Here is a 144,179-nt window from a genome sequence, read left to right on the forward strand (position 1 = left end):
TATTTTTCCTTTGATATTCTTGCAATAATCATCATCTAACTCTTAAAATTTCTTTAAAAATTAAATGTGCAACTACCATATACCTAGACCTGTACTTTTGGGCATTTATCCCAGTGAAATGAAAGTTCATATTCATACATAAACATAATGTACAAAAATGTATATGAATTGTTATTGCAGCTTTATTAATCAAAGCTCCTAGAAGCAACCCAGCTGGTTTTCAATGGCTGAATGATCACAACAAAAGGGATATATCCAGACTATGAAATATTACTCAGCAATAAAAATGAGATATTAATATATGCAGCAACCTAGATGATTATCCAGAGAATTATGCTTAGTTAAATTATAATGCACTACTGTATAATTCCATTTATATAATATTCTATACGTTTAAAATAGCATTGTCCTCTGTCAGAGGACTAGTTGGAAAAAGTTTCCTAATATCTAAAATATACAGAAAACTCAAGAAACTCAACACTAAAAAAACAAAAAATCAACTCAAAAGATGGGCAAATGAATTAAATAGACACTTTACAAATAATAAATTCCCATGTCCAATAAATGTATGAAAAAATGCTCAACATCATTAGCAATCTGAGAGATGCAAATCAAAACTATTCTGAGATTTCACTTAACTCTAACTAGAATGGCCATAACTAAAAACACAAACAACAACAAATGCTGGTGAGGATGGAAGAAGTGGGAACCTTAATACATTGTTGATATGATTGCAAATTAGTGCAACCACTTTGGAAAACAGTATGGAGGATCTTCAGAAGAATGGGAATAAACCTACCATATGATCCAGCAATACCACTTCTGGGTATCTACCCAAAAGAATGAAAACCAAACTACCAAACTAATGCAGGAATATTGATGTTCACAGCTGCACAATTTGCAATTGCCAAACTATGGAACCAGCCAAGATGTCCATCAAAAGATAAATGGATTATAAAACTATGGAATAGCTGTGCATGGTGGTACACACTTGTAATCACAGCATTTGTTAGGCTGAGACAGGAAGATCATCATTCATGAACAGCATCAGCTACTACTTAGTGAGGCCCTTTGAAACTCAGTGAGAACCTGTTTCAAAACAAAAAAATTAAAATAATAGGGCTGGGGTTGTATCTCTGACACAGAATGCCCCTGGATTCCATCCCCCATATTGCAAAAACAACAACAACTATGGGATATATACACAATGCAATTTTATTCAGCCACAAAGAAGAATAAATTTACATAATTTGAGGAGAAATTGATGGAACTGGAGAACATTATGCTAAATGAGATGAGTCAAAAACAACAAATCAGAAATTGGATGCTCTCCTTAATATGCAGAAACTAGGGAGAAAATTGGTCATAGGAGGAACTTTAGATAAAGAAGGAGGTACCACAGATGAGCAAATAAGGCAACCTAAGTGAGATGTGGGAGAAGGGAATAGGGAAATTCTCTAATGCATATGATGTACTTTAACAAACGTATCAATGTCAATCACTAAGCCAAATATGAGAAGGAGGTGGGAGGGAATGGGGCAGGAATTGGGTTAGGGCTAATTGGGTGACCTGTGCATGTATACCTCCGTCATCTTGTATTTCCTTAACATATATGACTATATTGCACCAATTTTTTAAAATAAAAAAGTGCAAATAGATTATTTTTTCTAGATATTGAGAAGCCTGTGAGAGCTGGTTATGGTGTTACATGCCTATAATCCCAGTATTTAAAAGGCTGAAAAAGAATTGTGGATATGAGGACAGCCTCAGTAAATAGTGAGACTCAGCAAACTATCCAGACTCTGATCAAACAAAATAACAATTATAAATAAAAATAAATAAATACTATCATGAAAAGGGGACTAGAGGTGTATCTTATAGGTAGATTGTCCCAGGGTTCAATTCTCAGTACAACACACACACCAAAAACAAAAAAGTTTCTGGGATTGAGGAAATTGGGTATGCTTATAAAAGGATAATAAAAGGATACTTGTAGTGATAGAAATGTTTTGTATCTTCACTTTATGGAAAACAAATCCCAGTAGTTCACCAGATGCACAATAGTAAATAATCTGCAAGTTGAAAAAAAGTTGAAGGTTTCTTAATTCCTCTCCCTCCTCTTTGGCTGCTATTCCCATTCTCATCTTCCCTCTTCCTTTCTCACTGTATATATTTCTTTTGGATGATATCATTCATTCTCATAAATTCAATTATAATCTTAGTATAATAAAGTTTTCTGAACATATACTCTCTTGAAATTCTGAATTTTGCTATTAACAGGTTTAACTCCTTGAGTACATCTTAAACATTACAAATTGAGCATTTTGAAATTGAATGCAGAAGTAGTTCAAAGGAAAAGGCTAGTATTTCCACATATTGTGTTTCAATAATTGGATATAAATGTGATGATTAAAACACAGAATGAAAGATAGAAGGAAGAGAGGGAGGGAGGAAACATTTGGTGTATGCCTCTTACCTTATGCAAAACTGAACTCCAAGTTTTCATGGGACTAAATTATAGTCAAATTAGTATGTAAAAATGTAAAACTTCTAAAAGAGAACTGAAGCAAATATCTGTGTGACCTTGGGATAATCAAAAATTTCTAATGCAACACCTAAAACATGTCCCCCTAAAAAAGTACTATAAATGGAGTATCAAAATTAAAAACTTCTCCTGTAATAAACCACTAAAGAAAAATAAAAAGACAAAGACTGGAAGAAAATCTTTCTAAATCATAAATATGATGAAGAACTTGTATCATTAATATACAAGGAGTAGTCAAAGAAATAAAACAATCTAATAAAAAACAAAAAATGAACAAAATGTTTGAACAATTACTTCATCAAATAAGTTTATAGATAGCAAATAAGCTCAATAAAAATGTTCAATATCATTATTTATCAGGAAAATGAAATTTAAAGCCACTGTGACAATTATAATCCATTAGAAAGGCCTAAAATTGAAAACATGATCCTACAAGGAACTGAAAAGAGTGTAGAGAAATTAGAATTCAAATAATTCTGAAGAAAATATAAAACATACCATTGGAGAACAGCTCTCCAATTTCTATAAAAATCACACACATGACTACTAGCCATTCTACTACCAGGCATTTTTCCAAGAAAAGAGAAAGCTTATATTCATCTAATAACTTGTACATGTGTTCCTAGCAACATTGATGAGTCTCTCTCCCTCTGGGTGAAAGAAATCAATTAAAAAGAGCCCATACTGTATGTTTCAAATTACATAAAATTTAAGAAAAAGTGATTAATCTAAGGATAAAGAGCACAGCCGCAGTTGTCCTGGAATATGAGTGTGCAGGAGGTGAAATCCAAAGACAGGAGGAAAGAAGACATTCAAAGAGGATCAGGGAAGCTACTGAATAAGATAAATTAGTTCTCTATTATAATCGGAAGTAGATCTGACAGCTCAGAACATCACACTGTTCTTTGAATGTGCAGTATATTATATGTTAGTAAAAAATAAAAATAAAAAGCAAAGATGATCAGGAAAATTTGAGATGGGTCGGGGAGTTGAATAAGTTTGTATATAAGTTAGAAAAAAAAGGACCATTTCATCCAGTATCACCAGAAGAAAAAAGAATGTGCTGAGTGCTTACATACAAAATGTTTCTCATACGAAATGTAATGGTACTTCTTTGTTCCTTGAACCTGGGTTAGGTTGTGGTTGGGTCTGCCCAATAACATAAAACAAAAGTGGAGGTGTGCCAATTCTAGACTAGGTCTCAAGAGATCTTGCTTTGTACCATCTTAACTCTTGCCCCTATGCCCAAGCCAACTTACTGGAAAATGGCAATTCTATGGGGTACAGGAGAATTGCCCCTGTCCACCATCCTATACCAGTTTTTCCTCTGATGATTATCTCCTTGGAGAGACGGGGGCAGAAAAAATTATGTACCAAGAATAATAATACCAGGGAGTATGTATGTGCTACAACAGATAAACAAATTGCAAGACAAAAGGGAGAGTGCTTGGTGTAGGAATTACTAATTTTCTGAACAACTCAGATCCTGTTCTAAAATATGGAATTAAAATCTTACCTAACTCAGGAAAAGACTATTTTTTAAAACAAATGTTTTTGCCTTCCTTCTTGAAATGCATTTATTTGGCCCTTTATATTTCTAAATTATTATTCTAACATGCTAACATTTTTGGAAGATGTCTGATTAAAGACCTATAAATGTGTTTTTAAATACTGGGTATAATTTTACTCCATATGTTTACACCATGATTTGCTCTGGCCATATGTTAGGGGCACCTGTTAATCTTATCTCCTTAGCACTCATCCTGTGTTCTGATAATAGATCTTCTCCTTCCAGTAGGAAATTCATTTTCTAATGTTGGACTAGAGATGAATCCCACAATAGTAAGCCCAAGCCCAAGCTGACCAATCACAACTCTTTTTAGTTCAGGAATAGATATGATCCATTCAATATGAAACAAATCTTCTGCAGGGATTCTCTGCAGCATTTACTGAAAAAAAAAAACTGTTTTTTTACCACAGGGCTACTAATCTGGCAAGATGTAGAAATGAAGTAGCTGGAGCCCTCCTTTTTATTTTGACACAATTTATTTTGCTACAAATTTCCTACTGAACCATATTTGATCTAAAACATATTGAATGATTGTTGTTAGTTAAGCACATACTAAATGGATGGTAGAGGTGGTTTTCTTAGTTCTTATTTGTGAGAGAGATTTTGTGAGATATACAGGGAAAGAGGGAGCATCTTTTTTTGCATATATTTTAGAATTTATTTTATTTATTTATTTTAAACCTTTTATTGGTGCATTATAGTCATACATCATATTGGGGTAAAATACTTGTGTGTACATACATGTACACATCACTGATTTAACCCCTACTTAATTCCCACCCCATTCCCTCCTCATCCCTCCTTCCCTTGCTTGGTTTACTGGTTGCCTTCTATTTGTTTAAGTAAATTGTGTGTTTTAGAGATTTTCCTTCTACACCCCTCCTTTCTCCACCTTTAAGTTGTCTTGTTTGCTCCTCTATAGGATTTCCTTTTTCATCTAGAATTCCTCCTATGACCCATTTCTCCTTAGCTTTCACATATTAGGGAAAGCATCTGTTTTCTTATTTTTTGTGACTGACTAATCTCACTACTAATATAATTAAGGTTTTTTTTAATGGCTGAGTAAAATTCCATTGTGTACATATCCAAAGAAAGTAAACCAAACTACCAAACTAATGCATGTGTATCTATGTTCATAGCTGCACAATTCACCATAGCCAAACTTTAGAACCAGCCAAGATGTCCATCAACAGAAGAATGGATTACAAAAGATGGAGCATCTTGATGTTATCATTGAAGTCTCTATATTGAGTCCTGGTTGAAGCTTATGTGCTAATAGACTTTCTGCATATGTGAGCCAATAAATCCTCCTTCGGGCCTAATGCAGTTTCAGCTGTATTTCCATCTCCACAACAAAAACATTGTGGCTTTAAGATATTGGGGACTACCTCACCCATCCTGCAGGCATTAACTTGCTTGATCTAGAAGTGGCTGCAATACTCCCCAAAGCTCGGGGTACTTCTCAAGGGAACCACAGCACACCCAGGAAAGCTTCTGAAGTGGTTACACAGAAAAGGACAAGATCTCATGCATGCAAGAAATATCTCAGAAATAAAGCAAAGAAATACACAAGGCACAAGAGAGGTATATGAAAGCCATCTGAGGACATTGCAAGCTAGATTAAGAAAAAAATAATTCAAGCAAGAAGAAGCAAGTAAGCTCAAACTGCATTGTGTATTGTTCATGGGAAACAATTCAAGTTTGTGAACTGCTAATCCATCAGGTTTCTACCAAGTCTGACAACTCCAAGGAGATGAGACAAAGGGAAGGAAGGAGAGAGGAACTTATTTTTGATTAAACAACACTAGATGCAATTTTTCCCTCACTGGCCTTCAGCATTTCTCTTATTGAATGGCACTGCCTACAGTTCAAGTTATTATCAGGCTTGGGTGCTCTCTGTCTTCAGGGGCTGTGTTCAGGGTCTGTTCCTGCTGCTTTAATCATTATTACAGAAGGAAAATAACAAGAAGCCCAGCACATCCTTTACTAGACTTTGTCCTAAAACCCACCGCTGGGCAATTTAGGGAAATCACCTCTCTCCAATTATGCACTGCTCCTCTGTCCAAAGCCAGCAGGGAATCAACAATGTCTCTTAGTCACTGACTCAGTAATAGTGGGCATTTAAAGAGCATGCTTCTTTAGTTTCAGGAAGCTTGATTCTTTGCCTGCATTACTGGCAAAGGCACATTATTATAAAAGTTTCTAGATAATATGTTTATTTTCATATCCCTGCAACTTGCTGAACCAGTTCTCTCAGCAGAGTACTTACAGTTTTAAAGTGTTTAAGCAGTAATCAGTTCCTTAAAGGAAAGTACCTAGTTATTCACTGTTTATATATCAATAAAGAAAAAGAAGCTCTTAAACAAACAAACAAACAAAGCCTTATTACTTTGTGCTGTAGGATTTTCAAAGGACCTTTGGGAATATTAAACTTTGCACCATCCCTGAGAGGAAGACAGAAAAAAAGATGTTGTTGTATCTGTCTTATGAGTGTGGAAGCTGAAGTATAGATGGGCAAAGTTTATCTGCTTAAGCTATGCAGCAGCTAAGTAGTAGAGCCAGGATTCAAGAGTGTATCTTCAGCAAGCACACAGAAGTCCATTTATTAATAAGCCATTACTGATTTACTGTTAAGTTCTTGCTACTGCTCAGATGCTACAAATACAAGTTATGTCTAAAATTATATCACTCTTACCAATGTAAATTCTGACACGATGTTTTGAATGCAAGAAGAAAATGTAGCATTAAAATCAACAGGTTGAGAATTTCTTAACATGAAATGTTAGAATATATCATGCTGTAACAGAAATGGAAGAATTTTGAAGGCAACAGACATATTAAAAAAAAAAAATAGTCTACCAGCCAGGCATGGTGGTGCACACTTGTAATCCCAGCATTTGGGAGGTGGAGACAGGAGGATCCAGGTTCTTGGATAGCCTCAGCTACTACTTAGTGAGTCTCTTTGCAACTCAATGAGACCCTGTTTTAAAATAAAGACTAAAAAATAGGATTGGGGGTGTAGCTCAGAATGTAGAATGCTTCTGGGTTCCATCTCCAGTACCGCATCAAAAAATAATAATAAAAAGTAGTGTACCTGGAATAATAGAAGTATTAAAGGACAAATGCAAAATTTACTTGTATAATTTGGAAAAATAAAATAAAGAAAAAGGCAGCTGGGTGCAGTGGCACACATCTGTAATTTCAGAACTTGGGAGTCTGAGACAGATTTGTGGCTGGCCTCAGAAACTTAGCAAGACCTTGCTTCAATAAAAATATAAGGCTGGGTGTGTAGCTAAAAGGTAGAATACCTTGAGTTCAATTATCAGTACAATTAATTAATTTATTTTTACTTTTTATTTTATTTTATTTTTTTTGTGGTACTGGGGTTCCTGGAAGCCCTTCTAACTCTGGGCTACACTCCCAGACCTATTTTTACATTTTTATTTGGAAACAGGGTCTCCTAAGCCAGCACGCGTGGCTGACTTCAAACCTGTGCGATACTCCTATCTCTGCCTCCCAAGTGCGGGGATTACAAGCGTGTGCCACCACGCCTGGCCTAATTAATTAATTTAGAAAGAATTTCTAGAAGACAAGATATTTGACCTAGGTCTTGAGTGAGTATTGTTTAAGTGGATTTGTAAGTTCTGCTAAGAGGGAAGAGGATGAGGAGGGGCATGGTTATCACATATCAATCCATCAGACATTCATGGAGGACCTGTAAGGCGCTGGAGATTAAAACAGCTGGTGAATCAAGACCATAGTTTACCTACATTTCCTAATACTAAATGCTCTTTCTGAACTTCAGAGATCTTGACTTGGATGTCAAACATTGACTTCCCTCCCTATCTGTTTCTTTGCTATTCACTTCTCTTTATTTATCTCTGGCTTAAAAGTTTAAGCTTAATTTTTTTTTTTTTTTATTTTGGTGGTGGTACTGGGTTCCTGGAACCCTTCTACCTCCAAGCTACACTCTCAGACCTATTTTTATATTTTTATTTGGAAGCAGGGTCTTTTAAGCCAGCAAGGCTGGCTTCGAACCTGCACGATCCTTCTGTCTCCACCTCCCAAGCATGGGGATGGCAAGCATGTGCCACCAAGCCCGGCCTAAGCTTAAAATTTTTGATATTCAAATCCAGAAAATAAATAGTACCTACCTCTTAAATAACTCATTAAAATATGATATAGCAGTATCACAGTAATTCCAGAGACCTGAAGAAGAAACATAAATAGCCTTGAAGATGGTATATTTATGTACATTTGAGCATCAGTATATATATATCTTTGCTGATGACATCAATAAATATTATATTGAGATGCACATCTTGTTATTGAAGACTGAGCCATGTCTGAATTAGCTCCAATCTATATTATATAAACATGTTAATATAATACCACTTTAATACATTTATAAAGCCCTTCATCCCAATATAGTACCTTTCCAAACCGTATCTTTATAGTATTCATGAAGTTTTATTATAGGCTCAAGAATTACATTTTAAGAAAATTTAATGTATTGTTGGTAGGATTGCAACCACTTTGTAAAACAATTCGGAGGATCCTTAGAAGAATGGGAATGAACCCACCATATCATCCAGCAATACCACTTCTATGTATCTACCCAAAAGAATGGAAACCAAATCACTAAACTAATGCATGCATATCCTTGTTTAAAACAACACAATTCACCATTGCCAAACTATGGAACTAGCCAAGATATCCATCAACAGATCAGTGGATTACAAAACTATGGGATATGTACATAATGGAATTGGATACAACTGGAGAAGATTAGGCTAAGTGAGATGAGTCAGTCACAAAAATATAAGAAATCAGATGCTCTCCCTATATGTGGAAACTAAGGAGAAAAAAGGGTCATAGGAGGAACTCTAGATGAAGAAGAAACCATAGATAATCAAATAAGAAACAAGGCGACCTAACTGAGGGGGATGGGAGGGGAAAGAGGGAAATTTCCTAATGTACATAATGTACATTCACAAACATATCAAAGTCAATCTCTAAGCCAAACATGAGAAGGAAGGAGGGGGAAGAAAATGGGGTGGGAATTGGGGAGGGGCCAAATGAATGATGTATGCATATTTGCCTCTACCATCTTGTACCTCATTAAAATGTATGATTACAAGTCACCAAAAAAAGAACATTTAATGTACAATGTATATATTTAGACACTGTGACAGTACAATATCATGGATCAAAGCTGCATTTAGTATCTCCAAATCAGTATTTTAGTAATAACATGTTATAAATAAATATGTTCATGTACTAATTAGTGTATACTACTTGTTTCTGAAAGAATCCATTTTGGCAAAGTATATGTGCGTTAATCCAATATCCCTAATTCTTACTGATCAATAGTTATATAGTCTATGATCTTAGTTTTTAGTAAAATTTCCTAATTTTTAGTAAAATATGTATCAAGTTACATATTGTACTTGGTCTGTGTTGCTGTAGAGGAAATAATTTTATTCCCTGTAGTTTTTAAATGTTGTGACTGTAAGACCCTTTTATATTTCTGAAAATTATTGAAAGTCTTCTCCCATAAAAATCTTCCGTTTGTATGCATTTTAATGACAAATTCTTACTATTTTAAAAATTAAGGGGAGATTCAAAATGGCGACTGAGGGACGCAACACTTCTCAGTAGCTGCAATAAATAAAGTTCAATTACTTACAAGGCACTGTCTTAACCAAGAAAATAAATATATTTCAGGAACCAAAACATATCCAGGCACCTCAGCAGAAGGAATCCAGAATCCCTGAACTCAAGATTCACTGCAAAAAAGAAGAAGAAGAAGAAGAAGAAGAAGAAGAAGAAGAAGAAGAAGAAGAAGAAGAAGAAGAAGAAGAAGAAGGAGAAGAAGAAGAAAGTTCTGGCATCAGACCTGCTGCAGACACAACCGAGCTAGCGGGAGCTAGCACCAGCGTGGGCTGCTGGTCTAAACTGCATTCCCTAGTCCTGACTGATACCACCGTGGCAAAATAACCCAAGAGACTGAAAACAGTCATAGAGCCTCATCTTAAGCAGCTAGTGGCGCTCACACCAGAATCCTGTGTGCTCACCAAAGATGGGACCACAGCGGCACAGTGGGTCCTGCAAACACCTGAATCAAGAAAGCCAGGTATCTGAGTGTGTCCAGAGAAGCTATGGGTCTTAGCTTGTGCCCCAGGTCTGGCACTGGCCCTGGGCATCTGTCCCCCACCCCAGAACCCAGCACTGTTCTTGTTTGCCCTGTCTGCACCCCAGGACCTCTGCTAGTTGCCTGTGCCTGTACCACCCCCACCCCTAAACTTGGCGCTTACCTTGTGCGCCTAGACCCTGTACCTCGCCAGAGCCCAGGCACTTACCTTGGGGGCCCTGCCTGCTTCCTGGGCAGCCAAAGCTCTGTCCACCCATGAGCTTCCTCGGGCCCCCAGTTCACGCACCAGGTGCACCACCAGCGTTTATGCCTGCCACCCTCCCTGGACTCTAGTGCTACTGTTGTGTGCCCTGTGCGCCCCACCAGAGCCAGAAGCCAGGGCTGGACCCTGTGCTGCGCCTGTGTCCCTGGACCAGTGTGCGCTTGCCCTGCACCCCTGGCCCACCACTGGGTGTCTGTGCCCGCCCTGCAGCTGGAGACTCAGTTCTAGTCTAGAGCACAGCCTGGTGCTCCCTGGCTGAGCCCAGGACCAGACACTAGGCATCTGCGCCCCACCCACGCTGGGGTCCAGTAATACCAGTGCACCCTGTCTGCACCCTGGGAACTAGCAGTGCTCTGGCAGTAAGTGTATGTGCCCAGGGACCAGCAAACCTTTGCCCAGGGTGCATCTTTGGACCACAAGGGCTAGCCCAGTTAGAATTTCCAGAGACACAGGAAAATTCATCGAGAAGCAATACCTGCACAGAGCCTCAGGGGGAGGTTCCAAGTCTACTTTGGACATCCTCCACCCTTGATATAAGGAATCACAGGCCTGAGTCTAGGGTGGTGAGTGCAGAGGTTCTGACTACAGGTTAGAAATACACAGAACCTAGGAATTGTACAAAATTTATTAACAGTGACACCAGACATTCTGACACCTAAACCCAAAGCTGTCAAAAGAAAGAAAGGTATCCAAACACCCAGAGAAGAAGAAAGGTGTCCAAACAATTAAGAAGATGAAAATAGAGTACAGAGAAAATTAAGAGACATTGGATTATATTCTGAAAGCTACCACAGCAATCATACATTCAAATATTATATGGACCTGACCCCATATTCGTAAATAAGTAGGATTGTCTTTTTCTTTTGCTGTTGATGTTTTGTTTTGTTTTTATATTGTTTTTGTTTTGTTATTGTTGTTGCTGTTTTGTTTTTTTCCCCATCCTTCTTTTACTTTTACTTTTTTTTTTATATATGTATTTGATAGTTTGCTTTGTTTTCTGGTTTCACACAGTCACTAGTTCTTTTTATTTTATTCTTGTCCTTTTTCCTCTTTCTTCCTCTTTCTTTTCTTTTTTCTTTTTCCTCTTTTGGTTGGTTTTTTTCTTTGATTACATAATGGTTAGTCTTGGCATTTTGTGTTGATATTTTATTTATGTTTGTTTGCTTCTTCCCCCACCCCTCTTACAAACTTCCCCACACTAACCTATATACTCTTTTCCCCCAAATCTTTTCCCTGTAATATACCTCCTTGTTTAATACTCAAAGTATTTCATATCTCCATATTTACTCTACTAACTACAAGAGTTCTACTAATTAACTCTCCCTCTCATTCTCAGCAAGATATTACCTTATCATTCTTAAAGTCTTTCTCAACCGAAACATATTCTCTACCTAATTTGACTCCTATACCCATCACCCCAGCTCCTCCCCCATCACCCAACCCTCAACATTGGAAAAGCACTGCTGACCTGCCAATACCTCTAAACCCCTAATACTAAGATTGGACTAAACATAATACTCAGAAGCAATGGGTAGAAATCAGAAAAACAGGACTGAGAATGCTGAAAATAAAAGAACCAGGAATAATGAAGAGACAACAGAAATCATGAATACTGACCTACAAGAAATGCAAGAAGGGGAGTTCAAAATCTTCATCTATAATATGATGAAAGGTTTTAAAACAAGTCTAATGGAAATGAAAGAGGAAATTGAAACACTAAGAAAGAATCAGAAAGAAGTCTGGAGTGAAATGAAAGAGTCAATAAATGAAATGAAGACAGCAATAGAAAGAAATTCTGGAAGATTCGATGAAATGGAAAGTAGAATATCACTGTTAGAAGACAGTTCATTCAAATCCTAATGAACAGTCAACAGCATACCAAAGTCAGTACAGCAACAAAACCTAAGCATCCAGCAACTATGGGACAATATGAAGCATCCTAACCTGTGGATAAAAGGCATTGAAGAAGGAATAGAATTATAGACCAAGGGCATCTGTAATCTCTTCAAAGAAATAATTTCAGAGAATTTTCCAAACATGGAAAGAGATTTGGATCTTCATGTTCAGGAGACATACAGAACACCACTAAGACAAGATCAAAGAAGAACATCCCTACATCATATAATAATCAAAATGACCAACATAGATGTCAAGGAAAGAATCTTAAAAGCAGTGAGAACAAAAGAATGAGTAACATGTAGAGGCAAAACAATAAGAATCACTCCAGACTACACATCCCAGGTCATGAATGCCAGGAGAGACTCGTATGATGTGATCCAGACTCTGGAAGAAAACAACTTCCAACCAAAACTGCTATATCCAGAAAAACTATTATTCAACATTGATGTAGAAACAAAAGTATTTCAGGATAAGCAGAATCTAAAAAAAATTCATAAATTCTAAGACAACACTAGAGAAAATACTTAAAGAAATAAACCATAAAGAAGAAAAAAGAATAAGACTCCAGAACCAGAGAAGAGATGAAGTTGATCAGCAGGGCATCTAAATACGAAAAAATAATACTATTAAAATAGATGATAAAACACAAAATGACAGGAAATAAAAACAAACATTTCAATAATAACACTGAATGTCAAAGAACTTAACTCTCCAATCCAAAGGCACAGATTGGCAATGTGGATTAAAAAATATAATCCAAATATATGCTGTTTGCAAGAAACAAACCTTACAGCAAAAGACATTCACAGACTGAAAGTGAAAGGATGGAAAAGGATATATCATGCCAATGGGGACCAAAAACAGGCAGGAGTAGCAACACTGATATCCAACAAAACAGACTTTAAGCTAAAACATATCAGAAGAGACAAAGAAGGGCACTTCCTTTTATTAAAAGGAACAATCCACCAAGAAGATATGATAGTAAATGTTTATGCCCCTAATGTGGGTGCAGCCACATATATAAAACAAACCCACTTGGACATAAGATCTCAAATAGACCCAAATACAATAATAGTGGGAGACATACAGCTCTCATGCCACTAGATAGACCTTCAAGGCAAAAGATGAGTAAAGACTCTGCAGAACTGATGAAAACTATAAACCAAATGGACTTAATAGACATATACAGAATATTTAAACCAGGAAAAACAGAATACATATTCTTCTCAGCAGCCCATGGCACCTTTTCCAAAATAGATCACATTCTAGGGCACAAAGAAAGCACCATCAAATTCAAAAGATTTAATATAATTTCCTGCATCTTTTCAGACCATAATGGAATGAAAGTAGAAATCAACAACAGGAAACCCAAAATAAACTATTTAAATACATGGAGATTGAATGATACACTCTTGAACAACGAGTGGGTAAGAGCGGAAATTAGGGGAGAAATAAGGAAATTTATGGAATTAAAGGAAAACAGAGAAACAACTTACCAAAATCTATGGGACACTTTGAAGGCAGTGTTGAGAGGAAAGTTCATAGCATTGAGTGCCCACATAAGAACAGAAAGCCACCAAGCAAACAACCTAATGACACAACTCAAGGACCTAGAAAGACTACAACAGTCTAATCCCAAACCCAGCAGAAGGCAATAAATTATTAAAATCAGAGCAGAAATAAATGAAATAGAGAACAAAAACAAAACAATTCAAAGAATCAACAAAACAAAAAGCTGGTTCTTTGAGAAGATTAATAGAATTTACAAACCTCTGGCCAACCTAATCAAAAGAAAGAGAGAATCAACTCAAATTATTAAAATTAGAAAAAGGAGACATTACCACAGACAGAGGGGAAATTCAAAGGATTATTAGAAATTATTTTGAGAATTTATACTCCAACAGGCTGGAAAACATGGAAGAAATCGATAGATTTCTAAGCACAAATAACCTACCTAAACTGAACCAAGAGGACATAGCAAGCCTAAACCAACCAATAGCAAACAAAGTAATAGAAACAACAATCAAAATTCTGCCAACAAAGAAAAGCCCGGGCCCTGACGGTTTCCCAGCTGAATTCTACAAAACTTTCAGTGAAGAACTAATACCAGTACTTCACAACTTGTTCCGGGAAATTGAAAGAGATGGAATTCTCCCTAATTCCTTCTATGAGGGCAGTATTACATTAATCCCCAAACCAAATAAAGCTCCTTCAAGAAAGGAAAATTACAGACCAATATCCTTAATGACCATAGATGCAAAAATTCTAAACAAAATACTAGCCATACGCATTCAAAACCATATCAAGAGAATTGTACACGATGACCAAGTTGGTTTCATCCCAGAAAAGCAAGGCTGGTTTAACATACGCAAATCAATACATGTTATTCACCACATAAATAGAAATAAGAACAAAAACCACATGACCATTTCAATATATGCTGAAAAAGCATTTGACAAAATCCAATAACCATTTATGTTAAAAAAAAACACACTGCAGAAAATTGGAATAGAAGGAACATATTTCAACATCATTAAGGCTATATACAATAAACCCAAAGCAAACATCATATTGAATGGAGAAAAACTGCAAGAATTCCCTTTAAAATCAGGCACAAGACAAGGATGTCCATTATCACCTCTCCTTTTCAATATAGTCCTTGAGACTCTTGCCACAGGAAAAAGACAAGAGAAGGAAATCAAAGGAATTCAAATAGGAAGAGAGGAGCTAAAATTATCCTTATTTGCAGATGATATGATTTTTTATCTAGAAGATCCAATGAACTCAACCAAAAGACTTCTGGAGCTGATTAACCAATTCAGCAAAGTTGCAGGATACAAAATCAACCTAAAGAAATCAGTTGCTCTTCTTTATGCCAACAATGAATCCACAACGAAAGAAATAAAGAAAACTATTCCATTTACTATAACCTCTAAACCAATAAAATACCTAGGAATAAACCTAACCAAAGATGTAAAAGCTCTCTACATAGAAAACTACAAAACATTAAAGAAAGTAATTGAAGAAGACCTTGGAAGATGGAAAGATCTTCCTTGCTCATGGATAGGCAGAATTAATGTCATCAAAATGGCCATTCTGCCAAAAGTGATTTATAGATTCAATGCAATCCCTATTGAAATACCAATATTTCTCATAGACCTGGAAAAATGAGTTATGGATTTTGTATGGAGGAAGAAAAGACCCAGGATAGCCAAAGCAATTCTCAGCAACAAGAACAAGGCAGGAGGCATCACATTCCCAGACTTCAAATTATACTCTAGAGCAATAGTAATAAAAACAGCATGGTATTGGCACAACAATAGGCAGACTGACCAATGGAACAGAATAGAAGATACAGAAACAAATCCACACAACTATAGTCAACTGATCTTTGACAAAGGGGCCAAACTCATATGCTGGAGGAAAGACAGCCTTTTCAATAAATGGTCCTGGGAGAAATGGCTATCCATTTGTAGAAAGTTGGATCTGAATCCTTATTTCTCACCATGCACAGTAGTCAACTTGAGATAGATCAAAGACTTAGAAATTAGACCAGAGACTGTGAAATAATTAGAAAAAGGCAAAGGATCTACACTTCAACATATAGGTACAGGGAGTAACTTTCTCAATAAGACTTCCAAAGTGCAGAAAATTAAAGCAAGAATTAATTAGTGGGATCTCTTCAAACTAAAAAGTGTCTTCTCATCAAAGGAAACCATCAAGAACCTAAAGAGGAAGCCTACAGAATGAGAGGAGATCTTTACCAGCCACCACTCTGATAGGGGGCTAATATTCAGAATATACAAAGAGTTCAAAAGACTCTACACTAGCAAATCAAACCCAATCAAGAAATGGGCAGCTGAAATGAATAGACATTTCACAAAAGAAGAGATACAAATGGCCAGTAGATACATGAAAAGATGTTCAACATCACTAGCCATCAGGGAGATGCAAATCAAAACGATGTTGAGATTCCATCTAACCCCAATCAGAGTGGCAAACATAAAGAAATCAAAGAACAACAATTGCTGGCAAGGATGTGGGGAAAGAGGAACTCTTTTACACTGTGGGTGGAAGTGCAAAGTAGTTCAGCCACTATGGAGATCAGTATGAAGATTTCTTAGGAAACTGGAAATAGATCCACCATTTGATCTGGCTATACGACTCCTGGGTATCTTTCCAAAGGGGTTGAAATCAGAGAACTACGTTAACATAGGCATACCCATGTTCATAGCAGCACTGTTTGTAATAGCCAAAATATGGAACTAACCTAGATCTCCATCAACAGATGAATGAATTGCAAAATTATGGGAAATACACACAATGGAATTCTATTCAGCTATAAAGAAAAATAAAACAATAGCATTTGCAAGAAGATGGAAGGAACTAGAGAACATTATGTTAAGTGAGGTTAGTCAAGCACAGAAAGAGAAGGGACATATGTTTTCTCTAATATGTACAAGCTAGGGAGTAGTGGTAATACCAGAGGGATTCCAAATGATGGAGGGGAAATCTCAGCAAACTTGAACCGAAAAATAGGAGAGGGAGAAAGTTGAGGTTATTCAATGGAGGAACTACATATAAATATGTGTAATAGCATAAATACAACATGGTTAACCTGGACACTCTCTATTGGGGGGGAAGGGAGGGTGAAGGGCATGAAGCACAATGTAAATGTATACCACTCTCAATATGTTCCAAATTTATAAAAAATTAAAAAAATTAAAGTTGGTAAACTTTAGAAATGTTTATTTATAAACCATTTAAAATAGTAATAAGTAGTCTTTACAATTTCATATAAATAACACATTTTGAAATTAATTTATTTTCTAAAACAAAGAAGCAACTATTGAATTTTTTTAGTATTTTCATAGAGTTTTGGTGTCCAGGTTAAGAGAAACAAATTTTCACATCTACCTGTTTATGCATTTTTTTTTTGCAATAAAGCATAATGTGTTGTTTTGGGGAAAGACTTGTGAAAGAATGGAGTGCAAAATCAAATAATGCCCTGATGTTATGGTTTGAACATGAAATGTCCCACAGACAAGCTTATGTGTTAGGCTGGAGCCAGTGAGTCAGTGGGGACATGGCTTTGGGGACTGTATCTATTCCCTTGCTACTGCCTCCCACTGCACATTCTTTCTCTACTTGCTTCTGGACACCAAAAGTTGATTGGGTTTTCTCCACCATGCCCAGCTATCATGATTGCTTCTGCCTTGAAACCTACCAACCATGAACGAAACTGAAACTGTGAGCCCAAATAAACCCTTCTTTAAAATGTTTTTTTCTGTATCAGCTACTTGTGTCACAATGATGAAAATGTTAACTAATGCACTCAATGTTATTAAAAGATCTTCTTGATATTGTGGATCTACCCTTCAGACAGCTTATGGGACTCCACTTTGAGAAAAACGAGTGGAGACCAGCCTTGAAAGATTAGAACTGGTTCTGCTTGAAGCATGGAGGGTCATATTTTTCATGAGGTTCCTGCTATAGGAAGCCCCTGTTCCTTGGAAGTCATGATGATTGTGTCAGCAATAGAATACTAATTTACACAACTAAAGATTAAAAAAAAAACAGAAAATAATTGCCACCTTAAATGGATAAATTCAGAGGGATCCATTGTAAAGAGCCCCAATTACTGTTATCTTTTGTCCTTGATGCTCTTTCCAAACACTTTCTTTCTTTTACCAATCTCTTCTCCCAGATATTACTACAATATTATTCTCTTTTTAGAAAATCTCATCATCATATCCTGTCTTCTTAAAACCCATCATTATATGACTCTTTTTCTCCTCCTCCTCCTCCTCCTCCTCCTCCTCCTCCTCCTCCTCCTCCTCCTCCTCCTCCTCCTTCTTCTTCTTCTTCTTCTTCTTCTTCTTCTTCTGCAGTACTAGGGATTCAAGCCAGGGGCATGGTACCTCCAAGCTACACCCCAGACCTATTTTTTAGTTTTTTTTTATTTTGGGGGAACAGGGTCTCACTGACTTACAAAGAGCCTCGCTACCGAATGCTGGGATTACAAGTGTGTGCTACCACACCCAGATGGCCCCTACTTAATCTCACTAACTTTAGCATTACTGAGTCTAGTAATATTGTTGCCTTATTTTAATCCCTAGGATGTGAGTGTTTTTTTTTTTTTTTTTTTTTTTTTTTTTTTTTTTTTTTTTTTTTTTGGTGGTGGTAGTACTGGGGTTCCTGGAAGCCCTTCTACCTCCAGGCTACACTCCCAGACCTATTTTTACATTTTTATTTGGAAACAGGGTCTCCTAAACCAGCGCACATGGCTGGCTTAGAACTTGCACTATCCTCCTGTCTCTGCCTCCCAAGTGCAGGGATTACAAGCATGCGCCACTACGCCCGGCAGTGAGTGTTTTTTTTTTTTTTTTTTTTTTTTTATCTTGGGGCTTTTGTAAATTCTCTTCCTTTTGTTCAGAATGTTCTTCCTTTCATTTTTACATGTACTTCTAAACATATATTTTTTTCTTCAAAATTCACTTCCTTTTCATCCTTATGAAACATTTCTCTGAGTGTCCCCCATCGCAAACCAGATCATATTTCTTCCCTACCATGTACTCTTCTACTCTTCTCCTTCAAAATTCTTAGCAATTTTACATATGTGTGTGTGTCTGTGTGTGTGTAAGTAAAAATATATAAAAACTTTAAATATATATATATATATATATATATAATTTGCTTACCTACACACACACACACACACACACACACACACACACACACACACACACATCAGCGGCACTCTACTTCCAAGGTATACACCCAGATCTTTTATTTTTTTTTATTTTGACCAGTCTCACCAAGTTGCTAAGGCAGATCTCAAACCTGTAACCCTCCTGTCTCAGCTTCCAAGTACTGTGATTACAGGTATGGTCCACCATGCCAGGCTTTATAGCTATATTTTTATCATGCAGCAATAATGTTTGGCTTCAATGAACATTTGGTATTAGATGAATAAAAACACTGAATGCAAATAGGTACAACATCAAGACCTACTAATTCTCTCTTGATACTGATTAGGCTGTGTCATCCTAGACAACTCACTTTCATTTCTGATCTTTGGTTTCTAAATTAACCCATTTACACAAGAAATAATAATTTAATATATCTATTTTACCACTATTGTGTTAGGAGCTGGAGATTTGTTAGTTAAAAGTCAGAATAATTTGTTTCCTCCTTGAGTTTATGTTTTCACTGGGGAAACAGACAAATTATAAGTGAAGGGACAGTTAATTTTAGTTAATACAACAGAAATACAATGCAAGACATATGCAATACTTGATCATAGTTAACACAAGTATACTTGTGGCAAGTATGCTAGCTATGAGGTATACCCACAAGAAGCTAAGATAGAACCTCACCAGAGATTCCTATATTAGACCAAGTGGTAAAGAAGAATATTTAGGGTAGACGAACCTTTAAGCCGATACTTAAATGTTGATAGGGATTTGCAAAAGTATTATAGGCAGAGAAAATAATTTTGGAAACTTCCTTAAGTGTGTAGAAATATCTTAAGAAGCCAAAAGAAGATGTCAAAAGCAGTGTAATGGAGAGTGTGGTATAAAATGAGTTTTGAAAAATAGGGGCACAATTACCCAGAATTGTATGCTGACTGGTAGGGATACATGAGAGTCAACTGAGAAAATGTATGTGAAAACATTCCAAGAAGGTAGCTGGCACTTGAAGAGAGCTAATAAATGGAAGTTATTAGGTTCGCAATGATCTCTTCACCAATAAGCCCAAGAAGACAGCAAATAGAAAGCAAGCTAGAATTGATTGAATCCTCTAGAGAGGTGGCTTGGTATCTATCCAGAGAAAATGTTGGCTCGTTCCAGTGTCTGGAGAATTAAATTTCACTGAAGTAGCTAATGACCTTTCTAGTTAAAGATAGCCATTTTCAAAAAGAAATCCGGAGAGAGAAATTACAATGATCACATCAACATCTCCCAAACCTCAGCTCTTCTCACAAACACATATACATAGGCTATAATTTTATTTTACTGGTCTTTAAAAAAATCATTTCATTTTATTTAAGCTTGTTTTATGAAGTCAAAATGAAGTGTCTCTTTCCTAGCCCCCACCTCAAAGGTGTGGGCTACAGGTGCTGTCTTGTGCCGAGTATAATGTTTTTTAAATGGGCACATTAAATATGCATTTGATGTTGAGTCTTTAGATTGCTCAGGGACTACTTCTTTTTGGAATAAATCACTTTCAACAGAATGTTTAATATGAGTTGAGAGTATTTCTCCTATTCATCAAAATAATAATTTTTTTAAAGTCTGGAATTATCCTTGGGGTATTCTCAGTAATATTCTGCTGTTCTTGGGTATTTTTATCAAGCTAGTGATTTCTTTCTTGAAGTGTTATGTTTGAGGACAAGATATTCTGCCTATTTGATTTGGCAATGATTATGAAATCCAGATGTATATTTATTTCATTATAGTTGACTTTACCTTTGGCTTTTATTTTTTCCTTCTTTCTAGTCATGGATAACAAATCAGTCAAGACAGATAAGGTTATGCTGTAGTGACAAATAACATCCAATATAAACATGTTTATGTGGCATGAATAACAACCAAACTTATATTTTAGTTTTGTGTGCTTTTATTGGTGCATATGAAGGACAGGAAATAACTGAAATATATGTTTTAAATATTTGCTCAATAATTATTTTTGTTGTTGTTACTTGGTACTGGGGATTGAACCCAGAGACACTCTACCTCTGAGCCATACCCCTCCTTTTTATTTTGAAACAGTCTCACTAAGTTGCTAAAACTGGCCTCCAACCTTAGATCCCTTTTTCTCAGCCTCCAAAGTATTGGAATTACAGGTCATTAGACCCTTTTTAGTAGGTTATTTTTCATCCGTATGCCCATGCTAGTCTAGCAGCACTCTGCTTCCCAGTAACTTCATCCTGGAATCCAAGTTGACCAAGCAGCTCTAATCTGGAACACTGTTGGTCTTGTGGAAGAGAAAAGGAGCACAGTAATCCTTAACTTGGCTCCTAAAGTAATGTATCTATCTCATTCTCACCTGAAATTAATCGGCCAATGAAAATTACATGGAGGAAACTGACATCAATGGAACAGGAAAGTATCATCCTTGGACAAGAAGAGGTAGTAAATATAAGAGAGCAGCAGTGCAATATAATACAGACAGACAGACTTCACTAATAGAGCGACAGTCTCCACCTTCAGAGGGAGATGTTAAAGACAATGGAACCAGGTAGACCTGGATTTGAAGTATGACTGTGCTGCACAGTAGCTCATATTAATGACTTCCAATTTTTGGCACTTTCTCATCATTGTAGTTAAAATATAGAGCCTCACAGAGTTACTGTGAAAATCGGAGACAGTGTGTGAAAAGCACAGCATTCAGTCCACATTAGGTTTTATTTAAAATTGGTTGAGCTGTCTCCTTTATTTCCATTCCATAAAATATATTGCTATCTTCCTTTTTCTACCCTTCTCCTGATCTGTTTAAGGACATAAGGTCTCATTCTTGGGATTCTTAACTTATCATCTACCATCACTGATCATTCTCATTCTGAAATTATTTTCTTTCTCTCCAAAGCACTGCAATAGAGTGTCCTGCTTTTTACCTTGCCACCTACCCTCCTTCTGGCTCTACTTCTTCTTCTGTCCCACACACCCAATGAGACTTCACCTACAGTTCTAATCTAGGTTCTCCTCTACCTAGGATTCTTGTGAAATGTATAAATTGGTAAGAGAAGAGTCAGAGAGATCTGGCTCATGATATGACTTCTGCTACCTACTCCCAGGTGGCCAATGATACCATTTCTTCATTAGCAAAATTAGAATAGGGTTACCTACCTCAAAATTTTATTGGATATACCAAATGAAAAAATGAGCATAACACACATGCAATATATTTTAGTTCCTTTTCCTGCCCATACTTGTCTAGAAAATCATCAAATACTGTATCAGAACCTGATGTGGGAGGACATCAAACTTAGTTACTCCAGAGGTCTTCTGTTTGAGTTTTCCAGGAGGAACATGTCTCAGTAAGTAATGAAATGTTTACTGGCAATCCCATTGTCCTGAGACTACCTGTGCTTTGAATGAAAATTTATAGGTAAGGATGTACCTGACAGAAAGGAATGTATTACATTTATTAAAATAGCATAATCACCACAGTATAATGAGCAATTGTTTGGTATTTAGACCTACAATAACTTGGCTTGTTTATTGATGCATAGTTTTGTAACCCCAAACAAACCACTTAATTCCTATTTATAAATTTTCCTTACCTGTAAAGTGGGTATAGTAATAGTAGCAATCCCACTGAAATGTTGGGGAAATTCAATTTGTTAATACAAGCAAAGAAGCATAGAGTTTAAAGAAGTAAAGTCACTTAGTAAACATTCAATCAGTATTGTCTATCTACCTATCTAAAATAATCATCATCATAAATTATACTGCTAAAGAACGTTTTCATTTCCTATAAAAACATACAATATCACTACTCAATTAGGCAGTCCCTTAATCAAAGAATGCTGTGTGCTCTACCTTCCCTTCTCACTATTTTCTCTGCCTATCACTCCAGTATGGTAGAATATTTATTTACTCCTGGCCTCCCAGAAACATCCAGAGGATTCATTGTATTCCATCTATAAAGTACTTTAGCCTCTCTAGAAGCAAAGTGTTTTATAAATAAATGGTTATTACTATTGCCAGTGATATCTTATATGACTCTAGCCCTTCTCTGCCCAGAGGGATCCTGAAGTGGTTTGCAAAACTTAAAGCACAAACAGAAATCATTCAACAACAGCTGAGATGAAGTATTCACGCTTCAATCAGTCATTGATTCCTCAGGGCCTCTAGCGATCTAAAGCCCCAGGTTCCATCAGTGGCATAAGAAGCTGTCCAAATTGATTCAAAGGGTGCTTTGAGACTCGAGACTCAGTTTATTGAGCAATTCACAGGGCAGACACTGGCTCAATTAAAATTACATTTAAAATTTACAAGTCAATGAGGAAAAGCAGAAGACCAATTTCCAAACTGGACACTTTGGACAATTTTCAAACTGGAGTATGCTCTACGTGGAATCCCCTTGTATTTTCCTGTTTTGTGTTCTTGCAATCCTACATTAAAAGACGACTTTCTGTAAGAAAATAAAAAAGCTGTGGCTTCCTGCTAGTATGAAGCCTGAATTAAAAGAAAATTTCTATCAGACATTTGTTCTGCAGAATTAATTTTGCCTTAGCATAGCATTATTTCAGAAATTTCTCTAAAATACCATAACTTTGAATGCAAGTTCTCGCATCTGGACTGTCCACTGTGTCCTGAGCTTAAAGTCTTTTTGTATACACTGATTCTGCCTTGTCCAATTAAAAGAATTTTAGTAAACAAACCTTGACCACACTCCCAGCTCACAGTAGCCCGATGACATAGCACTGGGATTCAGCCCCTGGTCACATGACTCTTGGGTTGTCGCTGGAGGGTCAGTCAACTGTAACTCAACGTTCAGACCTGGTGCTGAATGTCTGTTTGACTTGGTAGTAAGGCTTCCACCCTAAACCACCATACAGGAGTATCTCTGCTTCACTGGAGTCAAAGAACTCCACAAACACCAAGTTGAAGCAAATCAAATGTTTACAGTTAAATGCACCCTATCTTGGGCAATCGAAAGATTCATTTTTCAGAAAAACAGTTAAGTTTAAATTTAGGCTCCTGGTTCAAGCTGCCTCTTTGAAAGTGCCATCTCATAGTATATTGAGACCACAAAGAATTCTTGGAATTACCCTAAAACTGTTGTAAGAGGAGTATAAATGAATCAGTACTATCTTTACTAGTTTAAAAGTAATCTTTTAAAGGGGTTGAGGTATGGCTTAGTGTTAGAGTGCATGCTTATTCTGAGAGAGGCCCGGGCTTTGGTCCATAGCACCATATACCCATAACAGTCAAATAATAGTAATAATAATAATTAATAATAATAATAACAACAACAACAATAATATATTACAGGGAGATTATTTCTAAAATTTGAAATAGAACCCTAGATGAAGAAGGGACCCTATAGAGGAGCAATGAAGGTGACATATCTGAGGGGATAAGAGGGAGGATTAGGAAACTCTTTAAAGCACATGATGTACTTAAACATATCAAAGTCAATCAGGAAGCCAAGCATGGGTAGTTGGGAGGGGGGGAGAAAGGGTTAGAGATTGAGTAGGGGCTGATTGGGCAATGTATGCATGTATATCTCCACAAGATTTTTTTTATCACATTGAGATGTATGCCTACAGTGTACCAATAAAAAGTTATAAAAAAATAAAAATTAAAAAAATATAATGACATAAAACAAAAAGTGAAAACAATGGCTATGACTTACTAAATGAAGGAGAAATTATTCATATATTCATCTCATATGCTACACAAAGATAAATCCATAGAAATAAATGTCTCAAAAGCAAAAATCAAATCTTAAAAACACTAGGATACTAAAGAGTTCTTTTATAATTTCAGGGTAGGCATGGTCATCTTCAGTGTGACATTAGGTCTAGAGATTATAAAGCAAACAATTTTGAGTGTTATTATATAAAACAATAAAATCAGAAGTCATTAAAATGTGAGACTAAAATAAAAAAATGTAGGAATATTTTGCACTTTACAAGAAAGCAAAAGGTTAGCATCATTAAAGATAAATCATTTCTACAAGATAAAAGAAAAATTATTAAAAACCCTGAAAATAAATGGACAAAAGTCAGATAGAAGAAATTTGCAGAAGATGAAATATAATAGAAACTTAAGATCTTTAACCTCATTTTAAAAATCCTTGTAAATTAAAGTAGCAATGAGATGCCATCTGAAAAGGAAAAGTCATTGATATAAAGAGTTGGTGAGGGCACTAATTGGTGCAATATTTTCAAAGTATTTTTTCAACACCAAATTTTGCATGAGTATCTCCTTTGACACAGCAACTTCAGTTCCAGTAATCTACTCTAAAGATGTACTTAAAGGAACATAAAGGAATTGAGAAAAAAAATACTTGTTGAATAAATGTTCATGGTAGAGAAAAACTGCATCATTACCCATTAAAAATGATGTCAAAATATATAGAAGCTACTTGAAAATCTGAGTAAAGTCAGTTGAAGAGAGTTCTATTAAGATAATACTATTTTTTTTTAAAATACATGCATATAAATGTATTTGTGTCATCTCTGTATGTATGGTATACATGTACTGATAATATAAAAATATTTAAAAGGATATAAAGCAAAATGTTACAAGTTGTTACCTTGGGGCAAGGGAATATAACACTCTTTCATTTTCAATTTTTTAGAGTTGTTTTTATTTAAAATTTTTATTACAAGCATGTATACTCTTCCAAAGCCAGTAAAAGATACAAAATAAAATAAAAGCAAAAACAATGTAACTGACTTCAGTAACCTAGAATGAAAGCATTCCAAGAGGATAGTATTTATATCATATACTTGAAATAATAATTGATATTTGAAATAATATTGAGCATTAAAATAATTACTTTAAAGATATGTACAGAAATATATTATTAGTAACTGAAGTTAAAATAAGTAAACTATTTTTAATGGTTTATTGCTGGATTTTTATTTTAATGACTCATTCAAAAGGAGAATGTGCAGTAAGATGTGAACATAAACAGTGTCTCTTTAGTTCACTTGCCCATTTTGTTATTGGATGCTTTGTTTTCTTAGTGTTGAGTTTCTTCAGTTCTCTGTATATTCTAGATATTAGTCCTCTATCAGAGGGGTAGGTGGTAAAAATCTTCCATTCTGTTGACTCTCAATTGAGGTTCTTGACAGTTTCCTTTGCTGAACAGAAGCTCTTCAGTTTCATGCAATCCCATATACTGATTCGCCTTTTAATTTGTTGTGCTTTTGGGGTCTTGTTGAGAAAGTGTTTATCTGTGCTTATGTGTTGCAGTGTTGGACCTATGCCCTCTTCAAGGAGCTTCAAGGTCTCTGGTTTGATTTCCAAGTCTTTGATCCACCTTGAATTGACTTTTGTACAGGGTGAGAAAGTGGGATTAATTTCCAGAAAACAAAGCATCCAATAACAAATTGGGCAAGTGAGCTAAATACACTTCACAAAAGAAGAAATTAAAATGGCCAATAAATGCATGAAAAAATGCTCAACATCACTGGCAATCAGAGAGATGCAAATCAAAACTACCCTGCGATTTCACCTAACTCCAACTAGAATGGCAATCATTCAAAATACAAACAACAATAGATGCTGGCGAGGATGTGGAGAAGTGAGAACTCTAAGACATTGTTGGTGGGGTTGCAAATTAGTGCAGCCACTTTGGAAAACAATATGGATAATCCTCAGAAGAATGGGAATAAATCTACCATTTGATCCAGCAATACCACTTCTGGGTATCTACCCAAAAGAAAAGAAACCAAACTACCAAATTTATGCATCTGTATCTATGTTCATAGCTGTAGAATTCACCATAGCCAAACTATGGAACCAGCCAAGATGTCCATCAACAGATGAATGGATTACAAAACTGTGGAATATGTACACAATGGAATTTTACTCAGCCATCAAGAAAAAAAAAACACCTCAATTACATCATTTTCAGGGAAATGGATGGAACTGGAGGATATTATGCTAAGTGAGATTAGTCACAAAAAATAAGAAATCAGATGCTTTCCCTAATATGTGAGAGTTAGGGAGAATTGGGTCATAGGAGGAACTCTCGATGAAAAAGAAAATCCTATGGAGGAGCAAACAAGACAACCTAAAGGAGGAGAAAGGAGGGGGGAAGAGGAAAATCTCTAAAACAATGTACTTAAACATATTGAAGTCAACCACTAAGCCGAGCAAGGGAGGGAGGGAAGGGGAGGGAATGGGGTGGGAATTGGGTAGGGGTTAAATCAGTGATGTGTGCATGTCTGTACACACAAGTTTTTTACCCCAATATGATGTATGAATATAATGCACCAATAAAAATTTTTTAAAAATCTGTGTCTCTGAGAGATTAGCATGGTGGTGCATGCCTGTAATCTCAGTATTTGGGAGGCTGAAAAAGAGGGTTGCAGGTTTGAGAACAGCAAGTAGTGAGGCTTGCATCAACCTAGTGAGACTTTGTTTCAAAATAAAAATAAAAAGAGCTGTAGGTGTAGCATGGAGGTAGAATAACCCTAGGCCCCATCCCCAGTACAAAAAAAAAAGAAACAAAAACAAACAAACAAACAAACAAAAACTAAATCATTCAGGAGATGGTTTCCTCCAGTGTTGAGCAGGACAAGACACTGAATAGTGTTACATGACCCAGGGTTCTGTCTTCGTGACTCTAGACAAAAGCCTCTTTTTCAAGACCATAGGGATGATATCAGCCGCTCATTGCACTGGTAAAATCCATATGTGACTCGAAAACATTGCTTTGATTTATCTAAAAAGCGAGTAAGCACTATAAACATTTGTGACTACAACATGGCACAAGATGCAATCATGATATCCAATCTTTGTCCATTTGAAATTTTTCACTTCTTCTGGATTGAATGTTGACTCATAAATAATAGTGACTTGTTTCAATGATCATTAAATTATTTTGTCACCAAGATGTGTCTGAGTTGTCTCTACCTTTGGGAAACATCTTCGATTTTTCTCCTTACCACCAAATCCCCTCACTATATCCTGAGCAGGATGATCCTCATGTGGACTTTCTAAATTTTGTACAGAGATTTCCTATTTGTTTATTAATTCTGTTAGGCAGACTTTGATTACTTTAATGTATTCTATTCTGCATTGTATATGGGCTTTTGAGATACAGTGGAGAATAATCTGAGAGACCCCTCTACTCTATAATCTCATTCACAATTCAATGAGGAAAGCCAAGAAATTAGTAAAAAATGTATACTTATGAAAAGTTATAAATATTATAAGGGAAAGTTGAACAAATATTAAACAAGAAATCCATCTAGCATTCACTGCATCATGCTGTGCATAACACAAACTGTCTTTTTTTTTCTTATTTTTTGTCATCTTGGCATTCTTGATCTGCATGAAACATTTGGTTTCTTTCTGTTTTTCTGAACTGCTCAAAAAATATGTCTGAATATGTATGAGTGGGGGCCCATAAGTCTGAAATGATGCAGTCACAGGGTAATACCTATGCTGTCCATATAGACCAGTGATGCATGTATAGGAAGGACACTGGTGCTCAGATCAAGGCCTCTGCCTTGTTTCAATATTAAGTTATCAGTGTCCACTGTGTTCTAAGTGAACAGGATGAGCAAAAAAAAAAAAAAGAAGAAGAAAGAAAGAAAGAAAGAAAGAAAGAAAGAAAGAAGGAAAAAGAAGAGACACGGTATGAAAAAAGAAATCTTGATAGTAAAATGACAGAAGTCTAAGAATGAGAAGTGAGAATTAGTATCCAAACTATCACATTGTCTAATAGTTAAATATTTTCTAATATTGTCTAATACTTAAATATTATCTATCAAAAGAGTGTATATGTTTTTCTTAATATCAAACTGCCACAAAATTATAAATAGAAAATTTATAACTTTGAGGAAGGTCTCATATCAATCATTTACTTTCTCTGAGTGACAGATCAACTTTCTGCAGGAAAAAAAATAGGAATGTTCAGAAATGGATTCAGTAATTCCTATAAGAAATGTTTTTACTCATCTGTTTTATGTATAGCCATATTCTTTGATTAGGTATGTAGAAATTCCTTCAGAGAATGGATAATTTTGGCTTTTAGAAAGAGAGAGTTGGAGCAAATTAGCCAACAAATAATTAAAAAAGCATGAGGAGATTCATGACTAAGATTCCTCTAATGATATTGCAATGACATATATAGATATAGTGAGAAGGAAAAATAAAAACAGAAGCCTACCTAACAATTTGACCCCTCTTTCTTTTCTTCAAATGTTTATACAGTACTTACTATGGGGAGCATGGATCTAGAAAGATTTAGGCCAGGAACATATATTTTGAGTTAAATGGAACAGAGAACAAATTCATCCAGATCCTTCACCTTCAGATTGTAAGAGAACAAGACCCATAAAAACAGAATGTACCAGGATGAAACTCTGAAATTTGGAGTCCTTGGGACCTAGGTACACATCCTGAGTTCTACACTGACTATTTGTAGAGCAGTGGGTGAGTTGTTTAGCTCCAAAAATCCATTCTCTCATTTTAGACATAGGTGCAGTAATGCCTAATTTCAACTTAAGAATTCGATAATTTAACATATGAGAAATGCCTGTTGCAATGACTGATACAAACTAGGCAACTCAAAATATCAACAATAACACTAGTTTATTGTAAACTAGTAAATAGTGTTTACTAGGGTAAATAGTGTTACCCCAAAGACACTAGGAAATAAGTAGAAATACTTTTGTTTGTAACGATGTTAAAATGAAGGTATTTACTACTGGAATTTACTGGGTAGAGACCAACAATACCGCAACACATTTTACAATACACAGGACTTCCTCTAAAGAGCAGAGTTATCAGGCCCAAAATGTCAATAATGCTAGGATTGAAAAATCCTGCTCTATTTTCTAGTTTCTAAAATTCAATATCTTATGATGTAAGGTAGTTAAGAGGGACTTAAATAGCACATTCTGACAACAGATATAGACATAATATAAAAAGATATTTTGATGTAATCAAATAGATGACAGCAAAGAGAATGAGCTTGGTACATATTTCAGAGCATGTGATTCTGTAAGTGAAATGTATTATTTAACATACCCAACAAGTCCACACAGAGTGGAGTATTGTCTTTTCACAAATGGAAAAAAAAAATGAGTTTAAAAGAAACTTATAGCTCACCCAGTTCACTAAACTATTCAGAGTTAAGGCAGAATTTGACCCCACACTCTTTTACAGAAAACCCCACATTTTTCCTCTTTTCCATGCTGCCAGTAATCATTGGCAGAAGGGGTGGGTGCACAGGAGCTTATTGAAGTTCGTTCTTTGACAATGGGCATAGGGAAAAAGAAAGGGGCCATCCACTCCAATGTCCCTGGATTTCTCTGGGTTTTCTTTTGTCATTGTTTGTTTGATTGTTTGTTGGTTTGTTTGTTTGTGGCACTGGGGATTGAACTGAGGGGGCATTCAAGCTCTGAGCTATACCCCTATACTCCTGGCCCAGTTGTATTCTTTGGTTTCGAAATAGACACTCCTTATGTTGCTGAAGCTGTCCTCAAACATGTGATCCTCCTGTCTCAGCCTCCCAAGTACTGGGATTGCAGGCTCATGCTACCGCGCCTAGTTCCAGGATCTCTCTGTGAAAACCATTTTGACTATCTCCCCCATTTCTCAGCCATCATCAAGCCATCTATCCTTTTCACCACAAGATTCTTTACTTACAGGACCCATGTTTACCATTCAATCATGCCATGTCTGTGCAGAAACACCTTCATACCCTTTTACTTCATGGCAAAACAGCCCCCTCTAGAATGTTCATTTTCTTTACTGTTTTAATGATAATATTCCTCAAGGTCTTGTCCCTCTTCTTCTGGTCTTTAATAACCAATCTGGATAGGTTAAATTTCCTTTGTTTTCCCACTCTTCTGTTACTGTAAGTCCTTCTAATTCTCCTCTCTAGTTCTGTCTCTTCCCTCATTTCCACTATGCACTAACTGAATTCAATGTGTTAGCCTTAATTTATGTGGAGAATCTAAATAACACACCCATAGAAGTTAGCATTTACAGAATATATTCACTTTTAGCCACACTCTGTTACAATAGTGAAGTTAATAAAATTGACATCTAGTTAAAACGAACAAGCTCAGTCTTACTAAAAATATAACATTAAGAAAGTAATGGCCCGGCATGGTGGCACACGCTTGTAATCCCCGCGCTTGGGAGGCGGAGACAGGAGGATCGCGCAGGTTCGAAGCCAGCCGCGCTGGCGTTAAGAGACCCTGTTTCAAAAATATAAAATAGGTCTGGGAGCATAGCCCGGAGGTAGAAGGGCTTCCAGGAACCCCAGTACCACCAAAAAAAAAAAAAAAAAAAAAAAGAAAGTAATGAAGACCTCATTCCTCATTGCCTATTCTGTGCATATTCATAGATGAACTATGAGTTACCAGGCTACTGTCAATGTTCCCACATGAAGGTCCTGGCCATGTCCTGACACCCCAGTTATTTCTCAATTGAGTACTAAAGTACAAAAAAGATACCTGAAACCCCACTGAATGGTTAGAAATTAATGGCATTTCTCTACTGTGCTAATGAAAGTACTTAGGATTAAACCAAGGAAGCTGAGTCTATTTTCAGTATCATGAAATAATAGAGGGTCAGGCATAGGGGCACATGCCTTTAATCCCAGTATTTGAGAGAATGAGACAGAAGAATCACAAATTTTACGGTGGTCTCTGCAACTTATTGAGACTCACAGCAATACAGTCCCTGATTCAAAATAAAATAGGACTGGGGGTATATTTCAGAAATAGAATGGCTCTGGGTTCAATTCCCAGCACCAAAAAAGAAAGAGGAAGAGAAAGAGAAAGAAAAGGAAAGAAAAAAACAGTAGACAGATCTCTGTAAAAGTGTGTTTATTGGAGAATAAGAGGAGGAGATGTACAAGAATCAAGCAAAATTTGTCATTAGCAAGCTTTGACAGGTAGAAGTGAGCAGGCCTATGGCTCATAGATTAACAGTTGAATGGCTGTTTTGAACTGTTTTCAAAGTATAATGTCAATGATGAGAAACAGAGACTCACACTAACTGCAAGAAAGAAAGACGAGAGAGAGAGAGAGAGAGAGAGAGAGAGAGAGAGAGAGAGAGAGAGAGAGAGAGGTGGGAAGTGGGAAGAAATCCACCTTTATTCCATATCCAAAGGAATATGTTGCTAAAACCATCACCGGAGCAGAGAAGCTATCAGGAGCTGTACGATCCTCGATTTTCTATAAGGCATGGTATATTTATCAGAAGCTCAAGTAGAGTAACATTGCTTCAGAATACAATTTGCATTTCAAAGACCCAAGCTCTGTGTTCTAGTACATCAAATGCCAGGTTCTTAAAAAAAATATATATATATATATAGGCTGAGAGGAGCAGCACTTTATGGTATACAAGCTTCAGAGGAGTGTTGCTTGTCTTGCCTCACTGAACCCTTGCCAAGAGCAGAGGCTTGAATGACCGTATTTCCAACATAAGAAATGCAGAAACCATGTCTCTGAGAAGGATACTGACTGCAGGCCATGTGCTGGTGAAATGGAGGAAACATAATTAAACCCACTTCTCTGAAAACCCATTTTCACTTTTCCTTTTTTTTTTTTTTCTTTTCTTTTCTTGGATCTTCTTTCTCCATGTATCCATCTGATTAACTCTAGCACTTTGATACTGGTTTTGCTCATGAGTCAGCTACTCAATGAAGCCCTTTCCTGAACACATTTCTGGATCCAAGTCCATCTGCTCATTGCTCAAAAGTTAATGCTCCATGCTGTGTGGTGGAGGCACACCTGTAATTTTGTGCCCGCAAAATTTATTTTATTTTCTTTATTCACTGCCATAATGCTGAGTTCTAGAGCACTGCCTAACCCAGAGCAGGTGCTCGGTGACTACTTATAAAGTGGATAAATGAATGCATTGAGTGTGATAAGACTAGGATGTAGATTTGCATGCCACATAGATAGTAAAGAACTGAAGACACAGAAGAATGGTTTGCTCTGAAGATACTTTGTACTACTTAGCTGTGGGAAAGGTCATGTTTCCTTGTAAATCAGGTTGAATTGTTACAGTAATGGCTTTGGGGGACCGAGTCTACTTATTAAAATTGGTCATTATTTACCATTTACCACTGCTTTAAAGGGTATGTGCAAGTTAGGCATGGTGGTGCATGCCTGCAATCTCAGTACTTGGAAGGATGAGACAGAAAGATGATAGGTTCAATGTCAGCCTCAGCAACTTAGTGAGGGTTTCAGCAATTTAATGAGACCCTATTTGAAAATGAAAATGGCCTTGGGTTTAATACCCAGTACCACAAAAAGAGAAAAAAAGAAAAAAGAAAGAAAAAACAGATATGTGTAGTGTTCTTGCAAAATTCTGAAATATATAGGCATAGATTTGGTCATATCAGGATCTAGGAATTCCTGCTTTCCCTAATCTCAGTGATATATCATAGTTCTCATATACTACTGGGGCAGACAGGAAAATGGGCCCCAAAAATGTCCATATCTTAATGCCTGAATCTTATGAATATCTATGATACAAGGAAAGACAAAATTAAGTTTAGTGATAAATTAAAATTGAAAAACAACTTGAAATGAGAAAGAATATCCTGTATTATCAGGTGGGTTCACTGTTAATACAGAATTCCTTATAACTAAAAAAGGAAAGAAAGAGAGTCAGACCTCGAAAATAAGACAAAACAATGAAAATAAAGTTCAAAGTGATGCAATATTGGCTTTGAAGAGAGAAAGGTCAGAAGCCAAGGATGCAAGCAACCTCCTCAAACCAGAAAAGACAAGAAAATAGATTTTTCACCAGAATTTTCATAATAAAACACAGCTACATCTACACCTTGATTTTTAATCTGTTAACACTCATTTAAAACTTCTACCACCAAAATTGGAAAATAATAAACTTGTGTTGTTTTAAGCCACAAGGTGAAAATGAGAAGCTAATTTGTTTACCATAATTCTCAACAAATACTTCAATTATTTGTACCAGCATCATAATGTTACCCAGTATACTGCCTACAGGGTCAATCTGAATTTCGATCCTCCTTCATCTGGTTTATTTTGAGGATAGGATGCCAGAAGGCTTAAAGGCCCTCTTCAGGTAGGCTAGATGAAACCAGTTGGATATAAGATAGCTGCTCAGTAATCAATAGAAAACCTCTAATTTCATTATATCCGGATTTTAATATTAAATATTATACCACCTGCTACCAAGACAGGAAGCACAAGAAAGACCACAAAAGGAGTGAAAAGAGGAGGTACCTGAGTTCTGGGAAGCCTCTGCCCATTCCAGGAAAAGACACGTGTATTCTTCCCCCTTATTAGCCTCTACTTTCCCCCTCACTTCATTGGCCCTATATCTGTGACTTCAACACCTTGTTAGGCTGAGAAGCTGATTTGCAAACCTAGACTCTTGCTTCTCCAGTTATTGGCCACTGAATAAAGCTGTGATCTTCGAGTTTACCTTCAGTTTTGCCACTTGGACTTTTGTGATCAAACAGAAACTCCCACTTTAGGGAGTTTTCCTCTACTTCAAGGATGAGCCAGCAAATTACGAATAAGAAAAATACACCAAAAAAACAGAGCCCCAAAGTGTACAATCCTGTCAATAGCATTTGCTAGAGCAGAGGCAATCGTCTTGGTTTGAGTCTCTTCTTTTAAAAAGTGCACAAGAGCAAATGTTATCACCAGCCATAAAGTCATAGTAATAAACTTCATTTTCTGTATTTCAAAATGCCATCCAAATATCAAATCTAGCTAACTCTTCTTCTTTCTTTTATAGGTATATTCTGAAGGCATTGCTAGGATAGACCAGTGAAAACAAGTATTTCCTTTCTTTTAGCAACTAACAAAACATGCTTTTCACTTTCCAACTAAAAGAAAATTAGATAACAATACATCTTCCTTGAATTATGATGGATTGGATTTTTTAATTTATCTCAATTCACATAAATTTCTACCTATTACTTCTAATTATACCACTTTCCTCTTTTTAATGGAGAGTATAGACCAAGGAAGAAAAAGTAACACTAGAAGTTAATTTTTTTTTAAGGAATGTGTTTTCTCAATTCAAAATGAAAAAGGCTTTCAACAGCAGGTCTGTAGATTTTTGAAAATCCTAATTAGACTGAATTAAATGACTAAAATGCTACTAATTACTTTTTAATTTCAAGAGAGATGTTTACAAAGCACAGTATAATGAGTAATACAGCACTTCAAATGATTACTAATGTTGCCATTTTGTCTGACTTAATCTCAATTAGTATAAATCACATTGTCATCATTGTTAATTGCTATTTCTTTCAAGTAAAATGGCAATTTCTTTTTACAATCTTACAATTGCTGTTTGTTTTCTTCAAAATATCTCATTTGGAAGACCTAATAAAGAGACCATTTATAGCCCCTTTATATATTTCGCTGTTTGAGGCAAAAGCATTTGTTGCTATCTCCTTTGGAGGGCAGAGGTAATTTCTATTTGCTTTTCAATAAAATGAGAGTTTTAACTTTTAACTATGTTATCAGTCAAATGTCAATTATTAAGTACTATTAATTGACTCTTCTATAGAAGAGTCTCTTTCCATGTGAATACCAGGTGAAAATATATCTAATAAGATCTAAGAAGCATCCTTTTCTGTTTCACCTTTCTGCAAAAGAAGCATCTTTAGGAAAGGGAAGTAGCAATAACTAAGCCTGGTGACACAAACATGCAATCCCAGTACTTGGGCAGCTGAGATAGAATGATTTCAGGTTCTCAGGTTTGAAGCCAACCTCAGAACTTAAGGAGACCATGTTTTAATATAAAAAATAAAAAGTGTTGGGTTTATTTTAGAGGTAGATAACAAAATGTCCTTTAAATATCAAAAAAATATATCATTATTTTGTTTTCCCTAGCATTTTTTTCTTTGTTCTTATGCTTTAGAAGTAAAATCTCTTCTTGATGCAACAATCTCATCAGTCTTATGTTATTGTTTACAGGTTTTTCTGTAGAGTTTCCTTGGGAAATCCATCCCCCCACTCCATATTTTTTTTTCTCATAAACATAAGGAATTTTGAAAATCATGAAGACTCAACATTGATTGGTTAATTGATTATTTTTGTGGTACTTGAGATTGAACTCAGGGGCATTCTACCTCTGAGCTACACACCAGCCCTATTTTACTTTTTATTTTGAAACAGAGTCTTATTAAGTTGCCAAATGGCTCCCTAAGTTTCTGAGGCTGGCCTAGAATTTGTTAACCTCCTGTCTTAGCCGTCCAATGTTAGAAATAAATGTCCGTGTTGTTGTAAGAAAAGACTTGTATTTGAAAATAACTCCACAAGGATATTTTACTTTTTGCAAAAAGGGTTTGTTACTGGAAACACTCTGGGAAGTGAGAATAACTGAAGGGAAATTCACCAAGTTTTTATTACTAATTGGGATTTCTGTACTGTTCTTCTATTGGTGGGAGCATGGTTTCACATTTTTATATGATTGGCTAATCTATCTAGAACAGAATGCCCAGAAAAGGGTTAGCATCTGCAATTTTCAATAAATGGAAATCATAAAATCAATAATCTTTGTTTAGCTTGTCAAGTCACTGGACAACACCTACAAAAGCCCTATATAAAACCAACTTTTTGATGACTTTATGCTTGCCAATCTGACTGGGGTTAGATGGAGTCTCAGTGTAGTTTTGATTTGCATCTCCCTGATGGCTAATGATGAAGAACATCTTTTAATGAATCTATTGGCCATTTGTATCTCTTCTTTTGTAAAGTGTCTATTCACTTTGATTTCCCATTTCTTGATTGGGTTTTTTGTTTTGATAGTGCAGGGTCTTTTGAGCTCTTTGTATATTCTGGATATTAGCCCCCTATCGGAGTGGTGACTGGTAAAGATCTTCTCCCATTCTGTAGGCTTCCTTTTTAGGTTCTTGATGGTTTCCTTTGATGAGAAGAAGCTTTTTAGTTTGATGCTATCCCACTTGTTGATTCTTGCTTTAATTTCCTGAGCTTTGGAGGTTTTGTTGAGAAAGTTACTGCCTGTGCCTATATGTTGTAGTGATGAGCCTATGTTCTCCTCTAATAACTTCACAGTCTCTGGTCTGATTTCTAAGTCTTTGATCCATCTCGAGTTGATTCCTGTGCATGGTGAGATATAGGGGTTTAGTCCATCTTTCTACAAATGGATAGCCAGTTCTCCCAGCACCATTTGTTGAAAAGGCTGTCTTTTCTCCAGCATATGAGTTTGGCCCCTTTGTCAAAGATTAATTGACTGTAGGTGTGTGGTGAGGATGTGGGGAAAGAGGAACTCTTTTAAATTGTTGGTGGGAGTGCAAACTTGATTGATGAGTGGCTATTTCCAAACAGGTGTAAAAGTACGAATATAGCAAGGTTAGCCTGGGTATTAAGTATTGGGAGGGGGGAAGGGAAATGGGGGGGGAGAGGGCACCAAATACAGATTAAATGTATAACATTTACTTTCAATAAAATAAAAAAATATATACATATACATAAATAATAATAAAAAAATAAAACCAGCCTTTTCAATTTGTATCATGTGGATCTATTACCTACAGCATAACTTCTCAGCCTTCTCAATGCCTGGACCAACTTTGGAATCTATTCTTCCATTACTGGACTTGGTTCACTATTCCCTCTTTCTGCTTGCATATAGCTTGTTGTTAATTGTTAATTATTTGAGGTACTCAAATGATAAGACTTGTATATTGTCTAGTATATTTTTCAACGAAAATTGTTAGAATTGTTAGTCTGGGTATACTTATTATAATTGTGTTAGTTACAATTGTTAGTGCAAGTGTGCCATTTGATGTTCATTCATAGCAAATTTCCTCTGGCAAAGCAGCTGCCCAACATCTGAGACTAGCTTAACTTTACTTAGTTACTCTCCTTAATAATTTTCTGTATTCCATAAACTTCAGGTCTTGAATAAACTTTGAGACTGCGAAAAGACACAAATCATATGTGACTTGACTTACTGGTTTTAGGATCTTGTGGCCCTTGCTCACAAAAGTTGGCATAATTGGCAGGATCCAGGATCAGAATCTTAAGCAGGGTAGACTCATCAAGGCATAAGCAATAGCTCAGTACACTGCATGTGCAAAGGGCTGATCTTTATAAGGCTTCTGTAGGTGTTGTCCAGAATCTTGACAAGCTTTACAAGGCTTATCAAACCTTCACAGACACTTGTCAGTAGCCATAAATGTTTTGATGATGTAACTCCAGTAGATGCAGGAGGAAGTTCATGATCCAAGGGTCCATAATCAACTACAACACAGATGTGCTGGTCTAAGCTATATGTTGACTTGTCCAAACAAGTTCCTTATTAGTGCCTGAAGTTGTTTTATGTCCTACCCCACACTGCATGCAAATGCTAATAACTTTAAGTTTTCTCACACAAATATTTTTTTCTTAAATCTTTGGTGCCTGTTTTGTTTACTTATTGTCAAGTACATGAAAACTTAGTAGCTTAAAGAATCAATTATTTGAGTCATGTGTAAGAATTCTGAGAAAGGCTTAGCTGAGTAGTTTTTCTGTGTGTGGAGTGACACCAATAGAAGCAGCCAGAAACAACTTTGTGTGTATGTCTGGCATGTAGAGGACTTGAAATTGTCTTGTTCTCCACAGTCTTAATATTTGGGGCTTCTTGGAGAGTTGGAATGGACTTCTTTCATATAAGCTCTATCAGCAGGTCTTCCAAAAGACTGATAAGAGTCCCAGGAGGACTAGAGAAGGCCTCTACTTAGATCTTTAGGTTCTTGACTCCACTGAAAAATGCTGAACATTTAAAGATGAGCCAGTTTTAGTAAAGAGTATAAGTATTATTAAAGAGCAAAAGGAAAAAGTATGCAGTCTCAGAACTGGGTTGTGGGCAATCTCTAGGAATATACACTGCCATAGTTTAATGAGTAAGTTTTTATTAGAATGGATAATTAGGTAAGATATGTATGATCCAAAGGGGCTGGGCTAGCTGGGAGTGGTGGTGCACCCTTGTAATCCCAGCATTCAGGAGGCTGAGACCAGAGGATTGTGGTTCATGGACAGCCTCAGCTACTTAGGCCCTCCGCAACTCAGTGAGACCCTGTTTCGAAATAAAAAATAAAAAATTGGTCACGGGGTGTAGCTCAGAGGTCAAATGCCCCTGGGTTCCATCCCCAGACCTACAAAAAATAGATAAATAAATAAATAAATAAATAAATAAATAAATAAATAAATAACACAAAGGGGCTGGGCTTCTCTAGGGGCTAGAAAATATTGAGCAAGGTCAAGTTTCCCCATTAGAGAGCCTGGTCTGATAACTAGGTTTCGGCTTTCATCAATGTCTCTGGTAGTCAGGTAGACAGTGAAGTAACTGAGCCAAGGAGTCAAGGTACCCCCAGCCTCATGAGGTTAATGGTCTCTTTTTATTGAGGTCTTGTTCCTGGTTTGCTACATTTCAGAAAACATAGGGGGTGGGTGGAAACTCTTAAGGCAATTTATGAGCTGTGTAGTACAATTTACATTCTGTCCCTTTTCTGTCCCTTAGCCTCCTAAATATACCTCCAGCCCATATATATAATTTGAAACATGGTCTCACTAAATTGCTGAAGCTGGCCTTGAACCTGCAATCATCCTGTCTCAGCTTTCCAAGTACTGGGATTACAAGCATGTGCCACTACCCTCCCACTGGTCAATATTTTAGTAGGAATATATTTTTTAGAGATTCTTTCTGTCTTCTTTCTGCTCCTCTAAATATCTAACTCAGTAGTAGCTACAAGGTTTCTCATTACCTAATCTTATCAGTTCCAGGATGTCCCTGCCAGACCAGACTCAACAAGGGGAATAATACTTTATTTTAAAGGGAAGAGTAGCAAAGAATTTGCATATGCCTTTAATCTACCACAGTGTCTGCAGCTTATGTGCAAGTTAACAATGAAATAAAATTATTTAAAATGCAAATAGATATTCAAGGAAAATCTTTAAAATATTCTTGCTCAAAACACTTCTTGCCTTTTTGAATTTTATGAATTGAATGATATTATTATTTTATTTTTTGTAAAGAAATTATATTTAGGAATCATGGAGTTCTGTTAATGCGAACCTTTTAATATCTATTTCTCATTCTTATGTTAATAACAAACTGATTTTTCTTAAAAAATATGCCCTTTTCCTTTTGTATGCAGTATTCTGGAACTGTCAACAAAGACTCCTCTTTTTATTTTTTGTCCAACAAAGGACATTTTACTTGATATAGGGCAATAAAATGCTTTATTTAAATCATGCAAAGAACACAGCAGCAACAGGCACTCACTGTGGCTTGGGACTTGTCTTTCCAATGCTATGAGGCTGCCTTTTTCTCCCAATTCTGGTGATCTGATGTGGAAAAAAAAAGGAAATTTATCTGGGAAGAACCATCTGAATTCCATCAAAGGGGGCTGAGGATCTTTGCTGACATTACTGGACAAGACCTTGCAAAAGTCTTGTCTTTGAGACTGACTCTAGAATCAGGCAAAACCAGAGTCAGAATCCAATAAAACCAGTGATATTTACTTGTTAATGCAGTTTCTTTCCAGAGCGTACTTTCTCTGAAGACTGATCACACCGTTTATTGTGCAAGCTTGTAAAATGCAAGATGATTAAAGGTACATCTCATTTCTAAGCTCATCTCTTCCATTCCTTTAGTCAACAGCAGCAGAGTCCTAGCAGTCTCACATACACTTGCTGTAAAGGTCAACTTTAGCCATCAGCGCTGAAAAGGATCATAAAGGGCGAGAAGGCTGCCTTGTAATGAGTTTGGGGAGCATCTTCACACACACACTTTAATCTGCAGGACTTGTGATCTTTTAAAAAGCCCCCCCCCTTTTGCTTCTCTTCCCCAGCATAAGCCTCGATAAGTATATCCATTTCCATAGTATTACAGTGGACGAGAAGGATATTTCCTCTCAAGAGCAACATCTTGGAGTCATTCTCTTTAATTCTTCTCTATCTTCTGGTGCCCTGTTTTCTAATTCTTTGACATTCTGGGACAGTTATAAGTTTCTACATTTCCTTTTGGACACTTAATTCTATTCACTTCTTTTTCTGCCCTGCATCAAGCTTCCCAATTGCACATTTCATTTAAAGATTTTAACATGACTGGAAAACGAGCTCAACGCTAATTTTGTTAACATTTTACTTTAATCACCACAACCTTTTACTTTACTTTACTTTAATTCTTTAAAGTACTTACTATACTTTAAACCTTTATCACGATTAAAGTAAAATCGCAACAGGCATGTTCTACATGGCTAATGCCATCTGCCTAGACAGCAGGGTCTTAGTTTTACTAAAGAAGCCACCCCATCTCCAATGGCTTTAAGTAGACAAATGAATATGCAGCACAAACACTGTCCCAAGAGATAATCATTTAGATGTAAGAGGCTCCATCTCTCCCCTGGAATATATGCAAATTGAGAACACATTCCTGCCCCACCTGACCTGGGAGACAGGCTAAGGGTGGGTGTTTGGTATACTGGTTGCCAGAAGAAAGCTCGGGCTGTAGTATGACCTTGGTATGGCAGGAATTGGGTTGGAAAGATCAGCCAAGCACAGAAAGAGAAGGAACATATGTTTTCTCTAATGTGCCCAAACTAGGGGGTATTAGGAATACCAGAGGTACTCCAAATAATGGAGGGGAAATGTCAGCAAAGCTAGAATGGAAGAGTAGGAGAGGAAGAAGGTTGAGGTTGATTAATGGAGGAGCTACATCCAAATATGTGTAAAACTATGAATATAGCATGGTTAACCTGGACACTTGTTGTTGGGATGGGGGAGGGGAATGGGGGTGGGGGGAAGGGCACCAAGCACAGTCTAAATGTATACCATTTTCACTATGTTCCACATATAAATAAGAATTTAAAAAAAGTAATGGGAGTATATCTCAAAGGTAGAATACCCCTGAATTCAATCCCCAGTAACACAGGAGGGATGGAGGGAGGGAGGGGGAGAGAAAGAGAGAAACAGAGAGACAGAGACAAAGAGGAAAATAAGATCAAGTTCTGAACATGAGTACTAAGTATGAAAACAAGCATGACACAAAACCAGAAGTTATAAGCTGGAAAATTAAATGTGCAAGAGAGGTACAGGGGATACAAAAAGGTCATATGTTCAATTTCCAACAAAGCTGATGATTAGTTATGAGACTTTATGTGATTTTTCTTTCTATTTTAAATGGGTTTAATGTCACTTTCCTCTGATGTGATGAGGAGTTTATGAAGTGATGGGAAAGATATTAATTTTTGTGGAAATAAGTGAAGATCAACAGAATGAGATAGAAACATGCATTTTATTCCAAGCTTGCTCTATCACAGGAGCCAGGCGCCATAATCTGACTGGAAGACAACTATCTGTGGCAGATGACTAGGACAGTACTGTGGTGGAGAAAAGGAAAGATTTCACATGTGCTCTCTTTGGAGGTTGGAGGCCTGGAGAATCTGTAGGCCACGAGATGATAGAAATTCTATGTGACTGGCTGTGGTGATGTTTAGCCTTCTCTGGTTGGTTCTAAAATAGAAGACAGGACAAAAGTTAGTAAAGCTGTCAGTTATTAATCATGTTCTTACCCTTTTAAGTTAGGTGTTACAGTGTTTTATTTGTTTTCTTGAGTGTTCTATCTTCCCACATGTCTGACTTAGAACAGTGCAGGTTTCTGGTTTGTTTATTATAGTTAATGGGTTAATATCTGGGTTAATTACTGAAAATAGTGGTCTCAGTTAAATTTTTCATTTTTTTTCTTTTTTGTATTGGTAATTAATCTTCAGGGCAGTCTACTTCTGTGCTATATTCCTATGCTCCTATTCCTTTTTATTTGATTTTACTTTTTTATTTTGAACAGGGTCTCTCTAAGTTGTTGAAAGTCTAGCAAAGTTACTGAGGCTGACCTTAAACTTGAGATCCTCCTGCCTTCCAAGTACTGGGATTACAGGCATGGAGATTTTACATATATATGCCTATTTGTGTTGCCAATTTCTCTTAGTAGATGTAGATGATTACCTGGACCTCCCCAACCAAATTTCAGTCTTTTAAGAGGGAGATGTATATAGTCTGAAACAATAAAATTTGCACAATTTTAAATTTTTCTTTATAATTCCAGCAAAATATTAAGATAATCATCACAGTATCCATTTTTGAAAAGAGAGGAAAGAGGTCTTTAAATTCCTGAAGATTAAATAAAACAAAATAAAAAGCCAGGTGTGGTGGCACATGCTTGTAATCTCAGCATTTGGGAGGCTGAAACAGGAGGATTGTGCAGGTTCAAAGCCAGCCTCAGCTACTTAGTGAGGCCTTTGCAACTCAGTGGGATCCTGTTTCAAAATAAAGAATAAAAAATAGGCCAGGGACTGTCACTCAGAGGTAGAATGCCCCTTAGATCCATCCCCAGTAATACACACACACACACACACACACACACACACACACACACACAATAGAATCCAAAAGATTGCTTCACATCAACAAGTGATCTCAAATTCTTAGATTAAGAAAATCTTCATACTGAACTGTGAAGCATCATTTTGCTGATTTCTCCAGTGGGACAAAAAGAAAGAAGAGGAGAAGTAGGAAGAGGAGGAGAAAGAAGAGAGAAAGGAGAGCTTTGTCCTAAGGTGATCCTGTGAGCTCTTCCACTGTCTGTGAGCTTCCTGAAATCATGGGCATGTTTGCTGAACTGAAATCATTAATTTAATGACACTTAAATGAATTTCAGTTCCCAATATAGTCTCCAAGAAAACTAGAAATTTTTCTATTCATGAAACATTTTATAATGGGATACAATGGTTTTTTATCTCTTTTATAAATGTTGGGTCTTTATTGCTCAGTTTTTCTCACTCACTGCATTTATGGGACAATTACATAGAGGGTAAGAGGTCAGCTATGACAGTAAAGGGATTCAGAGTGCTGTCACAGAGAATGGAACATGAGTCTTTCCACCCTAGCCTCATGCATAGTTTGGACTGAATAATGTGTGTTGTGGGGTTTGTCTTTTTGAATGTTTGGGGCATCTTGGCTTCTATTCATTAAATACAAAGAGTACCCCACTATTCATTTATGAGAACCTAAAATGCACCAGATAGTGCCAAATGACTCTTGTGTATGTAATACAACTGGGAATCACTGAAAAACAAAGGTAACTGTGCTCATAGAATCCTCTGAGGAACGTGTTTAGAAGTATTGACTCCAGTTGTCTGCTGGAGGGACCCTGAGATGACAGAAGCAGTAAGCTGTGCATGGTTCTAAAGTACCTCAGAGGTCCTATCTCCAGTCAGTCTGGATATTACTTTTGGCTTATTAACTATACACAATAAGCAACTCAAAGGGACCAGAAAGCCACTGTCAAATATGCAAATATGGAAATGTTGTTCAACTTTTTATGAGCCGCCAAAAAGAACTCTGAATCACTAAAGAGAGAAAATAAAAGAAATTGTACCAGAATAGTAGATGTTTTTTCCATGGCTGAATGCATTTAAAAAAATTGAATAATCGCTTGTTTGAAAGTTTTAAAAGTAAATCATTTTCAAGGAAAATGTTGAACCTGTGACCACTAGAGCATGTTCTGCTTCTGAAATAATATGACTGTGTGTGCACATGCATGTCTATGGGTGTGCATAGAATGAAGTAGAATGCTAGATCCTTTGTATTCCACAAGGAAGTAAGATAAAAGGAATTAATGTCAGCTAGGAGTGATGGCACACACCTGTAATCCCAGTATTGGGGAGTCTGAGACAGGAGGATTGCAGGTTCAAAGCCAGCCTCAGCAAGTAGTGAGGGTCTCAGCAACTTAGTGATACCCTATTTCCAGATTTAAAAAAAATAGGGCTGAGAGTAGCCCAAGGTGGAAAGCCCCTGGGTTCTACTTCAGTACCATAAAAAAAGAAATTAATGTCATGTATATCTAACATGAGTTCTCAATCCTGGGTGAACAGTAAAACCAGCTGTGGAACTTTTAAAAACTGCAAATATTGTGACTCATGTAAATCTGAGAATTATTGGCTTAGTCTGTGTTAGGCCCTCCTTAGCATGCTTGTCAGACATAGGTGTTACTGTTTTTTTGTTTATAGATGAGAGCTGTAAATATAAAAGGTTATACAATCGCTCAAGGCCGCATGATTTCTAAGTGGTAAGATTGGAACCTTGTTCTCTCTGACTTCAAAGACCAGCTCTGTGCCTATAAATCTCACTCACGCTGAGTCACCCAAGAGAAGGAAGGATGAGCGGATAGTTTTGAATGCCTGCAAATTGTCAGTCCTTTTATGTGCCGATGTGGAAAATATTAAAATAACATTCATCTTTTTGACATTTTAATCTCATGCTAACCAAAGGACAGAGCTAAAATATTTATAACCAGAAAATGTAATTATTGAAGAGAAGAAATTGTTTTTAAAATTTGTATTTATCTTAGCTTCTGAGAAAATTATGTCCAAGAGAGAAGGTGTATCTTCATGCAGTTGTGTAGTTACAATAATGAGGCCTCTGTTCCCGGAAATGATCCCTACAAATTCTCTCCACTGTTGAAAGTCATGATATACATTTTTCAAACGCAGGTTGGACTTTCTGTCCTCACATGTAGTCTCAAAATATGGGTTTTGATTATTCTGAGGAATTAGCTAACATTGTACACTTATGCTAAAATATGCTGATCAATCTTTGCACTGATGGTTTGCAGTGGCTGGAGTAGGGGAGATGGTACGGTCAAAGAGAGGGAGAATCAATGAGTTAGTGCAAACTTGAGAAATAGTTTAAAAATACATGTCAGGGATGGCAAGAATTAGTAAATGCTCATTAAACCCACAGCTATGCCAGAACACGTGCTAAAAACTATGAGTGCCCATAGCACAATTAATTGTTTCAAAAATACAACCTTGCTATAATTCCCATTTTTACACTTTTATTAGGGCATTATAGTCTCACACAATAATGTAATTCCCAAAGCCAGGCATAGTGGCTCACACTTGTAATCCTAGCATTTAGAAGGCTGAGACAGGAGGATCGGAATTGCAGATGGCCTCAGCTACTTAATGAGGCCTTCTGCCACTTAGTGAGACCTGTTTCAAGATACAAAATAAAAAGAAAAATCGAGCTGGGGGTGTAGCTTAGAGGTAGACCTGTGTTCCATCTCCAGTACCACAAAAAAATAAAAATAATAATGTAATTTCCATTTTATAACTAAAGAAACAAAATCAAAGAAAATTACCTACTTTCCCAGGGTCACAGAAATTGTGCACATGGGCATAAAATAAGTCCTTTTGAGGTTAGCATACATGCTCCCAACTGTACATCATACTCCCCACCCAACATCTTGCACCCACACCGACTTTTCTTCTTCTGACACCAGTAAATGATGGACTATGTGGATATGTCAGACAGGATTCTTGTGGTTGCATTCCACTCCACTTTTACCCACTCTTCTAGGTTTTGTTATTGAAGTTCATCATTAAAAGCAAATTTCTATGCCCCAGTGACTGATATAAACTTCTAATGGATGCAATAAAAGTGAGGAAGCCATTCACCTTCCAGGATGCTCTCAGATCTCACTCTTTAGTTGATTTGAAAGAGTGAGTTTAGCTTGTTAGGAAACTGATTCAGAGGTTTTTAGTCTGTATACAGCTGAGTAGATGGGCAAATTCTCTAAGATCTTGAGTTTGTTTCAGTAACCGTAAAGCCGCTGAAAAAGGAGGAAGGGCTCTACCAGAGCCCAGAGGTGTTTCAATTTTCCACCTGAGCACCCAGACACACTCAGTGTTTACTTGGGACTTCAGAGGACCCCTGCATTATGAAGAGCTGGCACCTACAGGCAGGAGAGATGACCTCTCAAGGGTGGAATTTCAGGACTATTGGGAAAACAGGCCTCCAGGAGCATGAACTTCCTGGAGCTGAAATAGAATCATCACACTTCACTGCTTTACCTCCAGGCCTGGTTTCTCTTAAAATGCAATTCTTTTAAGAGTCAGTATTAGGAATGCAGCAAGCCCAGCACTATTTTGATGAACGAAGCAATCCAGTCATTAAAAAGAAGACAATTCTCCCTAATCTCATCTCCAACCCCAAGCTGTGTCACTCCTCACTCACCAAACCTGTGGTACCTTTCAGCATCAGTTTATCTCCTACTACTGATCCTAGTCCCGGTTCTCTAGCTCCTACACCCTGATTCTCTGTTATTCCAGCCTAGTATGAGCTTCAGGGATGGCTTTTGACTTCACCCAAACTTTTTCTCCACATAGTCAACTCAGACAGCCCTGATATTAAAATGATTTTATCTCTAGAAACCACACACACTTACTTCCTGCCAGATGATAATTAGAAGATAATAAAACAAACCAGTGTGCCGGCACACACCCTTGACCCCAGTATTTGAGAGACTGAGACAAGTTTGAGGACAGCCTCACCAACATAGTGATACTTTTAGTAGCCTAACCTATTTCAAAATGAAAATAAAAGAACAGTTGGGAGAGAAAATAAAAGATAGTTAAGAAGTAGAAAGCCCCTGGATCCAATCCAAAAAAATAAGGAAGAGGAGGAGAGGGGGAGGAGGAGGAAGAGGAGGAGGATAACAGGAAGAAGACAAAAAGAAAATGAATCATAACATAGACCAAGACATGAAAATTCCACAAGAGTACAAAATATGCAAAGCCTATGGGCTGAGGTGTAAGAGAAACCAACTGCTATCTCGGGCTGTGTAGTCAGTGAGTATCATGGCAGATCAATCTTGGTAAACAAGTCATGATTTGTACAACACACCTTGGTGGGCAAAGTCACTGTAGAGGCCTCACAATGTGTTCTGCAATGTATGAGACCTCACAGCAGTAATAGCAGCAGGAGCAAAGCATGGACTTTATGTTATACAAGCTAATTTTACGTAGATGGTTTTGTCCAGTGTCCTGTATAATCCTCCTTCAAATAGTGCTAGGTAAGAATTACTATGCTAATTGTATAGAGCATACATTCTAGGTCCAAACAAATTAAATATTATGACCATAATTTCAGTAACAGAATCACAAGTGAGGTCTAGGTCTTCCTGGCTCTAGATAGTTTGCTTGTTTAGAGTATCCCATAACTGTACCTTCTTTTTCCCTTTGGACATAGTCTGATTAACGATAATGGTCCCTAGACTCCACTCCTTCCTGATGGACAGACCACTCAGAAGCAGGAATGTGTAGGAATGAGTCAAGGAGCCCAAGTGCTCAGAGGTGAACTGCAGGGACCCAGCTTTTTTCTGAATGTGAGATTCAGTTAGATGGCTTCATTGTTTTACACCAGATTCATAAGATTTTATGTAACAGTTGTGCCAATCTCATAGCATTGCTCCATTAAACAAAGTAACACATAGAGTGGTAATGACTTGGTAATCAGAACTGACTGTATATTGATGTGCTGTGAAACATTAATATGAAGAAATAAAAGATTCTCTAAACTTTCTATAATATGCCTTTATTACCTTTATAAATAAAAAAACACTTTATTTTTTCTTTCTTTTGGCACTTGGGGTTGAACCATGAATGTTCTTCCTCTAAACTATACTCACAGCTCTTTTTCGCTTTTGTTTTGAAACAGGGTCTCTCCAAATTATTGAGGGTCTCACTTAGTTATTGAGGTTTTATACCTGTGATCCTCCTGTCTCAGCTTCTAAGTACTGAGATTACAAGCATGTGTCACCATATCCAATTTTTTAACATTTTTGTAGTGTAGTGTAGTTACTTTTTTGTAGTGTGAGGGATTGAATCCAAGGCCTTGAAAATGCTAGCCACATGTTCCACCCTTGAGCTACCTGCCTAGTCCAAGCATGTACACATTTAAGCTAATCTCAATTATTGCCTCTTTGGTTTTATCATGAAGTTCTTTTTATATGGGGTTCTTTTTAAATGCAAAATCTTGTATTCCTCAATAGACTCTGCAGAATAAATTATCTGCCATTTTTGTCATAGTTTCCCAAGATCAGTGAAGTTATTTCTACACAATAATTATAATTTTGTTAAACTCCATATTTGCTTTAGTTAAATGCATTCATAATATGCTGTTGATGTATTTTCCTCATTTTTCAAAAATCCCCTTTTATGGACCACTTTTAAAAATATTTAGTTTATTGTGGTAAATACATATAACAGAATTTACCATAATGACTATTTTTTAATTGTTCAGTTCAGTGATATCAAATATACTAATGCCATTTTATAACTATTACCACCATCAATCACCAAAACTCATTTTATCTTGCAAAACAGAAACTCTATAACCAACAAACAATAAATTTCTCTTCCCAACTTTCATCAGACCCTGAAAACTACTCTTCTGTTTTCTGTGTCTATGAATTTGACTATTCTAAGTACTACATATAAGTGGAATCATATAACATTTGTCCTTTTGTTACTGGCTTATGTCAAATAGTGTAATGTGCATTCATGCTGTAGCATACATAAAAATTTCTCTCATGCTAAATCTGAGTAACAAATGTATGTATGTATATATATATATATAGTGGGCTGCTCTCTATATAATTATGTATAAGAGAAATATATAATATATATATTATATATATTTCTCTAATATATATATATATATATATATATATATATATATATATATATTAGAGAAAGAAAGAGAGAAAGAGAGATGCATTGCAAATATCACATTTTATTTATAGATTTATCTATCCTCAGATACTAGGGATCTTTTTACCTTTAAGATATTGTAAATAATATTGCTATGAACATGGCTGTACAGATACCACTTTAAAGCTCCTGCTTTCAGTTCTTCTGGGTATATACCAAGAAGTGGAATTTTTGTATCCTATGGTAATTATATCTTTAAATTTTCAGGGAATGGCCATACTGTTCTCAACAGCAGCTGTGTCATTTTTTTATTCCTGCAAACAGTGCACAAGAGTTTCCATTTCTTTACATCCTTGACATTTGCTCTTTTCCATTGGTTGTTTTGGGGTTTTGTTCTTTTAATTACAGCCATACAAATGGGTATGAAGCAGTATTACACTCTGGTTTAAATTAGCATTTTTCTAATATTTAATCATGTTGAACATCTTTTCATGAATTTATTAGTCGTTTGTCAATCTTCTTTGGAGAAATGTCCATTCAAGTTCCTTGTACATCTTTGAATTGGGTTGTTTGCTAGTGTTGTTGAGTTTTAGAAATCCTTTATATGGCCTGGACATCAATTCCTCATCAGAAAGATGATATGCAAATCATTATTTCTATTTTGAAGGCTGCTTTTCACTCCTGAAAGTGACTTTTGATGCAACAAAGTTTTCTCATAAAGTCCAATTTGTCTGTTCTTTGTTTGTTGCCTGTGCCTTGGTGTCAGACCATGGTCATTTTGTTAAAATGTCATGTTTTATTGCTGAATACATTTTTCTTTGTTCAGAAAGGTCAGATGACTAATTCTAATCCAACGGCAATATATTTGTTGTTTTCTCATTCCAGTCATACAGGAAGCTGTAGGCGTGGGAATGCAGCTTGGTTTTCTTCAGTGTGGACACGGGAGCGAACTTCTTGGGTAGAGTGTCTACAGTTGTCTCTAGTAATCAAGTGCAGTGGCATATGCCTGTAATCCTGATACTTAAGAGCTGAGACAGGAGGGTCTCAGGTTTAAGGGCAGTGTCAGCAATTTAGTGAAAACTTGTTTCAAAATAAAAGGACTTGAGGATGAAGCTTGAAGGTAGACTGCCCCTGGCTTAAATTCTCAGTAGCATACTTACTGAGTCAGGCTACTTTATGAAGAAAAAGGGTTTAATTTCAGTCACAGTTCTGTTCCAGTGGCAAGGAACTATATCTAGTTATAGTTGTCTTGTTGACAGAGCATATATGTGGTTCAGGTTATCTCATGGCAAGAGACAGGGAAGACACATGTATACATGTCATATCCTCTGGTTTCTCTCTTTCTATAAAGCCAACAGGAATCAATGATATGTCCTCTATGCTAATAATCTTTACTAATCCTGATTACTTTTCTAAAGCATCACCTCAGGTCAGATTGTGTCTTGCCTCATCATCTCTCACAATGGGGATTAAATTTTAACATGAATTTAAGGAGACAAGCCAAATCCATATAATAACAGTGGCTAGAAGCCAAATGCTCTTGCTGGTAAGGATTATCCAGGCAGAGAAATTCTGGATGAAGAATTCAAGGAAGCTTCAGTAGGATACACAAATTGGTATGACCATGAAAGCACTGGGCCAAACAATAATGGGTTCAGCTCTTCCCACCACTCCCCAGCATAATTCACCTTTATACATGAGAGATGAGATAAAGCATGTTAAGGCAGATTGTAACAGTGACCTGAATTTCCCACCCCTCTCTAGGTTTATGCCCTTTACCAAGCAATTTTTCAATGCCTTTTCTATGTACACAGTATAAATAGATTATGTTATGATTTAGAGCTTGCCTATTTTATTTGTGTAAACCTAGAAAATAAGATAGATTTAAGTATGTGCTGGTTCTAAACTGAGCCTCAAGAAGACATGACTATTTCTATTTTTTCCCTACATTTCTGACACCACCATGAGAGTATCCCTCAGCTAGCCTGTTAGAGATAAGAGACACATCTCAACCATCTCAGCAGAGATCAGCCAAAATCCATAGCCCAAGAATATCTATTCAATCCAGGATGGACACAATACATGTGGGATGAATACTTTTTGCTATATATAACTGACCCTTTCACTATATATCAAAAACTAAAGAAGCAACACACCTTTTCAAATTCCCCATTAAATATTATTCCAGCCTTTTTATGACAAAGTAGGAAAATAACAAAATTACATAGTAGGAGTATCTTCCAATCTGCAGAAACTTCTAAAATGAGTTTTTCTTTTTCTTCTCTATAGACACAGATGACTCATTAGCCAACCTTACCAGCAATGTTTCTGCTTTCCTTATAATTTAAAATATATTTTTTACTTCTAAACAGGCTCATATATGATCATATGCTAATTATTTCATGTTTTAAGGAAACTAAGTTCTCCACCTCTTATACAATGAAAATGTATTTGAAAAAAACGTAACAGGTATAACAACTAGAATGTGGACTGATTTTCCAGCACAGCCAAAACTTGCCATAATCAAACTCCTTAAATAACACGCACCCAGTTAAGTGAAACCCTGTGTTTTCAGGTGTTTTCCCACTGATTACCTAGATTTTCAGCTAGGCTCTGTTAATACAACAACAACAACAACAACAACAACAACAACAACATGATAAAATATGCTTTTACATTTTTAAACAATTTCCCCCTTTGAATTTATTTTACAAATATATCACATGTATATCTGTATTTTTATAATAATCAACAGAAAGATCACTTAGCTAATTTAACCAAAAATGAAGGCCTGGAGAAGAATATTGAAAAGCTGGGTATTATAATTCCCAGCAGAGAATGAAATGGGGAATGTTTGGTCAAAGCACTTCTGTTGCTGAACATCAGACACCACTGCTGCCACCAGGGAACCTGGCCCTTGAGCATCTCTACTGTGATCTCACATCACTTACCACATGGCCAAACTGGGAGGTGGTGACATATCATTGACCATACACAGGTCCCATGTGTATACCTAACATCTGATATATGGATTAGTTGTCTCATTTTTGGCAGTATTGGCTATATTTTAGCACTAAACATCCTATAACTCAGGGAATCTCTTAGTCCTGAACAAATCAGAACATGGTCACCCCAACTAAGAGGCCTGAGAATATAAACATTGAATTATTTTATTTTTGAGAGTAATAAGTAGGTCATTTTACACCTCTGGGACATTCAAATCATATAGTTTTTCCAAATAGTTAAATATATATATATATATATATATATATATATATATGTATATAAAATTTTTACTGGATGCTGAACCAAGGAGCATTCTATTTCTGAGCTACAAACACAAACATATTAATTTCCTTTTCTTTTTATATTTATTTCTGAAACTGCATCTCACTAAATCATTAAAAGCCTCACTAAGTTGTTGAGGCTGGCCTCAAAACTAGGATACCTAAAGGTAATCCGGTCTCGGCCTAATACTGGAATTATAGGCATGTGTCACCACACCTATCTAACAGCATTTAAAAAAATGGAAAATATTTTCAAAGCCCAGGGGCCATGATAGCAGCAGTGGCTTTCTGACCAAACATATTTCAGTTAATAATTAGGAAAAACAAACATGATATTGCTAGGGTACATATATTCATAACCATCCAAGGCATAAACTTTGAATTATTCATTCTTCATTCAGTAAACTGTTTTTGGATATGCCAGGAATTCTGTCAGTCCTTTAAGAATGACTGTGCCAAGGCAAAATCCAAGATTGTGTAATACAGTTGGGTGCCTTAGGTAAATGAATTTATTGTATCATATAATGTTATTTGTTACAATTAAAAGAAAAATGATTGGGGAAAATAAAAAGGCATGTTTTTAATTGCAGTCAGAGAAAGGAGACAACAAAACAAATCTTGAAGTGAACATACAAGTCTAATGAGCATCAATAAAAGAATTTTAGGCCAAGAGAAGGAAGATCTGAGTTGGGAGTAAACTTAGCATGTTTTAAGAATAGAATAGAAAAAAAAGCAAGTGTGGCTGAGGAAGATGAATAGAGGAGATCAAGCAACACAGGTAATAAAACAGATTACAAATTCTCCTATAGTTCCTGGTAGATTGCTATATTCAAATCTTGCCTGAAGTATTGGCACTTAACCTATAAGACAAGTACTTGAGAGACTGAGACAGGAAAATAGCAGATTTGGGAGGCCAGCCTCAGCAATTTATGGAGAACCTGAGTAACTTAAGGAAACACTATTTCCAAATAAATAAATTAATAGGGCTCAGGGTATAGTTTAGGAACAGATCACCTCTGGATTCAGTTCCTACAATCTCTAAAGGAAGTTAAGAATATTCATATCCTTAATAGCATTATAGCATTATATATGCAATATCCACTATCCAACAGAAAATAATCAACTACAAATATCAGGAAAATGTGGTCAATAAACAAGGAGACAAACCAGACAAGAGAAACAGATCCTCAAGTGACAGGAACAAGAGAGGTAGTAGACAAGTGCTTTACAATGACTATTATAGATCTGTTCAAGAATTTAAAGTAAAATAAAAAGCTCAGAAAACAAAAAACATGTATGCTCAGAAACAACAAAATTGAACTTAAAAAGTTAAAAATCAGGTTATGAAACTGAAGATAAAAAATAATCTATGGGCTTAATGAAAGATTCTTCTAAAGAAAAAATCAATAATCCTGGAAACAATGTCATAGAAAGTATATTCAAACTGAAGCACAAGTTACAAAAGGCTGAAATAAATGAAGAGTTTTGATCAAATGAAAGACAATATAATAAGGTCTAAAATATGAAAATATAAGAAGAGCAGGAAACAGAGAAAACAAGAGTTAAGACATATTTGTAAAACTAGTATATCAAAATTTTACACTTTAATAAAATTCACACTACTACTACTTTAAGAAAGTCCACAAATCTCAATCTGGTAAAACACTGAGAAACAAAATTTAAGCATGATCAAATTGCTACAAAAGACCCAAGAAATAGTGTGAAGTAGAAGCAATATGTAAGGCATAATAAAGATCCTAAAAAAATCATATTAGGATAGTAAAATTGCTGAAAATAAACTCAAAGTATTAAAATAGTCAAGAGGTATGGAATTCAGGGATGAGAACATCACTTCAAGAGTCATAGAAATTTACAAGCATTATGAATCGTATACAAAGACTGTCTAGATACATTATAGTCCTACTGATGAGAAGATTGCTTAATTGTTAATCTTGAAGACATCCAGAATAAAAAGAAATATTAATTCCAGAGGGACAATAGAAGAAAAAATGAGATCAGACTTCTCATAAGAAACCATGCAATCCAGAAAACAAAGGAGTGATATGTGTAGAGTACAGAAAGAAAATCACTTTCAGCCTAGAATTCTACACCCAGTAAAATTATCTCTCAAAAATGAAAGTAACATAGGAATTTTCTTTTTAACTGAGAAAATATATCCTTAGGAAATTGGAACGCAGTTAAGAGTTTGAATTCACTGGCTTAGAATATTCAGACCTTCAAAGAAAGGATCAGCCCTTGACCCATACCTGCGAAGGGATCTCAAAGTCCAGGTCATGTCTTGTCTATTTAGAATCACCTTGGAGCCTTGAGCCATGCCAAGATGTTCAACTAAAGTCTTGGATACTCCATGCCTACTAAGTTATTGCTATTAAAACACAGGCTCAGGTGGACTTGCCACACATCAAGGCTGGGAAAATTGGACATAACCACATTACTCCACAAGAAGAGGACAACTGAAGTTCATACCACGTCTCTCTTACACTGTGTACTGTGTGCCTTTTAACTTTGTTTCTTTAAATATATATATATATATATATATATATATATATATATATATATATCTTTGTTTCTTTAAATATATATATAATATTTTCACTGTAATAAACTATAACCATGAGTATAACCATTTTTCTGGGTTCTATGAGTCCTAGTAAATTATTGAAACTGAGAATAGTATTACGAATACCTAAAACACTTGTACTACATTTCATATATATAATATTATATATATATATATACACATATATATATGAAATACACACACACATATATATGTTAACTTTTATATATAAATAACTTTCAGTACATGAATATATGCATACATACATATAAATGTATATATATATACACACAAATATTTGGGATAGTTTTGGGAAAAAATTAGCTGTGAGGAATTCTGATCATTTTCTATATAGTGATGTGAATATTAGATATGTGTTCACTTTATAAAATTTTATTGAGCTATAGTAGTATTATTTGTATTTATCATGATAGAAAGTTAAGTTATTTTTATAGAAATGTATTTAATAGGTATGGGGTGTAGCTCAGTGGTAGAGTTCTTGCTTAGCATATGCAAGGTCTTGGATTTGATATTCATAACACAGAAATGTGTATAAAATATGTTACACACAACTGGTTATGTGCCTGATGATTTACTTAAGAGAACAAGGTTATTGTCATGATAAGAAGTTTCCAGCTCCCAGCTAATACAGTATCATAGCAAGATCATACATTTATAAGTCGAAAGTAACTTGGTTTGTCTTGTACTGGCTATCTAATGGCTATGTGGTCTGATGTAAATTCTTAAATCTCTCTTATATCAGTTTTCTTTCATCTGTAAAATGGGGCAAATAATAGTTACCTTTCAGTGACAATGTGAAATAATCAATGAGGGAGAAAATGGGCTGGGAATTGAGTAAGGGCTTATTGAGTGATGTGTGCATGCATGCCTCTACCATCTTGAACTCCATTAAGATATATGACTACAAGACACCAATAAAAAATAAAATAAAATAAAACTGAAAAATCAATAAAATAGTAGCAATAGAAGAACTCTACAAAGAAAAACATATTTTTATAAAAGCCATCTTTACTGACATTATTGTTTATACAGTGAGGATAAAATGGAAGAAAAGGGAGGAAGATACTGAGGACAGTTCAATTTATCTAAAAACATCATCAGGTGAATTCTGTATTAATAGAGAAACTATTATCTGTATCTTCACATTCATAATACCTTCTTACTTGTTCATTAATTTTGTTCCAAATTGGAAATATACAATAATGACATAGCAAAAAGTACAGTAGAATGTAAATATACCTCAGCAGAGTTGAAAAATAATGTTCAAGAAGAAATTTTGACATTTTTAAATATTCTCTGACTCTGGCCCCTTGCCCAAGGCTACCACAACTGTAATGCTCAAGATATGACCAATGACTATCCCTATATTCTCAGACCCACAGAATCTTACAATATAATATAATCATATTTCTCTCAAGATGCAAAGTGAAGTGCTTGATAAACCCTGAGTTCCAGAAAAGGAAACCTTTATATCTGGAAAATGGTGAGTCCAGACCTTGAGGAATCCATATACATTGTCAATTTACCTCTCTGTAGATTTACCATATTATTCTTCTAGCCTTTGAGGATTTATTTTTTCATCAGAAAAATATTGAACAAAATGCTTGCCTTACAAAGACAGTTCCTTCTTCAAATTTCCTGTCCTATGGATTCCATATATACATTTCTGAACTTTATGTAGTGCATCTTCCTTTGGAATTAATAAAATCTAATCAGAACTCTGATAAGACTCTATTGGAAATGAGTTTGAGGCTTAGGCTAAATAGCAAGTAAAAATAAAATTTAATTTTAAAGTATTGAGGTGTAGCAAGTACTGATATTTATGCTAAGATGATCTTTGCAACTTATTATCTCCTGCTGTGAGTTAATGAGCTTCCATTTCTAGCATTCTGATCATTTAATTTCTCAGTGGCAAAACACTTCAAAACTCATTCTTCTCACCATCCATTTTCCTTAACACATTAGAAAACCAGTCTCAGAGAGGGAAGTTACTTACCTGAACTCACACAGCTTGTCAGACTCATCCTAGGTTACATGGTACTAAAACTACTCTTATTACACCAAATGCATTTGAAAAAATAAAAGAATGAACAAATTAAAGCCCAAACTTCATAGTAAGAAAACTCCCCTTTACAATCTTGCTTTTCCCAGGAGATACAATCTTAAATTTGTTATTTAATTTTTAGCCCTTCCTTATGTTGTTAAAAATAGTTATAAGACCTCTTTTACTAGAATATACTGAATTTTAAACATAATAATAAATATAAAGAACATGGGTACTTCATGGGTATTATAATAGCTCAATGAGTGTTAACTATTGGAATATTCATTGACAACCCTATTTCTGAGAATTGAATTTTTGGCAATAATGATGCCATTGACCATTGTGAAGGGCACCCATGTGTTTTTCTTATTATGAATAATAAATCAGAAAAAAGTCATTATAAAACAAGTTATTAATTTTATCTTTTTGGAAGGATGTATATTTTCATATATGTGTGTATGTATGTGTGTATATGTGCATATGTGTGTGTGTCTGTATATGTGTATATGCACATGTATACACACACATGATAGGGGCTTTACTAACATCAAAAAGAGATTCAACTGTTAACCATGATGGAATGTACCTGTAATCCCAGTACTTGGGAGGCTGAGACAGGAAGGCTGCAGGTTCCAGGACAGCCTCAGCAACATAGTGAGAGCCTGTTATAAATTTTAAAAACATATAAAAGTATAGAGCTCTATCTTAGCACTCTCACTGCTATAATCCAATGACATGGTCACATAATTTAGAGAAAGGAAAATTGATTTGACTATGATTTCCTTGGAGATTTTTGGGGTTCGGTTCATATGAGGGCAGATTTGTAGATCTCAGGACATAGTTGTAGCAAGCAGAGAGAGGGAGAGCACAAAGTTATGTCCTCACATCACTGAGTTGGAAGAGAAGAAGCAAGCAAGCAAGGGGAGTCAGACACAAACACAATCCCTAATGCCATACACAGCCACCCACCTTCTCCAGACACCTCACTGTCCTAAGTTTCTACCTAGATAAAATGGATGTATCTAATAATGAGATTGCCAATTGCATGATTTAATTGTATTAGCTCTGAGCTTAATAAATGAGCTCTTTAGGGTGCATTCTACCACAAGAAGTAGAGTTCCCCTCAATTAAATACCCAATAGAATACAAAACAAACAAACAAACAAACAAATGAGGGCTTAATCCTTGAGGCACACCAAGGCATGGCACAACACACCATGATATGATGAGCAACATGAAGATTCTTGTACAAGGCACAATATGTGGTCATGATAGGGAATCTGCAGGAAAAATCTCTTCTACCCCACACATAACCAGTATAAATATTATTTTCCATTGGCAAAATAGTTTTATTGTTTTATTTTATTGGTGCATTATAGTCTCACATCATATTGGGGATCATGCTGATGATGGCATATATTCACACAGTACTTGGTGCTCTCTCCCCACTCCAGTTCCCCCTTTCTCTCTCTCCCTCCTAATACTAAGTCTCCAGGTTAACAATGTTATATTCACATGTATACACATATTCTAATGTGGTTTTTTCATTGATTAACCTCAGCCCTATTCCTCCCCTACTTTCTGGTTTTGCTGAGGTTTCCCCTCCATTATCTGGAGTCCCTCATATCTCTAATACTCCCTAGCTTGAGCATGTTAGAGAAAACATATGTCCCTTCTCTTTCTGTGCTTGGCTAATCTCACTTAACATAATGTTCTTCAGGTCTTTCCATCTTCTTGTAAATGACATGATTTTGTTCTTTATTGCTAAGTAGACTCCATTTTGTGTATTTCCCATAATTTTTCAATCCATTCACCTGTTGATGGAGACCTAGATTGATTCCATATTTTGGCTATTGCAAATTGTGCTGCTATAAACATGGTTATGCAGATGTTATTGTAGTTCTCTGATTTAAATTAATTAATTACTTTATTTATTTATTTTGTGGTGCTGAGGATTAAATTCAAGGGTGTTCTACCTCTAAGATAGATTCTCAGCCCAATTTTATTTTATATTTGGAAACAGAGTCTCGCTAAGTTGCTGAGGCTGGTCTTAAACCTATGATACCCCCTGTTTAAGCCTCCCAAGTACTGGGATTATAAGTGTGGGCCATCATGTCCAGATGAAAAGTTGGTTATTAATGAGATAAGAGAAATTAAGCAAAGATCTGATCAGAGGAATTATTCAGCTCACCTCCTCCTCTGTTTAATTCTACAAACCTTTGTCATACTATGGAACCTAGTTTATACTATTTTATTTTGTAATATACAAATTTTCTATGTAATTTTTTACTTAATCTTCTTCAAACATACCAAATCCTACCCCTCATCCCCAAATACAAACATCTTAGGCAAATTGTATTTGCCAGACAGGTTAGCTTTTCCTAAAATCATTGCAAAATTAACCAAAAAGTTTAACTGATGTCTCCATTGTTATTTCTTTACATAAAACTTTTCTGATCTTCTCTAAAATAAACTTCTCTACCCAGTCACTCACTCCCTCTTTAGGCTGTTTTATTTTTCCTCACATTTATTCATGCTTGGAATTAAATCACTGAGCCATTACCTGCTTACTGACTGCCTGCCCACTAGAAACATATGAGCTCTTTGGGGTCAAGGGTTTTTCCTCCTTCAGGACTATATTCCCAGCACTGAGAACAAAACCCATGACAGTCACTGAGGATAATTATTAAATACATGTTGTTTTTGTTTTTCCCATGTATACCAAATTTCTTAACATGTTTCTGGAATAAATACAAACTATCTTATTTTCAAGATAAATAAAGTATACCCTAGAAACTTTCTTCTTTAATACATATTATTCCTTCAAAGTCCAAAAGCTACTTAATGTCAATTATAGAATTTCTGATGTCTGCTCCTGATTTCTCCCCTTTGGGTCATTTTGTCCACTGTGGTTGATACCATACTTTCTACTGTGTCTAATCTCTCTTCTCCCTATTTTATATACTCATATTAGGTACACTGAATTTTTACATTATTTTTGTGATACTAGGTGTTGAATCCAGAGTCACTCTACCTTTGAGCTCTACCCACAGCCCAATTTCATTTTTTACTTGGAAACAGAGTCTTATTAGATTGATGAGAGTCTTAGTACTTTTTGAGGCTATCCTCAAACATATGCTCCTCCTGTCTCAGCCTCCCAAGTACTGGGATTACCAGCATGTACCACCATGTTCAGCAGTTTTTAACTTCTTGCTGAAAAATAACTGAATATATTTAACATATCTCATTTTTAATAATGAAACCAAACAACCAACCAATTTTAATTTAATATATTTAACATATCTCATTTTTAATAATGAAGCCAAACAACCAACCAATTTTAATTCCACCTGAAATTCTGAACTGTTGTCTTCTAATTCTTGTGTGTGAAGTTTCAATAATAGGAATGATAAAGCCTTTCCTTAAATATGAATAATGCCAGAATCTCTCTGGCATATTATTATAATGCCAGAATCTTCCTGGCTTTGGGACAGGGTGGGACAATATTGTTGGCATGAAAAATCAAGTTAAAGTTCATTATAAATAGAGCTTTCAAATGAAATGAGCCCAAACTGTTAGACATGAATAAAACCAGTAAAACATAATTTATCTATGAGGCTCCAATATGTTTATCTAGAATAAAAGACTATGATAGATAACATTTCACACTTCAATTACATTTAACTCTTAAGCTGTCAAATGGTCACATTTTTTTCACACCAGAGCTGCCTCTTTCAATTTTAACCTAAAATATTGCCCCTAAATCTTTTCTGTTATTCCCCAAAGAATACAAAAGTGTGGCTGTGAAAATCAAATCCATGCATGACAATAATATGCAAAGATATACCAAGCGAGATATTTCAAAGACTAGTAGAAGTAACACTATTTTCTAGGCTTACCATATATGGGGTGTCATTTTTACTATCAATATTTTCTAACTTTATTCACCTCTATGTTTCTAGGATTGCTAGTTGGTAGTGCTTTGTAATAAGTTGCATTAAAAAATGTAACTGACACAAATCTATATTAAGGACCCTCAGACCACATACTTCAAGTATCTCATGAGAGTTTAGGTTTTTCAGAGACTATTTATTTCCCTCTGTTCACTGTGTGTGAAGTGTACATTTCTAAGCCATTTATGCAGAACTGGGGAACAAATCAAGTTATAACCAATAGTATTGCTCAGAATAATGCCAGATTCAGGGACAGATTATCTGTCTTTAATTAAATAATTTATATTATCTATCTATTCACCTGGAGTTTCTCCTATGATCCCTTTTACCCTAGATTTCACATATTAGGGAAAACATCCAATTCCTTACTTTTTGTGACTGACTAATCTGGCTTAGCATAATGTTCTCAAGATCCATCCATTTCCCTGAAAATACCACAATTGTATTTTTTTATGGCTAAGTAAAATTCCATTGTGTACATATCACACAGTTTTATAATCCATTCATCTGTTAATGGACATCTTGGCTGGTTCCGTAATTGGGCTATGATGAATTGTGCAGCTATGAACATAGATACACATGCATTAGTTTGGTAGTTTGGTTTCCTTTCTTTTGGGTAGGTATTCAGAAGTGGTATTGCTGGATCGAATGGTAGATTTGTTCCCATTTTTCTGAGAATTCTCCATACTGTTTTCCAAAGTGTTTGCACTAATTTCAATCCCACCAACAATGTTTAGTGTCTCTGTAAATTGCTTCAAACTTGTAATCCTCCTTTTTAAGCCTTTCATTGAAATACTCTATCTAAGACAATCAGGCTGGGAATAGAAGACTCTATTACTTTCAACTCCCAAATTCATTTCTTTCCTATGTTTCTTCCTTTCTAAGTAGTTCTGTGAAAATAGAGTGTCATTGTGCTGGGGATTAAACCTAGGGCTGTTCTAATATTGAGCTATACTCATAGCCCTATTTTTTATTATTCATTCATTCATTGATTATTTTAAAACAGGGTTTCTCTAAGTCAGCATGTTCTAACACTGAACCTGTGATCCTCCTATATGAGCATCATAATCACTGAGATTACAGTGTCATGTCACCATACCAGCTTCTAAACAGTTATTTTATACATATATATGAAGGTGACTCCTCCCCAGTGTTGAACTTCAGATTTGGGTGTATAACAAAGACCTAACAAATCAAAGCACTGTGCCACCTATTCCACATGGATTTGGTCATAGGTGAGCATAGGACCAAAGCTTTGCCAAAAAGAGCTCTCCCCAAGACCACTTCAGAAGAAAAAAAGTGGTGTCTCTTTTCTTGTGACTGCATGAAGAATGTGCAATATAAGCTAAGAGCTAGATCAGCTGTCACTGATAATGTATCAGAGCAGCCTACTTTAAAACAATGCCAACACAGATAAAATCATACCAAGATGGAAACTAAAATCTGATTAATTTACGTCTCTGAATCCATCTTGGACTTTAGACAGAAAAAATAATGGATATTTCAGTAGTGCGATCCAATATACTTCCACTTGTTTAGAAAGGCCAATTTGAGATGGGTGCCATTGTTTGCAAACAAGTACATCTGACCTTGAGAAACTTAGCTAACTTCCTTAAATCAAGATTTTCTAATGTATAAAATGGAAACAAAAAATGTTGCCTCATAATACTTAGATGTATTGCTGTTGTGGATATTAAAGATGACTCTCATATAAAATATAAAGCCCCCAAATTATCCATCACTATATTCATCATCATATCTTAAACCTGATTTGAAAAGCCTTGCAGACTAGACAAAAAAGACACTGTGTGTGTGTGTTTGTGTGTGTGTGTGTGTGTGTGTGTGTGTGTGTGTGTGTGTTACTGGGAATGGAATTCTGGGGCATTCTACCCCCAAGTTTCACCCTCAACTTTTTTTTAAAATTTTTATTCTGAAACAGGGTCTCGTTAAGTTACTGAGATTGGCCTAGAACTTGTAATCCTCCTTCCTCAGGCTTCCAAGTACTGAGTTTACTGGTGTGTCACCATGCCCAGCCAATAAAAACATATTTTTCACTCTTCTCTCTATTGGTCAGGAACATAAAATGGGTTATATAGCAATGTTTTAAGGTGCAGAAAAAAATAAAATAGAGAGTAATGAGAGAAAGAATCAGTCACAGATCCAGAGAACCAGATTTCAAAGGCATGACAAGGAAGCAGAACAGAAGGACTTAATAGGGCCCAAAGACTTTGAAAGTTGGAGCATCCTCAAGATGATTTAACCGGTAATAGAATGTGAAGAAAGTAAAACTTTTAATAATTTCTGAGATACTGGACTCATCTTGCAATGAATTATCAACCAAAAAATAAAAAAAAAACGTACTGTGGGAGAATGATAAAAATTCATTCAAGGAAACCCTGCTTGTCAGATTCCCTCTCTCATGCTCTCAGACTCTGAAACAATCAGAACACCACCAATTAAAACCAATAAGCTTGGAGACCTATAAAGTCTCAAATCTTGAAGATCCCTAGCAGTCTTTAATACCAAAGGAAAGTTCCTCTAGCCCCCAAGAAACAGTAATGACCAGTTACTGTCCCCTTAAAGAAATAGCCCCCCTGAGAGTAGGCTTCCCTCCAGAGCATTTTTTGTAAGAGAAAGTCAAAGCTCAAGATATTTCTTTCTAGAAGGATCATGTACCTATTGGCAGATGGAACCACCTCTACACACATAGCTCAGTCTGAAGGTTCCCATTTTAGGGAATACAAGAACCTCTTGCCTGCCGTGCAGTTCATGCAGAACAGCTCCTTCTAGAGGCCTAAAGGCTATTGCTTAGTGCTAGTGTAAACTAATTCCTTTCTTTTTCCAGATGTGGAAGCCAAAACTTGGAGGACAGTAAATGATCTGAAGAAGGTACTACCCATGATGTGACAGTTTCTAACTATAGACTTGGGATAGAACCTATTGATTCTTAGTGTGTCCTAACTTTATTAGACTCTGATTCACAGGGAGATGAAAATATTTAGTATATGGTGGGTGGTACCTTCCTGAGGCAGGTGAATCAGTTCATTAGTGAATTTACTGTCCTAGAAACTGTTTATTTCCAGACACTTGGCATCCAGCAGTTTCAGGTAATGTGTCTCTTGGTAGTTTCTCCTTCCTACATTAATCGTGGTCTAATTTTCCCAGTACTTAGTGACATTTTCTACAGTTGGATATATCAACCTTGGGTCAATCTGTGGATATTGATTTTGATATCTATTTCTTCTACATAGTTCCCAAGAATTTCCTTAATCCATAGAGGTTATAATCCCAAAATATATGAAATCCTGATGACTGAAGTCATTGAAATAACTTGAAGTTGTACAAACTCAATCACTCATAAGAAACAGGATGATTTAGAAAAGTCATGAGGGTCTCACCCTTAAAAAAGAAAATTTAGCAATCAGTTACTTTTCTACTTAAAATCAAGTGACTACAGGTTCTACACTCTAGTTGTCATAAAATCTGAGACTCAAATGTGTATTCACGCACTGTTAAAAGTTCCAAAGCCCTTATGCAAGTATATTAACCCTCTCATTTTATAAATCAGAAAATAGAATTTTTTATTTAATTCAATTTTTCCCAAGCCCAGACCACTGCAGAGAGGAACAGTAGGTGCCCAATATGATGATGATAAAACTTAACTTTCTTCTGTCCAGTGAAATTATGAGAGAACTTAAATGTTAACATTATCACAGAACAGGTACACATAGAATGCACCTCTATCCATATGCTCATCAGCACAGGGCAGTTTAAACTATTTTCAACTTTTTCTGGGGTAATTTTTATTCCCTTGGTTTTTCCCACCCACATAATTAAACCTCCTGTGTTCCTGTGGTGTCATTCCCAATTTAGTAACATATGAGATAACAAAGTTCCATTGACTCCCTTTATATAACATGAATTGATAAAAGTGGAAAAGCTGAAAAAACTTGAGAATAGTTGGGTTTTCTCCTCAAGCTTCTTTTTCAGGTGCCACAAAGAACACAGTTATAGTATCCTGTGTAGTTCTGAGATTTGTTTTTAAAAAGATTATACTAGAAAGCCATAAAAAGGCAGTGTCTCTGAGATTCTGAAATAGAAACTTAATTTTAGCAAAAGTGAGAGAAGAAATGTTGGTAATGCCACACCTAGAAGTATGCAGATGAGGACATAGTCAAATTTACATATAAAATCTAGGGTATGTGGAAAGGAAGGGGTGAAAATATCAACCCCATCTTCCTTGGATTTCACCCTTTAACACTTAAGGGAGAAGAAGAAGAAATGGGAAATGAATCTGATCGATATATTTTTTAGTCATATTAGATATTGAGCTCAGTGTTTCTACCTCTGAGCTATAGTCTCCAAACCATTTTTTAAATTTTAAACAGTGTATAACTAACTCACTGAAGATCTCCTCCCTAAATTACTGAGGCTGACTTTGAATCTGTAATCCTCCTCTCTCAGCCTCCCAAGCACTGGGATTACTGGCATATGCTACTATGCCCAGCTCTATGTGGTTAATATCTTAATGAAGGAGAATAAATAATGTTCTCAAGATAAAATTAATTGAAGGCAAAAAAGAGAAAAAATTAATTTGTTTCTATATTTAGTCTGTGCTTTAACTTCTCCCCTTCCATTTGACCTTTTTGATATTTCATTCTTTCTTTCACTGAACCAATACAATTCTCATGTATGATCATTATGTTTCCAAAACCTCTTTGCTACTTGTAGAAATTAAGAAAATCCCTGGCCATATCTTTTCACGGTTCCTCTTATAATGAGATTGCGATATAGTGACCACTGAGGGTTATGGTGCCACTGATGGTCACTTCTGTTAATGAGCAAGGATCTCCAAGGAGACCAACCTAAATCAGGTCACCTTCAGCATAAAACACTGCCATTGCTCTAATAAAATTTAAGTGAGGTGATGTAGTCATAGGAGCACTCCCACAATGGATAAGAATATCAGTAGAGACAAAGATTAAGGAATATAATCACTCTCAATTGTCTGGAGATTTATCCCTGAGATGACTTTATATTTTAGAGCAGATTGTACTATTAAAGAAGATAGTAATATCCTAGGGGTAGGACTTACCCATCACACTTTTTACATGATTAAACTCTAGTGAACATAAGATTCTCAGATAACAATTGCTTAGCATTTTTTGGATGCCCATGCATATGCATTCATTCTTCTTATAGCCACAAATCTCCTCCTGCGTGTTTTTTGTTGCTGAGAACTACTTTGGATATTCTGGGTATTCTTTTGTTCCAAATGAATTTAAGGACTGAGTTTTCTATGTCTTTAAGAAATGACCTTGGTAATTTAATGGGTATTGCATTGAATCTGTAGATCATTTTTGAAAGTGTGGCCATTTTGATGATATTTATTCTGCCTATCCATTAACATGGAAGATTTTCCATCTTCTAAGGTCTTCTTTGATTTCTTTTTTCAATGTTTTATAATTTTCTTTGTAGAGGTCTTTTACCTCCTTGGTTAAGTTTATTTCTAAGTATTTTATTTTGTGTGAGCTATCCTGAGTACAAGTGTTTACTGAATTTCTTTTACAGTGAATTTATGTTCAATATACAGAAAAGCTTCCAATTTTATAAGATTGATTTTGTATCCAGACACTTTGCTGAATATTTTTTATCAGTTCTGTCAGCCTGTTGGTTGAGTTTGCTGGGTCTTCTAAGTATAGTATTATGTCAATATTGGATTCCCACCCAGAAATTCTAAGAAAGTCTGCATGGATACTGGTGATAGTCCTATGCCAGGTAAGAGTTTTAACAGAATGCACTTCAAGACTCAGAGGTGAACAAGGTGAGCTATAAAATATTTGTAAGATTTTATTTTTACTTAAATCAAGATTTAAATAATTACTTTTGTTGGCTGATACTAGTTGTCACTTTGGGGAAGCTTCGGATTTCCAGAAGAAATCAAGAAAACACAAAAATATCTTCTTATAAACTTCTTAGTGGCTGAATTTGAGCATGTCAGCATACTTGAATGTTATTTAATATTTTCAATTGTATCAGAGATGGATTTTGCTGATAGAACAATCAGAAATTAACTAACATTAAGTAATTAATTTATAATTTCAAAGCATATATATATATACATGTGCATATACATATCTAAATGTGTGTTTACATGTTTGTACATATATGTTTACATATATGCATATTCATTTTTCATATAAAATATACATAATCTATATGTTTGTGTATATATGTACAAATATATATGCAAGTGTGTTTAGATGTTTGTGTATATATATATATATATATATATATATATATATATATATATATATGTGTGTGTGTGTGTTTACATGTTTGTTTATATTTAATTTGTTTGATTTTGGAATTTCTTTATTCTTTAAATATCCTCAGCCACATTCTGGAAAGGGCAAACATTTTGATGACATCAGAACAGTTACTATTGATGTCATTCCAAGATTTAAGTGCTAAATAGCATGAGTACATGTACTAATAAATTGAGATTATTGATTGCTACATTTGATTTTTTTGTGGAAAGTCCTCCTCTTTTAAGTCTATCCTTGGCTCTTTGTCTAATGTTGCGTTGATTATATGGTTGTGTCCCATTTCATCTTACTGCTGGGCCTTAAATATAATCTAAATATTTAGAATTTATTGAATTATCATCTAACTTACTGTTTGTCATCATAGTTCAACTGGCTTAAATACCTTGTAATTTGACTTGACAAATTTTCAGTCAGGCTTAGCTACTTCATCCAGGCCTCTGAACTCTTGGCCCACCCTAACTCTTGAATGAAAAATCAACCTGACAAATAACCCTTCAAAGAACCAGCTGACCTCAGGAGAAAACATCTAAGATAAACTTTCTTATACAACTCACTTGTCCCACTTCTAACCTTTTTTACTCCTCCCTATGACAGAAAAGCTCTTTTCTTTTTTACCTTACAACTCACATGGTCAAAGTGTTCCTGTGATTTTAATAGCTCCCTGTCCTTGATTACAGTAGTCATTCTGCATAGTCTTTCCTTCATAAATCTGGATTTATTTTTATATTTGACTGATCACAGTTGGGATGAAAATGTTCCCCATAATAAAGAAGAAAGGAAGGAGGAGTGGAAGAGTCAAGACTCCCCTAAATCCCTAGGAGTGTTTGGTAAGGCAGCAAGTCAACATTTCCCATAAAAGGAAGGCATGTCTTCCAGGAAGAAGTCTGTTTTTATATTCATGCTATGCTGGACCACTGTCTGGAAGCAACTCATGGGAAGCATTTCCTGGCTCAAACACCTAATGAATTTGAGTACAGAGTTGAACCCTGAGTCATTTATGCTCCCTGTAGCTGGAGAAAGCAAAGCATGTTCCTGTGGCTGCTACAACATCTTTCAAGCAATCTTTTAGCTCTTCGAGACATTTCCATACACCATTCCCAATACAAGAGTAGAGAGAGAGATGTGTCACTTTTAGAGACCTGGCAAAAATTGAAGGGTCCTTAAGTGTAGATACTCGCTTATAAAAATTGATGAGAAAAATGTTTAAAAAAATCTTTGGTTCATATATGAAATTACCAATACCAATGTTAATAGTATGTATGAGCAGGGAGAAGGACCAGCGTGGGACCTGGAGGTCCCACGCACTTCATTATGATGTATAATTACAATGCACTAATTAAAAATAATGTTGAATGAGTAACAAATTGTGACTTTTTAATGGGCATATATCAAACTGATGCTTCTTATAAGTTTATGTTGTTTTTTTAGCTTAGAAATACTAGTGGGGAGATAGATGTTTATTTGAATCTCAGTTATTACTATTCAATGTGTTTGTTTTCAGGAAAAGCATACCCAAAGATGCAAGTAACACAGGAAGGCAGTGATATTGCTGGGAATAAAGCTTTGGTAAACCTGGACAGATCATTTTGCCTCACTGAGATTTTTTCCTCTGAAAAATGGTACAGTCATCACTGTACTTCACAAGGATGTTGGGAAATAGTCTGACATGCCTACAAAATATTTTTTTTGTTGTTTTCTCAGGAAAATTGCACAGCTAGATGCAATTCTGAAGTCAGTTACAGGTTTTGCAAAAGTGAAGAAAAAACATTGTTTTGCATGGTTTGGAAGCATTGTTTGGCAGTTGGTAGAAATCATGTACCTTTTTAGGTATTCTGCAAAGTTGAAGTTTTAAACATGGAAATTCAGTATCGAGATAGAAGGGTAAAAAAGAAGAAAGAAGGAAAATGGAAAGGTAAGGGGGTACTAAAGAGTAAAGACAGGCTAGGCATAGTGTTACATGCCTGTAGTCTCAGTACATGGGAGATGAGACAGGAGGATTCCAGGTTCACCTAAGCATAACAGTGAGGTCCTCTACAACTATGTAAGACCCTGTTTCAAAATTAAAAATAAAATAGAGCAGGGGGTATATCTCAGAGACAAAATATCCTGGGTTCAATCTCCATTATCAAAAAAATAAAAAGAGAGAATGGAGACAATTATATTTGTTAATTTTCTACTCTGGTATCTGGCATTTTGTTAAGTATAGACTTCACCATAAATAACAACTTTTCAGTTAAATAATAAGTTCTGTCTTGAAAAGTCATCCTGCTTTTTGGAAAATGACTTGTTTTCAGTATGATGACTTCATTTTCTTGCCAAACCACATAAATAAAGACAGTGTAGGAGGAAATATTTTATTATTATGGTTTATTTATTTATTTATTTATTGGTGGTAGTAGTGGGGTTCCTGGAAGCCCTTTTACTTCCGGGATACACTCCAAGACCTATTTTATACTTTTATATTTTTGGAAACAGGGTCTCTAAGCCAGAGCGGCTGGCTTCGAACATATACAATCCTCCTGTCTCTGCCTCCCAAGAGCAGGGATTACAAGCGTGTGCCACCACATCTGGCTATGATGGTTTTAAACAAAGATATATTCATCAATTTCCTTGATGCTGAATTATTTAATTGGGGATTGTCATAAATGTGAATTGAATCAAGTTGTATTTTGAGTGAACTTAAATCACTTGGCTTTACATAGAGATGGCAATATGCATGATGAGGTAGCCATGCCAAAGATGTTTCAGTGTGCTCTGCAGCTATGTTATTACATGAATTTTAGAGCTACACAGTCAACATGACCAAAACACAAGAGAGAATAAAACATCTCTAGATTCTAATTCTCTTTTAAGAAATTACATGATAAGTGACTAACAAAACAATGCAATCACAACAGATAATGCTCAAAATAACTGATTATAAAGAAAACAGAAATTTGGCTCTTTATCTGTTCTGTAGACCAAGTAAAAAGGAGGCTGAAAAAATATGATAATAGTAGCTTATTTTTATATGAAAGAGGCTTGGGGGGCTGTTAATTTGGTTAGAGTAGTTTGAGGGCAGGATAAGCATAAGCCCCAAAAGGGTAAAGACTTGTTGAAGAAATTCATTTAAATATAGTGAAATACTGAAGAATAATTCTTCACACTCTGTTCACACTATCCCTTCCTCTTCCTGCAACTACATAAACTTTTGTTTTTTTAAATTTTACAAAAAAGTCATATTAACTTACTTTGAAACAGTTATTTGTTGCTTGTATAAACTTGTGTTCATTATTCAATTGCTATAAATTTCCTTTATCTTTGAAAACAGCCTTCCTTAGATGAGAATGAAAAGCATCATAATTTTCCCATTAAAACTAATAGACCTATATTTGTATGTAATAGCTTTTCAGTTAAGGAGAGGGTTATCAAGAATGAATGAGGGTCATTAGGAAAATGACCTTTCAGGAGAACTCTTTCATTTAAACATCACAGCCACCCCATGGGTATATAGTACCATTATCACTATTATTATTATCATCATCACTATTTTTATTACCATCCTCATTATTTTCACTTTAATCACAATTTCCAGATAAAGAAACAAAAGCAAAAATAGTTTTGGAACTATCTTAAGATCACAGAGCTAGGTGGCCTTATTTGTTTCTCGATGGCTTCTCCTTCTTCTTTAAGAGTTCCTCCTAGGACCTTTTTTCTCCCCAGATGAGGGAGATGGGAGGGGAGTAAAAGAGAAATTCCTGAATGTACATTCACAAACATACCAAAGTCAATCACTAAGCCAAATATGAGAAGGATGCAGGGAGGAAGGAAATAGGATTGGAATTGGTAAAGGGCTAAATTAGTGAGGTGTGCATGTATGCCTCTACCATTTTGTAGCCCATTAAGACATATGACTACAATGCACCAATAAAAAAATCACATAGCTAATAAATGGCAGATCTACAATTCTAAGTTAAATTTATCTGATTCCATGGACAATAGTGGCGGCATTCAGAGCAACATAAGCAAAATTAAAGAATCAAATCAAAGATGTCAATGGAGAAAAGCGGCATTTACAAGTCCTGCTAACAACCAATCCCTATTACCACAAAATCAGCACCTTTCATAGCCAGAAAACACCATCAGCAGAGAAATAAAAATTGTAAATACAAAGGACAGAGAAAAAGAGGGCTGGAAGAACAACCAGACACCAGAAAAGAAACCAGTATGCAGTGCCACAGCCGGAGCCACAGCGCAGAGCCGCACCAGCCCCATCTTCCCTCACAGCACCAGGCTCCAGAGAGGAGAGGGACTCAGAACTGAGCTCAAAACCAGAGAGGAGATACGCCGGCCCCACAGCTGAGGATGCAGTATTAAGAGGAAGGCAGTATTAAGAGGAAAATTTATAGCACTGAGTGCTCACATAAGAAAAACAGAAAATCTTCAAATAAATAACCTAATGACACACCTCAAAGCCCTTGAAAAGCAGGAACAATTGAACCCCAAAGCCAGCAGAAGACAGTAAATTGTTAAAATTAGAGCAGAAATTAACGAAATAGAGAATAAAAAAAAAAACAATACAGAAAATCAACAAAACCAAAAGCTGGTTTCTTGAAAAAATTAACAAGATAGATAAACCACTAGTGAACCTAACTAAAAAAGAGAGAAAATCAACCCAAATTATGAAGGGATGAAAGAGTAGAAATTATGACTGTCAGTGTAGAAATCCAGAGGATTATCAGGAATTATTTTGAAAAACTATACTCCAACAAAATGGAAAATCTGGAGGAAATTGACAACTTCCTAGATAAATACAACCTTCCTAAACTGAGTCAAGAAGATATAGAACACTTAAACCAACCAATAACAATCAAAGAGATTGAAACAGCAATAAAGAGCTTATCATCAAAGAAAAGCCCAGGACTAGATGGTTTCCCAAGTGAATTCTATAAAACCTTTATAGAAGAGCTAACCCCAATACTCCTCAAACTATTTTGTAAAATAGAAAAAACGAGGACTCTCCCAAATACATTCTATGAAGCCAACATCACACTAATACCCAAACCGAATAAAGACAGTTCAAGGAAGGAAATCTACAGGCCTATATCTCTGATGAACTTGAATGCAAAACTATTAAACAAAATACTAGCAACACGCATTCAAAACCACATCAAGAAAATCATACACCATGACCAGTTAGGGTTCATCCCAGGGATGCAAGGCTTGTTCAACATACAAAAATCAATCCACATAATTCACCATATAAACAGAATCAAAGACAAAAATCACATGATCACTTTAATAGATGCTGAAAAAAGCATTTGATAAAATTCAACATCCATTTATGATAAAAAACACTGCAGAGAATTGGAATACAGGGAACATATCTCAACATTATTAAGGCAATCTACAATAAGCCCACAGCCAACATCATATTAAATGGGGAAAAACTTCAAGAATTCCCCCTAAAAACAGGAACGAGACAAGGATGTCCATTATCACCACTTCTCTTCAATATAGTACTAGAGACTATAACCAGAGCAAAAAGGCAAGAAAAGAAAATCAAAGGAGTACAAATAGGAAAAGAAGAACTCAAACTTTCACTATTTGCAGATGACATGATACTATATTTAGAAAACCCAACAAACTCAACCAAAAGGCTTATAGAACTGATCAACAAATTCAGCAAAGTATGGGGATACAAAATCAATCTTAAAAAAAATCAGAAGCTTTCCTGTACACCAACCACAAATCCACTGAAAAAAAAAATTTAGAAAACACTTCCACTCAGGATCTCCCACAAAAAAAAAAAACTTAGGAATAAACTTGACCAAGAAGGTAAAAGATCTCTACAAAGAAAACTATAAAACACTGAAAAAAGAAATGGAAGATCTTAGAAGATGGAAGGATCTTCCATGTTCATGGATTGGCAGAATAAATATGATTAAAATGGCCATCCTTCCAAAAGTGATTTACAGATTTAATGCAATGCCCATTAAACTACCAAGATCATTCCACACAGATATAGAAAAATCAGTCCTTAAATTTATCTGGAATAACAAAAAGCCCAAAATAGCCAAGGTAGTTCTCAGCAACATAAACCATGCAGGAGGAATCACAATACCTGACTTTAAACTATAGTACAAAGCCATTGTAATGCATGGTACTGGCAAAAAAAAAAAAATACATAGACCAATGGATCAGAATAGAAGACCCAGAAACAAGTCCACACACTATCAGTTAATTGATTTTGACAAAGGGGCCAAAAACATACACTGGAGAAAAGATATCCTGTTTAACAAATGGTGTTGGCAAAACTGGTTAGCTATATGCAGAAAATTGGAAATTAATCCCACTTTCTCACCCTGTACAAAAGTCAATTCAAGATGGATCAAAGACTTGGAAATCAAACCAGAGACCTTGAAGCTCCTTGAAGAGGGCATAGGTCCAACACTGCACCACACAGGCACAGATAAACACTTTCTCAACAAGACCCCAAAGACACAACAAATTAAAAGGTGAATCAATATGTGGGATTGCATGAAACTGAAGAGCTTCTGTTCAGCAAAGGAAACTGTCAAGAACCTCAATCGAGAGCCAACAGAATGAGAGAAGATTTTTGCCACCTACAACACCGATAGAGGACTAATATCTAGAATATACATAGAACTCAAGAAACTCAACACTAGGAAAACAAATCATCCAATAACAAAATGGGCAAGTGAACTAAATAGACACTTCACAAAGGAAGAAATTCAAATGGCTAATAAATGCATGAAAAAATGCTCAACATCACTGGCAATCAGAGAGATGCAAAGCAAAACTACCCTGAGATTTTACCTAACTCCAACTAGAATGGCAATCAACACAACAACAACAGATGCTGGCAAGGATGTGGAAAAGTGGGAACTCTAAGACATTGTTGGTGGGATTGCAAATTAGTGCAACCACTCTGGAAACAGTGTGGAGAATCCTCAGAAGAATGGGAACAAATCTACCATTTGATCCAGCAATACCACTTCTGGGTATCTACCCAAAAGATAGGAAGCCAAACTACCAAACTAATGCATGTGTATCTATGTTCATAGCTGCACAATTTACCATAGCCAAACTATGGAACCAGCCAAGATGTCCATCAACAGATGAATGGATTACAAAACTGTGGTATATGTACACAATGGAATTTTACTCAGCCATTAAAAAAAAAAACTCAGTTACATCATTTTGGGGGAAATGGATGGTACTGGAGGACATTATGATAAATGAGATTAGTATGTCACAAAAAAAAATAAGAAATCAGATGCTTTCCCTAATATGTGAGGGTTAGGGAGAAATGGGTAATAGGAGGAACTCTAGATGAAAAAGGAAATCCTATAGAGGAGCAAACAAGGCAACCTAAAGGAGGAAAAAGGAAGAGGGAAGAGGAAAATCTCTAAAACACACAATGTACTTAAACATATTCAAAGTCAACCACTAACCCAAGCAAGGGAAGGAAGGACAGGGAGGGAATGGGGTGGGAATTGAGTAGGGGTTAAATTGATTATGTGTACATGTATGTACACACAAGTTTTTTACACCAATATGATGTATGAATATAATGCACCAATAAAAAATTTAAAAAAAATCAGTAACTAAAATAAATGTTGGGCTATGAGGTATGCACTTCAAATTAATGAGTTTTTCTTTTCTGAGTAAAGTCCAATCTATTCTAGTAAAAAAGAAAAATCAAATCTCTAGTTTCCATAACTTCATATGAAGTTACATGGCAGAATTCATACTTTGATAAACACCAGAAAATCATTAAAATAATCACAAAAAGCAGCACCAAATATAGATTATAAAGAAAAGGAAAACTTGGGTGGCTCTAGAGTTCTATTCTGTGAGGCAATGAGGAGAAGGCTACCCAGGAACCATCAAAGTCGCACTCAACTTTAATGGAAGCAGATTACTTTGTTTATATTTATATACTAGAATTTCTTATGTGATATTTCATTAAAGAACAGGATTGCCTTGAATTTTTTTATACAAGTAAACCAGGAAAACACTTCTAAATTACCTCTGAGATAAAACTCTGAGAATAAGCTCTTCTTTGATTTTATATGGCTTATTACAGCAATGATGCTCAATTTTGATAGCTATAGACTGGTAGCTAGCAATCAATTTTCAGAAATGTTATTAGGGCTAGTTAAGACATTCTATGATTCCCTAATATGTGAGAGTTAGGGAGAAATGGGTCATAGGAGGAACTCTTGGAAGAGGATCAGTAACTTTTAACTCTGTTTACATTGTCTTTGGATATACAATATTTTTTTTATTTTTTAGGGAGTTTATTTACTCTTTTGTTGCCTGTGCCATTGAAATCATATCCAAGAAATCACTTCCAATTTCAATGTTGTGAGGTTTTATGACCCAGATTTTCTTCTAAAAGCTTATAGTATTAAGATTTATATTTAGGTCTTTTATCTATTTTGAGTTAATATTTGTATATGTGTTAGGTAAGGGTCCAATTTTATTCTTTTTCATTTATTATTATTTTTCAACAATATTTAGTTAAAAGACTAGTATTTCCTCCACCAAAAGTTCATGGAAACCTTGTCAAAAATAACTTGACAATGTATGGAAGAATTTATCTCTAGGCTTTTAATTAGCTCCAATGGTTTATATATCTGCCTTTATAACAGTACTACACTGTTTCAATTATTGTAGCTTTATATGGTTTGAAATCAGAAAATATACATCTTCTAGCTTTGTTCTTCTTTGAGACTGTTTTGGGTATCTAGAGTCCATATTCCATATCAGAATAGATTTTTTTCTGAAAAATAAATAAATAAATGTATGATAGTTTCACCTAAAAAAAAAAAAGAAAAGAAAAAATATTCTCTGGTAAGAAAGAAAGCAAAAAGAAATATTGAAATGTTATCTTTAAGTCATCAAAAGTTTGGTACCAGACAAATGAAACTGTTATGTGAGATTATCTATGTTAATATTGTATAAATTGCTATAATACTAGATGTCAACCAGTAAGCCAAGCGTGGGAAGGAGGGATGGGGAGGGAATGGGGTGGGGATTGGGTAGGGGCTAACTGGGCGAGATGTGCATGTATGTCCACAAAAGTATTTTCTTTATACCACTATGATGTATGAATACATTGCACCAATAAAAAATAAATTAAAAAAAAAAGACATTCTACGAGTGTTGGAAGTAGAACTTTTTCAAGATTTTCCCATTTATTATGTCAACTATTATTTACTTGAAAAACAAAGAAGAGCAACAACTCTTAATTTACAGAGGTGACAGAGAGGTCTTTGAGAATATAATAGCAGCTATGAATCTTCTCACCAAAACCAAGCACATCTTTTATACATAATTTGTGTGTTTGAGCATATACACAAGTGTGTGAGAGCAGAAGTACACACAGGCACATATAGCTAACTGAGGAACATCCCCAGGAACAGATTATCCTTGTGAATGCCATTGCTGACTACTGCTGGAATATAAGTTTATCTTTGCACTTGTATCCAGTCAATGGTAGAGAAGAAAGTGACTTCCTGAACAGGTATAAATAGTTCATCTAACTATAGTCTGTGATGCAATCATTGTGTTACCTTAAAATTATTTATTTACCATCTACCCTTCCACTTACACTTGGGCATGGACAAATAAAGCTGCTTGAAAGCTTTTCATTTTCACCAATATTCTGAACAGATGTGATTTCAGACCCCATCATCTTCATATCATCTACAATGCAGGGCACCATTCTTCTTCACGTGCCTAGCTGGAGATGCAAAGGTCATACTTATCAGTACATTGTCTTAAATTTTAAAAAAATTCATATTCTAAATCTCAGAATAAAAAATATATGGGAACACACCTTTTTGTTTCTTTCTAGTTTGGTGTGAATGTAATATTTCACTTAAGAATTAACAAATGGGAGAAAATTCATCATGGCATTAAATAATATACAATATTATCATTAGAAAAAAATTCCTAGTAGGAACAAAGTAGAAAGGAAATCTTGTGGGAACCGGCTATGATATTAAAAAGAAGATATGTAGTTTTCCATCTAAGAAAAAGAGACAAATATTAAAAATAAATGTACTAACCATCTGATGTTATTTGTGTCAATAAAATCCAAAAGGTAATTTTTCTTTCAATTACATTTCTCATTCATACTTTCTTGGAAACTATATCTCTATATCTGAATTCTTTCTATATATTTTTCTAAGGCTCAGAAACAAAAAGCAACTACTCTTTTCCACTATTTCTGATAATAACTTTTTTTAGGTTTTTAAAAAATTTTTATTGGTGCATTGTAGTCATACATCTTAATGGAGTACAAGATGGTAGAGGCATACATGCACAGATCACTAATTTAGTTCTTCACCAATTCCCAACTTATTCCCTCCCCCTCCCTCCTTCTCATGTTTGACTTAGTGACTGACATGTTTGTGAATGTACATCACGTACATTAGGGAATTTCCCTCTTCTCCCCTCCCATTCCCCTCAGTTAAGTAACCTTATCTTCTGCGGTTTCTCCTTCTTTGTATAGAGGGTTTTTTTTTTTTTTTTCTGGGTTTTTCATGTTCAATAAGCTTTCTGCAACTCTTTGGAATGCAACTATAACTCCTTTCAAACTGAGACTTTCATTTCTACATCACTAAAATGAGGACTGGGTCCCCTTATGCGTAGTCCAAACACAGAACCCTGTCTTTGCATTTGCATTTTATATTAACTATATATAATATATAATTTTATATATATTTAATTATGTATAAAATTATATAATTGTATATAATTACATATATATAGTTTTTAATTCAAGATATAGGAACAAATTTAGCTTTAACCTATTAAGAAATTTTCAAAACATTGAAATTTTTTAGAACATGATATTCTTCTCCCATAGAGTTTAATGCAGCAGTATTTCCTCTCTAATCTAAACTCTAAATGTTTTCCTCATTGAGCTTACTAAGTCAATGTTTTTTATTTGTTTTTTGGTACTGGTTATTGAACACAGAGACATTCTAAATCCAAACTACCTATACTCTCTCAGTCATTTTTTACTTTTATTTTTATTTGAAACAGACTTTCACTATGCTGTTGAAACTGGTCTCCAGCCTGTAATCCTCCTGTCTGAGCCTTCCGAGTACTAGAATCACAGGCGTGCATCATTGCACCCAGCTTAAATCAGTGTTTAATGAGTTAGTCTGGCAAGAGTCAGTTTAGCAAAGCTTAGGTGCCTCACTCAATATCTAGACAGAACAGATAGAAGAAAGAATTTTCTTCCATTTCCATAAAGAAAGTTACCAGGAGAAGGCACAGTTTAGAATGCCCCTTTCCAAGAATGAAGCATAGCAAGAGAATGTCCTCCAGAAATAAACCAGTTAAGCCAAGTGGTAGATGCTGAACAGCCAAGAATACATCAAAGTCCTTCATACAGACTATGTAAGTTGACATTTTCACACACATATATTTCATTGTATCTTTATGCAACCCTTTGTGATTAACATGATCAAAAGAAAAATAAGTCACAAAGAAAACTTTTTTTAAGATATCAATTGATTGATGCATGATTTGACTCCTCCAAAGCTTACATTTTCCCCAAACCCCAAAAGGTAAGACATATTTTTAAGTTCCATACATATGACCCATATTACCCATTACAATTTTTTATTTTTTAGAAGCAGATTAAAAAATTATATCAGAACTCTTCTGATTCTCTAAAGTTATGGGCATATAGCATGTACTTAAGCAATATCATTTATTCTTTAAATGATTTCTTTGGGTACAAAATAAAAGTCTAAGTTTCATACAAAAACAAATCTCTCCTATGCACTGTCTTTTTGTTGTTGAAGGATTTTCTGAGATATGATGATCAAAGTTAAGAAAGTGTACAGAAAATATGGCTTCATAACTTCAATCCACCAGGCCCTGAAGGGAAAATAAAAGTTCTAGAAAAGCAGCAGAAAGAGACAATAGGATTGGAAGAGCTGAAGAAGGTTCTCAAACATAAAAGGATGTGGGTGTCCCCTGCAAAACCTAATGGAAGGGTTACCAATAGATGAATTTTGTTCTCTAAAATGTGCGCATGTGTGTGTTCATGTGTGTCTATTTTACACGAGACCACACAAGATTGAACACAAGAGAGCAAGGAAGTTCTACCTTTGAGCCACACATCAAGCCCTATTTGTTTTTAAATTTTTTAAATTTTTAATGGTGCACTGTATTCATACATCTTAATGAGATACAAGATGGTGGAGAAATAAATACACATATCACTCAATTAGCCCTTTTCCTATCTTTCCCAGTTACCATCTCATTCCCTCCCCCTCTCTCCTTCTCACGTTTGCCTTAGTGATTGAAATTGATATGTTTGTGTACGTCATATGCATTAGAGAGTTTTCCTCTTCCCCATCCCATTCCTCAATTAGGTCACCTTATCTGTAGGATCTCCTTCTTCATCTCGAGTTTCTCTTTTGACACATTTTCTCCCTAGCTTTTACATATTAGGGAGAGCATCCAATTTCTTATTTTTTGTAACTGAATAATCTCACTTAGCATAATGTCCTCCATCCATTTCACTGCAAATCACATATTGTGTTTTTCTTTATGGTTGAGTAAAATTTCATTGTGTACATATCCCATAGTTTTGTAATCCATTCATCTGTTGATGGACATCTTGGCTGGTTCCATAGTTTGGCAATGGTGAATTGTGCAGCTATGAACACAGATACACATGCATTAGTGTGGTAGTTTGGCTTCCTTTCTTTTGGGTAGATACCTAGGAGTGGTATTGCTGGATCATTTGGTAAATTCATTCCCATTCTTCTGAGGATCCTCTATAATGTTTTTCAAAGTAGTTGTACTAATTTGCAAATATACCAAAAATATTTTGGAGTTATCATTTCTACACATCTTTTCCAGCCTTTGTTGTTGTTTGTATTTATTTAATTTTCGTTATTGGGGATGAAACCCAGGGGAATTCTACCTCCAAGTTACACACCCAGCCCTATTTTTTAGTCCTTTTTATGTTTGAAACAGGGTCTCACTGTGTTGCGAAGGCCCTCACTAAGTAGTAGCTGAAGCAGTTCTCAAACCCTGATACTCCATCTCTGCCTCCTGAATGCTGGGATTACAAGGGTCCACTACCACGCCCATCTGTTGTTTGTGTTTTGAATTATTGCCATTATAGTTGAAGTTAGGTGAAATCTCAGGGTATCTTTGATTAGCATCTCTGATTGCTAATGATGTTGAGCATTTTTATGCATTTATTAGCCATTTGAATTTCTTCTTTTGTGAAGTGTCTATTTAGTTCACTTACCCATTATTTGTTTTCTTGAGTTCTCTGTATATTCTATATATTAGTCCTCTATTGGAGGAGTAGTTGGCAAAAACTTCTCTCATTCTTTTGGGTCTCAGTTTAGGTTCTTGATAGTTTCCTTTGCTGCAATGAAGCTCTTCAGATTCATGCAATTCCATGTACTGATTCACTTTTTAGTTTCTTGTGCCTTTGGGGTCTTGTTGAGAAAGTTTTTATCTATGTCTATGTATTGCAGTGTTAGACCTATGCCCTCTTCAAGGAGCCTCAAGGTCTCTGGTCTAATTTCTAAGTCGTTGATCCGTCTTGAATTGACTCTTGTGCAGGGTGAGAAATAGGTATTTATTTCCATTTTTCAGAATGTGGATAGCCAGTTTTGCCAAAACCATTTGTTGAACAGGCTATCATTTTTCATTTTTCTTTCTTTTCTTTCTTTTTTTTTTTTTGTGGTACTGGGTTTCCTGGGAACCCTTCTACCTCTGAGCTACACTCCCAGACCTATTTTTTATACTTTTTCAATTTGGAAACAGGGTCTCTTAAGCCAGAGCAGCTGGCTTTGAACCTGAGCGATCCTCCTGTCTCTGCCTCCCAAGTGCGGGGATTACAAGTGTGTACCACCACACCCAGCTGAACAGGCTATCTTTTTTCCAGTGTATGTTTTTGGCCCTTTTGTCAAAATTTAATTGCCTCTAAGTGTGTGGACTTGTTTCTGGGTCTTCAATTCTGCTCCATTGGACTATGTATCTGTTTTTGTGTCAGTGCCATGATGTTTTATTACTATGGCTTTGTAATATAGTTTAAAGTCAGGTATTGTAATTCTTCTGCAGTTTTTGTTGCTGAGAGCTACTTTGACAATTCTGGGGTTTTTGTTGTTTCTAGTGAATTTAAGAACTGATTTTTCTATGTCTGTGAGGAATAATCTTGGTAATTTAATGGGTATTGAGTTGAATATGTATATCACTTTTGGAAGTATGGCCACTTTGATTATATTTATTCTGCCTATTCATGAACATGGAAGATCTTTCCATATTCTAAGGTCTTTGATTTCTTTTTTTCAATGTTTAATAATTTTCTTTGTAGAGGTCTTTTGCCTCCTTGGTTGTTTATTCCTAAGTATTTTTTTGTGGGAAATCCTGAGTGGAAATGTTTTCTGGATTCTTTTTTAGTGGATTTATGGTTGGTATTCAGAAAAGCTTTCAATTTTTTAAGATTGATTTTTTATCCAGACACTTGGCTGAATTTGTTGATCCATTCTGTTGGCCTTTTGGTTGAATTTGTTGGGTCTTATAAGTACAGTATCATGTCATCTGCAAATAGTGAAAGTTTGAGTTGTTTTTATATTTGTACTCCTTTGATTTTATTTTCTTGCCTTATTACCTTTGGATAGAGTCTCAAGTACTATATTGAAAAGAAGTGGTGATAATGGACATCTTTGTCTTGTTCTTGTTTTTAGGGGAAATTCTCAAAGTTTTTCCCCATTTAATATGATGTTGGCTGTGGACCTATTGTAGATTACCTTTATTATATTGAGATATATTCCTTCTATTCCATTTTCTGAAGTGCTGTTAGAATAAATGGATGTTGGATTTTAATTTTGAAACAGAGTCTTTCTGAGATACTGCACATTAACCTCGAACCTGTGGTTCTCTTCTCTTAGCCTCCCAAGTGCTGGATTTACAGGCATACGCCACTGTGCTCAGCCTTTCTGTGTCTGTGTTTCGGTCTGTTTATTTTTTTATGTATATAGTACTAAGGATTGGACCCCGGGCTATACTACTCTGAGCCCTTTTTTAAATTATCTTTTATTTTGAAATAAGGTCTTTCTAGGTTGTTGAGTGTCTTAATATTTGTTGAGGCTGTCCTTGAACCTGAGATCCTCTCGTCTCAAACTCCAGTTGCTAAGATTATAGGTATGTGACACAATGCCTGGCTTGTCTGTTTTAAGTGCATTTTAACAGGAAAATAATAATGATAAAGATATTTTGAATGACCTTCAAGCAAAAAACAAAAATTCTAGCACTGTTAAAGAGTAGGTGTTGCTAAATTACGAACAGACATATAGGATTAGTAGTTACTTGTTCTAGAGAAGATGATTCTGAATCTTATAGAACTTATTAATGAATATAACAAATCATTCTCAATTAATTTTAATTAATAGCAAAGGAGAGAAATGTGATATAATACTAATACCTATATAGTTTAGGGATACAGTTCATAGACTACTCATAAGAAGTTGATAGACCATTAGCAATGGAGCAGTAGGATATAAAAACATTAAACTAGAGAAAATAATCATATTTCATAATCATAGATACCTATAGATTTTTCATGGGAGGAATGATGCATTACCCAAATATAAAATATTATGGATCCTTATGTCACAGCCATTACTTTTATGTTTCACTAAATTAGATTTAGATATCTCCTCTCAATAGAAATGCAAAGATAAATAGATGTGATTTCATACCAGACACATGCCCAGAATAGCTTCATCAAAATCATTCCCAGGAAAAATATGACTTTAAAATTTACCTTAGAACTTTTTTAGAAAAAATGTAAGGATTTTATTAATAGTGACAGAGTTAACATACATTATGTACTTGGTTTTTTTTTTTTGCAGTACTAGGGATGGAACCCAGGGGCATTCAACCTCTAAGATGCACTCCACCCCTAGTTTTTAATCTTTATCTTGAAACAGGGTCTCACTGAGTTGCAAAGGGCCTCACTAAGTAGTAGCTGAGACTGTCCTATAACTGTGATCCTCCTGTCTCAGCCTCCCAAATGCCGGGATTACAAGTGTGTGCCACTATGCCCAGGTATATTATATTCTTAACAATTTTGATAGTGTATATATGTGTTTTCACCAAAAAATTACAACTTGAAGTACTGTGTATGTTATTTAAATAGATTAGTAATATTTCTATGTATATTTACTTCCAAACAATTGTATAAGTTAAGAAAAGCAAAAAGGATTTTAAATATCAAATATGTATTTTACTCATTTCTAAAGTGCACGAGACACTTTTAATAATACATCATCCTTTTTTCACTTTTTATTGGTGCACTGTATTCATGCATCTTAATGGAGTACAAAATGGTAGAGGCATACATGCACACCTCACTCATGTAGCTCTTTCCCAATTTCCACCTCATTCTCTCCCCCTCCCTCCTTCTCATGTTTATTAGTGATTGACCTTGATATGTCTGTGAATGTACATCATGTACATTAGGGAATTTCCCTCTTCCCCCTTCCCATCCCCCTCAGATCACCTTATTTTCTCATCTATGGTTTCTCCTTCCTTGTCTGTTTCTACCTTGCTAATCTACATAGTATTCTATATTTTATGCAAGAGTTTGGCATATATTTTCCACAGAAAGAGAGTCCTTTATGGAGGATCTTTGAAATTGTGTTGAATAAAATGTCAGCTTAGCCACATCATATACTTAAGAGGATAGGCAAGTTCTGTCTCAGATTTTGTTTTGTTTTCTTGTTTGACAATGGGAACTATTAAGACCAAAAGCATAGGACTTCTCAAGAATTTTATAATCTATTTCATGTAAAAGCTTAGCTATGGACATTGTTTAGAGAACAGACAGAATTCTAGACTGTGACTGAAAAGATCTCACATCAGACCTTGGTTATGCTCCACTCAAGTTATGTAGCTTTGTGATGACATCTACTAGTCTCTCTGTTGTCCTTTCCAAATTAGAACTTGATGTACTGTCTTCTAAAGTATCCAGTGGGTTCATTAATATATTTAAGCAAAGCCATGGAAGTACATTGTGAATTGCGAAGTGGTTAACCATAAATTTGATAAAGTTAATCTAGGTGTGGTAACACATGCCTGTAATTTCACTACTTGGGAGGCTGAGACAGGAGAATCATAGGTTCAAGGCTAGCCTTAGCAACTTACCAAGGCCCTCAGCAACTTAAAGGCCACATTTCAAAATAAAAATAAAATAGGACTTAGGGTGTAGCTCAGAGGTAGAATATTCTTGGGCTCAATCTCCACTACCACAATATCACAAAAAAAAAATTTTTTTTAATCTATTCAGGCAAAAGACAGTGGTCATTGCCTATTCAGGCAAATGACAATTCACCATTGCCAAACTATGGAGCCAGCCAAGATGTCCTTCAACACATGAATGTACTAAAAAACGGGGGGATATGTACATTATAGCATTTTATTCAGGCATAAAGAAAAACACAATTACATCATTTACAGGGAAAGGATGAAACTGGAGGACATTATGCTAAGTGATATTAGTCAATCACAAAAAAATAAGAAATTGGATGCATTCTCTAATATATGAAAGGTAGGGGAAAATGGATAACAGAAAAAATCTAGATAAAGAAGGAGATCCTATAGAGGAGCAAGTAAGGTGACCTAACTGGGGGGATGGGAGGGGGAAGGGGAAAACTCTCTAAAGCACATGATATACTTAAACAAAGATATCAAAGTCAGTCACTAGGTCTAAGATTGGAAGGAGAGTTGGGGAGAGAATGGGGTGGGGATTGGGTATGGGCTAATTGGGTGATATGTGCGTGTATGTCTCCACAGGTTTTTTTATCCCATTAAGTTGTATGACTACAATGCAATAATAAAAATATATTTAAAAGACAGTGGCTCATGCTGATCCCTATGTTCTCACCAGCATTCAAATTATTACTTCTCTGTACAAATATTTTGTACATTTTCAACAGAATTGTGGTGGAAGTGTTGGGAATTTAGCTCAGCAGCAGAAAGATACCCTGGCATGTGCAAGACCCTGGGTTCAATTCTCTCCCTTAAGCAAACAAACAAACACACAAAAATTGTAGTTGAACTATGGTTCCCTGTTTTTAACATACTATCAATGAAGCAATAAGACAAACCCTGTAGCAGGGAATGCCATAAAATTTATAAAAGATAGGAATTGGAAAACATGAAAAGTACTACTTTTATATTTTTTAATGTGTGATATAATTGGACACCAGAGAATCATTTAACAAAACAAGGTAAACATAAAATCTGAATAGGAAATTATAGTTTTTCTTTTGTTTTTTATTTTGTTTTGTTTCCTGTTGTTTTTAGTTGCTAGGAATTGAGCCCAGAGACATTCTATCTCTGATCTATACCCTTAACCCTATTTTACTTTTTATTTCAAAACTGGGTCTCATCAGGTTACTGAAAGTCTTGCTAAATTGCTGAGTCTGACCTTGAACCTGTGGTCCTCCTGTCTTAGCCTTCTAAGTACTGGGATAATAGTCATTGACTACCACATGTAGCTAGAAACTTCAGCTTTATATAACTTTTCATTACCATAGTATTCAAAACATTAAGATTCTTTTAGTATGAAATATACCTTGAATAAAAAGCCATCAGTCAGACATTAAAGCATAATTTTGGAAAATAAAAACTCACAAGATTAATGTATTCATTAATAGGACTTGACCTGTACTCAGGTGAATTTTATCTGTTCTCCAGGGATCACTTGCTTTTCCCCCTCCAGTTATCTTGCCTTTTAAGCTAATTTTGTAGCATCTGACGTTACTATTTTCATTTTCCAATTTGTAAGTCCCTTTCTATTTTCCAGATCATTACCATCTAAGATCTTCTGATCATTCTTCTTCAGAGTTCCTGAAGTAATTAAAAGAAGTCCTCCTGATGAGCCCCTGACCCTCACCACTGTTAGTGAATGCCAGGACTGTGGCATAGTGTGCAGCAGTATTTACATCCCTTCACTGTGGCATCTCACAAGCCACACTCCCATTTATTCATTTGACAGAGATTTATTAAATGCCAGCACCCTTTCAAGTACCATGCTCATCACTGGGTTAACTTACCACCTACAGAAAGAAACAACAATTACAATACATTCTGATAAGAGTTTGATAAAAACGTATTTGCAGGATTCCATCTGAGCCAGCCATGATAGTGTCAGGCCAGGAAGGGTTACTAGCAGAGGAGAGTCATGCTGACAGGGCACTCATGTGTAAATATGGGAGAATGTCCAGGAACTGCATCACATTCCGTGTTACTGAAGGATACATGCCACGTGTAGTCAATAAACCTTCATTATTCTACTTCCAAAATATACTCAAAATCCTTTTCTTCTCTTGCCTAAAGCTACCATTGACATCCAAGCTGCCAGCATCTTTCACCTGAATTACTTTTTCCAGCCCACTAAATCTTCTCTGCATTCCCACTCTTCTTTACTACACCTTTTCCTAGTAGTCAGAATCATTTGTTAAGAAGCAAATTAAAGGCTGAGACAGAAGATCACAGATATGAGGGCAGCCTCTGAAATTGAGTGAGACCATGTTTCAAAATAAAAATAAAAGGACTGAGAGTTAATTCAGTAGTTAAATTTCTGAATAAGCGAGAGAGAGAGAGAGAGAGAGAGAGAGAGAGAGAGAGAGAGAGAGAAGAAGAAGAAGAAGAAGAAGAAGAAGAAGAAGAAGAAGAAGAAGAAGAAGAAGAAAGCAAATTAAATTATACTTTAACCTTTTATTGGCTTTCTACTGAATTTATAGTAAAATTCATATCCCTCAACATGACCTATCAGGTCCTGTGATCTAATGCATGCCTTCCCTCCAAATCTTCCCTTTTACTTTTCTCTCTATTTTTCTCTATGCTCAGCATCAGTGGCCTTTATTCTTCTTGTAAAACACAAGTCCCTTCTTTTCTACCATAGAAACATTACACCTGTCATTCTGCATGACTACATTGACTTTATCCTCAATTTTACTTGGCTGAGAATTTCCTACTCAGGGTTTCAAGTCCCAAGCCACCTTCTCAATAAATTATTTTCTAACAAAATAATTCTACCTGCCCAGATGATTCTATCTCAAACATTTTTACTTTCCATAAAATAATAGCCATCAAATTAATTAATTTATTAAGTTTACTTATCATTTGTTTCTCTGTGTTAGAATATAAGTTCTAGGGACAGGAACCTTGTTTATATTCTTCATAGCCATTTTTTTCAAATGCCTAGAAAGTACATATCATACAGTAGACCAAACATAAATGTTTTCTAGTTGAATGAGAACATATAGTGAGGTAAACACTAAATACAAAAGTATGATTTATATTGTGGCCATACTGATAAACTGGATAGACATCCAGCTACACTTCAGTATTTGGTTTAGACATTAAAACTGATGAAGACACACACACACACACAACAAAAGTGTGTGAAGATGTTTATTAAGTATGTAATGAAATTCTTTGTGAAAGAACAGGAGAGGCTTCCTGAGCTGGTCCTAAAATGGCTTGTGATAAAACAACACTGTCTTCAGGATTATGTTGTGGTTAGGATGCAGGTGAGGATGAGAATTCTCACACATGAACAGGGTATGATATGGTTTGAATCTCATGCCAAAATAGAAAAAACTCAGGATTCCCTATATCCATGCCTAGATCTGGGAAAAAGAAAAACAAGAAGGCTGAAGCTTAAGATTTGCTAGCATCAGACATCAAAAAATGAAGTCAGATTCTTTATTATAGAAAGAAACCCAAAATGTCCAAACTGTACAAAATGGTACACCTGGAAGAATCGCAAGGAATGTTAAGCATTATAAGGTTTACATGTTATAAATATTGATCTGGCTGAAGACAGTAACCAGAATGATTGATAGGGGATGAGACAAAAATCAGGAAGATATCAAAGAGATTAACGCAATGACTCAAGTAAGAGGGAACAGAGGCACCAAAGTAGACACTTTTGGAACCTATAAAGAAATAGAGTGGAGAGATTGGGAAATTTTAAAAGACATGTAATCTTATCATGGTAAAATATTCTTATCAGATTACATCTACTCAAAATCTTAACTGATTCACAATCTTAAAAAAATAAAAAAACAGCCACAATAAACTTAATCACAGTTACCAGCTAAAGTAAATAAAGATAGACCAGTCCCTCAACATGGAAAACACTGAGATCCTTGGGCCACTTTTGTAAGTGGACCCTCTAAAGACTGGATGAGTACATCCAGGAGCTAAAGAGATGTGTGTTAAAGAAAAATCAGTCAAAATTGAGATGAAAGCTTAAGTAAGCTACAGTCACTTTTGAAATTGGTCATTAAAGTTGGACCGATACTTGAGTGCTCAGATTCTTTTAGAAGCTCTGCTTCCTATTGACCTTAAATCTCAGATTGTTCCTCTGAAATACACAGAGTTACCCTTACACTGGCGGCTGGTAGATGAGGAGCTCTTAGAAGCTTGATTCAAGCATTCATGATTCTAGCAAGGGGAGTGGACCTGTAAGTATCTCATAAGGATGTATTTTGTCAGAGAAGACAGAAACAAGGAAGTATTTAAAACATTCTCTTTACTATAATATTATGCTGTTTGTGTATGTGTGACTTCATGGTTAAGCATTGTGTTAAGAACTGAAATTTGCAGCTTTTCTTTCCCATAGTTATCTTCTATTCTTTTGATTGATTCCTATAACATTGTTTCTTATTGCTAGAGACCTCTCATGTGGTGGTGGCACAAACTTGTAATCCTAGTACTTGGAAGGCTGATACAGGAAGATCACATGTGTAAGACTAGCCTCAGCAACTTAGCAAGACTTTCAGCAGCCAAACTAGACTCCATTTCAAAATAAAATAGGTCTGGGGTTGTAGCTTGGAGATAAACTTTAAAATTTTATCTGGTTTTAGTGTCAAGTAACACAGAGAGAGAGAGAGAGAGAGAGAGAGAGAGAGAGAGAGAGAGAGAGAGAGAGAGAGAGAGAGAGAGGAGGGAGAGAGAATCAAGTTAGGTGAAATTGTTCTATTCATTTCAATTCACTTTTTTACCATAGAGCTGTGTTGCTATTGTGATAACCGTTAAAAATAAATTAAATAAAGGTAGAGAGGAAGAAAAGAAAGAAAGAAAGAAAGAAAGAAAGAAAGAAAGAAAGAAAGAAAGAAGAAGGAAAATCAGTGTGAATTACTATTAATATTATTTACTCATCTGCTTTAAGATGACCATATCAGGTTAGGGTAACTTTATCCCTAAGTGTATTCTTAAGGGTATATAAACATTAATGTTCCCCATAACTATTTTCTTGGACTAGTTCTTTTTGCAAAGTAATGCTGGAGCTAGTAGAAAGAAATACAATCAAGTCAGTGGGAAAGTACATAGTTTCATTTGTTCTCATTATTGTATTTTTAAGAAAATATTTTAATTTCATTCACAGATCAATTAAATTTTCTCCTCTTCAATAACAAAGGCAAATAGAACTTCTTTTACTATTTTTCCTTTTGTGCTTCTACTATCAAATAAATCCTTTGTATTAGACCAGCAATTTATGGACATCAGTTGTTGAATTTATCACAAACTGTATTTTGAGACATGGAAACTACTAAGGAAACTCCAGTTATTAAGTAATTAACTTATTTCATTATTTTTATCCTTCAAAATTGCATTTGTATTCTCAAAATGAGAGTTGTTTCTTATAAGCTATATGGGGTCCTCCTATATTTTCAAAATACAAAAACTCAAAAGTTATAGACAAAAAGCATATATACGTGTATCTATATGTGCCCATACGTATATAGCAAAAATAATAAACCATTAATTTGGGCTAGAGAAGTCCACAATGTATTTAACAGAGAAATAGTTATCATTCCATAGCATATAAAGAATTCTTCCAAACTGATTAAAAATGGCAAATTAATGGAGAGATTACAAAATAAATATGAGTTGTAATTTACAAAGCAAAAATTCTCATTTGAAAATAAATATGTAAGAATATATTCAACTGCAATAAGCAGCAGAAAAGTAAAGTAGTAATGAAATTGCATTTCCACATTTAAAAAGACACACAATATTATGTATTTGAGAACATGAAGAAATGGTACTATCATATATTGCTTATATGAAAATGAATTCTCTATTGTTAAGCATGTAATGATATACATGAAAATTTAAATTGGCTATAGCATTTGATATAGAATAGTTTTAGAATGGTATTTTATTGAAATAAAGTTTAAGTTGCTGAGCTAGTATAAACGTCAGCTATTGGGATGGGTCATTTTTAACATATTTATTTATTTATTTATTGGTACATTGTCATTATACATCTAGATGAAGTTCAGGGTGATACATGCACACAGTTGAAAATTGGAAAGAACATGAATAATGTCAATAAATACATAAATGCATAATTAATTAAGTCAATTAATGCAGGGTATGGTGGCACATGTATGCAATCCAGTACTTGGGAGGCTGAAACAGGAGGACCACAGGTGCAAAGTTAACATCAACAACTTAGCAAGACCCTGTTTCAAAATAAAAAATAGAGCCGGGCATGGTGACACACACTTGTAATCCCTGTGGTTGGGAGGCGGAGACAGGAGGATCCTACAGGTTCAAAGCCAGCCACGTTGGCTTAAGAGACCCTGTTTCCAAATAAAAATAGGTCTGGGAGTGTAACCCAGAGGTAGAAGGGCTTCCAGGAACTCCAGCACCACACACACACACACACACACACACACACATAATAATAATAATAATAATAATAATAATAATAATAATAATACAAAAATAAAAAATAGAAAAAAACTGGGGCTGTAATAGGGCAGAATAATGCCTGTGGGTTTAATTCCTAGTGCAATATGAATATATGTATATCAATGCATGTAAGTAGGTAGGTATTGTATATTTTTTTTTCAAGCAAGAAAACCTCTCCCGAAGCATTATACAAGTCACTGGAGTAGATGATCCTGTGTTGCTTTCTCTTTCTACAATACAACTTTACATGTTCACTGGTTTAATATTAACCTTTAAAATATCTTCAGATGATGGTGTTGCCCCCAAAGTTGCTCTATTTTTTAGCAACCCTTCTACACAACTTCATTGATTATAAACTGTATATAAATTCATACTTCTCTCGTTTATACCTTATTTGGTCTTTCTCTGAAAACACACACTGTGATTACAGGCTCCCTGTGAAAGATATCTAGACACATCTAAACAGTTCCTGCTTTTTATGGCAAATGCAAGCTTCTATCTACTTGGCTTCCATGGGGCAGTAATTTTTGTCTAATATCACTCCACCATATTTGTCACAGAGGTAGGCAGCAGATCCCAGCTAGGATGATAAGACCTTTTCTCTAGGTGAATAGTATTTGGGCCAAAGAGACTGTCAGAATAGTTTTTTTTCAGTGGAAGTGCCATAAAGTATAAATTTTGTGATTTGTCAACAACTAGGTTTCCTACAATGTGAATAATACACAGCTGTGAGGAAAGAGAATGAAACAAGCCTCCCAAAAGAGTAAAAATAAGACCGGGAGAGTATCCTGCTATATTTGAGTCCATGGTGAAGAAGTTTCTGAGGCCCTATACAGCCACCTAATTATTCAGCCTTTCTTTGATATTGATAGTCATTACAAGTTTTTACTATTACTTGCAATTAAAAACTCATATTGAATATGAATCACATGTTCCACATGTTTCAATTTTGGAGGGATGTCCTGCAGAATGTAAAGCAGAGATTGGCATACATGAGATACTGTATAAAGCATACTCACTTAGAATTACCCTAATAGAGACATAGAAGTGCAGAGTCCAAAAGACCTGACGCTATCAGAGAAAGGGGCTCAGCAGTGAGCAGAGAAAGTTCTATATGGAAATAAGATGAATAAGAAAATTAAAAACAGCCATAAGGTGAAGAGGATCAATGATGCAGTGAAGAAAATTACAGCTAAGAAGCCTGGCATGCCAAACAAAAACAAAAATATCAAAGAAAATAATTAATTGTGTGAGACTAAATCGCTCAGTAAGGTGGCCTAATTTAACACATCATAAACTCATAAAGAAGCAAAGATTTTGTAAAGTTAATTATAGTTGGCTTAAAATAGTTTTTATCCTAGGGTTTAACTGAAAATAATATACTATTTCTTCTCTGTTTAAAAAAAGTCAAACATTTTTCCCTTTCTTTGTACATTGAAATTAAAGTTTAGTTTTTGTATCCAATAGGATCACTAATATTTTATTGTATTCTTCCATAAATACTAATATTTGGACATGGAATTATTTATATATTGATTCAATAAATATTGATTAAGCACCTATTCCTGACAGACATTGTTCTAGTTATTACTTGGGGCATACTAAGAATAAACCAAATAAAAATAAATTATTTTCCTATGGGAATTTTATCTTCTCGCAGATGGAGGTGAAAAAACAAACAATAAACATGATGAATAAGTAAAATGGACATCATGTTAACTGATAGTATTTCTGAAAGAAAAGGAAAAGTTGAGCAAAGTAATAAAAATCAGCAGTCTGGAATAAGGAGAGAGAGGAAGGTCTAACTTTTTAAAATGTACTCTTTGAGAAGGAAGCATTTGGGGAAAGATGAAGAAAGTAAGTGAAAATGTAAATATCTAAGGCCAAACATTTCCAGGAAGTATATGTCCTAGAATAAGGTGTACCTGGGTTTTTACAGAGGATAATGACTAAGAGGCAGAGTGACAGGTAATAAATTCAGAAAGGCAATATATGAGTCGAAAGCTTTTGCTAAAATATAAGACAAAGCTAAGTGCTTTGGCTTATAGTTTGGAATCAGAGCAGAGGAATGACAAGATTTGACTGATGTTTATAAAAGATCTCCCTGTCTATCATGTGAGTAGATGAATAGAGGCATAACCAAAGATAGAATAAGCTAAGTCAGAAAATCAGAGATGGCTCAGAGACTGTAAGAAGTACAAGAGGAAAGACAGGGGTTTGGGGACAGAAATAGACACATTTGGGCTTTGGAAGAGAGCTTTTGGGCAAACAAATAAATATGAAAGTCTTGCATATCATTGACTGATAGAAGTCTGGATAAAATCATTTGAAAGAAGGGAGAGTGACAGAAGAGATGAACAATAAAGTTTTACTCCAAACAAGTCAAAGAATATACTCAAAGAAGAGATCGAAGAAATAGGGGCCTTTGCTAATGGTGGACTGCCAATTCTAGAAAGCCTAGTGGAGAAGAGCTCAGAAGATCTTTTGAAGAGCAACCTCGACAGAGATAAGGCATGGAAGGAGATAAGCATTAGAATTGGAAGCAAATGCAAGGCAAGGTTGCAGGCATGTTGACAGTGGTGAGTTTCTGAATTTTTTTCTTGATCCTTTCTAGGGAAATGTGCTCAGTTTGTCTGTGTGCTTACTACAGATCTCTGAGCATGGGTTCATGTGTCTAAGAGATATTAAACATGAACTGGATTCTACTCTCCATTCCTCAGGTTTTCCATTAGCAAAATGCAAGTTTGAATATCATCTCCCAGAAAAAGTTATTGGGAAGATTATAAACTGATATTTGCAAAGAACTTAGCATTGAGCTAGAAAATAAAAAGAGACCAATAAATGTTAGCACTATCAATATTATACATGACAAAATTTTTTTTCAAATTTACCACTTTTCTAACTACCTATTCTGTTGTGATTGCATAGTCCTGGCCACCATAATCACTCACCAGAATCAATGCAACCAGCTCTACATTGGCTATCTGCATACATTCTCTTACCTCTCCAAAATACCCACGAATCATATAAACTAACATTTTTGATAAGTCTTGAGATATAATCCATATAGATATATAATTCACTAATTTAAATTATACAATTCACTGATTTTGTATAGTCACAAATTTGTATAGCCACTACAATTCTAGAGCATTTTCAATACCTCAAAATATTTAATTAACAGGTACTTCACATTACCTCTTCAGCGAGCCCCAGGAAACAATTTTTGCTTATTCTGGAATCAGTGACATCATAGAATATGAGATGCTTTCTGATGGCTCCTTTAATTTACCATGCTGCTTTTAAGTTTCATCAATATTTTATATTATATCAGTGCTTCACTCCTTTATATTTTTTGTGTGGATAATCACATTTCACACATCTCTATCAGTTGAATCATATTTAGTTTACAATATTTGGCTATTATGTAAAATAGTGCAATGACTTTCATCTGCAAGTTTCTCTGTGAACATACATTTTTTTAATTTATCTTGGGTATATGCCTCAAAGTGTAGTTGGATAGTGATATAACTTTGTTTAACATTTGAGATACTGTCAAATTGTTTTTCAAAATATTTGCACCATTACTCAACCCCATTAAAAAATTTTTATACTTTTATTGGTGCATTATAGTCTCTCACATTATAATGCAGTTCATAGTAATGGTAACATACATGCACACAGCACTTAGCAACTTTCCCTGGCTTCCTCCCCACTTCCCCTTCCCCATACACTGTACTGATGTTGACACTGGCATTCTCACATGTACATAATATTGATGGAAACGATCCCTTCATTAATTCTCCTCTGTCTTCCCCTAGATCAATTCCCTAATTACACTGGAGTTTCTCCTCCATTATCTGAGGTCTCTCTGGTATCCCAATTACTCCCTAACTTCCACAAAAAAAGAGAAAGTATATGACCCTTCACTTTTGTGACTATTTGATCTCATTTAACACAATGTTCTCCAGGTCCATCCATTTTTCTGAAAATGACATAATTTTGTTTTTCTTGCTTGTTGAGTAGAATTCCATTGTGTATATGCCCTATAATTTTGTGATACCGATACCTTCATCTGTTGATGGACACCTGGGTTGTTCCATAAATTGACTGTTGTGAATTACACTGTTATAAATAAGCATATATTACTAATATATGTAAAATATCCTGATTCCACTTCCTTTGAGAAGATATTCAGGAGTGATATAATTGAATTATATGGTGGTTCCTTTCCTAATTTTTTGAGAAATCTCCATACTGATCTCCAGGGTGGATGTAATAATTTGAAATTCCACCAAAAGTGTAGAATAGTTTCTGGTTCCCCACATCCTTGCCAGCATTTATTGTTGTTTGACTTCTTGATGATTGACATTCTGATTTGGGTTAGATAGAATATGAGTGTAGTGTTAATTTGCCTTTCCCTGATTGATAATGATGTTGAATATTATTTCATATATGTATTGATCATTTGTATTTTTTTGTGAAATATCTCTTTAGTTCAATAGCCCATTCATTTTTTTTTTCTCTTTATTTTTGTGGTACTGGGGGAGGCACCCAGGGGATTTCTACCTACGGGCTCTATTCCCAGAACTATTTTATATTTTATTTGGAAACAGTGTCTCACTAAGTTGCTGAGAGCCTCACTAAGTAGCTGAGGCTGGCTTCAAACCTGTGCGATCCTCCTGTCTCAGCCTCCTAAACACTGGATTACAAGCGTGCGTCACCATGCCAGCATTATTTTTCAATAGCTCATTTCTTTACTTTTTGGTATTAAGTCTTTTAATTACTTTGTATATACTAGCTAATAGTCCACTATTAGAAAAATATCTGGCAAAGATCTTCTCCTAGCCTGTAGGCTCTCTCTTTAAATTCTTGATAGTTTTATTCATTAGCAGAAACTGTTTAATTGAATACCATCTCACTTATTAATTCTTATTTTAATTTACTGAGATTTGGGGGAATCTTAATAAGGGTGTCTCTATCTGTAGCCTATGTTATAGTATTGGAAATATGCCCTCCTCTAGTAATTTCAGTGTCTCTGGTCTAATTTTCAGGTTTTTTAATGATCTTGAGTTGACTATTATGCAGGGTTAAAGGTAGGTATTTAATTTTATTTTTCTACAAATGAATAACCAGCTTTCACAACACCATTTGTTGAAAAGTTTGCTTTTTCTTATAGGCAGAGACTTCCTCAATAAGATTCCCCCAAAGCTCAGTAATTTAAAATAAGAATTAATAAGTGGGATGATATTAAATTAAAGCTTATCATCTTTGTCAAAAATCAGTTGGCTATAAGTATGTGGATTTGTTTTTGTATCTTCTATTCTGTTCTATTGGTCTATGTGTCTATTTTTTTTACCAATACCCTGAGTTTCTATTACTATAACTCTGTAGTATAATTTGAAATGAGTTATTGTGATACCTTCTGCATAATTCTTAGCACTATTTCTTTAGCTACTCTGGGTCTTTTATTTCTCCATATAAATTTTAAGACTAATTCTTCTAAGTCTGTGAATAATAACGTTGGTATTTGAGAGGGATTTCATTGACTCTGAAGAGTGTTTTACATAGAAGACCATTTTATAACATTAATTCTGCCTATCCAAGAGCATGGGAGACATTTCTATCTTCTAAGATCTTTTTAATTTATTTCTCTAGGCATTTATAATTTTCATTATAGAGGTCATTTACCTTCTTGGTTAGATTTATTCCTCACTATTTTATTGTTTTTGAGGTTATCATGAATAAAATTGTTTTCTGGATTTCTTTTCAGTGAATTCATGGTTGACATATAGAAAAGCTACTGATCTTTTTGGATTCATTTTTTTGGGGGGTGGTACTGGGGATGGAACTCAAGGGCATTCTAGCTTCAAGCTACATCCCCAGATCTCTTCTATTCTTATATTTGGAAACAGGTTCTCAGTAAGTTGCAGATAACCTCACTAAGTTGCTGAGGCTGGCTTCAAACATATGATCTTCCTGTCTCAGCCTCCCAAGTACTGAGATTACAAGCATTCTCTATCACACCCAGATTTTATATTAATTTTTTTACAGCTGATAACAATATATAATTTATTTGTATATTGCTAAGTAGATATTGAAGTGTAGCTTATATATACACACAAACACACACATGCACAGTGTGTAAGGTAATGCATCAAGTTTTTTTTTCTCTTTTTTAACAATTTTTTATTGAACATAAATAGTATACATTTATCTCACTACTTTGCTAAATTTATTAATCAGCTCTGGAAGGTTTTTTTGTGAGCTTTTTATCTTCAAAATATAGAATCATGTTATCTGCAAATAGGTAATTTTAGTCTTTTTCTATTTGAATTTCTTTGATATCCTTCTCTTGCCTTATTGCTCTGGCAAGAGTCTCAAGGACTATATTGTAAAGGAGTAGTGATAGTGGTCATCCTTGTCTTATTCTTCATTTTAAAGAAAATTTCTGCAGTTTTTTTCCCCCATTCAATTTGATGTTGGATTTGGGTTTATCATATATTGCCAAAATTATTTTGAAGTTCCTTCTATTCTGATTTTTCTGCAGTGTTTTTAACATGAACAGGCGTTGGATTTTTGTGTGTGGGGGGTGGTCTGGTTATGGAAGCCAATGGCATTTGACCTCCGAGCTATACCGCCTGCCCTATTTTGCATTCTTTATTTTGAAACAGGGTCTCACTAAGTAGCTGAGGCTGTCTGCAAACCAGGATCCTCTGGTCCCAGCCTCCCAAATGCTCAGATTACAAGCATGCACCACCATGCCTGGCTTAGGTGTTGGATTTTGTCAAACACTTTTTAAGTATCTATTGAGATGATCGTATAATTTTTGTCCTTAATTCTATTTATGTAATGAATGACATATATTGATTTGTATATGTTAAATCAGCCTTGCATTCTGGAATGAAACCACCACCTAAGTTATGGTATATAATTTTCTTGGTACAGTATTGAGTGCATATCCCTAGCATTTTGTTTAAAATTTTTGCATCTATGTTTATTAAGGATACTGTTGTTGTGTTTGACCCCTGACTGAAATGTCTTCTTAGTCAGCTTTGTGGTTATCTAATAACTCAACAGAGATTTTCTCACTTGTCTTCAAGCAGTAAGTCTTCCATCCATCTTTTCCTGTTGGGCTCTGTGTTATGGTAGAGATCAGATTCAATATTTTAAATGTTTATAAATCTCCCCTAGCTTTTGCCTTCTGCTTACACTGGCATACAAGTTCACCCAGAGTGAAAGAGTGGGCCTTCTCAGTTTTTTTTTTTTTTTTTTTTTTAACCCAGAAGTTTCAAAGTTACTGGAAGTTGGGCTCACAACCAACACAGACACATGAACTTATAAATCACTGAGACTGTGTTAGAGTTTTTCAAAACACCCTGCAAGTATCTTCCTTCCAAGATTTTTCCTTCAGGTCTTTTGCCAGTCTCTTGATTGCCTCAGCCAGCATCACTACCTATAGGCATCTGTGATGTCAAAACAATGGTCAGTGATTATCACTAATGAACAAGGAAAACAGCTTTACTCACCATTTCTCTGGGTGGGTCAAAGACAAGTCATGGGAGAGAAATTTTCCCCAGAGCTGCCACGTAGGTGGAATAGGAACAACTCCTGGGACATGTGACAATCTGAAAGCACCAAACCCTTTCTTTCCCTTCTCAGGATTCTGAAATTTATAGCTACCATGGTCATAAATTGCTAGTTTTCTGGACCATGGGGCACCTGGGGAGTGAGAGATGGAATAAAGCAAGTCAAAACACCACAAATCCACTGTTCTTGCTGAGCTGCAGTCATTTCTCTTAAATAAATTATCCTCACATTTTTGAATGCCTTTGGTTTATTTTCAGAGTTTGAAAAAAAGTTGATTTTATCAGTTCTTGTCTCTGTTGGGTTTTTGAAGGAGCAGAATTTTGGAGGCCCTTATTTTGCCATTTTGGCTATTCCTCCCCTCAATATTATTTTCTAAAGTATCAGGCTAAGCATTTAACTCCTCTTTTTAAAATCATGCAATAGCTTCTCTTTAAATTTTAGATAAAGTCACAAAAATGACTTACAGAGCCCCGTGCGATCTGGTTCTTACCTACCTCTTAGTCTCTTACTTCCTCATTCTCCCTCCAGGCCACCTTTCAATACCTACAATAAGCCACCTTCCTGTGGTCCTTTTTAAAAGATTTTCCCTCTGCCTGCAACCTTCTCCCTCCCCCTCCCCCCATCTAACCCCCCCAATCAGGTTCATTCTTATCAACTCGCAGGTCTCCCTATAAATGTCACTCCTTGATGTGAATCTGACTCACAGTTCAGATTCAGTCCCTAAATCAATGCTCGCGTGGTACCCTGCACTTTTTCTTTATAGTCCTTAGCATAACTGTAATGAAATATAAGTTGTGTATTTGTTGAATATTAAGAACCACGATGGCACAGATTTAATCTGGCCCTGAGGGGGAAAATGTCCAATAAATATCTGTTGAAACGAAGGAAGGAATGAAGAATAGAGGAAATGCGTCATGCAAATATGGCCACCATAGCTGTTCCACCTTGGGGAGGGGTAGAAAGGAGAGAGACGGGTGGCATTACTGAAGCATCACTAGAACTCTGCAGCAAAATCACTGCTTCCGCCATCGCAGCTCTTTAAAAGATTTAATTTTGGAAACAGAAAAGGATTATGAAATTACTCAAGAAAATGACTTATCTGAGTCCCTCGCGTTATAAAAAAGCAGCCATACTGCAGGTGAGCAAAGGCTTCCTGCAGCCGATGTCAATCCAGGCTGCAAATTGCGTGGGGAAAAAATTAAAATATCCATGCCCAGGCAGAAGTCTCAGAAGTTCTGTGATAATTTACCTTTGGTGCAACCCAAGAGCAAAAATTCTTGAAAAGCTCTCTAAATAACTTTAATATGTAGTCAGGTTTAAGAACCAGCGTGGATAAAAGGATATCTTGTCTCCATGTGTTTCGGACAACCTTCACTTTTAGGTTTTGGAGCCCTTACAGCCATGAAGTACAATAAGATTTGAGAAACGGATGATAAATGATTGTTTTAGAAAGACAGGAAGGCAAATTGTGACTTGAGTGCGTCTTTCAACCAAAAAAAGAAAATAAAGAAAATTAAGAAAAGATATGTTTCTCAGTTGAAATAATAGTAAAAGCTCATCCCCAGGGATGAGACAACCTGTTTTCTGCTAATAAACTCCAGGGTGGCTTTGTGGCTGCCTTGATTAATTGGTGACGATGAAATAACCAGTGCTCAGGGATACATGAGACAGCAAAGGATTGCAAGTGACAGTTTGCTGTTAAAATTCATCAGGCCCGGCAAAGAGCCTTGATTAATGAAGTCACTGTGCCGGCCTCCACCTGAAGGAGGGGGGTCGCTGTGGGAGCGAAGGGAAAACAAATTTGCAAGGATGCTCTCACTAAAGAGGTTCCTTCGGCACCAGGTTGCATTTAATCTATCTGCTGTTGCGTTGCAAGTACCTTCTCCCTCTCAATTGTTCGCTGGCGCTGCTATTAATCACAGACCACTGCAAAGAAAAGAGAAGTAAAGAGGAGGTAGGAGAGACAGAGCTCTCTTTACCGGCTTGTAGCCAGGGAGAATGATGGGTAAGCAGGGGATCCAAGAGGAAGACTGCTGGGTTATGACCGACCAGAGGAACTTAAAACAGGATTCACAGAGCTGAGCCTCAGCAGGCCACAGCTGGATGCTCCTGTGCCTGCTCCTGCTTCTGGGGAGGTTCTTGGTGCAACATCGCCATCTACAGCTCACTATGAGAACTGCACCGAGGGTGGCAAAATGCAGAAATGAAATCGGATCACTGTTAGCTTGGAGGATTGCAGTCAGTACCCCAGGCTGCCCAGGGGGGTAGTGGTTCCATGGCACAGGTCTGTCTTCCCTGATGCTTTGGCCTACAGCATGTCCTCCTGCACAACGCAAAGCTAGTGCCAACAGGAACACTCCTCCACAAAGAATGAATTCTCATAAGACCTCATGAATGACCCCTTTGTTTCTGGAGATAAAATAACCAGCCTGCCCAGGCACTAGTATTTTACCCAGGCAGATAAGGCTGCTGTTCTGCAAGTAGACATTGCTTTGAAAGTAAGCAAAGGGTTATCTGTTCAAAATCAGTGTTAAATTCCAGGTTGTGAGCACACCTGTAATCGCAGTACTTGGAAGACTGAGGCAAGGAAGGTTGCAGGTTCAAGGACAATCTCAGCAACATAGAGGGATTCTCAACAACACAGCAAGACCCTGTTTTAAATACTAAATCTAAAAAATGGCTTGGGGTGTAGCTTAGAGGTAGAATGCCCCTGTGTTCAATCCTTAGTATTCCGCCACTGCCACCACCATCAATAAGAAATCTTTGCTGCTAATATTCAGTATAAGGAAACTTCAGTGTTTAATATTACCTGGTCATTATTGTCCAAGCTGTTTTATGCGTAACACCTGGATGCCTTATCATACAGGGTGAATGTCAGCCTAGTATTTGTACAGCTCAAAACTCCAGTATGTCAGAAGTGGAAATCTCTGTTTCCATGCATCTGCAGTGTTACTGCAATGTCCTAAGAGTTCACAAATATATTCTCACTTAAATACACACAAAAGTCTATAAAAGATACTCCTAGCACCCAAATTTTATAAATGATAATGATTTATAGGAGGAGCTTTCAAGAATATCTAAGTAGCTTTCCCAAGGTCCCACAACTACAAATAAGTCCATTTTTTTTTTCTTATCAGTGGAAATAGCCATGCCCTTCCAGCCTCTGTGACCCATGCTGATCCATTGTGAGAATGATGGGGTAAATTGACTAGCAGAGAACACCATCACAGCCCCTTAAACGAGCTCTTTGAACAGGTCACTTGACCTCACTGAGCCTCCTTGTTTGTCCTTTTTCTGTACACTGATGAAGTAGGATGACAGGATCCAATTTTGTGATGCTTGAATAGATCTTGAATAAAAAAAAGAAAGACAGTATACCTGCAGTCATTCTAAGTGACTCAGTGAATGAAGGAGATTCAAGTCTGGTCTTTTTATTCTACAATTATGACAAAACAAGACATGGGCCGTGCATGCACCCCTTGCCCATGGACTCACTTTTCTCCTTTGCTTCGGGTGGCAGATCAAGAATTGAACATTTGGAGTGTTTTCAGGCTCTTGCCTTTGATTTGCAGTAGAGGAGAGAGCTTGGGTCTTGAGTTGAATAAAGAGCTTATCTGCCCTCCTACCTCACTCAGTGGCATTCACAAAATGCATACCCCACAAGTGTGTTCTTAGCACCTCACCTGCTTCCAAGGGGCTGCACACCTGGGACCTGAGGAGTAATTGCTCCCTGGAAATGTTTAAGGTAGATTTCTAAAAATTTAAATAAGATTATGTTCTACCATCTCTTTATTAAAGCCACCTTAGAATAGGAGATGGTTGACAGCATTTCTCTAGACGAAGTGTTAAATATAGCATTCAAACCAGAAAATGACTCATCGATTTGCCCTATGGAATGATAAATGTCTATTCAACTTGGTCCTATCCCGGAGCAGGCCTTATTATTTTTCAGTGAAGCAATCAGAGTGGGCCTCCCTAATGCAGCAACACAGCGTGTGAATGCACAGGGCTCAGGACAGGACCAAAGCTCTTGCCAACCAAATTCAGTACTCTAAAAGCTGCCCAGGGCTCCTGAAAGAGGCTTTGCAGGCCAGCTCAACAAGGCAGCCACACTACCCCAGACCACAGCAGCACAGAGGCCAAGGTCCAGCCCAGGAGCAAACACAAATGGTAGGGGAAAACTTGAGACAAAAAGTAAGTAGAGGCAACAGCCAATCATTCAATTCACCACGTAAGAGCCCCTGAAGTCACCATAGTCTCAACTTTGGCTTAAAGGCAGCTTTCATGACAGGTGACTGCCATTTTTAAGACCCTACCAGGTCACATATGCCAAATAATGCTCTCATTTTGATGCAGTGTTTAACAGCTCACAGAGGGGCCCTGTGTGCCCAGTCTCATTTGATTCTCTTAACAACCCTATTAAACAGGTGGTGTGGGTACCCTCCACACCAGGTGCATTTTGTTTTTCAGGGAGATGCGGTTGAGTAACTCTGTGCCTATTTGTTTACTCATTAAATGTGTGTGGAAAACTGGCTGGATACTGTGCCTTGGAAGTAGGTAGAGAAGCCCCAAGGAGGGAGAGAAGAAAGCAGAGGTGAGCAGTAAAATCTACCTGTCCATGTTTTTAGGGAATCCATGGATCTCAGGCAAAAGCAGGTGGGTAAACGGATAACTCTAACCTAGTTTGGACAAAGCTGCATGGGAAAGATTCATAATCCCCAGGGGGAGCTCAAGGAAGTAAATATTTTGAAGAACTTTTTAAAATCCTAAGAGGAATTTTTTTTTTTTTTGGTAGTACTGGGGATGGAACCTTTCTACCTTTGGGCTACACTCCCAGACTGAAGGACCTAACTCAGCTTAGCCGAAGCAATGTCATGTTTCACTAGCCCCAAGAACGAGGAAGTTAAAATGTAACTGTGGAAAGTTGGAAAGTTACAGAATTCAGTAAGCCTGTAAAACAGGATAGGGTGGGTAACTAACTGCATACCTGTGGATTAACCGATAAGAGAAGGCAGTTACAAAATAACCCCGGGACTTTCCACCAAGCCGGTACCAAAAAAGCCAGAGACAAGCAAAGGTCATTCAGCTCCTCATTAACCTGAACCAATAAGCCTCCTGTAACTATGCTTTTCCGCTTCTGTACCCCCGCTTCTGCCCCCTACCCCCTATAAAAGTTACCTAAAACTCACCTAGGGCGCGCAAGTCTCTGTGCAGACTCTGTCGCCCACAGGTACCTGTGTTCTGCAATAAAATCCTCGTGCTATTGCATCCAGTGGTCTCGGACTGATCTCTGGGTCTCGGGGTCTTCTATCCTGCGAGGAAGACCACTCGGGGGTCTTTCACAGACCTACTTTATATTCTTATTTGGAAACAGAGTCTCTTAAGCCAGCAAGACTGTCTTCGAACCAGTGTGATCCTCCTGTCTCCGCCTCCCAAGCATTGGGATTACAAGTGTGCACCACCATGCCCGGCAAGAGGAATTGTTTAAGTGCACTTTTCAGTCTGTTACTTAGGGGGAAAATGTTACATAATAATTAAATTGAAAGGATGCACATTTTCAATTATTGATCAGCTGACAAGTTTGAGATGTTTAGTCATTTGATTTTTTTTATTCTAAATTATTTTACTTTTTACTGTATTATGTGGGCTATAACACGATAAATCAATTTATATCAGTAACATGTAATATTTAAATTAGGGTAATTTGCATTTCTATCTTTTTAAATACCTTTTTTTGTGTTGAGAACCTTTGAGCTCCTCTTCTAGTTCTTTATAAATACAAAATAAATTACACTCACCCTTGTGTGCTATACTAGTACTTACTTGTCCTATCTACCTATATTTTGGTACCTGTTATCCAGCCTCTTTTTAACCATCCTTCTCCCTACATTCCCTAGTCAGAATAATGGCCATTATTCTACTTTCTATCTCTATAACTTTTAGTTTCATATTGATTCTTTAGTTTCATATTGACTCTTCTTTTGAGACTAAAAATAAAACCTATAGGAAAGTCAACCAGACACTTTTTATCCTTATTTTACTAAGGCTCATAGATGTTGAATGGCTTGTTTAAGGCAATCAATCAGGAGTTCAAATTAACTGGGGAATCACTCCATGCTGAGTTCTAATTTGGATTGTAATTCAGTGTTCTCAAATTTAATATTCATGCAAAGTAATTTGGGGCCTTGTGGAATTAAAGACTCAGGATCAGAAGGCCTGGAGTGTGGTCCAAGACTCAGCATTTCTAACAGGCTGCTGGATGCTACCAATGCCCCTGCTCCTCAGACCTCATTTTGAGTAGCAAGACCAGAGTGATGCCCCTGCCCTACAAATTCATATTATAAAAAAATGTGTGTATGTGTGTGTGTGTGTGTGTGTGTGTGTGTGTGTGTGTGTGAGTGAAATCACAATACATGAATGCTACTGATGGTGATTCTATATAGCAGAAATTATAGGGGGGAGGGTTGAAAAGCTAGGAGGAAAAGAACCTTAAAAGACAGGCCCTTAATTATGAAGACCTAGTAGAGCTGGGGAGACCTCAGAAAAGGACCAACTCAGTGATACCACACTGAGAGTGTTCTCAAATCTCTAGGAAATTTAATAAAGCCTCAGTGGGGATCCTTAAGCTATGTAAAAACTTTGAAAACTAACTATTGGAAACTGAATATTTATGCAAAACAGGATCTCATTTGTTAAAGAAAATGTGTACTCATTGATAAAATTTACTAGTGCTTTTTTCTGTTTAGTCTTCCTATTGTTGGCATAATACTTAGTGACTAACTAGAAATAGGCAAAAAATATTATTAGAGTTCAAGAAATAGATGGAGACTAACAAAAAATACTTGGTAGCAAAAATGTTGGGAACTAATTCAAATCCTTTACTTTATGAGGTTGTTTTTATTTGTTGTTTTGTTTTATCTTTGGGTTATTTGTTTGTTAGTTACATTGTGGTTTTGTGTTAGATTAGGGCCATACATATTAGTAATCTTTTTTTGCCTTTTTGACAGAAGATAATATTTATTTTTGAAGTTTTTCCTATTTTTTATTTTATTTTATTGTTACACTATAGTCTCATATCATACTGTGGATCATATTGACAATGGCATACATTCACATAGTTTTTGGTACCCTTCCTTCCCTGCTCCCCCACTGGACACTGAGTGTCCAGGTTAACTATGCCACCTTCACACTTATACACATATTCAAATGTAGCTTCTCCAATAATCATTCTCAGCCTTCTTCCTCTCCTACCCTTCCTTTGTAAAATTGCTGAGGATTCCCCTCCAATATCTAGAGTCCCATTGGTATCCCTAATACTCCCTAGTTTGGGCATATTAGAGAAAACATGTCCCTTCTCTTTCTGTGCTTGGCTGATCTCACTTAACATAATGTTCTCCAGGTCTTTCTACCTTCTTGTGAATGCCATGATTTTGTTCTTCTTTACAGCTGAATAGAATTCCATTGTGTGTATTTCCTATAATTGTGCAATCCATTCATCTGTTGATGGAGACCTAGGTTGGTTCCATACTTTGCTATTGCAAATTGTGTTGTTATGAACACAAATATGTATATGTTACTGTAGTTCTCTGATTTCAACCCCTTTGGAAAGATATCCATTAGTGTGATGGAGCCAGATCTTTTGGTAGATCTATTCCTAGTTTTCTAAAGAATTTCCACACTGATCTTCATAGTGGCTGAAATAATTTGCACTCCCACCAACAGTGTAAAAGAGTTCCTATTTCCTCACATCCTCACCAGCATTTGTTGTTATTTGACTTCTCTATACTTACCACTCTGGTTGAGTTTAGATGGAATCTCAGTGTAGTTTTGACTTGCATCTCCCTGATGGCTAATGATGGTGAACATTTTCTCATGTATCTATTGGCCATTTGTATCACTTCTTTTGTGAGGTTTCCACTCAATTCAATTGTCCATTTGTTTTGCTATTGCAGAGTCTTTTGAGCTCTTTGTATATTCTGGATATTAGCCCTCTATCAGAGTGATGGCTGGTAAACATCTTCTCTCATTTGTAGGCTTTCTCTTTAGGTTCCTGATGATTTCCTTTGATGAGCATAAACTTTTTAGTTTGATGCTATCCCACTTGTTAATTCCTGTTTTAATTTTCTGCACATTGGATGTCTTCATGAGAAAGTTAATACCTGTGCCTATATGTTGGAGTGTTGAGCCTAAGACCTCTTCTAATGGCTTCATAGCCTCTGGTCTAATTTCCAAGTGTTTTGGTCCATCTTGAATTGATTCCTGTGCACAGTGAGAGGTAAAGATTTAGTTCCATCTTTCTACAAATGGATATCCAGTTCCACCAGCACCATTTGTTGAAAAGGCTGTCTTTTCTCCAGCATATAAGTTTGGCCCTTTTGTCAAAGATGAATCGACTATAGGTGTGTGGGTTTGCTTCTGTATCTTCTGTTCCTTGGTCTTTATGCCTGTTATTGTGCCAATACTATGGTGTTTTAACTACTATTGAACTGTAGTATAATTTGAAGTCAGAGATTGTGATGCCTCCTGCATGTTTCTTATTGCTGAGCATTGCTTTGTCTATTCTGTATCTTTTCTTTCTCCATATTAAATTTATGACTGATTTTCCTAGGTCTATGAAGAATGACATTGGTATTTTGATAGGAATTGTATTGAATCAGTAAATCACTTCTGGCAAAATGGTCATTCTTATGATATTTATTCTGCCTATCCATGAGCAAGGGAGACCTTTCCATCTTCCAAGGTCTTCTTCAATTTCTTTCTATAATATATTATAGTTTTCATTGTAGAGGTCTTTTAAAGTCTTTGGTTAGGTTTATTCCTGAGTATTTTATTGATTTTGATATTATTGTGAATACAGTTATTTTCATTATTTTTTTTCATTGTGGATTCATTGTTGGCATATATAAGAGCAAATAATCTTTAGGTTGATGTTGTGTACTGCAACTTTGCTGAATTTGTTAATCAATTACAGTAGTCTTTTGGTTGAGTACTTTGGGTCTTCTAGATAAAGGATTATGTCATCTAAAAATAGGGATAAATTTAATTGCTCTTTTCCTATTTAAATTCTTTTGATATTCTTCACATTGTTGTGGCAAGAGTCTAGAGGACTATTTTGAAAAGGAGTGGTGATAAAGGGCATTTTTGTCTTGTTTCTGATTTTAGAGGAAATTCTTGTAGTTTTTTTCCATTCAATATGATACTGGCTTTGGGTTTATTGTATATTGCCTTAATAATGTTGGATTATATCCCTTAATGATGTTGAGATATATTGCTTCTATTCTAATTTGCTGCAATATTTTTAACATGAATAAGTGTTGGATTATTTCAAATGCTTTTAAAGCATCTATTGATAAGATCATATGCTTTTTGTTCTCAGTTCTATTTATGTAGTGAATAATAAGTATTGATTTGCATATATTGAACCAACTTTGCTTTTCTGGGATGAAACTAACTTGATCATGATGTACAATTCTTTTGATATGGTTTTGAAGGTATATATCTAGAAGTTTGTTTAGAATTTTTGCATCTATGTTCATAAAGGATATTGGTTTGTAATTTTCTTTTCTTGAGGTATCTTTATTTTTGGGGGGGATTAATGTGATGCTGGCTTCATAAAAGGAATCTGAGAGAATTTCATCTCTTTCAATTTCCTGGAACAAGTTGTGAAGTATTGGGATTAGTTCATCACTAATCTCAATACTTTCTGGTTTTGCAGAATTTAGCTGGAAACCCGATATGGCTTGGGCTTTTTTTTGATGGCAGAATTTTATTGTTTTTTTCTATTTAGGCTTGCTATGTAATCTTGGTTCAATTTGGGTAGGATATATGTGCTTAGAAATCTAACAATTTCTTTCATGCTTTCCAGTCTATTGGAATATACATTTTCAAAATAGTTTCTGATAATCCTTTGAACTTTTCCACTGTCTGTGGTGATGTCTCCTTTTTCATTTCTTATTTTAATAATTTAAGTTGATTCTCTCTTTCCATTTGTTAGGTTGGCCAGGGCTTTGTCAATATTATTAATCTTTTTTTTAAAAAAAAAACCTTTTTGTTTTTTTGATTCTTTGAATTTTTTTATTCTCTTATTTATTTCTGCTCAGATTTTAATTATTTTCTGTATTCTGTTGGCTTTGAGATTAGACTGTTGCAGTTTTTCTAGGTCCTTGAGATGTGTCATTAGTTTGTTTACTTGGTGACTCTCTGTTCTTCTTATTTGGGCACTCAAAGCTATAAAATTTCCTCTTAACATCACCTTCAAAATGCCCCATAGAATTTGGGATGTTGTGTTTCTATTTTATTTAATTCCAGGAATTTCTTTATTTTCCCCCTTATTTCCGATTTTACCCACTCCTCATTCAATAGTGTATTCAATCTCCATGTATTTAAATAGTGGCTTTTGGTCTTTCTGTTGTTGACTTCAATTTTCATTTAATTGTGATCAAACAAAGGTGCAGGGAATTATATTACATATTTTGAATTTGCTTGTGCTTGCTTTGTGGCCCAGAATGTGATTTATTTTGGAGAAGGTTCCATAGGCAGATGAAGAGAATGTGTATTCTGCTGTTCCTGGTTGAAATATTTTGTATATGTCTATTAGGTCCATTTGTTTATGGTTTTCTTTGGTTTTGAAGAGTCTTGACTCATCTTTTGATTGAAGATCAATATATTGGCATGAGTGATGTGTTGAAGTCTAAGAATATTATTGCATTTGGATCTATTTGAAGTTTGATATCTTGAAGACTTTGTTTTACAAATGTGAGTGCCCCATAGTTAGGGCATAAGCATCTATCATTACATCTTCTGGATGAATTGTTCCTTTGAATAAAAGGAAGTGTCCCGCTTTATCTATTCTGATGTGTTAGCTTAAAGTCTATTGTATTTTTTCATTTTTGGTCTCCTTTGGCATGATATGCATTTTTAATCCTTTCACTTTCAGCCTATGAATGTCTTTGGCTATAAGATGAAGTTTTTGCAAACAGCTTTATTTGGATTATATTTTCTAATCCACATTGCTAGTCTATCTCTTTTAATTGGTGAGTTAAGTCCTTTGATGTTCAGTGTTATTATTGAAATATGATTTTTGTTACCTGTCATTTTATGTTCTATCTTCTGTTAGTGTTCTGTTAATGTTATTTCTTCTTTGCTTCGTTGCCCCACTGAACAAATTCATCTCTTCTCTGGTTCTGAAGAATCTTTAAAAGAAATTTGCTTCTTTTTCTTTCTTATGGTTAATTTTTTTACATATTTTCTCTGTGTTGGCTTTGTGTTCATAAATTTTTGAGATTTTTGCTTATATTAAAATACTTTTGTTTCCTCATCAACTTTGAATAGTAATCTTGCTAGATATAGCAGTTTTGTTTGGAAATTTTCATCCAGGGTCTGGATTACCTCATACCACTCTCTCTTGTCATTCATGATGTGAGTTGTAAATTCTGGAGTGAATTTTATTGTTTTGCCCCTGTATATTACCCGTTATTTAGTTTTCACTGTTTTTAAGACTCTATTCTTGGCCTCTATGTTGGTCATTTTGATTAGTAAAAGGTGTGGGAAGGTTCTTCTTTGATCTTGTCTTAATGGTGTTCTGTATGTCTCCTGTACATGGATGTCCAAGTTCTTTCCATGTTTGTAAAATTTTCTGAAATTATTTTTCTGATGATATTATAAATAATCTTGGTCTGTCTTTATCCCTTCTTCAATGTCTTTTATTTATATTTTAGGACATTTCATGTTCCATAGTTGTTGGATGTTTAAGTTCTGTGGCTGTATTGTCTTCTATATGCTGTTGACTTTGCTTTCAATTTTAAATAAACTGTCTTCTAACAGTAATATCCTGTTTTCCATTTCATCTAATCTTCCAGAATTTCTTTCTATTGCTGTCTTTATTTCATTTATTTACTCTTTCATTTCATTCCAGGCCTCTTTCTGATTCTTTCTTAATGTCTTCATTTTCTCTTTCATTTCCTGTACACCTACTGTGGGGCCTTTAATCATACTAAAGATCAGGATTCAAAATTCTCCTTCTTGCATTTCTTGTAGGTCAGTATTTGTGATTTTTCTTATTCCCTCACTGTTCCTCATTCTCATATTTTCAGAGTTCTTGGGTTTGTTTTTTCATTGTCTTGACATCTTCTTACATTTTTTGTGTGAGTCTATGAATAATCTGTCTCATCCATTCAATCTTAACAGTAGGAATTTAGAGGTATCAGCAGGTTCATGTATAGGTAAGCAGTGTGTTTTTCAATGGTGAGTATTGGGCAAAGGGAGAGGAGCTGGGGTGATGGATTCAGAAGTCAGGTAGAGTATATGATTAAATTAAGTAAGAATTTAAGTATAATAAGGTAGCATCTGGTTGAGAATGAGATTAGATAAAATAGTAGGATTCAGGTATGGAGATATGAAATAGCTTGGATATAAAACAGGGAGCTACAGTATGGAAAAATAGTTTTGAGAGAAGCGAGTAGATAGGCTAGAGGGAGAAAGTTTGCAAAAGAAATGGCAGAAGGAGCAAACAAACTTGAATCAAGTAACAAAAACTAACAATTATAAATCAAAGACAAAAATACAAACAAAAGAAAAAATTACAGTGTGAAAAAGAAAAGTTCTGCTAATTTACACTTTTAGGGCCCAGGCCTGTATAATGTCTTTATGTATAATGTCTTTATGTCATTATAGTAGATTATGGAGTATTTTCCAATGTCTCTCATTTGCTCCATAATATATTGTCAGCTTTGGGACCCACGTTATGAGTGTTTGTACCCTGCTCTCACCTCTGACAGCTTTGTGCTCAGGTACCAGGGCATTGGGTGTCATTATAAGTGTAGGAGTTACATGTAAATTCAGAGTTCTGCATTTTTCCACCCTGGGCTCTGTGATTTCTGACCCTGGACTCTGCACTCTCTGGGCCTAGGCATGTTCTCTCTAGCCCTGTACTCTGTGCCTTCTGACCCTGTGCTGTGCACCTTCAGGCCCTGGGCTCCATGCCCTGTGGCCCTGGGCTTGGCTCCCTCTTGCTCTGGCTCTGCACTGTCTGACCCTAGTTCTGCATTCTCTCCATAGTTGATTTTTGTTTGTTATGGTTACTGCGATGTGCTGCATCTCACAGTTGCCAAGAGCAGCACCAGCTGTGGTCCCAAACACCATATTAGGAATTTAACAAATGTTTAAGAGCAAACTAATAGAAGATCCAAAAACAAATCCCAAATGTTTGAACCCAAAAACAAATCCCAAATGTTCGAACATCCCGATAATAATAGTCATGTATAAACAACCTATAATGTGCCAAGCACTAGCAGTAGTTATCACATTACATCACCAAATGACTAGAGAGACAATAATTCTGTGTCACTGTTTCTCAGGGAAGGCATCTGAACCTCAGAGACATGCAGGAAAACAGTAAGAAGTTCACCCAGAAATGGAGCTTGGGTCTATAGCCACAAAGTCTGTGCTTGGAATTGAAATTCAAGTTTCAACTCTCTCAAGCTGCAGTTAGATTCCAGGATCACCATACTGTGTGATTGAGCCCAAATGAGAAACCACAGGTTTATCTATTGGAACCTGGACTCTTTACAAAATTGTTTATGGCAACTAGATGAAACAGAAATAGAAAGCCTTTGATGGTATCTTCATTCTTCTCATCAGCCCACCTGCGTGCTACATTTCTCCTAAATACTTGAAAACCTTTACTCCTAGACTCACACAGGAGAGGGAAATTCATCTCAGATAAGCACTAGTAAGAACACAAACTGAATTCTGCACTCTGCCCTAAGAGTGCAGTAGAACAAACATGAGTTTAGGAATCAAATCCAGATTTAAATCCAACTCCCCATGTATTGGCTTCTGAGCACTAACAGTCCACTGGCTTGTTCTGAGACATTTTTTTTTGTTGTTGTTGTTATCTGATAAAAGGATAATACTGTGTTCTTCATTGGATGGTTGGAAACTATTTCTTATTGAGAAGGCAAAGCTCCTGTTAACAGGTCAAGTACTAAGCAAATACATTAGCAAGCAGCCCTTTTCAGATCAACTACTTACCACCCTGGAAATCACAGTTTGCTTTTGAACTACCTCAGCCAAATCACAGGCTTCCAACAGACATTATCCTTTTTGCTCAATGTAATTCAGAATGAGAAACCTGAGCATTTGTTTACCTGACCCTAATCCAGAAATATTCTGAAATACTAAAGCTGGATGGCTGCTTACTAATGATAGCAACCCTTCCAAACATAAATGCTGCTTTGCAAAACCAGAAAATTGGCTAGAGCAAGACTGGTGTGAGCAACCAGAAGGTGATGTCCAGTTCTCACAGTTAAAAGATCATCCACTTACCCCCTACACACACACACACACACACACACACACACACACACACACACACATACACTCCCTTTGGCCCAATTATGTCTTGTTTATCTCACTCACTCTGGATAAGAAACAGCCAAAACCAACTAGTCAAGCAAACAAAATTTTCCCAGACAGTGCATACTCCAAATTAAGAAGTCATGAAGAGTGAAATATAGAATATACCTGTAGTGCCAAACTGGTTACACTGGTATATCTTGAAAGGTAGTAAAAATAGAGACAATGAAACAAGTCAACCTTGTCTTTATCAGAAAGGACAATGATTTTGTTCAAGGGAGTAAAAAAGAAGAAGAAGAAGAAAAGAAAACCTACAGAAAAAAGTACAACTTTAATTTTTAATGACTCAATGCTCAGTGAAACCAACTGATGCCTCTGATTTCTCTTACACTATTCAGATTCTCCTTGTACAGCCAGAATCAGATCTCCCATATTCAAACAGACTGGAAAATATTGATTTTTAGCACCACCAGCAAGGGACTTCTTACTCTGCTCCTAAAGAACACCTGTGGAATGAGTTTTTCAAGTTGACTCATGTCAGCTCTAACTGGGTTCTTTCTCCTGCTGAAATGCAAGCCCAAAGAGGCAGTCTAGCTTCCAGCAAAGAGCAATCTGCCATCCAGTGCAACCCATCCTCCTCTGAAATCCCATTCATTTTCTGTGACATTTATTACTTGCAAAGACAAAAGAAAGAAGGTAGAGAAAGGAGGGGGAAAGAAGAGGGGATGGAGGGAGAGCTAGGCTTAAGTAATAAGATATTTGGGGTTGAAGAAGATGAATCATGGGGGAATGTGAACTCTCTTCTCAAAAATGTGAAAACTGGTAAGACCATCATGATTTGGCTTAGCCCACATCCCCATAACAACACTTCTGAGAACTCAGAGTACCATCCAAATGAATTACTCACACTACTTGATCTAGCAATGATCCCTCAAGTCCTACAGTTTTGCTTTAAGGTGGTATCATCAAAATATATTCACTTAAAACACTTATCCCACCATGCTGGAAATGTCTGTGAACTTACTAATATTCTTCATGGCATGGCAAGTTTTTTTCAGTGTGATATATAGTATATCATTTTTTATCCATGTGTCTTCAGAGTCTAATAATAGGTGCTTGTGAATATTTTGACTGAATCATAAATCCATGAAAGAATATATATACAATGAGAAAAGGCAAGAGACCATTTCCTGCCTGCATCATGATTTGTAGGCTGTTGTAAACATATTAGATTATACTATTGAATGAGTTCACACCTTATGCTAGTAACAAGCTAAGTTCTTTATATACAATATTCTTTTTTATCTCCACACTACGGCTGTGAATAGTAAGAATAATTATCCTCATATCAGCTGGAGAAAATAATAATTACAGGCTCAATAAATAGAGAGACTTGTACAAGTCCACATCCTTATAAAGAAACAGTGGTCAAAGTTTACACCAGAATTCACTATTTTCTGTGATGCTCAAGATTCCAGTAGATGCTAAGGACATTCAAATACATATATCATTCACTCATCCATCCATTTTTGCACCCGTTCAATAAGTATTTATTTCAAATTCACTTCAAACTTATCTCTGTGCTAGGCTCCAAAATATGCCTAAAATAATCAACATCTCTTATTTTCAAAAAGAGTTTCCAGTTTAATTCAGAAGATAATACATAGAAAACTTCAATATAAGTTCCGTTCCTCAATGGATATTACATGTAATAGAAATTAAAGGGTAATATGGTCACTGTTACAGCAATTTCTAAACTAATATTTTAGTCTCTTTCTATTTACTTAATAGCACCCTGCTCCCTCTACCAGTAGTAATACCAAGAAGTATCCCATCTTTAATTAATTACTTAAAATAGTTTTAATCAGGGTACTATTTTATTTAAAAAAAACATTGAATGTGTTCCCCTTTTCAAGCAAAAACCCCCAGACATTTTATTAACATGCTACAATCTGTTACCACCTACGTTTATAGGTTCTTTTCAAAAATCTTGTGCTAATGCTTTTATTTTTAGCACTGGGATTAGGTTCTTGAGTCTGAGATTCAGTGTCTAAATTTAATGATATTGTAATGATTTAGATAAATTTTAGCTAAAATTTATTGTTATCAAAACTGGTAAAATTTGATATGGCTTAAATTTCTAGGTTTTATTCTATATTTCTTCTAAAATTCCTGATTGGTTAGATGTCCAGATGATTTTCTAAGTCTATTTTCTGAATAGCTGGCCCATTTATTTTTATTTGGGATTAGATTTATTTTTTAAGTAAGGGTTTTCTCTCTACTATACTTATTATTTTTCTGGGATCTCCTAAAACATTTTCCTTCATATAGGTATCTCCTTTCTTATACAGCTTTCTCAGAAGACATTAACTTATTCTTGATCAAAATTAACAGTTTGTGAGTCAGAATCCCCTCCTAGTCTATGAGCACCTTAATAACCACAGTAGTTTCCCATTCGTCTTTATTTCTTCAGTGTCTACCACAATAGCACGTGCTGTATACTCTGCAAATGACAGCTAAAATGAATGGGCTGACCAGTCTTGTGTAACATTGACATCTTCAAAACTCTCACCACCCATTTCTTTTGTAAGCTTTGTGAGCACTGAGACTATACATAATAACTTTGCATATACATTGATATATATATTTGCATCTTTCAATTTGTCATAATTCCCAGCACATTTTAGATAGAATAAATATTTGGTAATTAGTGAGAAAAATTTCATTTTCATGCTAAGAATGATGTATCTATTTTTATTTATTTATTTATTTATTTATTTATTTATTTATTTATTTTGCAGGTCTGGGGATGGAATCCAGGGACATTCAACCTTCAAGCTACACCCCCTGCCCTATTTTTTATTAGAAAACAGGGTCTCACTAAGTTGCAGAGGGCCTCACTAAGTAGCTGAGGCTGTCTGCGAATGGCAAGCCTCTGGTCTCAGCTTCCTGAATGCTGGGATTACAAGTGTGCGCCATCACGCCCGGCTTGTTTTTATTCATTTAATGGAAATTTTCTACCTAGAAATTGTAGTCAGCTCCATTAGTGACTGTCTATAAAATGGATTTTGATTATCAGTTTAGCTGGGGAGTGTAAAGGTATACTGCCTCGTCTGTTCAATTCCTTCTTTTCTGGAGTTTCTTCTACATCACACGTGGTAATGACAGAAATAAAATGTGTGAATTTTACCAATCTGTAGCTGATGGGTTCAAGGAAGGACAACCTTGACCTAACTGTTGATCGGGGCTTTTTCCTAGGTTTTTTGGACTTAGAACAAAGACAGACTTAATTTGACCAATGAGAGGTGTTAGATTAAAAAAAACACTTGAGGTATAGAAAGTCACAGTGACCCAGATGTCTTTGAATGAAGCTGTCCCTTAGGTTCAGTTTCCAAACTGCCTTTCTATGGAGTAGTTGTGCTGTGTGATATCTAGGAAAACATTTTATGTCTATCTTTTTTTAATTTTTTTTTTTTTTTTTTTTTTGCTGCCACAAATTGAGTCCAAGGGCATTCTACCTCCAAACTACTCCCCCAACCCTGTTTTACTTTTTATTTGGAAAAAAGGTCTATCTAAATTTCTGAGAACTTATCTAAGTTGCTGAGTCTGGCTTTAAATTTTTGAACATCCTTTCGCAGTTTCTCAAGTACTGGGGCTACAGGAATGAGCTACTACACCCAGCTCATGTCTATCTTTTTGGATGAATTTTTGTCACTTGCTCCCAAAAGAGCCTTACTGATCAGATATAATTCTCATAAAAAACACAGATGGTGAGAAAGCCTGGAGAAGACAAGAAAGAATAGATTACCCTATAAATTGCACTAAAGTCCATAACAGGATTCTAGACTTTTACTTAAGAACCTTTCCAAAGACAGATATAGAGCCTGTCTGTCTGATATAGAAACAATAAGGATAAAACATTAGGTCAGAGGTTAGTTGACCAAATAAGACACTACTTAACATGTGCACAAGAGATTTCTAAACAGTAGGAGGAAGAAACTAGACCAGTAAGTTGTATTCAAATGAGGAATAACAGCCTCCCCACTGGATTGAGACTGGAAGAAGAGAGCATAGAGGATAATACTAAGAATTATGACAGAAGCCTACCACTATGTCACAAGAAATAACTTTATTATTTAACATATATATGTATATGTATTTATATATATTCTATTATATGTAAGATGTGTATGCATGTATGTATATATGAATACACACATATATTTAAATATATACTCTATCCCAGGCATACTGCTTAATATTAAAGTTATGGAGAATAATGATACTTTTTTTTTTTTTGGTGGTGGTACTTGGGTTCCTGAAAACCCTTCCACCTCCAGGCTACACTGTCAGACCTAATATATATATATATATATATATATATATATATATATATATATATTTTTTTTTTTTTTTTTTTTTAATTTGGAAACAGGATCTCTTAAGCCAGCGAGGCTGGCTTCAAACCAGCGCAATCCTCCTGTCTCCACCTCCCAAGCAAGGGGATTACAAGCATGCGCCACCATGCCCAGCATATAATGATACTTTTCATTATTTAAGAATATTTGTGACGTTAAGAAGATGATAGTCTAGTACAAAGAGGACTTTGATGCAAAATAAACAATACCTGATTTGACATTGGGAAGCTTGATGTATTCAATAACCAGAATGAGAAGCACCTTCTCTTTTTTTTCCAGAAGCAACAAAGATGATGACAGTCTAATTTTATTCATAGCACTAATGTTTTCTTCATATGAAAAGCTGTACTCAAGAAGAGGTAGCAGATGCCAGAATACCTGAGTAAATGAGGTAAGCAGAAGAGCTAAAAACCTATTTTATTAATCTGTCATGTATTTTTTGCCTTCTAAATTTGAATTATACTTCATAATCAATTCATATACAATGAAATAGGTTTCCATTTTTTTCTAAGGGAATAAAATACAAACCATAAGTTTTCAATGTATTTATCTCCTAAGATCTAGCCTGGGTTTATTTATTTTTTATTTTATTTATATGTGGAACATATTGAAAATTGTATACATTTAGACTGTGCTTGGTACCCTCTCCTCCCTCTGCCAGTTCCCCCCCCCCACCAACAATGAGTGTCCAGGTTAACCATGCTATATTCATACTTTTACACATATTCAGATGTAGCTCCTTCATTAATCATCCTCAGCCTTCTTCCTCTCCTATCCTTCCATTCTAGCTTTGCTGAGATTTCCCCTCCATTATCTGAAGTCCCTCTAGTATTCCTAATACTCCCTAGTTTGGGCATATTAGAGAAAACATATGTTTCTTCTCTTTCTATGCTTTCTAGCAACTTTTTTTAAAAAGAAAAATCATAAAAGTTGATTGTTCACCCATTTGCTTATGTCTTGAGGCTTGAATATTACTTTGGCAACTTGAAAAATGATCGAATCATTTAATGTTGTTTAATCATCCAGCATTTTGAGATAGTATGCTGTTAATGATTGGGTTTAAAATGTTCCTCAAAATTTTATGTATTGGCAATGCAGCCAGAATTGGCAGTACAACATGATTAGAAGGGGTGGATACCTGGGAGCCTATTCTTGATCGAGTGCTATATCCATCCCTGGCCCTGAGCTTATAGTGTCTGTCCTTCTCTGCCATGCCATAAACCCCTGCCCTCAAGCTACTTTTGTCTTGAAGTCAACCAACTATGGATTGAAGCCTCTACACCTGTGAGACAAATAACTTTTTTTCTTAGTTATGCTTGTCAAGTATCTTGGTCATAGGAGTAAAAAAAAATGACTACAACAATGTTTAATTCTAGTCCAGAAGTAATTATATCTTGGGGAAGGAGATAGAGGAGAAAATGATAAAAGAAAACTAACCCTTCAAGTGTCTTCCTCTTCTTTCATATCTGCTCTGCTTGCTTTATATGGTTCTGTTCTATTAGTGCTTATCCTTGCTAAATTCCTTCACACACAAAGGATATTTGTCACTATCACCCACATCCATGGAATACATAAATATTTCAAAGTGATTAAGTAGAACAAATGTTATAGCTATAAACTGATGTGCAGAGAGATTGATAATAACAATGCCTAATACTTACATGAAGCTTGCAGTCCTGCAAGTCTCTTACATATCTTAATGCATGTGATAACATCTCTATGATGAAACAAACACTTCCATTTCAAATCACACATATTAACTGTGTGATCTTAGACAAGGGACCTTACCTTTGTATGCTTTAGCTTCAATTTTGATGTAGGAAAAATAACAGACATTACCTAATATAAGTTTATTTAATATTTGAAAATCCACATGCATTATGATGGTCCAATACCTATTTTTTTTTGGCAGGTTTGGGATGGAACCCAGGGGCATTTGACCTCCGAGCTACACCCCCTGCCCTATTTTTTGTTATTTATTTTGAAACAGGGTCCCACTAAGTTTCAGAGGACCTCACTAAGTCATTGAGGCTGTCCATGAACCCTTATCCTCCGGTCTCAGCCCCTGGAATGCTGGGATTACAAGCATGTGCCACCACACCCAGCCCAGTGCCTATTTTAATGTAAGGGATAAAATATATCAGTCTTTTTGCCATGACTACTTCATTATTATCATTATTATTGCTAATTATTTTGCAGAACTAGATATTAAACCCAGGTGCATTCTATCTCTGAGCTATACCCCAGCACCATTTTACTTTTTACTTTGAAACGGGGTCCCTGGGGACTGATGCCCAACTACACAGTATTCCACTGTGCACATTTTCTCTGAGACCCTGCTCCTGGGTTGTGACACACACAAGCACTCACACACACACATGCACACACACACACACACACACACACACACACACAGAATATATATTTTATTTTCTTAGGCTTGACTTAAAACAAATGAAAATTAAAATGAGTTCATGAGAAAAAACAAGCTTCATAAAAGTGTGAGCTGAATAAAGAAAGAAAATAGAAGCAAACAATGTTTTGGCATAAGGTTTCTGACATTGATTGGGAATAAAATATACATAAAAAGACAGTGAAGATGAAAGTACATAAACTGATACAAGAAAGAAAACTTAAAATCTCTGCTAGTGAGTATATTATATTCTCCCTCTCTTCCTCCCTCTCTTCTTCCCTCTTTCCCTCCCTCTATAAAAGTAGATGAGAGATATGCAAAGATAAATACAGTTAATTTCTGAGGCTGAAGAATCTACTTAAGGAAGGGACATAAAGAAGAAGGTAGGTATGGCTACCAATTATAGAGGAACTAGCCTGTGCCAGACACCACCTAGCTGATGTTCATGAGAGAATCTACAGGACCCGGTCTCATCAATTCTTAGCACATACGTGAAGATGCATAGGTGTCCCCGTTTTGCATAAACTGACATGGTTGCAGAGATGAACTTGTGCCCCAAACCATACTTCTCGTTGATTGTCAAATCAGATATTAAATCTACCCCCAAACCTGAATATCTTTTCTCTAATATTTTACAATTACACAGTAGTCTCCATATTCTCATATTATTCTATTCTAACTTTTAACAGATATCAGTTGCAAATAGTAGTGATAGATATTAATTTCTCTGTTTTTATAAGAAAAGAAATTAATGCTTAGAAAACTCAAGCACTTGTCTAAATCTGCACACTAAGGAAAGGGTAGTATGAAGTCAGGTATTCTTGTAAATCAACTTTGCAGTTATTGTTAGATGATGAAACTCTTGATTCACAACATCAGGCTTTTACTATTAAGTCATGTGTCACGTGGTTCAGCAAACAGACTTTAGTGTCACCTAAATTTGTGTTCAATCAGCTATAATATTTACTGGCCCTTTGGAAAAATTGATTAATATTTGTTCTATAGATTGATTTGTTTTTATGATATGTACTACAAAGGATTTTTGTGTGAATTAAGTAACCTAAGAGGAGTGGGCAGCAGAACAGGATCAGTAAAAGGCTTTCTTAGGTGGGGTTCCTCAAAAGGGAGCCATAATAAAAGGTATGTGTTCCTAAGGGGGTAAAAACTTAAGGGTGTAAAAAAGGGAGATTGGGAAGGGAGCTAAGCAAATGGGGTACTTTCAGAAGTTCTAACTTTAGTCTGATCCTTCAGAAGGATTTTACAGTCTAAATTGCATCTGAATTTGCCATTACCCCTGCCACATGCTTGTAAGTCCAGAAAAAGAAATATGATTTCATACCCATGCATCACTTGGTCCTTGATTGAGAACCCTAGTGGGTAGAGAGAATTAGACTGTAAAATAAAGAGATCCCATTGCTTATAAAATGGAATTTCATTTCCTTAAACCAGAGACAGATTTCCCTTTATTATGACATATTGAACTTCTGAATTGTTACCGTGAAATAAAACTATTCACCTGCTTACTTTCCACTCAAGAACTGTTTTTTATGATTTTAAGATACAGTATATCCTGCTCAAAGAAAAGTCTGGAGCAAAACCAAACAATTTTTATAAGAATTATTAAAGGAGACTAGCTGGAACCAGAAATATCAGGTTGCATGGACTGTAGATAAAGTACGGACACCTTAAGCATAGAGTAATAGGGACAAAGAGGATGGCGAGAGTAGCATAGAAGAGACAAGAGTTTCAATGATAAAAAAAAAAAGGGAATTTGAACAGGACAGGCTATTTTCGCCACCATGGATTTATTCTATTATTACATTTTACTAGGATGGGACTAACAAGTATCATTTTTATGCCTCATTTACAAGAATACTCCAGAATATATATATATATATATATATATAGATAGATAGATAGATAGATAGATAGATAGAGATATAGATATAGATATAGATATAGATATAGATATAGATATATAGTAAGTTCAAGGTAGAATGCAGGCCAGGGACAGAAAAAGGGTATCAGTTCTCAGGAAGATCTTTTCAGGGCCTGTTCTTCAATGGAGGCCTTAAACTTAGAGCTTTATAAGGCCACCTACAGTATTCATTTCTGGCACTGTTCTCAGCCAACAGACCAGATCCCAGCATTGGTGATTTATTGAAGATGAGGAACGCTGAAACATCATAGCAAATGGAGAATGGGAGAGATGGCTTTTTATCACAATAATAAATTCATGCTTCCAGAACCATTTAAGCCATTTTTAAATTCTCCATCCCATACCTAATACAATTAAGCCCTGAATTAATTACACAAGGGGTAAACAAAGAGATGCATTGCTTCATAGGAACCCAAAAGGAAAGCACAATTACTTTTCTGCATTAATACTGTGTATTGCTTAGTGCCCAGACCAGGAATAATTGAACACTAAGTATCATTTGAAAAATATTAATTTACCCCCAAAATTTCTGGTTCCAGCTGGTCTTCTTTGATAATGCTTATAAAAATTGTCTGCTTGGCCAAGTGTGCTGGTACACTCCTGTAATCCAGTAACTGCGAGGCTGAGACCGGAGGATCATAAGTTTAAGGTCAGTCTCAGAAACTTATTTAGGATCTCCACAATATAGTGAGACCCTAATTACAAATAGAAAATGAAATAGGGATATCTCTGGGTGGGAAACGAGTAGGTGAAAAGTTTTATTCCAAGGTGACAATTCTGAAGTTCAATATGTCATGATGAAAAGTTTTGTCTCTGGCTTAAGGGAATAAAATTCCATTCCCTTGAATTCTGTTACTTCAGCAATTGCAGTAGATTCTCTTGAATGTGGAAATATCAGATTTATTACAGATAAAAACTAGTTCTGGAAAAAAAAAAGGTAAGGGCATATTATAAATTGTAATGTTGTGATATCACCAGGTTAGAAAAGAAAACTTTCTATCATGTTGTATGATCTCAGATTGTCTCTCAGTCTCAAGGACTAAAAAAGGCCTGAAAATTCTACAATATACCAAGCCAGCATAGTGGTGGAGAAATCTGGTGAATCTTTCTTTTTCAAATATACTTCTATTGGTGCATTGAATTATACATCATAGTAATATTTGAATTGATACTAACGTATGTGCACACATTTTGTGTATTTCCCTTAGGATTCCACCTTCTCCCCCATTTAAATATGTTAATGATATTGATAGCAAGATCTTCATATATGGATATAGTATTATTTTTTTCTGCTTCTTTTATCAATTCTCCTTTTCCCTTTCCCTTCTCACTCCTGAATACTCTTCCTCTATTCTATTGGTACCTCTCTTGATTTATGTGAAGTCCCTTTTGTTTCTTTTTATTTTCTAGTTTTCAGCTATAAGATAAACCATACTACACTTGACTTTCCGAGACTCACTTAGCACAATATCCTCTAGTTCCAGCCATTTTTTCTGCAAATGACATAATTTTGTTGTTCTTTATGGTGTAGTAAAATTCCATTGTGTATATAGACCACACTTTACTTGTCCACTCATCTGTTGATGGACATCTAGGTTTGTTCCATAAGTTAGCTATCATGAATTGTGCTGTATAAATATGGACATTCATGTATCACTATAGCATTCTGTCTTTAACATTTTTGGAAAGATATCAAGGAATAGTATATCTTTTTTTTTCTTTTAACATTTTTTTTATTGAACATAAATAGTATACATTTAAACTATATTTGGTGCCCTCTCCCCCCGCCCCTGTTTTCCTTTCCCCCCTCCCACCGATGATTGTCCAGGTTAACCATGTCATATTCATAATTTTACACATATTCAGATGTAGACCCTCATTAATCAAGATCAGCCTTCCTCCTCTCCTATCTTTCCATTCAAACTTTGCTAATATTTCCCCTCCATTATCTGGAGTCCCACTGGTATCCTCTGTGTTTCCTAGTATGTTTCCTCTAATATGCCCAAACTAGGAAACACAGAGGAATAGTATATCTTAAAGGGAAGTATCTAGAAAGGACTCATGCTGTCAATAGAATATCAGTGGAAAGCCAACTCTTGTGCCCCACATCTGTACACACAGATCAGAAAGCCTGGGTGCTCCCTCTTTTGACATCAGATGGAAGCTCAAATCATGTAAGTTTCTGGTCACATACAAGAAAACTCACCTCTATTTTTCTACCTAAACATCAAAAAATCTTGAACCAATTTATTTCCCTCCTCATGACCAATTTCAGACATTTTGCAAACCACTCTGCTTTCCCCAGGAAGGCTCATTATGTGAGCAATAAAGCTTTACATGATATTGGTATACATTTGTCATCAGCTCTAATTTGAACCAAACTTTGAATGTTGGGCTATTCAGTTATGTGTGATGGCTGCAAATATGGATATCATGAGCAGGAAGCAGGGCAGACCTCCTAGTCAGTTTACCAAGGTGTGGTTGTTGGTGTGTGAACAGGTGATGTTCTAAAGGATTCTGACATTTTTAGGTAACTATCTCAAGTCATGATTGAACTGAACTCAGTGGATATAGGTGCAAAAGACTTAAAAGTATACTTTGAACTACTAGAGGGATTAACTCACTTTGTTCTCTTTCTCAAGCTTTTATCCTTCCATTCATTCTAAAAAGTTTGATTGAACATCTAATGAATCCTAGTGAGTCCTGTGATAGATGCTAAGGATATATTAATACAAATGACAGACTTCCTACCTTTATATTCTTTCCAGATTACTGGGAAATATAGACAAGTAAATAGACAATTATAGTAGCAAAGGATTCAAACTTATAACAGGTAACATTTGCATAGTGGTAGGAATGCTAAGGGAAAACATCTGTCATCTGTTCCACTTAAGAATGGTGACCTGAACTGAGAGGAATTAGACAAACAAAATGTGTAAACATAAATATGCAGCAGGTTGTAAGAAAGAACAATTGGAGTCAGGGGTATTTCTCATTACTTTCCCAACATAGCTGAATGCTTCTTCTTAGGAGATGTTCTATTCTAGAATTTAGTGTAATGACAGAGTGCGATCATTATTTGGGTCTCTGAAGAGCCACTTCAAATAACATGGAAAACACAGACATGATATTCAAAAAGTCTTGATATTTAAAAAGTTTTTTTTTCAGTTTTCTGGTATACAAAAGGCAGACCTGGTAGTCTTGAATGAAATCATTTTCTTGGTATTTTGGTATTTTGGCATCTTATGTTTTTTATTTTATTTATTTTTATTTTTATTTTTATTGGTACATTCACAAACATATCAAAGCCAATCACTAGGATGAACATGAAAGGAGGGAAGGGAGAGGAAATGGGATGGGAAGTGAGGAAGGGCTAAATGAGTGATGGTAACATGCCTCTACTGTCTTATACTTCATTAAAATGTATGACTGGAATGAGAAACTTTCTGAAGCAGTTTTACTATTAATAGCGAATCTCAACACACACACACACACACACACACACACACACACACACACAATCTTATTGGATCTGCTTTGTAACTTTTATGTTGGGTTTAACTTTAGAATTTTCTCTGGAATCATCAAAATGTGACTTGGAAATGATATACACATGATCGTCATGATGAAAGCTCTGTGGATCCAGGTTATGGTTAACTTCAGCACTTAGAAGCTGTGTAGTTTGGGGTTTCTTTGAGCCCCAACTTCCTCATTTGTAAAGAGATGGTAAAAATAATGTTTGCAACAATGTCACTTTTAAGAGCATGGGATTTCTTTGCTTCTATGAACTTTTCCAGTTTTCCATACCCCAGAGCTGTCATTATAGCCCATTCCACAGTTGGAAGGAGATAGTACATCTCCTGAGAGGAAAACTCCTGATCCAAACATGGCTGAACAAGGAAGGCTCCTCTAATCTGAACATTTCATACTGCATACCTGCCATCATTGATTCATTCTGTGTCAGTGCCTGAGAAACTTAGCAGTTTCTGTTTCTATTTATGCTGGCATGTGGAATCTTAGGATATGCAACCAAAATATGAAAAAAGACAAGAGTAAAAAGAACTTTGTAAAAGCCAGAGAGAGAGCATAGGAGTTTTTCTCTTAACTTTGGGTTAACTTCTAAAACCTTTTAGGGGCCTCTGTCTACATAATATTAATAGTGATAGGGATAATGATTAATAGAGTAAGAGACAGACAGAGACAGAGACAGAGAGAGAGAGAGAAATAGGGAGAGTTACAGTGACAGATAAAGAGGGTAAGAACAACCATAAATGATATAAGTTATAATCAGATATAATTTTAACTAAAACTTAATAATATCTGTTTGCAAAAATTTATGTTTTTTTACAGTACTGATTATGGAATCCAGGGGAGCTCACCATAAAGCAGCACCCCAAGCCCCCTTTTAAAATTTGACACAGGGTCTCACTAAATTGCAGAGGCTCACTGTAACTGGTTTTAAAATGTTATGCTCTTAAAAAATATTTATTTTCTAAAAGTAGATCATATAAAGTAAAATATTTTCTAGGAAAAAATAGTGGCAAGTGATTCAGGAAATTGATAGTATTCTATTTCTATGAGACTCTAATTCTATGGGCCACACACTCTCCAAGACTGGTGAAGACCTGGAGGACAACCCACCCAGGGTGATACAGTGGAGAAAATCAACACATATCTTTTTTTTATATCTTTCACTTAAAACTCTAAATATAGGTAGCAATAAGAGTTACATGTCCCGAAATTCAATCTTATGCACATACATGTGCACGGTCTTGATCTATCTCTCATTTATCTCTCTTTCTCTCTATCATCCATCCATCATCTATTTTGTATATGTGTTTGGTATTGGGGATTTGGCCCAGATGCATTCTATGCCTGAACTACACCCTCAGTGCTATTTTATGTTTAATTTTTTTTCTTTTTTCTTTTTTTTTTTTTTCGGTGGTACTGCCGTTCCTGGAAGCCTTTCTACCTCAGGGCTACACTCCCAGATCTAATATATATATATATATATATATTTTTTTTTTTGAAACAGTCTCTTAAGCCAGTGCAGCTGGCTTGGAACCTGTGCAATCCTCCTGTCTCCACCTCCCAAGCATGGGGATTACAAGCGTGGGGATTACAAGCATGCGCCACCATGCCTGGCCCTTTATATTTAATTTTGAAATATGGTCTCACTAGAGTTCAGGGGGCCTCTCTAAATTGCTGAAGCTGGCGGTTAATCTGGAATTCTCCCATCTCAGACTACGTAGTACTGGGATTATAAATGTGCATAGCCACACACAGCTCCCTGTCACAATCTTTACATAATCTCCTCTAAAAAGAGAAACTTAGCCAACAGTGAAACTCAGTAAGAACTTACAAGGATTCTCCATTTTTTGATCATTCTGAAAAAGAGGGCCCCTGTAGGTGAAATGAGGAGTCTCAGGTTAAAAGCGGGCTGCTGGTACAAGTACTGTACTTCCATTTCCCTGCATAAGCTTCTAGTTTATAAGAAAACAAAAGAAGTATTGCGCCCTTTGTTAAATTTTCCTTTATTTTGGATATTGCTTCTTGTTACTGAGTATGATAATTACATATTCCACACCTGCTTGCAAAATTATTCTCTTGTACACCAATGATAAATCTGTTCTAAACACTGACAGTAAGAGCACCTAGAATAGAGCCCATTCTGCCATTTTACAAAAATAAGAAAGCCGAGATCCCTGAAAGATTACCCAGGAAGCCCTGAAGACTTATAAAATGCTTTTGGAAAGTAAGGACTATCAACAGGGTTTATTTGAAATAATGGAGTTTTCAAATCAACCTAATTGTCTAAAAGCAGGGGATCAATTAAATAAAATATGTTATAATCTTAGAACAAAATTATCTACAGTCATTGGAATCAAATAATAAGAACATGATGTACATTCCCAAACATATAAAAGTCAATCACTAAGGCAAACATAAGGAGGGAATGAGGTAGGAATTGGGTAAGACTAATTAAGTAATGTGTGCATGTATGTCTCTATCATCTTGTAATCATTAAAATGTATGACTACAATGCATCAATAAAATTTTTTAAATAACAGCATATTTAATGACATCAGAAAGTGCTCCTACATTTTATACTTATAGAATTTACTGTGCAAAAACCTCATGCTGTTCCAGCAATGAGTTAATGTGTGTATTCCTAGAACGTGCACACCTTCTTTATCTCCTTCCATTCCTCCTGTGTGTGTGTGTGTGTGTGTTTGTGTGTGTGTGTGTGTAGAGTGTGCTTCTATATGTGTTTCCTTCATAACTCTCTTAAAACTCTCTTCATTGACACCTTCCCTAGACACTATGCAAAACGTCTAGCTCTTCTCAAAACATTAATGCCACATTCCTTTCATTTTTTCTCTTTGGCATTTATAACTTTGCAGCATACTAAATGTATCTGTCATAGTTCTGGACAGAAGCAGATGGCATGTAGTGTAGTCAACTGAGAAGAGTGTAACGGAGGTACCCTTGCGTGATCAGAGAAAGCCAGCAGGAGACCATGCAGCACCTTAACATGATTCAATCAGAAAGTCAATATTATGTCTAGAAATGAAGGGATAAGAGAAGAGTACAGATATCAGGACCTGGAAAAAACTCCTGAGTTTATAGGCCAGACTGGAGCTGTGGCCTAAGTGAGTCCACAGAGGAATTGAGATGTAGACACTATCGGATCTATCTCTCTTTCAGTCCCAATATTCTATTAGTGTCTCCTTTCTTTCTTTCTTTCTTTCTTTCTTTCTTTCTTTCTTTCTTTCTTTCTTTCTTTCTTTCTTTCTCTTCCTTCCTTCCTTCCTTCCTTCCTTCCTTCCTTCCTTCTTTCTTTCTTTCTTTCTTTCTTTCTTTCTTTCTTTATGTAGTACTGGAGATGGAACCCAGGGGCATTCTACGTCTCACCCCCAACTCTATTTTTTTTTTAATCAGCGTCTCACCAAATTGCAAAGGACCTCACTAAGTAGCTGAGGCTGTTCATGAACCATGATCCTTCTGTCTCAGCCTCCCAAATGATGGGATTACAAGGGTACACCACCACACCCACTCTCCTAATTTCTAAACTCAATCAGAGGTCAGAAGACAAAGGAGCTTGTTCTTAAAGTTCTTTCTCCAAGAAAACAAAGCCATACAGAAATATCAAAGCGAATAGTATTCAAAAACTGCAAAATCTACTTGGCTGTTTATTGACTCACTGCCACAGAAATATTATCTCCAAGATGATAGAGATTTTTCCTGTTTGGGCTACTAATGAATTTTCAGCCCTTAGAAGATTGCCTGTGTACAAAAGATGCTCAGTAAATATTTGATAAATAAATGAATGTTGAATTATAGTTATAAAATGTTTGTATTGGGGTAATGAATTTATGGGTAGTTTTAATTTCTTTCTGTGACTTTCTATATTTTTCAAGTTTCCTTAATGAACATATATTTTCACACTAAGAAAAATAAAGAAAATATATTATTATATGCATTCTAGAGTCTGGCAAGAAATTATTAGAAGGAAGCCAGTTCCTTTCTTGGAATTCTTCAAGTATGTAGTAAAACTGGTGTGTTTCCCCTATCTCTAGACCATGTCATGCAGTCATGTCTAGGAAGGTCTGATCAATATTACTTTTCCAGTCTGTGCAAACACCACAGACCAACTGCCTATATATTATTTATATTGCCAAGATAATATTTAGGCAATACATAATTAAACAACAGATAGCTCTGGAGACACAAGTAGAACATTGATCATGAAAGAATCGAGCCTTATTCTGACAAGGGATAGGTAAGGCATCCTTCAGGGTTTGACAACTAGTTTTTAATAAAACTAGACAAGCAGCCTGGCAGTTTCTATTTTTTTGCCAGAGGCCCCCAACCTTTAACAATGCATCTCCCAAATGAATATCATTACCTGCACTTTTATCTAGTTACCTGTAAATTATACTTACCTGTATCACAAGCCCAATTCAATTGTTAGTCCCCAAACACAAGAATGGTGGTGGTTTCCAGCAAAGGGTTTCCCAAGGCAGACATTATTCTGTCAGTAGCAGAAATGATGATTGGATGATATAAAATTGTATTTTATTACTTGACTCAAAACATATACAGTAAAATCCTGTTAAAGGGGCTTATTGCACCCAAGTTTTACCTGTAGTGGATACTGGGTGCTCCATCATGTAGTTGTCAGTACAATATCAAAATCCTATAGTAGAAATATTATCCATTCATACCTAAATTGGAATAGGGGGTACTAGAATTTTTACTAGACTGTAATAGGTATTGATTTGCATACCCAGATGTGAATGTTGTACTTTCCTTTTAACACCTTGCAGTGTGGAAATAAGTGAGCTTCTATTTCTGTTCACTGCTGTTTTTAATTATTCCAGATGTTGTTCTTCACTTTTCAGTATGGTAATTGCCCATCTAAAAGCTGCACACTTCTTGGATGTTGTTTACCAAAAAAACACACCAGATTGCCTAAAAGCGTTTTGTCAGTCAAGAAGAAAAAAATCTTAGATGCAGTTTATAAATATTATTAGATCAATGCAAGATTTTAGTTAACTTGTTTCATCTCTTTTATATATTTGGTTAATCATATTATATGTATTTATAAACTAAATATATATGTATCTATATTTATATATCTATATTAACATAAGTATGTAGATATGTGTGTGAGCATGTGTTTATCTATATGTGCATAATTTGGAAGTAATCTCATTAAAAGCATCTTCTACCCCAAGAACAGTTGCCAGCCAAGTCAATGGCAATAAAATTGTAAATCAAAGCATTATGTAAAGGGGGAAATAAGATGTTGTAGCTATTTCTGTTGTTTTCTGCACACCAATAATCCACTGAGGGTCTCTGGCTAATGATCTTTGTTAACCAACATTCCAAGTTTTCACCTAGTGGTGGCCAGGACTTTGCTAGTTCACCAGGAGTGGCAGCAAAGGTGGCAGCATTGGCGCTTTCAATTGAAGTCATGAATTAAGTAGTAAATGACAACCAAGGTTATACAGTGTGATGACAACCAGTTTAGCACGCCAATTCATCAGGGATGTTTCTTCAAGCTGGAATTCCAATGGCAGCCTCAAGAAAAGAGAAATGTAAGGGATAAGGCGGAAACTTAGCAGCCAAGATGAGAGTAGGAAAGCCTTTTCAAGAAGTAGAAATGGAAAAGGAGAAAGATTATTTGCTACATCCCTTCCTCTATGATCAAGCATCATCAGATCACTAAATAACCATTTTCTCCAGATTTTAGTTGTATATTCATTTGACTTCCTTTTATGCAATTAACAAAAGTCATTAAAAGACCAAAATAGAGAGAGGATAAAGGACAAATATGTATTACATATGACAAATATAAATTTATATTTTCCTCAAATATTGAAGAAAGCACATATCAATTGAAGAATTTGATTATCATATTGCCTATTCATGTTTTGTCCTTTGACTAACATGCTCATGTTATCTGCTATGTTTCAGGTATTTTTTTTTTTTTTGGTGGTGATGCTGGGGTTCCCGGATATCTTCCTACCTCCGGGTTACACTCCCAGACACCAATTTTTTATATTTTTATTTAGAAACAGGGTCTCTTAAGCCAGCGCAGCTGGCTTCGAACCTGCGTGATCCTCCTGTCTCCACCTCCCAAGCGTGGGGATTACAAGCGCGTGCCACCACATCTGGCCCTTTCAGGTATTTTTTAAGCCCTGAATATTTACCATAAAAGATGAAGTTTTTTATCTTTGTGAAGTTCAGATTCTCATGAAGAATACCAACAAATCAGTTGATATTCTGTAGATCCTTATAAAATGAGAAGCTGACCTAAATGGATTCTAATAGGTAATCTTTAGTGTGTATGTGTGTGTTTGTGTGTGTATGTGTATGTGTGTGCATGTGTGTGTGTGTTTTACTGGGAGTTAAACACAGGGGCATTCTATCACTGTGCTACAACCTAAGCCATTTTTAAAAACTTATTTTTTGTTTAAAGTTTGTTTGTTTAGAAAGAGGATCTCACTAAGTTACCACATGCTGATCTTGTATTTGCAATCTTCCTGTCTCAGCCTCCCAAGAACTAGGATTACAGGCATTCACCAGTGCACCTGACTGTTTATAGATTTATTGAGAGCCTGTAGGAGTTAGTCATTTCATGGGGTCAGGAGTCAAGCAGAGAAAGTGGAATGAAAAAGATAGAAAAAAGTGTACTGAGGAAACTAAGTATCATGGCTGGTGGTGTAGTGGGAAGAGTTTCTCCATTTTGCAATACTCAGTAAAGAATGGGGATAAAGTTAGACATGTATTCAAATCTTCAATACACCATCTGATGGATTATAACTTTGGATAATCCCATAACCTTCAGAAGCCTTAGAATCCTTATATGGAGAAGACAGATAAAAGTAGCATTCTTCTTGTGGTATGCTGGCACATAATAATAGATTCAATGTGTGTGTGTGTGTGTGTGTGTGTGTGTGTGTGTGTGTGTGTGTGGTTCTGGGGTTCCTGGAAATTCTTCTACCTCTGGCCTCAGACCTATTTTATATTTTTATTTGAAAACAGGGTCTCTTAAGCCAGCAAGGCTGGCTTTGAACCAGCACAATCCTCCTGTCTCTGCCTCTCAAGCACAGGGATTACAAGCGTGCACCACCATGCCTGGCTTTAGATTCAAAAAATTTTTAAATAAATATGATTTGCTTGGGATCAGGCAAGATGGCAGTGGTCGCGGTCGCAGTGGCAATCATGGCAGCCAAAAGGAGCATATATTCCTCGGAGAAGCCCTGGACACTAGACTTTGGTTTAATATTTGATTGGGACAACAAGGAGACATTTCCAGCCATGACTTCCTATCTAGAATACAGGAGAGAGAGTGGATAATGGCGGAATTAGAAGCAAGATGACAAGGAGATACCCACCATGCAAGAAAAGTGATTTTTGGAAGAACTTCTCAGAAGAGATTAGAGAAAAGCCCTCTTCAGCCACATAGGCTGGGGAACTCTTAACATCATACCTTGTAAGAAAAATCATCCGGGGGTGGTGGAGAAAGCCAGGCAGTGCTGGACAGGAAGCCCAGTTGCGCATCCCAGGGAACTCAGTGTGCCTGGCCACCACTCTTCACTATGCTGCACTGGGGGCCATGGTGGGCTTGGAACAGCAGATCCTGCTCTACGTGGTGAAGCTGGGGGCTCCTCTCTTGGAGGGGAGATAAAATTCATTGCTGCTGAGTGCTTGATATCACAACCACTTCAAAACACATATACTGTCTTATTAAAAACATTAGAGAGGAGTGGGTGGGGCAAGATGGCAGCAGCCGCGGTCGCAGTGGTGATCGCGGCCGCCGAAAAGGACATGCATTCCTTGGAGAAGCCCTGGACACCAGATTTTGGTTTAATATCTGATTGGAACAACTTGAGGAGGCATTTCCAGCTGTGACTTTCTATCTAGAATACAGGGGAGTGGATAACGGTGGAATTAGAGGCAATATGACAAGGAGGCACCCGCCATGCAAGAAAAGTGATTTTTGGAAGAACTTCCCAGAAGAGATTAGAGAAAAGACCTCTTCAGCCGCACCTGCTGGGGAACTCTTAACAACATACCTTGTAAAAAAAAAAATGATCTGGGCATGGTGGAGGGAGCCAGGTATTGCTGGGTGGAAAGCGCAGCTGCGGGTCCATAGGAGCTCAGTGCGCTGGCCGCCGTGTTACGCTATGCTGCACTGGGGGTGGTGATGTGTTCGGAGCAGCAAAACTTGCTCTATGCAGTGAGGCTGTGGCCTCCACTCGTGGAGGGGAGATAACATTCATTGCTGCTGAGTACTCAATCTCACCTCTTCAAAACACACATACTGTCTTCTCTTATTAAAAAATATTGGAGAGGGGCCAAGATAGTGGCAGTGGCAGCCAGGATTCAGGAGATGCAGACAAATCCTATGCAATCCACCTTGAACTTTTAGAAAAACAATCTCTGCGAAGGGGGACTGTTCCTGCTGCACATGCTTAGGAATTCTGGACATCATACCATGTAAGGAAGGTGTTCAGTGGAGAATCCAGAGGAAGGCAGCAGCAACAGGGGCGGTGGCAGCCAGCATTTGGGAGAGATAGAGATCCTATCCAATTACCATGTACTTTCAAACAAATCGCCACAAGTGTAGGCTGCTATCGCTGCACATGTTCAGGAATTCTGGACAACTTGCTGTGTGGGAATAGTGTTTGGGAGAGAACTGAAATAGTGGTAGCATTGGTGGTGGTGACAGTGATGGCAGCAGAGGCCAGTATATGGGAGAGGAAGAGTTCTGATGCAATCCACCTGGAACTTTTCAAGAAATATCCCCAAAAGTAGAATGCTACTGCCACATATGCTCGGGAATTTGGGACAACATGCTGCCAAAGGGTTTGGCCAGTGCCTGGGTTAGGGAGGCCAGGATAGGAGCCTGCCATTAGGCAAGGCCAGTGCTAGGGCTTCTGCGGCTGGGATCAAAGCCTGCCTTGAGGCAAGGCCCGTGTTGGGGCCTCCAAGGCCGGGATCAGAGCCTGCTGAGGGGTGAGGCTGGTGCCAGGGCTGGCAAAGCCAGGATTGGAGCCTGCCATGAGGCAGGGCAGGTGCTGGGGCCTCCAAGGTCAGGATCGGAGCCTGCTGAGGGGTTTGGCCAGTTCCTGGGCCAGCGAGGCCAGGATAGGAATCTGCCATTTGGTGGGGCCATTGCTGGAGCTAGTGAGGCCAGGATAGGAGCTTGCTTTAAGGCAAGGCTGGTGTTGGGACCTCCGTGACCAGGATTGGAGCCTGCCATGAGGCAAGGCCAGTGCTGGAGCCAGTGAGGCCAATATTAGATTCTGCTGGGTGGCAAGGTCAGTGCTGCGGCCAGGGAGGCCAGGATTGGAGCCTGCTGAGTGGCAAGGCTGGTTCTGGGGCTTTCAAGAGTAGGATCGGAGCCTGTAATGTGGCATCCACAGAGAAATATCACAAAAAATGAAAAATCAGATGCTTTCCCTAATGTGCAAAAACTAGGAAGAAATGGCTAATAGGGGGAAATGTAGGTAAAGAAAGGGCCCTATGGAGGAGCAATTAAGGTGACCTATCAGAGGGGATGGGATGGGGGAAGATGGAATCTCTTTAAAGCATATGATGTACTTAAATATATCAAAGTCAATCACTAAATCAAGCAGGGGATTGAGGGAGGGAGAGGGAATGGGATGGGGATTTGATAAAGGCTAATTGGATGATGTGTGCTAGTATATCCTCACAAGTCTTGCATGCCATTGAGATATTTGACTACAATACACCAATTAAATATATTTTAAAAATAAAAATAAATGTTATTCAACATTGCTCCCATTATTGGGTCTTATTGATCCATGGTTCTCGATTCATACCATAAAGAAATATAGTTTTCCTTTAGCCTGCTGTTTGTTTTCATTTCTAGTAAGAAACTGGCCACATTTTAGGCAAGGTAATATTCACTAGAGACTAACAAAGAGACAATAGGAAAGAAAATAATGCCATATAGTCCTGGAAATGAAAATGGCCAAATCATTATTGCCCCCTTGGTCCTGATGTAACTATTAAAATACAATAACACCAGGGTCCAATAAACCTCCTCTTATTTTTCTCACAGCAAGAAGTTTCACCCCTAGGTCATGGCTCAGCAATCTCCAACTGAGGTAACACTGGTTCCATCATGACATGGTGGTGGTTTTAAGTGCCTAAAAATAGTTGGGAAAGAATACAAAAAAAGAGAGCGAGATGATTTCTTGTTTTACTAAACACACGTACCCCTCCCCAGCTGTTGCAGTGAGAATTGATGATTGAAAGCTAATAAGGATTCTATTGACTCAGAGTAGAAGGGGACTTGATTTATCCCAGAGCATAGCAGAGAAAATAATAATACAGGTGTGTCCTTTGCCATAAATAATGCAGATTTACTCTGAAAATTTCATTACTTCAATAATACTAGAAACTTACTGACTCTAGTATGTCAAGTAAAACTATGCTGGCAATCAATTGTTTACAGAGTTGACATTTTCTAACATCTGTTTTAAGATTTTGAAGTTTAAAACTGCTATTTTTCATTACCCATACTGACATTTTCACCAATCTCTCCTTAGCTAAGCTGTTACCTTGGCTTGCTTAATCCAAAAAGCACAGCTATGGCTTCAAAGTTTCTGAAGACAGCATAAAGAACAATGAATAATTCTGTCTTCCTCACTCTTTTAAGGAATAGCAAGTAGCTATCCCTGTTGTAGGAAGGCTGACTCTCATAACTTGGTTCAAAAATTTACCTCATACCAAGTCATCATATTATTTATTTGAAAAGGAAAAATCCTGGGTCCATTTGTGTGTGTAAACATAGCTGAGATCTGGTTGGTTCAAGATTACAAGAATAATAAAATGATTTCTTTGCTTATTGTTGTGTTCATCACATAGAAACACAATAGTGAACATGCACTGTACTTTCTGAAAAGCACTTAACAGATACTGCATTGTGACTATATGGTGAATGAAGTAGAAAACATACGAACATTTAGAGTAGCATAAAACCAAGGCTGACTGAACAGACTCATCACACACACACACACAAAAAAAAAAACCTGATGGGTATCAGATTGGACGAAGGTCATCACTGATACAGAGACACTGAATTTACACTTGTCCTAGAAAACATATGAAAACATAGTTTGCTTGACAAAACTATGAACCAAAAAACTGGAGGCATTAACTAATAAAATATATGGCAAACCACAATTTGAAATGATCTTGGTGAAACTGAAATAATATACCAGGACTAAAAAATAGAGGCCAAATAATAATTAGGAGATATTTATTTACATGCACTACATCAATAATATAATTCAAAGATCCATTTTATAGATATAACCTCTCTTTTTTTTTTGTAGTACTGGGGGTAAACCTTGGGGCTTTTCTACACCTGGGCTATACTCCCAGATCTATTTTATACTTTATTTGAAAATAGGGTCTCACTAAGTTCCTGAGACCCTCACTAGGTAGCTGAGGCTGGCTTCAAACCTGTGTGATCCTCCTGTCTCAGCCTCCCAAGCTTTGGGATTACATGCATGCTCCACCATGCCTTGCTGATATAACGTCATTTTATAGATCAAGAAACTGAGGCTTATAGAAGCTAAATTATTCAGCCAATGTTGGATATATGATGAGTGATAGAAGCCACACAAATTAAAAGTCATCTTTTTTTTAACTTTGTTATAGTTTGGATATAAAATGTCCCCTGGAAGAGCTTGTGTACTAACAAAAATGTTCAGAGGCTGAAAGAGGAAGATCTGGGTTCATGGACAGCCCCAGCTACTTAGTTAGGACCCCAGCAACTTAGTGAGACCCTGTTTCAAAATAAAGAATACAAAATCAGACTAGGGGTGTAGCTCAGAGGTAGAATGACCCTGGATTCAATCCCCAACACCACAAAAAATGTTTAGAGATGTTATAAATGAATCATAAGGGTTCTAATCTTACCAGTGGAAAACTTTATTGATGGATTAATAGATTCCTTGGGTGGTAAGGTAGGCAAGTAAGGTGTAGCTAGAGAAGATAGATCATTATGGGTGTGATATTGGGGCTTACATATGTCCCTAATTCTCTGCCTTTGCTGTCTCTCTCTGCTTCCAGTATTCATGACATAGATCCACAGATGAGACCCAGTCTAACATAGACTGAGACCTCTGAAAACTCCAGAACTATAAGCAAATAAATATCCCCCCTCCAAGTCATGGTCATCAGGTATTTTGGGTCATAACAATGAGAATGCTGACTGAAACATAGTATCTTTACTGTAAACTATAAAAATAAGCATAAATCCTAAAGGGTGGTTCAAATATCAAGATAATCATCTAAAATTTTTAAAATATGAAACATTAAGGATTATTAAAAACAGTTTTAACTTCAGAGTAAACAGTTTAGCCTATTTTCTCTTGCTATGGCAAGATATATGAGGCTGAGTACTTCACAGAGGAAAGAACTATTTAGTGCACAGTTCTAGAGATTCCAAAGCATGGCACACACTAGTGTCTACTGAGCTCTGGTGAGGGTAATGTGGCTACATCACAATAGGATGTATGGCATTATGGTGGAGGCTCACTCGAGAAGGCGAGACAACAGTCCAATACAGGAAGCAAAAAAGGGTCATTGACCAGGCTTAGGTTTTGTTGGTTTTTTTTATAACAACCCACTGTCAAGAAACTAACCTACTTTTATTGAACAGTGTTAATTCTAAGTACAATGCCCACATGACTGAACCATCTTCTACTAAGTTCAACCTCTTATAGGTTTAACCACCTCGATGTCACCATACTAGAGACCAGGTTCCAGCACACAATTACAGGAAAACACTCACACCATATCCAAACCACAGCAACTGTTAACAACTAAACGTGAGACACTGTTTCCTTAATATTCACCTTAGACTGAATCAGCATGAGTTCATGTAGTCACATGAAATAAAATATAATTTGATTTGCTCTTGAACTGATCATATTCTGCAGTACTTGATCCAGTTTTGAGCAATACATTTTAAGAAGGATATTTTCATTTCAGCCTTGAGCTTATCTTTAGAAAGACAAACAAAAAGCAGTTATCAGGAAACCATGATGTTTATTATTATATGTATTACCACTAACATTATTTTTGACATCCATGTCTCCATTACTATCTTTTAAATTTCTACCATTTACTTAGTGCTTGTCAGATACTGTCTACCAGTCTAAACATATTGCACATGTTACTTCATATGATCTAAACACAAGTTTTTCCCTCTCTTTCTTCTTTTTTACATATTTTTACTCCAGCTTTTACTGTAGCAAATCGCTGCAGGCAGGTACAAATTCCTCATAGCCATTCCTCTGGGACTGTATCACACAACAGAAATCTCTTGCTTTCTTTGCGGGGACTCTCTAACAACTCTGTGGTAGATGTCTAAGGGAACTCTTCCATTATTTCAACTCTCAGAAACCTACAGGTTAGAAAGTGTCAATAGCCTATTGTCAATTAGAGGTAGGTGGTAGAGAGTAATTGCTACCTTATTCCCGGAAGCAGAAAATCCTGTAGGGCATGTAGCAGGATCTCTAATGGGATCAAGTCCCATGTGTCCTCAAAAGCCACCACATACTAATCTATCTTGAAGCAACATTTCTTCTTTCATTGTTTTACCATTCACAGTTCTGTTTCATGATATGGCTTCTAAAAATAATCTCCCAGTACATAGACCATTGTCTTAGACTTTGTTTTTTATAAATCTGGACTAAAACACCATCTTGTTCACATGATAATTTTATAAGGAGTTTATTAACGTTTCTTTTTTATAGGTGAGAAATCTAAAAGTCGTAAAGATTCAGTAAGAGATTTTTCCAAGGCTATTCACGTTTTAGGGAAGGTCAGTCTTGAATTTCCATCAATATTCTTCAAAACCTATGTTCTTAGGTATACCATGTAGGATTCTCTTAAGTGTTATGAAGATAGCCAGATTTCCAGATTTCTTCCTTTATTTTATTTATGTGTGTGTGTGTGTGTGTGTGTGTGTGTGTGTGTGTGTGTGTGTATGTGTGTGTAACTTGGAATTAAATGCAAGGGCATTCTAACTGAGCTACATTTTTATATTTTGTGACTGACTAACCTCATATAGCATAATGTCCTCCAGTTCCATCCATTTCCCTATAAATGACATAATTGTGTTTTTCTTTATGGCTGAGTAAAATTCCATTGTGTATATATTCCATAATTTTGTAATTGATTCATCTGTTGATGGACATCTTGGCTGGTTCCATAGTCTGTCAATTGTGAATTGTGGAACTATGAACATAGATTCACATGCATTAGTTTGGTAGTTTGGTTTCCATTCTTTTGGGTAGATTCCCAGAAATAGTATTGCTGGATTATATGATAAGTTCATTCCTATCCTTTTGAGGATCCTCCAATCAGTTTCCCAAAGTCATTACACTAATTTTCAGTCCCACCAACAATGTATTAGAGTTACCAGTTCCCATCCTTGGCAGGATTTGTTGCTGTTTGTGTTTTGAATGACTGCCATTCTAGTTGGAATTAGGTAAAATCTCGGGGTAGTTTTGATTTGTATCTCTCTGATTGATAATAATGTTGAGTATTTTTATCTCCATTTAATGTCCATTTGAATTTCTTCTTTTGTGAAGTCTTCATTTAGTTCACTTGTCCATGTTTTGATTGGGTTGTTGTTTAAGTGTTGAGTTTCATCAGTTCTCTACATAATCTAGTAATTAGTTCTCTATCAGAGGAGTGGGTGGCAAAAATCTTCTCCCATTCTCTTGGCTTTCGGTTGAGGTTCTTGATAGTTTCCTTTGCTTTACAGAAGCTCTTCAGTTTAATGCAATCCCATGTATTGATTCATTTTTTAGTTTCTTGTGCCTTTGGGGTCTTGTTAAGAAAGTTTTTACTTGTGTCTATGTGTTGCAGTGTTAGACCTACACCCTTTCCAAGAAGCCTCAAGGTCTCTGGTCTGATTTTCAAGTCTTTGATCCATCTTGAATTGATTCTTATGTACGGTGAGAAAGTGGGGCTTATTTACATTTTACTGCATATAGTTAACCAGTTTTGCTATCACCATTTGATGAACAGGCTATAATTTTTCTAGTATATAATTTTGGCCCCTTTGTAAAAAATTTATTGGCTGAAAATGTGTGGTTGTTTTTCTGAGTATTCTATTCTGCTCCATTAGTCTATATATCTGTTTTTGTGCCAGTACAATGCTGTTTTATTACTATGGTTTGTAGTATAGTTTAAAGTCAGGTATTGTAATTCCTCCTGCATGGTTTTTTTGTTGCTGAGAACTACTTTGGATATTCTAGGTATTTTGTTGTTCCAAATGAATTTATGGACTGATTTTTCTATGTCTGAAAGGAATGATCGTGATAATTTAATGGGTATTACATTGAATTTGTGGATCACTTTTGGAAGTATGGCCATTTTTATGACATTCATTCTGCTTTTCCATTAACATGGAAGATCTTTCCATATTCTGTCTTCTTTGATTTCTTTTTTAATATTTCATAATTTTCTTTGTAGAGATCTTTTGCCTCCTTTGTTAAGTTTATTCCTAAGTATTTATTATTTTTTGAAAATCCTGAGTGGAAATGTTTTCTGAATTTCTTTTTCAGTGGATTTATGGTTGGTATACAGAAAACCTTCCAATTTTTTAAGATTTATTTTGTATCCAGACACTGCTGAATTTGTTGATCAGTTCTATAACCCTTTTAGTTGAATTTGTTGGGTCTTCTAAGTATGGTATAAAATTTGAGTTCTTCTTTTCCTATTTGTACTCCTTTGATTTCCTTTTCTTGCCTTATTGCTCTGGATAGAGTCTCAAGTACTATATTGAAAAGAAGTGGTAATAATAGACATCATTGTCTTATTCCTATTTTTAGGGGGAATTCTCTCAGGTTTTCCCCACTTAATATGATGTTGGCTGTAGGCCTATTGTAGACTGCCTTTATGATGTTGAGGTATGTTCCTTCTATTCTGATTCTCTGCAGTGCCTTTAGCATAAATGGATATTGAATTTTGTCAAATGATTTTTAGTGTCTATTTAAATAATCATGTGTTTTTTGCCTTTGGTTCTGTTTCTGTGATGAATTGATTTTCATATGTTAAGCCAGCCTTGCATCCCTGGGATGAACCCTACCTAGTCATAGTGTCTGATTTTTTTGATATGCTTTTGAATGCCTGTTGCTGATATTTTGTTTAGCAGTTTTGCATCCAAGTTCATCAGTGATATAGGCCTGTTGTTTTCTTTCCTTGAGCTGTCTTTGTTTTTTTGGTAGTGTGATCTTGGCTTCATAGAATGTATTTGGGAGATTCTTGTTTCTTTCTATTTAATAAAATAGATTGAGGAATATTGAGATTAGCTCTTCTATAAAGGTTTTATAAAATTCACTTGGGAAATCATCTGGTCCTAGGTTTTTCTTTTATGATAGACTGTTACTATTTCAATCTCTTTCATTGCTATTTATTGGTTTAAATTTTCTATGTCTTCTTGACTCAGTTTAAGAAGGTTGTATTCAGTTTAAGAAAGTTGTCAATTCCTTTCAATTTGTTGGAGTATAGTTTTTCAAAGTAGTTTCTGATAATCCTCTGGATTTCTACACTGTTGGTGGTAACAGCTTCTTTTTCATCTTTATCTTCATAATTTGGGTTAAATTTCTCTTTTTTGGTTAAATTGGCTAGTAGTTTATCTATCTTGTTAATTTTTTTAATGACAAACCAACTTTTGGTTTTGTGGATTTTCTGTATTTTTTTATTCTATACTTCATTGATTTATGCTCTGATTTTAATAATTTCCTGTCTTCTACTGGCTTTGGAGTTTAACTGTTCCTATTTTTAAGGGCTTTAAGGTGTGCCACTAGGTTATATATTTGGTGATTTTCTATTCTTATGTGGTCACTCAATGCTATGAAATTTCCTCTTAATACTGCCTTCAGAGTGTCCCAGAGGTTTTGATGTTATAGATTTCTAGAAAAATTTTTATTTTACCCCATATTTCTTCTAAGACCCATTCCTCATTCAGCAATATGGTGTTCAGTCTCCACATGTTTATGTGGTTTCTCTAGGTCTTACTGTAGTTGACTTCTAGTTTTAATTCATTATGGTCTGAAAAGACACAGGGAAGTATGTCACATTTTTTGAATTTGCTCATGTTCACTTTGTGGCCCAGAATATGATCTATTTTGGAGAAGGTTCCATAAACAGATGAAAAAAATGTGAACTCTGCTGTATTTTGATGTAATATTCTATGTGTGCAATAGATCTATTTGGTTGATAGTGTTCTTTAGGTCAGAGGCATCTTTACTGACCATTTGTCTAGAAGATTGATCTAATGGTTTGAGAGGGTGGTTGGAATCTTCCAGTATTATTTTATTGGGAATTATATGTCACTTAACGTTACAAATAGTTTGTTTTATAAAAGTAGCTGCCACTATGTTTGAGGCATAAATGTCGACTATCATTTCATCTTGCTGAATTGTTTAAAATATCTAATTTATATAGATATAGGAAAAATGTGGAAAGCTACATTAAACTACTAGGTCAAGCTATATTTAGTTGTCTTTTCTAGTATTCTTTTTTTTTTTTTTTTCTTGCGGGTCTGGGGATGGAACCCCAGGGGCATCCTACCTCCAAACTACACCCCCTGCCCTATTTTTTATTCTTTATTTTGAAACCAGGTCTCACTGAGTTGCAGAGGGCCTCACTAAGTATCTGAGGCTGTCTGTGAACCAGGATCCTCCAGGTCTCAGCCTCCCGAATGCTGGGATTACAAGCATGTGCCACCACACCTGGCTCTTTTCTAGTATTCAAAAAATATTATTGTGATGGACGTGTGTGTGTGTGTGTGTGTGTGTGTGTGTGTGTGTGTAAATATGAATTGAGACCAGAATTTTCTATACTGAGCCACACCCCCAGCCTGTTTGTGCTGGCTGCCTACCTCTGCTGGCACCTGTCATCACTTTGAACTTTTCTAACCATCTTCACAATCACATAAGCTAGTTTGTATTGGTTCTCTCTTTCTCTCTGGGTTTAACCCTAGTTGATGGTGCTGATGTTGTTTATATATATCTGTAATTTATGTGATTCAATCTACTATCAACTCATTTGGCAAAGAAGATATATGTGAAAAAATATAAAGTTCACTGAAAAATGTCTAAACAATTTTTAAAATTTGCATTATAAGAATACACTATGTCATAATTGACTTTTCTATACAATATGTTCTTAATATTTGCCACTTCCTTTTGTTTTTATTTTAATATATGTACATGAATATGTATAATTA

The sequence above is a fragment of the Muscardinus avellanarius genome, assembly GCF_963383645.1.
Source record: "Muscardinus avellanarius genome assembly, chromosome: 1".
NCBI lineage: Eukaryota > Metazoa > Chordata > Mammalia > Rodentia > Gliridae > Muscardinus > Muscardinus avellanarius.